Source organism: Podarcis liolepis (assembly GCF_965112155.1).
Source record: "Podarcis liolepis genome assembly, chromosome: 17".
Taxonomy (NCBI): domain Eukaryota; kingdom Metazoa; phylum Chordata; class Lepidosauria; order Squamata; family Lacertidae; genus Podarcis; species Podarcis liolepis.
The window spans coordinates 3,985,145-4,126,766 of record NC_139571.1 but is presented as its reverse complement, the minus strand read 5'-3'; the positions used below and the strand labels follow the sequence as shown (position 1 = coordinate 4,126,766).

Sequence of the window (141,622 nt, the reverse complement as noted above, 5' to 3'; positions counted from 1 at the left end):
ATTATTGGCTTTTTGTTGTTCTTATTTTTACTATGTATTTTTTGTTTTTTTATGTTGTAATTCTGTGTTGTGAACTGCCCTTAGATCTGCAGATGAAGGGCAATATACAAATTTAATAAATAATGGTAATAATAATAAATAACACCCTGAAAAAATACAGGAGGTGCAAAGGGGTATGAGATAATCCTGCACCAATACCACAACTTTAATAGGGAGGGCAAAGTTAATGAGTACCAAGGCAGGAAGGTCAGCATTTCCTGTTCTCCACTTACTAAAGCCTTTGAGGTGACAACTAACAGATCTTGTCTCAAAGAGATGGGGATTGGGTGGCTACTGTTTTTGAGTCACAGTCCTGCTATTCTGACAATGGCTTTCATATGGGAGTAGTATTTTTGTCCTATGCTGTGTCCCCCACCCTTCCAATCTGCTGTGCAAGACTGGTGGGAGGCCACCTTATGCTGAAGAGCCACAGGTAGGTAGACTAGTGGAGGAGGGGGCAGCTGGAGGCACAGCACAAAGGCATCCAATAGCCCTAAGAAAACCCTGAACATTCAGAGATAATTGTCTTAAACATCACAAGTGGTGACACAATTCAAATGTCATCATGACTAATACTGGTCATACTCCTTTTTCCTAAAGGGCAACTGCTGCTATAGACTTTTTGTCTGAGGTGTGTGCAAGTGTGCACAAATCTGCATGGTTCTAATAAATGTTTAAGCACAAAGGCTGGCCCCATTGCTGTATTTCTGTGTGCGAATGTGACCTACAATTACCCTTAATTTGGGCAGGATGCCAAAGGCAGGAGAGTTTTCGGCCTTGGAATGTTCCTGACACAGCTGGGCTGGAATGGAGAGGGGCGACTACAGTGGACATGTGATGAAAATGACGATTAACTTCAGTCACCATCGCCCTCAGTATAAGAGCATTTCCCCCCCCCCCCCACCCTCACGATGATTCAGAAAACAGGAAGAGCCCAGATCCCCTGATTCCCAGCTCTCATCTGTTACTGTTATATGTTATCTGATCCATTGCTTTTCCAAATCTGGGGATCAGAAATGGTGTCTGATAAACACACTGCAACTGCCGTCCAATCGCCTCCGCTAGGCAGTGCAGGAATCCTTAAGTGCCACACTTGGAAACGCCTGGGGCTGTTTTGACGGTTGAGGCAGAAGTCAAGCATGAGCAATAGAAACCAAGAAAGGTTTCTATGGAAATTTAGACTGGTGGAGGATTACTGAACATGGACAGATTTGAAGCTGGATAAATTCAGGTCAGGGCCTCAGCCTTGCCCTCGGACAAATTCAAGGAAGAAGACTACAAAGAAAAGGAAGTAAACAAGGGAGCTGGTTTCAGCTCTAGCTTGTCTCTCTATAAAGCCAACTTCACTTCCACTGGCCCAGGGCCTGGCAGGGTCAGCTGCCTCCGTTTCGGAGCTCAGGAGAAGAAGAGAAAGTGGAAAGACATATAACAAAAGAGGGTGGGGGTAAACTACCCTTCTCTGTTTCTCCAGTTCTACTACACTATAATTCCCTGTCCGGAAACCCAGGAGTCCTGGCTTCCAGTAATCCTCATATCAGCTGATCCCTGCTTTCCTCCCAAAGAACCATGGCACATTGCCCACTTGCTTTACCTTATGGCCCCCATAGAAAGCAATCTCTTCCGAGTTGGCGACCACCCGGGAATGCATGTAGCGCAGCTCCCCTTTCCGACGTGCCTCTTCAGCCACCAGCTGGCCAAACTTTGGCGAACAGGCCCGCAGCACCTTAGCAGTGATGCAGACCACCAGGCCAGCAATGACCGAGGGCCAGGCTGTGTCGGCTCCTTTCGATCTGGCCGAGCTGAGCAGGGTATAGGAAGTGACAATCACATCCAGCACCGGCTTGGTCAGGTTCGAGTAGAGGTGAGCCACGGAGTTGGCGAAGGCCACCAGATCTTCCGTGAGAGACTGGTCCGGGTTGCGCAGGCGTCCGTCCATGTTGCTGACGCGGTAGTAGGTCTGGCCCTCAAAGTAGAGCCGATAGGCATGGTCCGCTAAACGTCCGCGGAAGGCCAGGCTCAGCTGCCCTTCTAGGTATCGAATGGCACTGTTGACAAAGGTGGCAGGCAGGGCAATGAGCAGCCACTGAAGAAGCTGCCACGTAAAGTCATGCGGGTTCTTGCGGACGATGCAGCGGGCCAAGCGCCCGTCCAGCTGGGCCACGTAGACCGAGAGGAAGGTGCGGCTGGCTAGGGCGGCCGAGTGCAAGGCCAGGAGCCCCGTTTCACGGCACAGTGGCCCAGGGAACAGCAACCTCAGCAGGCGCAGCAGGCGGAAGAAAAACACCCTGTTCACCCCGGGGGGCGATGCTGCCACCTCATCGGCTGCCCCCCACTTGGAGGCTGGCTCTTCAGCACTGTGGTGCCCTGCTGAGTTGGCATTCACTTGGAGGTCAGAGGAAGCCCACTGTCGCCGCAGGACTGGGTACAACTTCTTGGCTCCATACGCCGCCACCAGGAGTGCCACCGCCGCTCTTTTCGCCGTGACCCCCTGGGCCAACCTGGCTGCCACTTTGGCTGTGGCAACTGGCATGGTGTCCCTTAGGGTGGGGTGGGGGGCACTGCCCCTTGGTCCTGGCTTCCTCTCTGCCCCCCCACCACTCCTTCTCCTCCTCCTCCTCCTCCTCCAGCTCGGGTGCTCTGCTCTCTGCCTGGCTGTGGCAGGGCTGGCTGTTCAGCCAGAGTCCGCTCTCAGCCCACAATGCCCAGCCCTCAGCCTGACTAGGTGGGAGGGGACTGAGCCACGGCCATCCCTTAGAACCATAGAGAAAGCCTCGGGGCACCATAGAGAGGACGGCGGCAGGCGGGCGCTCCTCAAGGCAGCCGCTAGGGGGCGCCGGGAAGAGTCGCGCGCGGGTTTAGCTCTTTCGCTCGCTCGCTCGCTCGCTTTTGCTCTTCCTTAAATCGCTCGAATTGGGAGGTTTCAGACCCCGCTAGAGTCCCCTGCACCAAACGCACCCACCCAGATAGTAAATACTGTATGTGTCCAGGCGTTCGTCTTAAATCCAGATGTTTTTGGTTTTTTTAACCCATTGTTTTGGGGTTGGTTGATCTGACGCATCCATCATTGCAAGCAATGGAGCTGTGGCTTCTAAAAAAACAACGGATGATTTATTTTCTAATTAGAAGACGCCGAGGAGGAGCATGTTTACTGCTTGCAACTCCCCGAGAGAACACAGTTACTGCGTGCTTAATTAATAATAAGTACATGAATGTAGATGACTTTAAAGGTTTGACAATAAAACCTGACGTAACACAGCTTAAGAAAATATTTTTGCCATCAGGAACCTGTGTTTGGAGGGTAGGGGGTGGGTGAGAAGGGGGTGCTGCTGGATGTCGGTTTTGTTAGTTTGAAAAACCAATAACATATATAGAATATATTTTAAAGCAAATTCTGTGTCCTGTTGGGTATGGGGTGTGTGTATGAAAGAGACAGGAGCCCTCCTGGTTCAGGACCAATGGCCTATCTAGTCTGGCATCTTGTTCGCACTGTGGCCAACCACAAGCAGGATCCGAGCACAAGAGCACTCCCCTCTCCTCCAGGTTTCAGCAACTGGTACTCAGAAGCATTGCGCCTCCAGCATTGAGGCAGAGCACAGTCATTATGGTGTGTGGGAGAGTGGAAATTGCATTGCGTAGCGTTGTTAGATCATATCAAAAAGGCTTTCTGTTGTGGGTTCCAGATGTTGTTGGACTTTTAATTTCCATCAGCCCCAGCCAGCATGGCCAATGGTAAGAGATAATGAGACTTGTAGTCCAAGACAATATAGAGTAGGGATGGGCAACCTGTGGCAACCCTCCAGACCACCAGCTCCCATCGTCTGTGGTCATAGGTCAACCAAGTTCCAGTGTTTTGGAGTTGTAGTCTAAAATATATGGAAAGCACCAGTTTGGGCAGATTGTTCTAGGCAGTTACTGGGGTACCATTTCAAGCGCAGGGAGCAGCTTCCAACAAAATGGAATTTCACTTCCTTTCATGCCCTAGAAGATGCACAGTTATGGGTGCATATTGAGGGGAAATGTTTTGGCAGCATCAATGGTTTCGTGAGCTCAAGAGATACTGGACATGGTGAGTATGCTTGTGTATGAGGAGAGGATTAGATTATTTTGCTAGCTCAGTAATCCACCCCTACTCAAGTTTGAACACACCAATACTTTATGTCTTTGTGAGTTCCTAAACTATACTCTGAGGTGGCGCTGTGGTCTAAACCACTGAGCCTAGGGCTTGCCGATCAGAAGGCTGGCAGTTCGAATCCCTGCGACAGGGTGAGCTCCTGTTGCTCGGTCCCACCTCCTGCCAACCTAGCAGTTCAAAAGCACATCAAAGTGCAAGTAGATAAATAGGTACCCCTCCGATGGGAAGGTAATCGGCGTTTCTGTGCGTTGCTCCGGTTTCGCCAGAAGCAGCTTAGTTATGCTGGCCACATGACCCAGAAAAACTGTCTGCGGACAAACGTCAGCTCCCTTGGCCAGTAAAACGAGATGAGCGCCTCAACCCCAGAGTCGTTCGCGACTGGACTTAACTGTCAGAGGTCCTTTACCTTTAAACTATACTCTGCTCAGTATGTTGGAGTTTCTATAAGAAATAGACAATCCAAAAGCTTAAAAAACTGCTAGTGTGAGTAGGTGTACAAAGTTCAGAGCTGACACCATAGAGATAAAAATTAGACTCTGTCCTGATTGTTATCACTGCGGGTTCTTTAATTTACCCCTCAAATGTCTTTCTAATCTGAAGGAGCTAAAGGTCATAGTTCTTTTAGAGGAAGGAGCTGAAGTCCTCAAAACCCCGATGTCAGCAAAGTCCTGAAGTTTTCCCACCAGCTGCATGCAGGATGCCCATTGATTAAACCCATCCCAAGGTTTGTGATTAAGCCTCAAGATCTTTCAGTTTGCATTCTTCACAAAACAACTGCCTGGGATTTCACAATAACTCAAAGGGTCTCCTTGACTTCATGGCATGTATATATTTCAGAAAGCAATTATTTGTTGATGTCATGCTTACACCGCATCCTTATATAACCAAAGGCTAGGAAGCAAAAATGCTGCTATGAGCAAGGACCCCATGACAAGTTTCACAATAACAGCCACATTAGGATCCAATAAAACATTCCTTTCAGGCTTGCTGCTAAACTGAGCTAGCCATGGTGACTGGAGGAGAGCTGGTATGTCCTTGGTGATCAGTCTGCTCCTTTGTCCGTGATGCTTGCAAAGTCTGTTTGACTACATGCATAGCGGCATCACTGCTGCAGAAGCCAGGTCCTCAATGACTGGGTACTCTGCTGTAACTATGGTTAGTATTTGTTCTGATTAAGCCAAGGTGCTGCACACACAGCAAGTGTTCAAGAGCACATATGCAAAGTGGCTGGTTGTTAATATGGCAGAGGTAGAAAAGGGCAGGTATTGTGGCAACGCTCAATTGAGTGCAATGCACCAAGCATGTGCATGCCCCTGCTTCTCTGCCAGAACCCAGTTCCAGCTCCTATTGGAATCCTCCCCATGGCAAGAATTGGAAACCGGTTCTTGGAAAGACAGTAAAGTAAAAAAAGGGCAGAACTAGAATCTCCTTTTCACTGCAGTGCTTTGACATAAACATGCCTTCCGCCCAGCACAGCAGTGTTTGGCTGGCCTGGAGGAGCCAGAAGATTAAAAAGAACCCGGGGGTGTGGAGTTTGGACTGTTGGCTACTGTATGTCCACGTCTCTATCTTTGCACGGAAGAGCCTATTGCCTGCGAATGGGAGCCTGAAGTCTCGTTAGCCTGGAAATCACTAAGGCCACTACCCTTTGGCATTGCCATGGCAACCGAGGTTTCCTGTAGTGTCATGACAGTTGCTCTATTTGTTCCTACAGAGATAAGAAAATGTAGAGTAACACACCATCTAAACTAGAAGTATGAAATTAAATTGACAGCTGCCAGTGGGTCAGAGGTGAAAATTCCTTTTGGTAATTAAACAGTAGCAGCTAATTCAGTTTAATGAGATGAGTACCAATAAAAGCCCTGTTCTTTTTCAAGTACCAGAAACAGAAACCTGACGAGAACTGCATGCCCTCCGTCTGTTCCTGGTCGCCATGCCACCTTTCCACTTTTTATCACATAATTTAAAAATAAAAATAAATAAATTTGGCACTGAGGTTCTGATGAAAGCAGGAACCACAGAGATACAAATGAGTTTGAGATTAAGAATTCCACTTTGTGGACCTTGCTTCCAGTTCCACTTTGAACATTGCCCTATGGGGGTCAAGAGCCCAAATATGGGATGTGGGGAGCTGCCCCAAGCATGATGAACAGGGCCAACTCAATATATTTTGGCACCTGAGGCAAACCACAAAATGGTACCACTTCCTGCCAGGGAAGAAGGGGTGAGTGAAGATCTGTCTGTGGATTCTGGCGCCTTACTTTGCCTCATGGTTGTGCCCCAGACAGTTCTCATTTTATAGTATTGTTTCCTTCTCCCTGGTTCAGACCAGACTTGTCCATCTTGCAGACCAGTCTTTCTCAGTTAACTTTTGACACTATTCCTCCACCCCTCTCAATCACCCTCCAGTTTAGTGGGGCAGAAGTGAAAACAGCTGTCAGGAGAAAGCAGAAAAACCTAGCTATTTAGGACAGCTGTTATCTGGCAGCTCCACAAACTCCTCAGTCAAAAACAGGGAAGCAAAAGAAATGGGAGTTTGTAGTTTTTGGGACTGACTGATTGATTTGATTAATTTACTTACATGTCACTTTTCCACCATGAGCTGTACCCAAAGCACATTACAGCAAACATTTAAAAACATCAAAATAAAGACCATTGGAAATACAAATATACAAAATACAGAACATGGCAATAAATTCAAAAATGACAAAAATCGGCAATTTGGAAAACACAGACTATATTCAATATTACAAAAATAAAAGGAAATATAATTAAAATAAATATAGCTATAGCGTAACAATTTTTTTTGGCTGTGAATTTATCTTTACTTTTTAAAAAAATGTGCTGCAGATGTAGACACAATTATCCCCATACTGCAGATGTGGGGAGGGAGGCGAAGGAAGCGGTTTTCTCCACAATATACTGTAGTCCAATTTTATTAGCCCCAGGCTTGTGGAGGGAGCTGAGGCTGCAACCCTATGCACACACCACCAATTCCTAAAGCTACTTTGAAGCTGTATTGTTTATTCACTCATATTAATTTTTTGCCTTCCAAATGCATGTCAAAATGATTTACAAACATACCATAAAACAGCTAACACATATTTTTAAATAGCTAAATATAGGTTTAAAACAATACAAAATTAGCACCCAAGTTGTTGAAATAAAAAAAGTCTTCAATTGTTTCTGAAAAATACTGTTGTGAGTTTGCGGGGGGACCACTCTAAACCCTAGAAATTAATAAATGGTAGGATTTTATTTGGAGAATTGAAGGGAAGATTGCAGGCCAGAGGAAAAATACAGGTCAAGCCAGAACCTCACCTGGGCTAGAGGCATTAACATGACAAAAAGGCGTTGATGGCTCATTTAAGAGGAATCTTGGGCCTGGATAGAAAGTTGCTAGAGTAACTGGGTGTGAGCTGAAAGGTAAAGAATGTCTTTTGCAAGCGTGCTGGAGAGAAAAGAGAGAGAGAGAGAGAGAGAGAGAGAGATCCATCTTGGGCAGACTGGCTGAGAGAGATGCCTTAGACCAGGGGTCGGCAACCTGTGGCCCAGGGGGGCAGTTTAACCGGCCCACGAGCCACCCCTGAACCAAGCCGCCCGCTTGGTGAGTCCCTGTGCGCTGCGCTAAGCAGTGCGGTGTGGTGCGGAAAATCGTGTCTGCGTATGCCCAGACGCCAGAAATCGCATATGTGCATGTCCAGATGCCGGTAAAATCGCATGTGCTCAATCAGGCCCACGGAGAGACCTCCGCGGGACTTGACTGGCCCAGGCAGGTGCAACCTTGCCGACCCCTGCCTTAGACTCCATGGCTGCACTGCTGTGGGGAACAAGCTTTGCTTGACATGACCATGCTGTTAAGATCTGGACTCCTTCCATGCAATCTGAAGGTGTAAATATGTGAATAAATCATATTTCTTAAAGGTACAACAGTCCCCACTGCGTCTTGAATACTGGTGGTTCAAGGCACTTATGCAACTTTCAAGCTGCCATGCTCAACAGGCCACTCTCCCCACAGTAGGCAGTGGGGCGGGCAGGGAGCGAGGGGTGGCTGGAGATTGCAGTGTTTGCCTAGCCAGCAAGGCTGACGCGCAGCGTAAATTAATAATGCAGAGTTTTAAAGAATAAAAGCTTTACTGAGTTAAAATAAGCTTCTTCATAAACAACATGGTTCCAAATAGTTTGACTGAGATTCCATACTGACTCTGTTCACAACTGAGACTCTCACTGACATCTTAGAGAGCACAAAAGAGAAAGTGGCTACTAAGTCAGTGTCAGAGTGACTCCACAGTTAGCAGTCAGGCCTGAATAACTTGACTAGGCCCAAATGACTGTGCAGTCCCAGCACTTGCCAGCCTGCTTGGCTGCTTCTGCTCTCATGTGTCTTTGGCACATGACAAAGGCCAGGTGAAAAGTGTACACTCCACTGCCCAGTGAAAGCGCACTTGCTTCGCATGTGCAAAGTCCCAGATTCAGTTAAGTCTTCTTTATTTGTTAGTTTAAAGGATCTCAAGTTGCGTATGATGGGGAAGACCCCTTTGTGAGGAGGGATGCTAGCTGTTAATAATAGAATATACTGGGGAAGATAGGCTGACAATCTGTCCAGGTATAAGGCAGGTCTGGCTATCCTATAGTCAGCTTTCCCCTTATACATGCTATTCCTTTAAAGCCTATTTTGAAGCACATTCTTGCCCCTGAAAATACTTGAGGGCATCGGTACCTTGGGGCTGCTGTGGCTTGTAACTCTGTGAGGGGTCAACTACAGTGCCCACTGCAAGCTCAACTGTCCAGAGAACGCCATCACCCTGTGGTCTTGCAGTTCACTCCTATGCAAGCTGTGCAGAAGCAAACCCCACTGAGCCAGGCGCCTTTGGGTGTAGCAAGACCAGTACCACAAACTTTATTGTGGGTTAACTTTCCTTTTTGCTTTGTATTTATGTACTTACGCCTAGATTGGTGCTGGGTGGGTTGTTTGTGTGTGTGTGGGTGGGGGGGGTAATACTCAATTTATTCTGCGTCTGCTAAATTGCTTTAAAAAAATTTACTGGCATACTCTGCATCTTGCACGTTTGCCTTTCCAAGGCTTTGCAACGTTTGCTGTGGGCTGCTTTTTGGGCGCAGCTTGTCATGCAAAAGTAGCAAGTTAAGCAATATTATAATAAAATTTGGGGTTGACTTTTAAAGTCCCAATTTCCCACCAAGGGACCCAGGACCCGCTGCTCGTTATCGGTCAGAGAAGAATGAGTGGAGGCAGGAACCAGTCGAGGAAAGCAAGGCCGATCTGTATTTTTCTGTTGCAAGAATCCCCCCTTCCCATTTTTCTGCGGAGCGTGTGCCCGCTATATATGCGCATCTTCATTTTTTTATAGCCGCAAAGCCGACTCATCGGCTCAATGGGGCGGCCCCACATTGCAAGCACCCAACCTAAAATGGAGGTCCCTTGGAGGCGCGCATGTGCGCAACTCCAGCCCTTTCGAGAGAGTCCCAAGAAAACAACTTTTCTGCTCTTTTACGGCGCCCGCTTCCTTTGCCGGGGCTGCGCTCCCTGCGGAGTCCCTCCCTTTGCATGAGAAGAAACCGAACCAAAGAAGAACCTAAGCATAAAGACGCAGCAGCGAGGGCGGGCATGCACTGCGATGGCGAGGCGTCTTCCGCCCGGCTCGGCCGCCCTCTTCCTTCCTCCCGGCCGACGAGACCCTGGGATGCCGCGCCCACCGCCGGGAGAGGCGGGGCCTGCCAGCCTTCTAGTTCCGACTTCGGCCGCAGCTGGGCTCTGCTGGAGGGCCTGGTAAGTGGGGCGCCGCCCGGCCTTCGCCCCGGGGGCAGCGCGCGGGAGCGGGGCAGGGGCGCGCCGAGGGCGCCGCAGGAGCGGGCCGGGCGGCCGAGGCCTCCCCGGGAGAGAGGGGCTCCGGCGTGGGCTATCGCTGCTTCCCCGCCCCCTAGGCAGGCTCTTCTCGGGGGGCCTTTCCCCCTCTTGCCCCTCTGAAATCTCGCGGGGGCGGGCGGGAAGCAAGAGGCGCGCACCGCCCTGGCTCCAGCTGCAGCTCCCTGAATGCCCATTCCCAGGCGCGGCCCCCCTTTAGTCGCGCGCAGTTAACTCTTCCCCACGTTCCTCTTGGGCTGCGTGTCTGCCCGCCTTGCGAGCGCTGCGGGTGAGGCTCCTCGGAGGCAGCGGACGAAACCCATCGGCGCGCAGGTTTCTCCGTTTGCTGCTCCTGCTGGGCGTTTGCGTGGGAAGAGGCGCGCACAGACCGGTTCTGCAACAATCCTGCCTCCTCGGTGGTTCGCAGGAGCCCTGTTGGATCCTGCGGCTGGTTCTGCGTGGGAGAAAACGCATTGCCTTCTTGCAGGGGCGAAGCTAGGCTTTATTTCACCCGGGTTAAAGACCCAGACTGGCAAAAGAAAACCCGTGCATTTGCGAACGCACACAGGCTGGTGCCCCCCGGAGGCGTCACCCGGGGCAAAAAACCCGGCTAGCTCCCGCTCCCCGCGTAGCTACGGCTCTGCCTTATTGCTCGGACATTTCTAAAGTTTAACAACCTAGAAGCAAGCTTTAGAGTTAGACAGAACTCCCCCCCCCCGCCGCCCTTGTAAGGCCTTAGGTTTCCATAGCAAACCAAAAATTTGCTTTGCACCTTGCCTTGATAGCTGTGTTCCCAGTACATACTGCAAAGGGAATGATTTTCCTTGCCCTGCCCACGTGTTCTCTGAATGTGGGTGATGGTGTAACACTGGGGGAGGCGGAGAGAACTTTTTCTGGTGCTTTCTCTGGGCGTGGAAGTGAGGCAGGGAACGGTAAACGAAACCCCTGTTTGCTGCAAGTGTCTCTTTAAGCCCCTGGTGGGCTATTTCTGCACCGAATGCTCAGATAAAAGGAAGTGAACAGGCTGTGGCAACCCCTCTGCTGTCCTGGCGGTTATGGGCCTGTTCCAGGATTGCCTCCATGCCTGCACGTTTTTAAGTAATATGCTGAAATATTGGAGAAGAGCTTTCTAGTCTCAAATGCAACTCTTCCATTGGGTTTGTGCAAAGGTTGTAAAGGTAGCAAAGGGTGAAATATTGCTTGCTTCTAAACACTGATGCTTGCTGTGGGGCTGGAGGCCTACAAGTTGTTACTGAATGAACTGCCTGTTAGGTACGGCACTATCCTGGTGTCCATGGCAGCATCACCCCCTAAATGTTTGTGCAGGAAAGATGGTACTGAACAGAAAGCGCTACTTTTGTTTCTTTCCCTAAAAGAGTTTTTCTTGGGGTGTCAGACCCTGCCCCAAGGCCCCTGCTTATTTGCATTAAGGTAGAGGTAAAGGGACCCCTGACTGTTAAGTCCAGTCGTGACCGACTCTGGGGTTGCGGCACTCATCTCGCTTTACTGGCCAAGGGAGCCGGCGTACAGCTTCTGGGTCATGTGGCCAGCATGACTAAGCCGCTTCTGGCGAATCAGAGCAGCGCTCGGAAACACCGTTTACCTTCCCGCTGGAGCGGTACCTATTTATCTACTTGCACTTTGGTGTGCTTTCGAACTGCTAGGTTGGCAGGAGCAGGGACCGAGCAATGGGAGCATTAGACTGTGCCTAAAGCAGGCATGGGGAACCTGTGGCCCTCGTTGTTGTTGAGCTACAAGCCTGGCCGTTGGTCATTGGCTAGGGCTGATGGGAAGGAGCTGCAGTCCAGTAACATCTGAAGGGTCACAGATTCCCCCAACCCTAATCTGAAGGTAAAATCAAAATGGAGGCGGGGAGGAGAAAGAGGCCTTGATCTAAAGAAAAAATAAAAAATTCCTTCCAGTAGCACCTTAAAGACCAACTAAGTTAGTTCTTGGTATGAGCTTTCGTGTGCATGCACACTTCTTTTTCAGTGTATCTGAAGAAGTGTGCATGCACACGAAAGCTCATACCAAGAACTAACTTAGTTGGTCTTTAAGGTGCTACTGGAAGGAATTTTTTATTTTGACTATGGCAGACCAACACGGCTACCTATCTACTACTTGATCTAAAGAGACAGCAGAAGATTATCATAGGGCACTTTTCATTAATGGCTCTGTCTGGGAGCTTCATTAATCTCTGGCTGGATTGCAAAAAGAGAAATCTCCCATGGAGCAAGCTGTGTTAAGAATATATTTATTTAATATAAATAATATATGTATTTATTTAAACCATTAACGTTTTTAAGTGGTGTACATAAAATTACAGACCAGGACCCTCCCTATTTTTTGTGATTGTGTTGTTCAGTTGTAAGTTTTTTAATTGCCGTGACTCGCCTTGCAACCTTAGGGTGAAAGGCGGGTACTAAATTAAAATAATAATAATGATGATGATAAACTGTATAAAGATAGGAACAATCAAAATTATCATAAAACAAACTATATAACATGTATTTTGGGCAGCTCACAAGGTACAAAAGAATAAATGCTAAAATGTGAGGATGAACCTAATTCCCTAAGGAAAAAGAACAAACTTGTTCCAGTTCTTGAGCAGCTTAACGACATGTTCTGGCCATTGTGCCAAATACATTTTTTTTGGGGGGGGGTGTTGATGTGGGTTTCATGAACATTACAGACTTTAAGTACATCGGAGCCCTGCTGGATCAGGCCAGAGGCCCATCTAGTCTATCATCCTGTTCTCATAATGGCCAAACCAGATTCCTCTGGAAAGCCCATAGCAAAGGCAACGGGACTTGCCCCACTTGTGGAACCCCAGCAAGATACACCGCCTCTGATCCTGCAGGCAGACCCTGCCTGAGCTTACTCAAAGGCTGTCCTCTGAGATGGCAGTGAACTTGCATGGTATATAAGCTTAGGCAGTCTTGAAAGCAGAAGGAAAGAACCTGTGGTCCTCTAGATGTTGTTGTACAACTCCCAGTGGTCATCCCTGACCATTGACCATGCTAGTTGGAGGTGATGGGATTTGGAGTCCATTGCCATCTGGAGGAACATAGGTTACCCAGCGCTGCCTAAATAGATAAGGGGGAACCAATAGCTGAGGCTTCTCCCTCCTTCAGTGTGCCATACAAGTTAAACCTTAGCTTTGGAGTTGAGCGGTTGTTGCTGCGAGGGTACAAGATGGGGGATTTTGCCCAGCAAATTTCATATTCAAGTGTCTTCTCTCTCTCTTCCAGCTAAGAATTGCATCCTAGCCGTGAAGTCTTCAGCCTCTCCAACGTAAAGTCCCTTCCAAGCGTCTCACGATGAGTCTCCAGTGGGCGGCTGTGGCCACCTTCCTCTATGCAGAAGTCCTCCTCGTTTTCCTCCTGTGCATACCCTTTATCTCAGCAACAAGGTGAGCTGAGGTGGGGATGGGATTGCGGGTGAACCTAGGAGCCTTTCCAGGCCACAGCTGTTGTGTAACACAATTAAGGACGCAATCACACCCTCTCTCGGCCTTGGTTTCTAGGATGTTGCAGGAGGCGGATGCCTGTCAACGAAACAGTGGGTTGAGCCGGGTGAGAGTGATTAGCTCTTGCAGACCGATGGGAAATTATTTTTAATATCTGGTTGTCACTGGAATCTGTGAGAGGAGACAAGGAGGTGGATGAAAAGTCACTCCCAATTATTTAGCCAAGTTCCTTATTGTCAAACATCTGTTAAGTAGCTCAGAGGGGGGTTGTAGTTAGGAAATGGTGCAACAGCCCTTTTGTAGGACATAGTTCTTGGACAGTGTTCTTAGGAACCACCCTATTCTACGACACTAATTTATTTTAAGCTGATTAAAATACCTATTAAAAAGTGCTGCAACCCTGGAACTTTATAGAAGGGCGGCGAAGTAATTTTTTATTACTATTACAAAGGTTGTTAGTGAAGCTCACCGTCAGGGCTGTTTGTATTCTGATGCACTAAGAAATAAATTTCTGTAGCCTGCTAAGTCCAAATTTTGCAGATTCTGCAGCAAGAAAAGCCATGTTTTGCTACATAAACTTGTAAACGGTGTTTGGAATTAGCCAGTTGCGACTGGTGCGGGTCCAGTTGTGACCACATGGAGATCTCTGGATGCCAGGCTGGCGACTGAGGAAAACAAAATGCCACTTCGAGAAGAATCTGAAATACTTTCCCTGAAGCCCGAATTAGATTTATTCTGAATTGTTTTATTTGATGTTTTAATGTGTTGTAAAACACAGAGATTTGTTCTTTAAAATATAAAGCAGTATAGAAACAGAAATAATAATAATAATAATTGTCATCATCCCATGGGGGTGGGAGGGGAATGGTGCCACTGGGGTGACCGCAGCCTTGGTTTAAGGTGCCATTTGGCGATCTATATCTGAGTTTCTAACACTGCTTGTAAACTTAGTTTGCATAATTCAGTTAATGAAATCCGATTGTTGATGGAATCTTTTGTGTGACATGATTGGAAAATGAGAGGCAATTGCTTAAAAAATACTTTTGTGTTTGGTGCCATGTGTCACAATCCTTAAAATGACCTACTTAAACCCTGCATAGTTATGCTAATCTAACTTTTTGGGAGAAGCAAAGAGCTGCCTGGGACACTTCAGCTCTGTCTCTAGCTCCTGGAAGCCTTCCTTGGCTGCTCCTCCGGCTTTTGAGACTTTCACAGGCACTGCTCACCTTACAAACATACCTTCCCAGCTATGAGGCCTAGAACCTTGTTGCTTGGCAATTACCGAGTTGTCTCCTGATTTCTTCTAGGAGAGTTACACTCCCTCCAAGGCATTGATGTAGTCCCAAAATGCCTTCTGCCTGAAAGTGGCTCCATGGTGTCAGGTTAGGCAGAGGTAACCGGGGAGGCGGGAAATCCCTGGAGGTGGGGAAGGGGGAACCTAGAGCCTTCCAGATGTTGCTGAGACTCCCATCAGCTCAGCCAGTGTAAGTAATACTTGTGGATGATGGGAATGTTATAGGCCAACTGCGTTTGGAAGTTTACCATCCTAGTCTTGGTCGTCGCTTGTCCACAGCCTCCTAAATAGCCCAAGAGAGGAAAAACGGGGTCCTGTCTCCATTTTGCTTCCCCACCCATACCAGAACAAGCTGCTGCCTGTGTTGCGGTCAAGTGTGTTTGTTGCCTGCAAAGCATTGATCCTAACCTCCAACCTTCTTCCACAGATGGCAGAAAATCTTCAAGTCCCGCTTGGTGAAGATAATGTTGGCCTATGGGAATACCTTCTTTGTTGTGCTCATAGTCATCCTGGTCCTGTTGTTTCTTGGTGAGTGGAAGGAAGCCAGTGTGCTTGGGGCGGGTGTTCTCGCCTCACCCGCTCTTGGGAGCGTTGGCTTCTCTGCCTGTGCCTGCCAGGTTCTGGCCAGGTCCCCAGGGCCTTGGGCCACTCCTTCCTCCTGTGCTCTCTGAGCTGCTCATAGCCCAGCACTGTGACAGAAAGGGGACAGGAACGTGGCTGTGGTTCAGGGCCTTTCTCCACACCCGCTCAACTTTATCTTGGCCAGTGATTCAGGAGAACCACCCTTTCATCTCCCTCCATGGAGCTGGGGTAGGGCTTTGCCCAGAGTGCTGTGCTGGGTTTGGCCGTGAAGGATTGAGGTTCAAATGCTGCCCAGCCATGAATTTTCTTGGGGTCTTCCTCACAGGGTGGCTGTGAAATCCAAAAGGCAATCAGAAGCAGTTCTGTGCTCTGGAAAATCCTAGAAGAGTAAGAGTTGAAGATAAATCAGAGGGGGAAAGCTGGTGTCAAAATATTGGGGGTTGCAGGTGCGAAAGTGGTGGAGATGACAGACCTCTGCTTTATAGGTACCCGTATTTTTCGCTCTATAACACACTCCCAACCATAACACGCACATAGTTTTTAGAGGAGGAAAACAAGAAAAAAAAAAACTAAACGAAACAGTGGATGTATGATTTTTGTGGTTCATGCTGTGGCCACAGACATGTGATCTGACGGTGAGTTTGGGGTAGCCCAATGCAAAAATCCTGAGGATCCATGTGGATCTGTGCTTTGTAACCACGTTTTTGCACCACTGTGGCCCCAGGCAACAGTGGGTGCGTGATTTTTTTGGTGCAAGCTGTAGCCATGGACGTGCTATGTGATCTGATGGTGAATTTGGGGTGACCCAGTGCAAAAATCCTGAGGATCCGTGTGGATCCGTGCTTTGTAACCATGTTTTAAGTGGGGAGGGAAGGAAAAGCACTCAAGGGACAGAGAACACGTGTGGGGTGGGTGGAGAAGGATGCTGTTAATAATGCAGAAGAGGGGTATAAGAGGAGAAGGCTCTTATAAGAGGAGTGGGGAGGAGAGAGAGACAGAGAGCCTGCTTGAAAAAACGTTGCTGCTATTTAGCGAGTGGGGAGGAGAGAGAGACAGAGAGCCTGCTTGAAAAAACGTTGCTGCTATTTAGCGAGTGGGGAGGAGAGAGAGACAGAGAGCCTGCTTGCTTTAAAGGAGCCAACCGGACAGGAGCCGCTTACACTCGTGTAAGCGGCTCCTCTCCTCTCCCGCTTTGCTCCTATAAAGCAAGCAGGGTCTCTGTCTCTCCTCTTCACTCAGCGGCTCTTCTCCTGCTTTGCTGTTTCAAAGCGAGCCACGGAGGAGGGAAGGAAGGGGAACCATGGATCCTCTGCTCACGACTGCAGCAGATCCCCCCAGCCATCCGTAGGCATTCCCTCCATAACACGCACAGACATTTCCCCTTACTTTCTAGGAGGAAAAAAGTGAGTGTTATGGTGCAAAAAATACGGTACCTTCTTTCTACTTCACCATTGCACTTAACTGCTCAGGACAGTTGAGTAGACAACTGCTTTGCATCCATTTTGATGTATTTTTAATCTTTGTTGGAAGCTGCCCAGAGTGGCTGGGGAAACCCAGCCAGATGGGCAGGGTACACATAAAATAATAATAACAATAATAACAACAACAACAACAACAACAACAACAACATCATCAGCAGTTGGGCTAGGATGCCAAATATCTTTTGTGTGGGTTATGGCAATGTATTCTATTCAGATGGGGGGTGGGGGAGAGACCCTGGAAGCCTTGTGAAATGAGGCTGCTCTTTTGACCCCTACCTCCACTACACCAGTTCCACATAAAGCAAACCAATTTGTTTTAAGTCCCTTGCATCTGGGCATTTCAAGAAACCACCTCCTTCATGTGATATTTGTCTGCCTTTTGAGGTCCTCAGCAGATGCCCTGCTCTGCCACTGTTAGAGATGCAGTCTACCTTCTACATGGGGCAGAGCCTTTTGGGTTGCTTCTCCCAGATTATGGCACTCCATGCCCTGAAGGGCTCACTTGGCCCCCTCTCCCTGCTAGCATTTCGACACTTGGCCCAGCCTTTATGTAGTGCCTTTGGGGACAAGCTCTCCCCTGGATTGTGTGCGTGTCACTCCTGATCCAGTTTTATGGTGCAGAATTCTATATTTTTAAAAGATAAGGTTGCCGGCACTTTGAAGGCCTTTGAGATGGAGAAACGGCTTAGAAATAAATTGGATCAGAAGTTGGGCACCTTCTTACCTCCCCCTCCATTAAGATAGATTCTGTGGCTGGGTTGTTGCCTTAGAGATGCTCGATTTCCCCTAAAGCAAGGATGGTCAACATGGCGCCCTTCAGCTGCCCCTGAACTACAACTCCCATCATCCCTGACCGTTGGTCATGCTGGCTGAGGCTGTTAGGCGTTGCAGCACGCCAGCACCTGGAGGGCACCATGTTCTTTGTCACTGCCTCTAGAGTCACCTGCGGTGATGGCCCAGAATCCAGAGTTCTAGCCAGCAGCACATGCCCAATGACAGGTAGGCTCTTCCCTGTGAAACATTTCTGGCTGTTCTTCAGCAGGTTTCTCTGCTTCTGCTTCCTTTGGCAAGAGAGTGTTAAAATGGCACATGCAAGCTGCAGTTCATGCAGAGATGGAGCTTGCAAGGTATGCCAGAAGTTGGCTTCTGCTGCCCTCTGGAGTTTTCAGTGGGTCAGTGAGGGTGAGAAGTGCACTTTTCTGTACAAACCCCTTTCATGGACTCAGCATTGTAGAGTTGGAAGGAAACCCTGAGGGACATCTAGCCCAACCCACTGCAATGCTGGAATCTCCACTGAAGCATTTGTCTTATGAGTGAGTAGAGCACCATCCCATCAGTTTGTGCCGTCTGGCTGTTGGGGCTGCCTAGGGATGGAGCTGATGGACTTGTGTGCCGTATTCCACACAAATGCAGAAACTTATTATAGAACCAAAATGAGCCATGTTCACGTGGCACCACAAGAAGGCAAGTCCAGCCCGTGGGTCCTCAGTCAGCCGTCCTGTTTTAGGGAATGAATTCAACATAGAGCTAAGCAGATCGCTCTGTCGGCTCACTCATTTCTGCTTTCCTGATGAAATGAGCTGCCTTCTCCTCCACCTGCCTGCTGTCCCAGTGGTTCTCCTGACCCCCAGAGCCAACTGGAGGGGCAAGCCCCATTGCGCTAGCAGAAGAAGTTGTTGGAAAAAGATGGGTAGAACCCCAGACATGACTCGTTTTCATATAGCAGGCTCCATTCAAGTCATGTAAAATCCAGAGGTTCCTATGCAGACCTCTCTAGTCTCAGTTCCAGTCAGGCAAAAGCCCTCAAGGAGAAAGTGGGGCAGGTGCTAGTGTGGGCTGTGTCCTGGAGAGAGTCGGGTGGGCCAGATAGAGAGGTCTTTGTCGCGTATTCCACGCGGCGTTTTCAGCGAAACACTAAGAGTTCCAGGTTTTTCAGTGCAGTCCTTTTTTAATGTGAGTCATATACAGGCATTTACAAAAGAAACAGTCCATACAGAGTACTTACAAACGAATACTCTCCACCACAGCACCACCACACTACAGCACAACCACCACACCCCCTGTTAAACAGGCTTTCCTTTTTAAAACAGGTGATAGCCAATTACACTAATCACACTCCTGCTGAGTCACTCTGACCCAGCAGAGTATTGCATCATCCTGTTGAAGCCTGCAGACTTATCCAGTATCCTGCGAATCCCAACAGTCTTGGGGGTAGATGAGTGTGCACTTGGCCCCTGGGCCTCAGGATCCCCACACCGGGCCTAGGAGGAGAAGAAATTCAGTGCTTTAGTTCTCAGTCACTTCAAACTTTAGTTACCTTTTTCCTGCTAACCCCATATATTCTTGAAACATGACTATCACATTTGACCCAGACTGGATGATATGTTTGCCATGTGACTTGAGCTTGATTTTCCTTCTGGAAATATCAGCTGTGGGGGTTTGACTTTGGGTAGGATTTGTGGGGTGAGGGAGTTGTCCCTTCTCCACACATTTCCCCCCTCAAAATTGCCTCCCAAGCTGCTTGTGGCAAATTTCTAGTTAGAAAAAAGCTGTGGAGTAGGGTCACCGCCACCACCCCGGTCCATGCACTGTGATCGCCATCTGGATTGCACCCCAGCAATTTCTGTTGCTAAAAGAAAAAGAGGCCTGGGCAGCACAATCATGTGACCAACGTATCGCCTGGTATTGGAAGTCCGCTGCTTTTAGAATACTTGGCGAGGCTGAATATGTGAGGAAATAGTTTCACCTTTAGCACAGTCAGTGAGGAGTCAAAATTTTATTTTGCAATCATGCATTGCCATGACTTAGGCTGTCAAAATGGCTTGTAATGTTAATACCCAAAAGCATTCGTACTGTTTCAGAATGGAACGGAATGAAGGAGGGGTGACATTGTCTTACGTCTACACAGACCTTTCAGCTAACATTGGCTTAATTCTCAAGCATGAGAAGCAGGGCCTTTCCGCCCCCTTCTAACCGTACTCACCAGTATGGAGTACTGGCACCTCTGTTTCTTTGATGCCCATGGCAGCCATTTTGTGCTGGCACCCACAGCACTTTGGTATCTCCTAGAACCGGCACCTCATTGTCATTATTCTTTTAACCAAAAAAAAAGCCCTGAAATATATGATAATGGAGTGGAACTGACAGATTTCTCTCAGGAGAGAATTTAACTTGGGCGCCATGCTGAATATATCCTATTCCTGGTGACAGCTGATCTTGCCTCAGATGATCATGATTACATGAAGTAATGTCTCATGTGTCAATCTTAATTAATGTGGTGGGTGACAAGTATAGGAGAAAGAGCTCATTAAGTGGCTTCCTAGATCAAGGCCACTGAGGGCTTTAAAGATTGGAAGCCAACACCCTAAACTGGGCCTGAAAACAAGCTGGCAGCTAATGGCGCTCTCTTCAGAGATGGCTGGGGAGCTTGTGACACCCCCCCCCCAAGTAGTTGTTGAACTACAGCTCCTATCACCTCCAATCATTGGTCGTGTTGGCTGGGGCTGATGGGAGCTGGAGTCCATAAATAGCTAGAGAGCTGCAGGTCCCCAGCCCTGTTCTTGGAGGTGTGATACACTCCTGGAGGTTAGTTCTAGACAGAAATTATCCTACTATATTTTGGACCAGTGGAAATTACCCAGAGGCTCCTCATGGTAGGAGGGTAGCAAAGTGTTGCATTGTGTGGGGGCAGCTGAAAAGCTTGTTTATGTTCCCATCAGTCTAAGACCTGCTTTGGGGGCCCTACCGTTGGTCAGTGGGACAAGCATTCTCCCTCCCTCAAGTTGGCATGACCAAAACCTACCTCCATTTTATACTTTTGTGCGGAACACATGCTGTTGTGGCATGATGGCTTTTGGTGGATTCTTGTCAAAGACTGCAGCCGGATTCATGGATTCACAGCAATGGGCTGAGCTTGGGACGAAATCTCAAGAAACCAACCAGAGCTTAAGTTCAAGCAAGGCTTGCAAATAAATTGTCAGTCTGCGGAGCTCTGACTCGTGTATAAATTTGTGACTTGCAGATGCCATTCGTGAGATCCGGAAATATGACGATGTGACCGAGAAAGTGAACCTGCAGACCAACCCTGGGGCTGTGGAGCATTATCACATGAAGCTCTTCCGAGCCCAGCGGAACCTCTACATTGCTGGCTTCTCGCTGCTGATGTCCTTGTGAGTACCTCAGGGGCACTGCTGAGGCCAGATCAGGTGGCGGGCAAGCTGCGTGGCTGGCCAGACTCATCACCCCTGACTATTAGCCATGCTGCCTGGAGCCTGATGGAAACTGGAGTCTTAACAGCATCTAGAGGGCTACCATTTCCCAATCCCTGGGCCAGATGCTTGGGAATCTGGGTAAGGCTTGGATAGTAGGTTTGAATTCAGGAGGCACTGGAAATAAGGCATTGAGGGGAGCATCAGCTGCAGCCAGATTGCATCACCCACTTCTTGCCAGTGAGAACCAAATTATTTACTTTGTGGCCCTTGACATAGTTCTTGCGTATAGTAGCAAAGAGTTCTCTAGGGAGCATCCCTCTCCCCCTTGCAAGGGTGGCCTCCATATATTCTCCTTTGCAGAGAAAAGCTTCTAGGCAGGCGTTGACATCTCCCCTTAATGACACTTTGCCTGGTTCTCTTGCACCGTAGGTGTTGGCTGCAGAGCTGGATAAAAGGTAAAGGTAAAGGGACCCCTGACCATTAGGTCCAGTTGTGACCGACTCTGGGGTTGCAGCGCTCATCTCGCTTTATTGGCCGAGGGAGCTGGCATACAGCTTCCGGGTCATGTGGCCAGCATGACTAAGCCGCTTCTGGCAAACCAGAGCAGTGCACAGAAACACCATTTACCTTCCCGCCAGAGCGGTACCTATTTATCTACTTGCACTTTCGAACTGCTAGGTGGGCAGGAGCAGGGACCGAGCAACGGGAGTTCACCCTGTTGCGGAGATTCGAACCGCCGACCTTCTGATCGGCAAGTCCTAGGCTCTGTGGTTTAACCCACAGCGCCACCCAAGACGATGGCAAAGCTAGAGGTGGGGAGCCTCTGGCCCATGGGCCAAACATGGCTAGCCAGGCCTGCCCACTTGGCCTACAAGGCTTTTTTGTGAATACAGGCCCACCGCCCCACATACATGATAGCAGGTGTGGGACAGGTAAGGGTGGGGTTTCAAAGGAACAACCAGGAGCTTAAAGTGGATTCCTGACTGTTTTTTTTTTTTTGCTGGAGCAAGGGATACTCCCAGTCATGGCATCAAATGATGGGCAATGAGAACGCACCTTGCTTGAGGTGGGCATGTGGTTCCTATTCAGTGGAAGCTGCTTCTCCCTTTTTACAACTGCTCTTTGAAGCTGCCTGTGCTGCTCCTTTCAGCCTACAGAACATGGAAAGCACAAGGCTGGCAGTGCCTCCTGCGCTGTGGCGCCAAGTTTGGGAACCCTGCACAATGAATTTGGAGGGGTGGGTGGGACAACCCACTTGCCAATCATCTGGTGTTTTCTGCCTTAGAGCCGTAGCTATAGGAGGTGGGGGCTAGCCAGGGTTTTTGCTCAGGTGAAGCCTCCAGAGGGGCGCCATTGAGGCTCCCAGGCTGTGTGTGTGTGTGTGTGTGTGTGTGTGTGTGTATGCAAATGTGCATTGGGGGATTGGGAACCCAACTGGGTCTTTGACCCAAGTGAAATAAAGCCTAGTTTCACCTCTGGGATGGATTGCACCACTCGCCTGTCAAGGTTGGCCCCCATGGTGGACGAAAAAGTCTCCCCACCCTTGCATAAGCAATGCAGTTAACCTTCTGCAGTGTTGTTCGCACGGTGCATGCCCAGGCTGTCTCAACAACTGTTAGATATGCAGATTGGCAGGCAAAGCAATACTAAAAATTACTCCCTGAAGATAGGTTTGAAAACCACTGCTGTACAAAAAGGAGGCACGGTTTTCATCACATTTCCCTGCTCTCCCTTCTGGAAGCTTTGACAACGAGCGTGATGTGAGCTGCAGAGGGGCTTGCCTCTTCTCCCTGCTCCCATTTGCGTTGCTCTGTTTAGGTCAGGGCTTGAGAACAGCATTTAGATCAGGCATCCCCAAACTCGGCCCTCCAGCTGTTTTGGGACTACAACTCCCATCATCCCTGACCATTGGTCCTGTTAGCTAGGGATGACGGGAGTTGTAGTCCCAAAACAGCTCGAGGGCCGAGTTTGGGGATGCCTGATCCAGAGGGCCACACTGGTTTCCTGTCCCTGGTTAATAATAATAATAATTTTTATTTATACTCCGCCCTCCCCAGCCAAGGCCAGGCTCAGGGCGGCTAACAAGCAATAATAAAAACAAGTTGAATAAATACAACTTAAAAACAAGATTAAAATACAACATTAAAATATTGAAACATTAAAATATTAAAATGCAGCCTCATCACAGGAGGAGAAAGGAGAAAGGAAAAAGAAAGAGGGGGAGGGAATCAAATTGGCTCCAAGCCAAAGGCCAGGCGGAACAACTCTGTCTTAAAGGCCCTGCGGAAAGAAATCAGATCCTGCAGGGCCCTAGTCTCATGAGGCAGAGTGTTCTACCAGGCCGGAGCCAGTGTTGAAAAGGCCCTGGCTCTGGTTGAAGCTAATCTGACTTCCTTAGGGCTCAGGACCACTAGGGTGTTGCTATTTATGGACCTTGAGGCATACTGGGAGAGGCGGCCCCGTAGGTACGAGGGTCCTAGGCCGTTTAGAGCCTCACTGGGTGCTCTCTCTCTGTTTCTTTTCTCTCTCTTGTCTGTCTGGGTGGCTTCCATCCCATCAAAAGCTTATGCTGTAAAAAACCGGTTAGTCTTCAGAGCAGGACTCCTGTTTTCAGCATCAGTCTGGCACAGCAGCCTAGCTCTTTTGGAAGGCCTCTTGGAGGAGGCAGGGTGTCAAAATTTCTATACAGCAACACGATCTGCAAGAACTATGTCAAGGGCCTTACTGACAATTTGGCCTTACTGGCAAGAAGTGGGTGCGAAGGGTGATGCAATCTGGCTGCGACTGATGCAACTGCTCATCTCAGTGCCTTATTCCCAGTGCCTTCTGTATTCCCACTTACTATCCTGGACTTGCTAAGATTCCTAAGAGGTGGCCCTCTGGATGCTGTTGGACTCCAGTTCCCACAGATCGTTCTTCTTTTTATTACGTATTTTTATGCTGTGAACTGCCTTGAGATCTTCAGATGAAGGGCAGTATACAAATAATAATCAATGATGGGACTATGCAGTAGCTGGGCATGCACTGCCTCCTCTTGACTGTGAGGACCAGGTGGTGGTTGACCAAAGACCTCCCGTTTCCAACCCCTGTGGCATACAGTGGTACCTCTAGTTAAGAACCTATGGTAATTTGTTCTGGAGGTCCGTTCTTAACCTGAAACTATTCTTAACCTGAAGCACCACTTTAGCTAATGGGGCCTCCTGCTGCTGCCACACCACCGGAGCACAATTTCTGTTCTCATCCTGAAGCAAAGTTCTTAACCCAAGGTACTATTACTGGGTTAGTGGAGTCTCTAACCTGAAGCATATGTAACCTGAGGTACCAGTGTATTCTGTTTGCTGCTGTTTAGACTAGAGTCAAGTACAATGGTACCTTGGGTTAGATACGCTTCAGGTTACGTACACTTCAGGTTACAGACTCCGCTAACCCAGAAATAGTACCTCGGGTTAAGAACTTTGCTTCAGGGTGAGAACAGAAATCATGCTCTGGCGGCGCAGCGGCAGCAGGAGGCCCCATTGGCTAAAGTGTTGTTTCAGGTTAAGAACGGACCTCCGGAATGAATTAAGTACTTAACCCGAGGTACCACTGTAGTTGCAGAGGTTGAAGCAGCCTGCTGTGCTCTCTCTGGCCACAAGGTGGCAGGCGTGCATAATCTCTGACCTCTTACTGAAAATTCCTGAGGATGAGGACAGCAGCTGAGTCTACAAGCCAGTAGAGTAGACTCTTCAGAGTTGGGGATTAAGCCACAAAGTGATGCCCTAATGAGCACAAGCCGGACGCTTTCTCTGGACAGAACCACCACTTCTGGGCCCTTGGACTGTAGGGAGGGCCAGGCAGCCCTTGGCCCTTCGAGCCAACTTTTTCTTAAGAAGCTTCTGAGATTAACAGTAAGAAGCCTAAAAGAGGTGACATTCCAATTCCTAAAGTTATTCTCTCTTCTCCTGCCCACATAATGAGTTTTTGTGTTTGCTATTCATTTTGCAACCTGTTGAGAGTATCAGAAGAGGCTTTATGCCACATCAGACCATTTGTCCATCTAGCCCAGCATTGTCTGCACAGGCTGGCAGAGGCTGTACAGGGTTCAGCCAGGGGGTGTTCCTAGCCTTACCTGGAGGTGCTGAGGACTAACCCTGGGTCCTCCTGCATGCAGAACAGACGCTCTGCCACTGAGATGTGGCTCTTCCCCAAGTGTAGGAAGATGGCCTCATGCTGAGTTAGAGCGGCTGTCCATCTAGATTAGCGGTTCTCAACCTGTGGTCCCCAGATGTTGTTGGACTACAACTCCCATCATCCCTGAGCTCGGGCCTTGCTAGCTAGGGGTGATGGGAGTTGTAGTTCAACAACATCTGGGGCCCCACAGGCCGAGAAAGGCTGGTCTGGATATTGCCACGCTGATTGGAAGCCACAGCCCCCAGGGGGGCAGGGGGGGCATTTCTAGCCCCACCTGGAGATGCCATTGAACCTGGGACCTCCTGCATGCAGACCAGTTGCTCCACCCCTTCTCTGTTGCCAGTGGTCCTTGCGTTGGCAGCAGCTGCTCACAGGCCAGCTGAACCAGGGGCTCATGTCCTCCCTGGCGCTGTGAGCAGGCTGCAGGGTCTCTGTTGTGTCCATTGCAGTGCCTGTCCAGCCAGCTCTCTGGTTTGATGAGCAGCCGCTTTTGGCTGTACAGGACAGCTGGCAAAGGGTGTGAACAATGCCTGTGGGCCATAAATCAGCAGCCTGGGTGCAGAGTTGCATACAAAGGGAATGTGCTTGACTGTGCAGCTGGAGCTGGAAGTAGGGATGGGGGGGGGGGAGCTGTCGGCTTCCATATCTTTGCTGTGTGTGAGTGTCTGGCCAGGAGGCAGAATGTTCTGGTCTTGTGAGCACAGCCCTTGGGCTGCAGCTTCTCAGCTCACTTTCCCTTTCATTGTTGCAAAATGCATTTGTTGTCCGTGCTCAGAATGGCTATACAGAGGGAACTGGGAGTCCTGGGCCAGATCTCACTCCCATAACGCTTGTCCAAGGTGGCATTGCCCTTCCCTTGCCCTTGAAAGCACATTGACTCTTGTATCCTCGCTATCGAGAGAAGCTTTTCAAAAAACAGGAAGGAGCATTTTCTCCAGGCGAGAGCTGCAAACCACCCTTCTCTGGGCTTCACTTGTCATTGAAGCACTCGAAGGGACTGCCAGTGTTCTCTCGTTCCGCTTTGTGGCCTTGCGTTGGCAGCTCTTGCAGCCAGAGGAATCTGTGCTGAGGGCCATCTTCGCCTTGCACTGGGTTTATTGCCACCTCACTCCCTTCTCTGACCGACATTTCGGTCTGTGGCCTCTAACAGACAGTGGTCATCTGGTGGTGGCAAAAGCCTGTTTGACATCTGGCCAAGGCTGAGCTTTGTGGGTGGCACTCTTGGCCTGTGTCCTGGCACTCCCTTGTCGCGACTGATCTGCTTGGTGGCTCCTGGATGTGGCAGCCTGCCAGAAGGGCTTGTGTAATGGTTCTGCATGGTTCTCTATATGTTAGTCTGCCTCCTGTGGTGCCAGCGTGGTGTAGTGCAGTGTTTCCCAAACGTTTTTGGGCAACGGCACACCTGTTTACCGGAAAAAAATCTCGCGGCACACCACCATTAAAGCCCCGCCCCCGTGACGTCATTCGGGGAGCCGGCGGCCCGGGCCTGAGCTGGAAGGAGAGGCGGTGCTTTTCGGCACAAGGCAATCGGCCTGGAATTGTTTCCCGCGCGCTGCGAAAGGGAACAGCTGCGGTCGCGCGAACCCTCCGGCGCTGGGAGGGGAAAGGGCGGAGTCGCAGAGCACCAGCTGGCCGAGCGGTTGCGCGCAGCGTTGCGCTTTTGGAGAGCGTGCGGCTGCTGCTAGGGGATCCGGGGACGTGAGCAGGCCTGGCCCGACCCGGGTTGAAGGAGGACAAGCCGGCAGCGCGCCAAGTGAGTTCGGTTGCGCGCGACGGCCCCCGCTCCCCCCACCCCCGCCGGATCCTCGCCGCCGCCGCTTCTCGCCCGCCTCCCTCCCACGGCACACCAGCCTATGTCTCACGGCACAGTAGTGTGCCGCGGAACACCGGTTGGGAAACACTGGTGTAGTGGTTAAGAGTGATAGACTCGTAATCTGGTGAACCGGGTTCGCTTCCCCGCTCCTCCACATGCAGCTGCTGGGTGACCTTGGGCTAGTCACATTTCTCTGAAGTCTATCAGCCCCACTCACCTCACAGAGTAGAGTCTTCTTCTACTGCTGAAAAGGAGCTGCTCTTTGAAAGGGTGACGTGCAGTGGCTTCTTTCAAGTCCAGGAAGCGTTGCCTCATTGTTCTTGCTCCTCTGGTGGGGATGGGGCAAGAAGTGATAAGGCTAAGATGGAGGGAAGCAGTGGTGATAGCAGGTGGAGGGTGGGGAAGAAGCTATCTCTAAGCTGAGAGCCCTGGTGAGCGACAACCTCGTAAGAGAGGCCATATTTTGATATAAACAATTGCAGAAGGGCTGGCAGAATGGGTTCTCTGTGTGGAGCTGTGCCTGCATTGGCAGGGGCCACAACCACTTTCTGACTTGCTCCTTCCTGACTTGGGAGGCAGCAAAGGCTTTGGCCAAGCCCTCCATGGAGCCTGCACTTCTGGCTTTTGCTCTCTTCTGTCTTGGTGCGGAAAGAGAACTCCTGTGCTGCAGAATCTCTGCTGGTCAGGGTACAGACGATAGTGGACTTGATGGACCAATATCCTGACTGTATAAGGCAGCTTCTTTTATCAAAGGTTTGGGGAACCTTGACATGAAGCGGGATTGGGGATCCTAAGTAGCCCTATGGATAATGTTGGACTCCAGGTTGTGTCAGCCCCAGCCAGCATGGCCCGTGGCCACGGATGGTGGGAGATGGTGGTCCAGAAAGTCACAGGTCCCCATCCTTGAACTTTTGACGTGAAGCACAGTCTTCTCTACTGCAGTTAAACCCATGATCCTGTTGAAGGCAAGACCGGCCTTCCATTTTCTTACCAGTCTTCTCTGGTCAGAGACCAGGCCTTGCTGTTCTGTTTTCCCCAAAGGGTCTGCATGGCTCAGTCGTTTTATGACTGGAAGTGGGGGCTTCAGTGATCCAGCTGATAAAGCACTACTGGGTTCAGATTCACGTCTCACCTGGTTAGCCTTGGGCAAGGCCAAGTTGTGTCCCTTGCTTGCTTTCCCCAGTATTCAGAGACAGCCTTGGTGGGTAAGGAAGCTACTGTCACCCCCAGTTTCCAGTACAAAATCCTCCTTTCCCAAGGCCAGTTGGGAAGCCTGTGGCGGACCTGGAAATTGAACCCGGTGCTTTATCAACTAGGTCACTCCAGTGCCCTTTACAGCAGACCCAGATCTAAAGACCTCTCTGTGTGTGTCTTAGTTCTCTTGTTGACTTGGTTTGTGATGCCCTCTTTGAGCCACCTTCTGCCTCTGTCCTTGCAGTCTGCTGAGACGCCTGGTCACCCTCATCTCCCAGCACGCCACCGTCCTGGCTTCGAACGAAGCCTTCAAGAAGCAGGCAGAAGGAGCTAGTGATGCAGCCAAGAAGTACATGGAGGAGAACGACAAGCTAAAGAAGGTATGGTCTCCTGCCTGGCCCAGAGGCACAGGGGAAGCTGCCGTGGGGCAGTTTTGACTTGGCAGATTGCTGCAGTGTTGTTACAGACATGAGTTTTGAGGCTCCCCTCAGTTTTAGCAGCGGGTGGCCCTGCTGGACGCTAGTCCCTCTGCTCTTGAGGAAACACAGGTGCAGTGGCCCCTCTGGGCAGTAGTTTGCACACTTCCACGCATCCTCAGACTTCAGAGGTCTGATTTATGGGTGTATTGGTTGGTGTCTGTAATCCTATAAGGCTCTGAGGCTGTCTGTCACACTATATACGCGGTCCCCTTTTATGGCAGTAACCTTACCCAAGGGGTTAATCGCCCACTGGTGCCTTGTTTTTTCAGGAATACTTGGTGGGTGACTTTGACCTACAAGATTGCTGCACTAGCAAATGCCAAGCATTCGAAGCAGCTGGCATTGCAACCCGCTCCCTCGATAGCCTGGTGTTGGTGAGAGGCTTGCTGGCACCTAAATATGGAGTATACCTCAAAATGGGTTCAAGATGGTGTTGGCTAACCTTCCGGTAGCCGAGGCACACTTTCTGAATTTACATGTGAGGCAGGCTTGGTTCTGTCCACCACATTTTTCTTCAATGAAGGTGTGGGGAGGAAGATGTAGCCCACTGTGGCCTACCTGTGACCAGCAGGGGGTCTCCTGGGGCTTGGGGGCCCTTTCTTGGCACCAGGAGACACCTGGAATTGGACCTGGGACCTTCCGCATGCAGAGCAGGTGGCCCCTCCTCACCTGCATTTCCTGGGCTTGCCTCCCTCCAGTGAGAGCGCAGAGGTGTTGTAGGCCAGACTCTTCTGGGCAGGGGTGTAGCGCTATTTGCCAGCACCAGGGGTGGTGCAAATGTTCACCGGAGGGAGTGGAGCACATTCACCCAACTCTTGCTGCTGACGCTGCCAGGCAGGTGCTCATGCGCCGGGCAGGGTAGGGGCACAGGATGCTCTTTGCCCTTGGCACTCACCCAGCCCTCACTGCCGGAGCCAGGCAGGGCGCGACAGAGATGCTGGTTTGCTCCCCTCAAGATTGTGTGCCGGGGCCATGACCCGCCCCATCTCCTGGATGGCAAATATCTTTGCTGATTTTTGGCCTTGTGAACACTGGGATGATCTAATGAAGGAGCCAAGCTCCTCTGAAGCCTTACCTTCTGACCACTGGAAATCTTCCTGCTTGGTTCTTTTAAAAACAAACTCCCAAACCTTTCAGCGTCAGACATGGTGCTTGTGACAATCTTGCAAAGGGAAACTATAACTGCAGACCTCTGAACTGGTGTTGGACTGCAGACCCCATCATGCTTGACTGTGGGCCATACTAGCTGAGGCTGATGGGAGTTTCCCTCCAGAAATATCTGGAGGGTGCCAGGTTCTCCACCCCTGGTATAGGACATTGTGCTCTGCCAGGAGAAGTATTACATGGTGGAGGTCACCAACTCGGCACCCACAAGCAAGGTGGCACCTGGAGAAGTTTTCATTGGTGCCTTTGGGCAGGGGCTCCAGACTCGGAGCTTTCCTTTTTCTAAAGAAGGAAGTCTCTTGCCCTTCTAGACAGAGAAATAGGAAGCAAAATATGCAGGTACCCCGTCTTAAGAAATTTCTGTGAAACAAGCTGGACTGACTGCTCCAACCATTTTAGCCAATGAATTGTTTGGACACCAGGTTACTGTATAGTTATTCCTGTGGTCCTAAAGAGTTGCTGTTTTCCCCTCCTCTTCCGTGTTCTTTTTCTGCTTCAGACTTATTTTCAGGTCCTTGGAATTCCTGTAGTTTCCATTCCTTTTTGCCCAGCAACCAGGATGCCTTTTTCCTGTGGTCTGTTTTTGTGGGATCAGGGTAGTCCCTAGGAATCATTTTCTGCAAATAATACTACACAGTGAGTGAGTGTGGGTGCGTGCTATGGAATCCCTCCTCCCCACCAAAGGCAAAGGTTAGAACTTTGCAAACAGGCTGCGCCATCTCTCCTTCTGTGTGGGAGATAAGAATTCACTGCAGTACAATTGTGCACGTGTCTACTCAGACGTAACACAGGAGGAAAGTGTAGTTTGGCTGGCCAGTCGCTCTCAATGGCAAACTTTCATTGAGACCAGAAATCGTTGCTCTAGGGTGGCTGGGTGTGTTTCTGCAAGCTTTTGAATTGTAGAGTTCACTGTGCATTTATTTTTTGAAAAACAAAACACCGTGTGTAAGCTGGCTGCAATGGAAAGGCACCCCAATGAAGCAGGGCGCTGTGTAGTCCTGCACTTAAATGATGAAAGCGGTAATAACCAGTCTGCACTAGTGATTTTTCACCCTTCTACTTGAGCACGGGTGCCCGAGGCCTGTTCACACCCATCTTGCCCTGAGGGAACAAATACAGTCATACCTTGGGTTGCGAATGCTGCATGTTACGTCTTTTCAGGTTGAGTCCCGCGGCAGTCCGGAAGTACCAGAAAGGGTTACTTCCGGGTTTCGCTGCTCGCGCATGAGCAGATGTGCAAAATGACGTCATGCGCAGAAGTGGTGAATCGCGACCCGTACGTGCGCAGGCACGGGTTGTGTTCCTTTCAGGTTGCGAACGTGGCTCCGGAACGGATTCCATTCACAACCAGAGGTACCACTGTAATGTCTGAAAAGTCTGTAAAACCCTGACACCTGAAATATTTTGTTTCCATCTGCTTCTCCCTCTCCCTTGCAAAAGAAAAAGGTACCTGGGAGCTACTAAGTTCGCTAAACACAGGCTTGCTAAATAGTCCCACAGTCTTTACAGCTACAAGGCCTTGAAACTTCTGAGAACCTCGGCTTTACTTCATAAGAATCCTGAACTAGATCCCAGGTCTTCCCCACCCCCTCCTCACGTGGAGAGTGCGGCTGTGAAAGGCAAGCTCTGTCGCATGGCAAGTGTGTTGGAGTTTCTGGGAATTCACGGCAGCTGCAGCTTCTAATGCAGAATCCAGATTTCCTTAGAAAATAAAAGAAGAGCAGGCTTTCTTCCACCGCATGATGGACAAAACAGGTGAAAGTGCCGCTGCGTTCTCAAGTTTCAGCTTTGGAGGGTGGGGCTCCAACCTGGGGGCAGCTCCCTTTCATGCAATTTCTTTCCTTGCTAGCTTTTCTCCTCTGAGGCCCAGCCCTACTTTTTCTCCTCCCTAACCAATAAAAATAAGCATGGAAATTCATGGAATTTCCATTTGCAGCGGGGCGAGAGGCCTCACATTTGCCTGTGTACCAAAGAGCTTTCTAGCCTTATGTGTTTTAAGCCACCACCCGCCATATGGGGCAGGCAAGCCCCACCACGCTGGGTTGACATGAGGGCACTGCCTTAAATATGGCAACAATTTTTATGGAGTCAAATAAAAATAAGGACTGTTCATTAGCAAGACAGCCTTGACCCTCTGGATAGTAGGGTGGTGGTTGCATGCATCTGCTTTGGTGTGTCTTCAATCTGTAGCCATAAACAGGATGCAAAGATAAAAATGCAAAGCTTTCTCAAGGGCGGTGATTATGACTTGGGCTTTTGATAGTGCCCCAGTCCCTTGCGGCTGTTTTTGGAGAGCTCCTCTCTCCCCCGTTCTCTGGCACTACAGACTGGAATGGAATGGACTTTTCTATTCCAGTTAAAAGTCATCTCTTGTGAATTTTGCTTGGGGAGATTCTGCATCACAGAATGGGGATGTGGCACTCCGGTTTGGGAGGAACCCCCCCCCCTTTTCTCACTCATTTTCATAGAACCTTAGAATTGGAGAGTTGGAGCATCCTGCAATGAGCCAGGATGCTCATTGCAAAAAATTGGAAAGGGGGGGAAATCCTACCAATAAAAGAATGGCAAATCAAATTTTGTGAATATATATATTTGGCAAGATTCGCAGCATTCTTAAGGGGACAATCGGACAAAAAATTAGTAAAAGAATGGGATTGTGTTAAAGAATATGTGAAAAAACATTGTTCTGGAGTAAGTATATCGGGATGTAATGCATGAAGCTTTGCAGGGTTAAAGAAATTGAAAAATGGTGCAAGATAGAGGTAATCTACACTAGACACAACAATACAGAACGATTAAAAACTATGAGGTCTCAGAACAAAGGAAGGAAGTCAATGTTAACGATTAGTATGACGATATGGTTTTCTTTGTAGGCGTGATTTTTCTTTTTCTCTTTTTCTCTTTGTTTTTTGTTTTGCTTTCCTTTCACCCCCGACCATTAGATATGCTGACTGGCTGACTGGGGCTGGTGGGAACCCCTTACAGGCTTCCTTTGGACTAGCTTAGCAGCATGCGAAGGGGCCACAGGGAACCCACCCTAACCTGGAGGGAGGTGGGCAGATCGCTTTCTTGAATGCTGGCCCTGTTGCAGTATGTCTTGGGAGGGCTGTGCAAAGAGGATCAAGTGAATGCAGAAGCTTCTCTAAAAACTGGCTGTGTACACATGATTCCTCCCCACCCCCCAAAAAAAAGAATATTGGGAACTGTAGGTGCTGGGTGTTGGGAATTGTAGCTCTGTGAGGGGCTATGCTACAGTTCCCAGGACTCTGGGGGACGCCATGTGCTTTCAATGTGTAGTGTGTACTCAGCCCACATTCCTGGCTCCTTAAGGCCAGCCAAGTTGGAGGGAACTGTGTATTCTAAAGACAACGGGAACTGGTCGAACTTCTATTCTTGTTTGATTAAGGCAGTTTTATAAACAGCCCCTTCTTGGGTGTGGCAGGTCAGTCTCTTCAAGGTAACCAGGCAGGGGAGTTTTAACAAAAGATTCTGTGTCCTTCATTTTGGCCCCCAATTACTTGGTAGAAGAAGAAGAGCTTGGATTTGATATCCCGCTTTATCACTACCCTAAGGAGTCTCAAAGCGGCTAACAATCTCCTTTCCCTTCCTGCTCCACAACAAACACTCTGTGAGGTGACTTCCATGGTTCCAGTTACAGATAGGTAGCCGTGTTGGTCTGCCATAGTCAAAATAAAAAAATTCCTTCCAGTAGCACCTTAAAGACCAACTAAGTTAGTTCTTGGTATGAGCTTTCGTGTGCATGCACACTTCTTCAGATATCTGAAGAAGTTGGTCTTTAAGGTGCTACTGGAAGGAATTTTTTTATTTTGTCTGTGAGGCGAGTGAGGCTGGGAAACTTCAGAGAAGTGTGACTGGCCCAAGGTCACCCGGCAGCTGCATGTGGAGGAGCAGAGAATCAAACCTGGTTCACCAGATTACGAGTCCACCGCTCTTAACCACTACACCACACTGGCTCTCACATTGATGTGTGAATTCAAAGCTTAATTAATTAATTAATTTTTATAATGAATGATTTTAGAATGTTGTTTATGTTGTACTTTTGTACTGTTTTATTGTTGTTAGCCGCCCTGAGCCCGGCTTCGGCTGGGGAGGGCGGGATATAAATAAAATTTATTATTATTATTATTATTATTATTATTATTATTATTATTATTAATACCAACAAATTCAATGACATAAGCTTCCATTGATTTCAGTGGGTTACTCTGAGCATGATTGAGGTTGGACATCGCCTATAGCAGGGGTGGCCAACTCCCAGGAGACTGTGATCTACTCACAAAGACTACCCCCATTTTTGAGGTGGTGCAGGTCAAAGTTGTTGACTTTTTTTTTTAGGAAGGAAGGCCCTTTTTTAGGAAGGGAAGAGGGGGCCCCTGTTTTGGCAAAAATGTTGAGCTTTTTTTTAGAGGAGCAAAAGTAGTTGAACTTCTTGGGGGGGGGGAGCCAGTGATCTACCACAGACGTGCAGTTATATACCATTGAAGGATTTCTACTTTTTCAGATTGTCACAGGAGAGCTGGAATAATGTGTTGTAGCTGGTGGGAAGCAAATAAATACACAGCCTTTGAAGTTGGTTGACGGAATAGTGTCATCCTGCAAAACACAGGAATGAGCAGATGCACACTTTCTACGTCTCCATATAACGGCTGCAGAACACGAGGGAGGATATTTTTAGGTTGCCATTTTGAAAGCAGTTTGAATTTAAGAATCCATGCATGTTGTAACTTCTGTGAAAGGCGATCCAGTGGCCCTTGAAGTGGCAATGGAGCAGTTGTATGTGCGACACAGTTGAATATTTGTGTATTTTGAATCTCTTTCTCTCTCTGTGTGTGCGTATAAATATATATATATATAGAGAGAGAGAGAGAAATGTGGTATACAACATGAGAATAAAATCAACAAAATGTCCATGAAAGCATAAACACAGATAAAACACCAGTAAACCCTGATTTGTTAAAAAAGAGAATTCATATTACAAAGATCTGGCTTAGAATGGTATGGTTTTCAAAAGACCTATGGGCTAGTTCCTGCGAAACATCTACTGGCAAGGAGTTCCACAGGGCAGCGCCTGCGCCACTAAAGGTTTGGTCCCTTTTACTTGAGCAGTGGAGAGAAGCAAGGGGTTTCCGGAAATGGAGGGCATAGGATATAAACACACTTAAGGGCATTAAGAATAGCCTTGCTGGATCAGGCTACCCAGGAGGACTCCCCTGCTCAGTGCCTGAGGGCCCCAGTCCTGCCACTCACCAACTGGCCTAGGGCGGCGCTTGACGGGCTCCATAAAGGACTGCTGGCGCTGCTGCTGGGCAGAGAGGGCTCCGTTTTTCTTTTTTTAATTGCTGTTATTTTTTACCTATGTCATTTCAAACTGATATTAATGCTGTAATCTTAGTTTTAGATTTTTATTTATGTGGAAATTGTTTTCCATTTGGTTGTGCATTTTTGATGTGGTTTACAGTGGTACCTCGGGTTACATATGCTTCAGGTTACATACGCTTCAGGTTACAGACTGCTAACCCAGAAATAGTGCTTCAGGTTAAGAACTTTGCTTCAGGATGAGAACAGATATTGTGCTCCGACAGCGTGGCAGCAGCAGGAGGCCCCATTAGCTAAAGTGGTGCTTCAGGTTAAGAACAGTTTCAGGTTAAGAACAGACCTCTGGAACGAATTAAGTACTTAACCCGAGGTACCACTGTATTTATTGTTTATGACTTTTGTAATTATGTAAATCTTGTCATGTTGTCAGCCGCCTTGACCATTGTTTTTAACTGTGGAAAAGCGGCATAAAAATGAAATGCTGATGATCTCACAACCAGATGCTTTTTGGAAGTCCAAAAGCAGGACCGGGCCGCACAGCAGCAGCCTCTCTGGGCGCCTGGCTCACTGCCTGTGTCAGTGGAGGCAGAACGTAGACATTGTGGCTTTGATAGGCTCCATTCTCCATGAACTTGTCTTTTAAAACCACCCAGGTTGGTGGCTGTCAAAACACCTTGTGGTAGCGGATTCCACAGTTTTAACTGTTCTGTGTGAAGAAGCGCTTCATTCTGGTCTGTGCTGATTTTCCACCCAGCTTCAGTTGCTGTCGTGTCGTGCGCCACAGGCTTGGGCATCTCTGCTGCTCTGAAGGTCTTGTATAACATTTTTTCTATACATAGCATTGCTAATGTCAGGCTGTCGCTTTTGTGCTTGTCATGCCAGTGCTTGCAATCACAACTGCTTCTTCTCATATAAGACGAACCATGATTGGAGAAAGCTTATGCAAACCGCCCCCCCCCCCCCCGGAGGCTCAGTTTGAGGATGAAAGATTCTCCTCCTCACGCCCCCATGCCTTGTCTTTTCAGCAGCCATTTCTCCCTTCCAAAATCTCAGGCTTCTCTTTGCCTAGTAAAATGTCTCCTTTTCTGTCCTGGGCTTATCCAGCTCCCTTTGCACTGCCCAGAAGCAACATCCGTTGTTTTATACACTCACGGTTGGCATTTCCAGGGGTGTGTAGGCAGTATGCCTATTGTTTGACTGGTTATTATGGGATACTTTCCTTCAGGGATTTTTCCAAAGTAAGAAATGTTAGGAGAACGACAGGATTCAGGGTGGCATTTCGTATGCATCAAAAAAGGGAGAAAGTGATAGGATGGATATGAGGTGGCTGGGAAGTTTGTGGAACATGGCAGGCGAGTCTCAGCTAATCCAACCACAGGCTGTGTGCAAGAGGCAGCTGTCTCCCTGCTCCTTGGAGGCAAAAGGGTTTTGGTGGGAGCTGCTGCCTGGCAATAGAAAAGGGCGAGAGCCTAAATCATCCTAGTTGAAAAACTTTCGTAAGCCACTTCTTGAGAGCATCTCTGGGCTATAAAGCAAGGTATAGGTATTTCAAATGGGGCACTTTGTTGTGTAAAAATGAAATTGCCCAGGGTCCTCCAATAGGTAGAGCCCAGGTCAAATCTTGCTTCATCCATGAGCTTCTTGGTTGGTCTTTGGCAGGCCTCACTCTGAGCTTCCCCATTCTCATATGAGGATTGTTTGTGCAGTGGTGTAGCATGGGTTGCCAGTGCCTGGGGCCACGCACAGGGGTGGGTGGGAAGGAGGGAAATGGATGCATGTGCATTCAGCTGCCTAACGGCATCCGTGTCACCCAGGGGATCACAGAGAGATGTAGAGTCATTCCATTATCTGGAGAGGTCACTTCCTGAATCGCATGGAAAAGCCATTTTCAGTGGAGCCCAGTGATGGAAGCATGCAGCTGTAATGAGGCAGCATCTGGTGTTGAAATTTTGTGCCCAGGACATCTGCCCCTGTGGACCCCCCCCCCAATGCTAAACCACTGCATCTGTGTTTGCAAACTTGATGGCTCTGCATACTTGATGACTTGGTTGCTAAGCCATGCATTACTGCAGCAGGAAGGGTCCAATCCTTGACCTTCAAAGCATGAGGACAGGGATTTTGCCCCTTGCCCAAGGTTGAGCCTCAGAGTAGGAGAGGGGTAGGGGCATCGTCACTATAGTTCTTCTCCTCTTGGGAAGCCCAGCATCAAATGGGTACCAGTTTCTGCGTGGTTTCTAGCTCTCAGGTTGGAAGGAAACACGGAGACTTGTCATGCTCAGCAGATGTGTGTTTGCCATGCCAAGGGAAATTGTAGACCTCTGAATGTCATGCTGACCATCCCTTTAGAGCAGAAGTTTTCAACCTTTCTGAGTCTATGGCTCCCTTAAACAACTGCATTCTTTCTGTAGCACACCTGTGGGGCTCAGGAGCCCATTTATGTCACTCCTTGTCTGCAGTGCTGGCAGCCTCTCACCCTTTTTCAAACACCCTCCCTTGTGGAGCATTCCCTCAGCCTCCTCTCCTCTCCTCTCCCTCTCCCTGCTGCCGCCCCTGGTCTCTGAGCTAAAGAGTAATCCCAAAATTGCTTCTTCGGATTCTGCAATAGTGGTTTGCCTATTTAGTATTTTTGGCTGTGTCAATTGTCCTAGAAATGGGTTGACACTGAAGTTTTGCAAGGTAGGTTAGGCGAAAGGGTCAGGAGAAAAGCCAGCTGACCATGTACAGGACAGGGGTTTGTCTGTACACACACATTAAGTCTTGTGTCAAGCTATTTCTCATTGATGGATGGATTTCTCCTGTGTCCTCTAACCTTCTCTCCTTCTTCTCATTCAGCAACTGCAGCAAGCAGGGGTGAAAATAACAGATCTGGACACCAAAGGCGCTGGAGGTGAAGAAGAGAGTAAAGCACTGCAGGGTGAAGTGAAAAAACTGAAGGATGAGCTGGCCTCCACAAAGAAAGGTGAGAGACTTGGTGGAGTATGTTTAGCGCATGCCCCCTCCAGTCCTGGCTGTAAAATGACCTTGTGTGGTAGATGCCACTGCCCAGTAACTTATAGGGAAAGGGCATGACCTATTAGAGACCCTGGACTATCCCTCTCCCCCCCACATCCCAGTTGTGTACAGCTGGATCATCCGGGCTAGATGCCGACGAAAGGGTGATACACCATCTATTTATACTTCTAGAACTGTACAGCCATGCGCCTTCCTCATGTACAATCTCAGAATTCTGTCCCCCCCCCTCCTGCTTAAAAATACTTCACTTGGCATCAGACTTTGGGAATAGATGGACCAAGCCCTGAAGAGTTTGTTTGTAAACACTTTGGTTCGCTATAGTTGTGAGGATGCTGTTTTCCTTGCCCTACAAAACAATGTCCAACTTTGAAATTGGTCTCTTTAGTTATTGAAAAGGGAAATGATGATGGGGACCACTAATTGGTGCACTCAGGTCTTCAAATCTGAATGTTTGGGCACTGCACACACTGGCAGGTTTCGGACTTATTTACACCTTCTTTGTCACAGCTCCCATCAGTCCCAGCCTGATGCCCAATGCCCAGGAATGGTGGGAGTCCAGCAGAACCACAAATTCCCCCTTCCTGTCTCTCCTGTCCCAGTTGACATGCAGCATAGGCTGATGTAGCAGCACTTGCTCACATTGGTCCCAGGTAGCCTCCTGCGAAGTGGTTGATTCTGGCAGCAGTGTAGGTGATGCTGCTCTGAGTTGTGGCGCACAGTCAAGTGGAAAGTTCTCCTGCATAAGCCCCACTGGAATGGGTGGGAGATGTGTGAGAGCACAGTCACTTAGTGGGAAGGGAATGCTGCTGTTTGGTGCTGTTGGCGCCATACTTCACCACTGCTAAACCCTTCCCTCCTCTCCCTGTGTCTCTTCCACAGTCAAATGTATTTATTTATTTCTTTGATTCAATTGATGAATTGCTTCCCATAAAATATCTTGATCCGATTTCGCAGTAAAGACAATCAAACAATTCTGTATGTAAACTACTGTATTTTTCGTCCTATAGGGCACACCGGCCCATAGGACGCACCTCGTTTTTTGGGGGGAAATGAATAAAAAAAAATTATCCCCCCCCCCCCGTCCTGGCTGCCGCCCCAAGCCTTGCGCTCACCTGCCCGAAGCACGGGGTACCCTCCGGAGGGCTCCCCGTGCTTCGGGCGACAGGCTGCCGCCCCAAGCCTCGCGCACCCGGCGGGACCTCCTGCCGGGCGCGCAAGGCTTGCAGACACTCGCGGGGGCTGCAGGCTGCTGCCCGCAAGCCTTGTGAGCCCACGGGAACTCCCACCGGGCTTGCAAGGCTTGCGGATAGCTTCCTGAAGCCTGGAGAGCGAGAGGGGTCGGTGCGCACCAATGCCTCTCGCTCTCCAGGCTTCAGCGAAAGCCTGCATTCGCCCCATAAGACACATACACATTTCCCCTTTATTTTTGGAGGGGAAAAAGTGCATCCTATGGGGCGAAAAATACGGTATTTTATACTGGCAAGCTCATACCCAACAATGATTGGGAATGCTAAGAAACATCATCAAAATGAGTGCAATTTTGAAATCAGTGGTTAAAATCCACACTGTTTTGTAAGATTCAGCCTGCCATCTTGATTCAGATTGGCATCCGATAGATGAAAAACCCGTTACTTGACCTCAAGAACCATAATGCAAAATTGGATTACGTAATCCAGTGTCCAGATGCATAGGAAGCAGACAAATGATTTTCCAGGTGTCCTCCAAGAAAATTGTTTGTACGTCTACTATAATTGTTTGTATAGTAGATACGCAAACAATTTAAAACCAATTCTGTGTGTGAAAAGAACTCCAACTCCAATACAACTCCAACTCCAAATAAACGTTGCAAGCTTTTTTAGGGTAGCAGGGCAGGGTCTTTGCACACTACTCTGAAACCTTGCAATGGCATAATGGGATACTCTCTCCCCTCATGCTGCATGTGTTTGGAAAAAAAACCACACACACAGGGGGGGGGGGGGCTCCAGTTCTCAGTTGCAGTATCAACCAGTCTGAGCAGCTTCTCCAGGGCTCATTTCCAGAGCTGGCAAACTAGAGGGGTTGACATCAGTGCTGGAGGAATCCTGGAGCTGGGAAGTTTTGGGTGTCAATTGCCCTTCCGACCTTCTCAGTTCTTGGTGGGCTTGTGTAACATTCCCAGCTTCTCTTTGACTCCCCCTTCCCATGTGAATGGCACAGTGGCCAGGCAGGACTGTAATTGGTTGTGTAGTGTGCAACACCAGGCACACAAGAAGTGCTCAATATACCTTTTAAGTTGGTTGATTTTTTTAAGGTTCTTGAATTATTATTTTGTGGCTCAGATTTCTTTCTTTGGGGGGTGCAGGGGGTGTTTGGCTGGGCATGCCTGGGTTGAACTGATCTCTTGTCTCTTCTTCCAGTGTGCCCTCTTTTTTATAGCTGTTATAAGGGGTGCTGCGTTGTGTTCCTTCTCTCCAGTCTAACACCCAAATGGTGCTCATTGTTAAGCCACAGAAAAGCTGCCAAATTTGGCACAACTTGTTCTTCTGGCCCAGAAGCTCTCTGTTTCTTTAGCACGGTGGTCCTCCACGAGGGAAGTGTCCCATGTGCTGGATCAGGCCAATGGCCCATTTTTTCCAGCATCCTGTTCTCTCAGTGGCCATCCAGATGCCTGTGGGACGCCTGCAAGCGGGACCTGGGTGCAGCAGCAGCCCTCTCCCCTATTGTGATTTCCAGCAACTGGCAATGGAAGTGAAATGGCCATGATGGCTAGCAGTCAGGGATAGGCTGATCCGCCACAAACTTGCCTGATCCTCTTTTAAGGCTGTCCAAGATTGTAGCCATCACTACTTCTCAGGGGAAAGAATTCAATAGCTTAACTATGTGCTATTTGAAGCCAGTGAGGAAAGTGAAGGAAGGAGCATCTTCCCAATATTCTCTGAGTCTTCCTTAAGGAGCCTCAAGCCTTTTAGGTCTGCATCTGATAGAAACCAGCCTTGGGTGTCTCTCTCTTCCAGTGATGCTAATGCTATCGTGGGACGTGCGCCAGTTGCGCTCTGACTGTCTGCATCCGGAGCCTTGAAGCGCAGGAAGTGCAGCTTGCATTTGGCGCCAAATGCAAGCTTCAGAATGGATCTGGTCCCAGAGGGGCTTGCACTTGGCACACTAAATTTAAATTCAGCGCTGACCACGAGCTCGACTTTCGGCACAGATTGGCTCTGCTTGGAAAACTCTGCTGTGCCGTTGATGGCCAACATGCAAAAGGCCCTGAATGCAAGCTCCTCTTGCCAAGGAGCAACTGAGAGTGCACCTTTGGGCTCCCAATTGTTCCTTTGCAGATACGGCTTTACCTGCACCACACCTGAAGTCATAGGTGATTCCAGGTGTGGCAGAAACTACCCTGTGGGCCCAATTAGGGCCTCTGGTGGCTCTGTTGTGTGGGCTGGAGGTTCCCCTCCCATGATAGGTTGTAGGAATCTTAAGAAGCAGAACTGGAAGTGACTCAGGGAATTGTTTGGGTTAGGGTTCTGGTTCTCCGCTCCCGCAGTAAAACACTAGTGAATGTTAGAGGTGATTTGGACCAGGGAGCACAGTCCTAATTCAGAACAAAAATTTGGATGAGAGCTTATTGAGAATAGTTGAAATGTGCTTGTGGTGACATGATCCAATCAGTTATTTCAGGCTTGCCTAGTACTAATTACACTCTAGAACCACCATCCATGTCTTTGAGCGTTACTTTTTAAAATTCTGTCTATGCTGGTGGTCAAGCACAAACCCTGCAGTGGGCAAAGTGGCAATTGAGAAGCAGCCTAGCTTATTGTCCAGTGATCTCAGTTTTGAAGACCAAGAGGGAAATAAGTGGCTAAGCTTTATAGCATCCTCATTTGATAGCCACAGCTGATGGGAACATGGCTGCAGCCATAAGTTACTTTGTAAACTGTCCTATGACCTTTGGATCAAGGCAGGCATACAAATTTTATTAAGTAAGTTCTAGAAATCAAACTACTCACCTCAGTCCTTTCATGGAGTTGGAAGTCAGAGGAATGAACTTGGTGGAAGATCACAGCTCCTCCTCTGATCCAAAAGTCTGTGGTTTTCTATTCCTGGAAAACCAGGATCTGCAGTGATCCATTTTTTACACACAGACACATTCATGTGACTTGGCTTGCAATTGCCTGATTATCTGGGTCAGTTGGGATGTGTAGAGATTGCTCTGACCTGTGCTTTTCTTCCTCCTTTACCCCCTAGCCCTGGAAAAGGCAGAGAACGAGGCCCTGGCTATGCGCAAACAGGCCGAAGGACTGACCAAGGAGTATGACAGACTGATGCATGAACACACCAAGCTCCAGGTGCCAGGGGAGGGAAGTGGGGTTGCAAATATCTGTTCTGAGGTGGGAGGGAGTCAAGAGGGGCCTGGCTGGCATCTGCATGTGTATCTGGCTGGACTATTCCAAAACTCTAAAAACCGGTCCTCTCCCTGGCTTCCACGGGTTCCAGCTTGAGTTGGTGTCTTGCTCCAGGAAGAGCAGTGGTGTTTGTGTTCTAGGGCAGGGCAAGAAGAAGGCAGTGGTGGTGGTGTGATGAGGGGTTTGGGGCTCAAAAATCCTTTAAAAAAAGAAAAAAGAGTGTTTGTCCCATGAGTACTGTGGCTGCTCTGGGAATGTGAGGGTCGTCGATGCCAGCCTTCCCCAGTCTGGTGTCCTTCAGATATTGTTGGACTACAGTGCCCATCATCCCTAACCATTGGCCAGGCTGGTTACGGCTGGTGGGACCCCAAGAAGATCTGGGGACACCTGGTTGCAGAAGGCCCATCTGCTTGGTTTTAAGAGAAGGAAGCTTCTTGGTCTTCCTCTTTTCCCCAGCTTTTTTTTTGGGGGGGCTCCTCATTCCAGCCTTCACTTGAGTGTCCTGTGGACATTCTTCCTTGAAAGAGAGGTGGCTTCCCAGTTACCAGAATGCATAAATAGGGAAGAATGGGGTGACTCTCGAGAAGTAAGGTTTCGGCTGTGGTCGGCCCTTACAATGGTTGAGAGGGAGGCATCCCAAATAGGACCTCCTTTTTTCTTGCCCTGTGTTTTGTTCCTTGTTGGATTTCAGCTGTATGTGAGGCGGTGAGTCCAGCATGGTCACTCCCGCTGGGCAAAGCCAGTTTTGTGAACAAATCTTCCTCCAGATGAGGGCAGCTGAGGAGTCTTCTGAAGTTTCAGCTGTAACTGAAAATAAATGTGTGTCTTGCCGTTGTTTAAGCTTTCAGGGAAAGCAGGAGCTGTGTCCCTGCTGCTTCTAGTCCTACAACCCATGATTACCTCCTCAGGGGTGTGCTCTCTTCCCCCACCCCCACCCCTTGCACCCCAAACCTTTTGACTGTGCATCAGATATCCTTAAAAGTTAGCAGGAGCCTTCCACAAGTTCTGGAATCTTGTTGCTGACAGTCTCTACCTTCAAGAACATACATCCTTCCAGTCCTTGAATGTGTTGCAGGAGCTTTCACATGTGTGCATGCAGTGGGTGCTTCTGAACCTCCCCCTTCTCAGGGTCCCCCGAAAGTCGCTACCCCTGTGGCAGGAAGAAAGGAGTAGTCGGTCTTTTGTTTTTTGGGTGTGCGTGTGTGTGATTATGTTGATGAGTTGCTTTGGTACATTAATGAAGGTTCTTTCTGCATTCTTAAGGGAGGGCTTTGAATCTGTTGGATTACAGCTGCCTTCTGCCGCAGACCCGCCTTCTCTCCTACCCTGTGTCACTGGTTGGCTAGGTTTAAATGGCCAGCCCACAACAAACACAGCATACACACACACACACGTATAAAAATAATCCAGCTTTCGTTGCCAGGGTAACCTAATCTGCACACAGTGGCTGAGAGAAGCTGCCCAGCCTTGGTTGCGGGTTTTTACTCCAGCCTCTCCCATTCGCGGAGAACCAGCAAGGGGGAGGGTCTTGGCAGCGCCTGGGAATCCTGCCCGGTAAACAACCCTCCACGTTTCTCTCTGCACGTAAGCAGCAGGTCACAAGACGCTGCCTCACCTGGGAGCTGATAACAGGTGGGCGGGGAGGAACAATGCTGGGCCTGGCACCACCTCAAGGAAGTGTGGAAGGGGCTGGGCCCCTCGCTGCTCGGGTTTTAAAACAAGACTTGAGGCAGCACTGCCTGCAAAGATGTGGAGGATGTTTTTCTTTTCCCCAGGCTGGACTTAAACTCAGGAGTGAAGGACTATATACAAATTCATTAACAGCAGTTTGGGACTGGGATAGTGATGTCTGGTTCATAGCTGTCAACTTTCAGATTTGAAAATAAGGGATCAGCAGCCTCACCTGTCCCGGGGACAGGCTACGGGATATCTTAGAATCCGGGAAGCAGCAGGAAACGGCACTGGAATAAGGGAATTTCCTGCAAAAAAAGGGAAAGTTGACAGCTATGGCCTGGTTATCAGAGGTGGGAAACCTCAGGAACAGCCTCCCAACTATTGTTTTGGGACCAAATGATATTTTCTAGTAGATCTTAGGAGAATGTTTCTCTGTGTGTCACTGTCCTCTCCAGAAGCTTACTGGCAGTTCTTTGGAGTTGGGAAAATATCCCCCCCTCCTTTCAGTCACAATCTTGTGATGGCCCCCTTCCCAATTCCCACGCTTAACCAGCCCCTCCTGTTATCCAAGGCTGCGTACACACCTTGCGTTTAAAGCACATGGCTTCCCCCAAAGCATCCTGGGGACTGTGGGTTGTCATCGGCACTGGGAATCGTAATTCTGTGAGGAGTAAACTACAGCTCCCAGGATTCTTTGAGGGGATCTCTGTGCTTTATTTGTATGGTGTGTCCACAACCTTAGTCACCATTGGGCATTCCAGGAAGCCTCCCTTTGGGAATGCACCTGATCGCTTGCACAGTTCTTCCATAGCTAGTGACCGAGGGCTTCTCCCTTCCGCTCTAGAAGTTTGCAGTTGGGGAGGGTGGTTTTGGAAGGCTTGACTGGGCTCCAGACAGTTCACATGAGCTGAGTCTTCTGCGTTTTGCTTGCTCTCTGCTCCATGGTGGAGCTTGGGTGGGTTGGACAGGGACAGCAACCGCCTCTTCTTTCTCAGTCTTAGGATGATATATAAAAAAAGTTTCAAGGTTCTGTTGTAACCCATGCTGAGTAAGCCTCCTGCCTCCGGGGCTTAATTACCCCCCACGCAGCATCTTTCTGGATTGCAATGGGCGTTGCTCTGAATATCCTCATTCCAATCCCTTCTCATCCCCATGCTCCCTTCAGCCCACAAGTCCTTACTGAGCTCTGTCTTGGCTTTGCCTGTGTGCTGCAACCACCTGCTTTCCCCCTCCCCTCCCCAGAGCTGGTGTGATCCGGCTGCCAAGACTCAGTAACAGTGTGCCTTGCCAGCTGCTTAAAAATAGGATCTCAGTGTTGTTGCTATTCTGATGGCTCTGCAGGCTTGCACTGCTGAGGAATGGCACCCTCCTGCTTCTGAAGGGCCAGTGTGCCTTTGGGTACCTAGGGAAGCAGAGATGTCCTTGCCCTGCAAGGAGGAGGCGGAGGATAGGGACCTTTCCAGCTACTCACATGCCCTTGAGCATTGTTCCTGGGTGGTGATTGGAGGCTCTCATGTTGGCCTTTCCTTAAGGCTGCCTTCCCCAACCTGGTGCCCTCCCATGAGCCTCAGCACAGCCTTCTAGAAGGCACCAGGATGGGGAAGGCCATGTTGAGGAGGTGTGGGTGCAAACAGCAGCATTCTCGGCTGGTGTCTTGGGAACTCTGTTCGAAGCATATTTTCAAAGGGAGGGGAGAACTAAGTGATGGCAAATGCTAAGCAGTGCGTGGGAACTCCTCTCTGCAGTGAGGTATCCTGCTGAGCTAATATTTCACGCGCAGCTCTTCATCTTTGCTGCCATCATACTCCAAAGCACCCTGTACGTGGCATGGTTCGCTCTAGATACTGTTGAGCTTCAACCCCAGCCAGCATCACCAAAGGTCAGGGATGATGGTCCCCTGTACAGGGTGCTGATAGACTGCTCTGCATCTTGCCCAGACATCAAAATTAGGGGTGCATTGGCCTTTCTGCTCTACTTAAGTTGAGCACTACCGCAGCCCTTCAGAGGGAGAATTTGCAGGGTGGAGGGTGAGGAGGAGGAAGACTGGATTCTGAATGGGCAGCAGAATCCAGGACGATATCTGAACCTGTGTTAGCTGGCGATTTCTGGCCTCTGCTTAGCTTGGTTGGAGTGTCGTGGGCCGTAGCTGCTGTTAGCTTGATTTGCTCATGCAGCTATTTGCCTTCGTGGCCATTCTGGGCAGCTTCCTCCAGGTTGCATTCCTGTAGGGAGCTGGGTGGTCTTCCCCCTCCTTGGGCTGTGTAAGCAGATCCTTGGGTAGGATTGCAGTGCTAAGGGCTGGCTAGTTGGCAGAGAGCCAGAATGTTGCTACTGCAGCTGCTGTCCCTCCTAGACAATTGAGCTCTGCACTTGGGCACAGGATAGAATTGCATTGAAGTCCCTGGCCATCTGTGGAGGCTGGGGTGGGGGCAGCATTTCTGCTAAGGCAAAACTGTATTTTCAGAAGGACTGTTGAGAATGCCTATTTGCCCCTCAAGTTGCCATTACTGCGTAGAGTAGCAGAACAGGGCTATACCTAAGATGATATCCTTTCAGCCATGTGGCTCAGCCTGGTGGAATTTGTGGAGGTGTGTGTGTCTCAAGATGCCTGGGGCTAAGACTGAGCTATGAATGGGGAAGTCACCTGAGCCATAAATTCACAAGGTGGCCTCTCTCAACATGCAAACAGCCTTGATTTTTGAGCATCCCTAACTGGTCAGGGTAGGGAATCGCCACTGGCTGCTGTGGAAATACATTCACAGAACCTGCATTTCATGTGGCTGCTGCACACACTGACCAGCATTAGGCATGTACAGCACAGAAGCAAAACAAATGCAGCAGCCTTGAATGATGTGCCTAAGAATGAGCAGCTTATGACCTTGCAGAATACAAAGGACAATGGCTTGAATGGAGATATTGCGTCATCGGCCAGCAGGGAGTCAAATCTGTTGTGTACATTTGGGCATGCAAGGCCTTGTGACTTGCTTATTATCTGCCTGAAATGACAATGGACTTGTAGTTCGCTTTCTGCTGCAAAGTGTCCACTTGCTACCTTGCTCTGCTGTCTGCAGAGTTCTGTGAAATTCCAAATCCAAAACTATGTGTCTGCCTTATCCTGCAAAAGTAACAAGCGCAGCATGTGGCAAAGGACAATAAGGAATTTTGTTTCCTGGGAATCTTCACTTAAAGCTGATTTCCAGGCCATAACGGCAGCAACACATGGCTGAAAGTGTGTGTTTGCTGTCCTCTCAGAAGCCAAAGGGGATGACGGAATGAGAGTTCTGTGGCTTGAGCCGTGGGGCCCTTAGTGCACTGCATAACTTCTGGCTCCTCCCCATTACCAGCACAAAAATAAACCACTTGCAGAATTCAGTGTTTTTTACTCGGCTGCAGCTTTTGAAAAGGGGGGGGGGGGAAGCATGGGGAAACAAGACAACTGTCCCTAAAGCGTGTAAAATGGAGGGTGGTGACACAGGCAACTGTGTTAAGCCACTTTGCACTGGCTTGTCCAAAACGTGGCTTTAAAAATACAGTTGAATGAAATAATTCTCCTCTTATGTAATGCCATGTTGTTCCCCCACCCTCCTTGTTTCTCCCAGGAGGCCTGCGATGGACCAAGAGACAAGAAAGAAGAATGATTCCCCTGCTGCATATTGGTGGTTCTGGCCAGTCTCCACCTGGTTGCTGTACACTCATGTCTTTCATGGGGCTGGGGGCAGCCTAGCTGAGCCCCCTCCCCTCACTTTCTGGGCATGGGTTTGGGCGATCTGCTCATCCACCATTATTTGCTCCTTCCCCGTCCTGCACCCCCCTTCAGTGATATAGCTTTTGAGTGGACTGCTAACTCTCTTTATCCCTGTGCCCCTGCCCCCCCCAATAAAGAGACTGGATGTGAACTTACCAGAACAATACTGCTGCTTGACTGTTTCTCACAGGTGGAGGAGAGGAGGAAGAGGAAGACAAAGTTGTCTCTCTGGGGAGGCAGTTGGGGCTGGGCTACCAGGGCCAGAAGCATTTCATGGTGGCAAGGGTTGGCTGGGTCTATTTCAGCATGTGCTCTAAGGCTGTCCTGCTGTCTTTTAGCTGCACTTGCTCCCCCAGACTCTGGGTAGTTTCACTTACTCCATCCAAAGCCTGAAGGGAGCATGAGTGGAGCATTATGTGTGGTGCTTATGTGCTCCTGTTGATACCATCTGGCTGTGATGGGGAAGATCTCCCCCGTGTCCATAATCTCTGTATTTTTTTTATAATATATATTAAGGACAAGGTGTCTGTACAAAGCTTCTCATTAAAACTCTGGTAGAACAAAACTTTCAGTGTGGCCTCTGAGTGAAATGGGGGTAATGGATTAAAAAAAACAGAGCAAGGGGAAATTGATCTTGTAGCCCTTAATTCTGTGTTCTGGATTAATGAAGAGCGGGGGACGTTTGGGTTCTTCTGATGGGCTAGACCGAAAGCCCCACCCCTGTTGACTTGTTTCTGTGGCCAAAAAATGCCTGCCTTCTGGTCTGCTGGCTCCTGAGTCCCACCCTGGTTACAGTCAAGGTTCTGGTCTTTGTCCTTTTGCACTCAACGTCCGCCTCCTAAGGTCTGCCAAGGACTTGAGCAACAAGTTGCTACTGTGTTCAGTGCCTCACTTGGTGCCAAAACCATGGCCACGGAAGGGACGCAGCTTGTGTCTGTAAGTGGCTTTCCTGAGCAAAGAGAACAATGCACTTCAAAAAAGGGAAAAAGTGAAGAGGGAGCAGGATTTGAGGGAGGAGCGAGGGGAGATGGAATAAAGGAGTGCTAGGGAAAGCTCTCCCCCCCCCCCCCACGGAAGAAAGGAATAGTTTGAAGAATTAAGCTGAGGAAGTAGAAGGGTTCTGAAAGAAGAAAGCTGCATGGTCAGGAGTGAGAGTTGCCATGTAGATGACAAGGGTCTTCAGGATGAGGGACAGAAAGAGACTCAGAGCACTTGTGCCTCAAATGTACAAGGAGCAGGATGGCTCAGTCATCCTTGAGGCAGGAGCAATAAAACTAAAGGCCTCCCCACCACCCCCAACGGGTCAGAGGAGAGGTCCTGCTTCCCCCCTTGCTAGCACCAGGTGTTTTTGCAGGGGAGAGCCTGTGCCTCCTTGGTTTTCTTGATGGCTTGCAGACTGACGCTTTTCTCTTCAGTGCTGTAGGACAAGTGAAGAAGGGGTGTGTGTAGAGAGAACACAAAAAGCCCTGCTGGATCAAGAGTCTGTGGCTGGCCAGGTCCTCCTGGAAAGCCAGAAGCTGGACATGAAAGGAACCCCCCCCCCAGTGGCATGCGGTGAAATTTCTCGTAAGGGAATACCTCTGGTTGTGAATGGGATCCGTTCCGGAGTCCCATTCGCAACATGAAAAGAGCACAACCTGAAGCGCCGTATCTGCGCAAGTGCACAGCGTGATTTAGCGCTTCTGCACAGGTGCGAGCGGCAAAACCCGGAAGTAACCCTTTCCGGTACTTCCCAGTCACTGTGGGACGTAACCTGAAAGAACGTAACCTGAAGCAAACGTAATATGAGGTATGACTGTACTGTACTCTAATTTACCAGGAACATTCAGGGGACTAGCCTAGTCTCCGTAGTCCACTGACTGCATGCCACTGCTTCCCCTCAAAACACACACACACACACACACACACACAGTTTGTCTCATGAAGCTGGTGCAGAACAAAGTTTCTGTGTCTCTCCCTTTGATCACTTCTGTCAGGCATCTTGGGTGTATTCATTGCTCCTGTTCTTGCCCTGTTTTTCTCATAACTATCATCCAAAAAACTGCCCTGTCACATCCTCCTGAAAAACCAGTGTGGCCACCATGTTAAACTTCATTTTTGCACGAGGGAAGCAGCCCAAAGGCCATGTGGACGGCGCTACAGGTAGCTGCCCTGTCTTCCAAAGCACACAGCCAAAGTGGAAAGTTTTTGCTCTCTTTCTCTCCCTCCCCCTCCCTGCCCCTCGTCTTGGACTGGTGTTTGTGCCCTGGTGGATCTGTTTTCCCAGGCCCTGCCAGGTGATTTATCATGGCGAAAGCCGGATCCTAGCCAGGAGTAACCTTTAAAACGCTCCTTGGGCAGCCTTCCTGGCAGGGCAGCCGAGAGGAGCTCTCAATCGAGGGCCTGTTCTTTCTCTCCCTGTTGAGGGTGATTCTGGCCAGGAGCCTTGGCAGGAGGGAGGTGTCCCCATGCTTTTTTTAACGGCAGGATGTGTTTTTCCTCCCTCTCTCTGACAAAATGTGTGTTTTTAAAGAACACATTTATTGTGGACAGTGGGGAGTGGGGTTTTTTTAAACACTCCCCTTCACTCCCAGCCCAAAAAAGTTGGTGTTGAGCACTGGCTTCCAGCTCCCCAAACCCAACTTGTCTGTTCATTTCTCACATTCAGACCCTGCACTCCTCTGTTTTGGAGCTGCCTCAACAGCTCCCCCAAATTCTTTGATGGCTGCCCCTGACAAGGAGGCTCAATGTGGTTTGCTGCCCAGCACATGATGACAATCCCAGGGAGGAAGCGAGCCTTGAGCCCTTCTCTTCCAGCTGGCTCAGTTCCTTCTCCTCCCCTATCCCTTTTCCTAGAAATGGGAGTGCAGCTCCCAGAAGCTGAACCTCCAGGCTACATTTTAAATTCCCCTACTTGAATCTTGCCTCATTGTGCTGGTTGAGAGAAGGATCACTTGCCCTCTTGCAACAGCTTGTTCTTGGGGGTGTGGGGGGGGTGTAGGGAGCCGAAACACACCAAGGGGGCAGGTCTCTCTCCCATCTCATGTTCGCTGCATCACACTTCTCAGTGCTGGCAGCTCCCTTGGCCTTCAGTTGCCCAGTTTGACATCTGCCCCTGGTGTGCATGTATGCGCCACCTCAATTTTGTGTGGTGTGTTGCTCATGATGCACAAATGTTTGCCCTAGGTCTTATTGCCCACCTCAGTTAGGCCTGCTCTACCTACAAGCTGTTGTCTGTGTGTCTCCTTCTAGTCCTGACTGAACTGGGAATGAAGGCCGATAAGAGTAGATGCAAGATTCAGCTTCCTGAATGTCTTTGCCCCCTCCCCACCTCTCTACGCCAAGGGTGGCCAACAAAGGTGTCCTTGAGATGTTGGACTACAACTCCTGTCATATCTGGACAATGGCCGTACTGGTTAGGGCTGAAAGGAGATGGAGTGGAAGAACATACATGTTTCTCCCTCCCTCGTTTTATCCTCACAGCAATCCTGTGAAGTAAGTCAGGCTGAGAGACTCCTCACAGTGAGCTGCATGGCCGAGGGGACATTTAAAACATCTCTCTCTCAGGTCTTCATCTGACTGTCTAACTGGTACACTGCACTCCCTTAAGGATGAAAAACATACTTGGAGTGGTGTGGCAATTCAACACTGTCCAGCTTCTGAGCTGATATTAAATGCCAAATGGCATTTCCCCTGCTCCCCGGTTATCCCTGCAGAAATGGGCTTCTGTGGGGGAAAAATGGGGAAATCTGGGGCTTTATTTTATTTAACAATGGGACAGTAAAGATGGGAGTTCACAGTTTTTCAGTAGGCCTCTTCTGCAGGGGAAAATGTTTTTTTATATATATTTATTTAAACATTTAAAAGCACAGTGCAGTTGCATGTCATTCAGTGGCCCACATGTGCCAGCATGCAATTGAGTACTGCAACTAAGATTTCTGCGTGGCATTTGTTTCAAGCTGAGGGCTTTGGACTGGAAATCCCACCAACCTTGGCCTCAGCTCTAGCCTGAAGTACTACAAGTGGACTGTATTGCAGGACTGTTGTGAGGTTCTTTCAGAAGCAGCCTGTGGGGAAAATTACGACGGTTTTAGGCAAGGCAGTTTTTCAAATGGGTACAAAACAAACTGCATTCTTGAGGTGAAACAGAACCTGAGTCAGAGCGTGAATTCCTCTCTTTGCTGCTACCTCTTGTTTATGAGCGGCTGCACTGCTGCCTAATCACAGCTGTGCTACAATCCTGGATTCTTTTATTTCATATTATTATTATTATGTTTTATACCCTGGAGACAGAGGAGATTGTGGCGGGAAGGTAGTCTCAGGGCCTGGCTTGACAGCATGTGATTCTAAGCAGGCCTGGGCCTGGCCTGTGTCTGCATTGGGCGACCGGCTGGGAACCACATGGAGGCCACTTGTGAGTTCCATGATGGAAGAAATGTATTGAAATAAAATAGTGGGTTGTCACTCCAGTATGTCTTGTCTTTATGAGGAAATCCTGTTTCCCCAGAAACTATTGGAGAAGCTGGAGAAAGGAGGGGCAGAAAATGGCTCATGGTAGCCGTTTGGAATAATGGGATTAGGATTTAAAGTTTTGAAAAAGCTGGTGGCAGCAGCCATAGCCATTGGTTCCCTCATGTCTAGTTTGGCTGCCAGAGGGCTTATCTATACCTACTTTTCCTCCATGCTTTCCAGGCACTTTCCTCTCATAGCCATTTCCCCCCCTCTTTCCAGGCTCAGGTCTGAGCTTTAAAGCTGTGTGTCTGAGCACACTTTTTTTGCCCTGCACTTTGCCCCATGAAAACCCTCCCTTTACTGCAGAAATAGACACGAAGCTTTGAAGCGTGAACCTGTGCCTGGAGAAAGCAGGGCAAAAAGTGCGAATAAGCCCAGCGTGAGGGCAAAGGCAGAGGTGTGCTGATGTGGAGTTTCTACAATATTTATTTTTTGAATGGCAAGCAGTGCTTATTCTCCCCACCCCACCTCTCCAAAACAACCAGAAATGTCCAGCGGCGTAGCGTGAGTTGTCAGCACCCGGGGCAACGCAAGTAATTTGCGCCCCCTAACCCGGGGCAAGGCAAGTAATTTGCGCCCCCCCAACCCCTAACCTGCGAGTTGCCGCTGGCGCTGCCGCGCAAACAACGCTGCTTGCCCGGAGGAGGATGGAGGCAGAAGCAGCCGCCGCCTGTGGCTCGGCCGAGGGGATGGCGGCGGCGGCAGGGTGCAGAGGCTGCCCGTGCCCGGCCAGGCATCGGTGGCGGCGTCGGCGCTGCTGCAGCGGCTGCTCCTCCTGCGAGCAGTGAGCGGAGCGCAGCCACAGCGACGGCGGGGGGCGCGCGCGCTAGGGCGCAAGGCTGGCGGTGGCGGCGGGGAGCCCGGCGGAGGAAGGAACTTGTCCCTTCCCTCTGGACTCGCGCCCCCCCCCAGATGTTGCGCCCGGTGCGGCCGGCACCCCTGGCACCCCCCACGCTACGCCACTGGAAATGTCTAGTTCACATTATGAACTTCTCAGGCTGTGGAAATTCCAAGAAGGGATGGACGCTTGCAATGATCCCTACCAGGATTCCTTTGGCACAGTCTTTCCTCAGCAAATGTTAAAGTAAGATGATCAGAATTGCAGGGCTGGCTAAGACAAGAGTCCCACTGAGACCAGTGTTAGGGATCCTCCATTTAACTTCCCTCCCTACTAAATAGCCTTTGACACACCTATCCTTTATGAATTTGCCCCAAACCATTTATTTTCCTTTTAAGAAATCTGGGCTTGTGCCTATTGCCACATTGTGAGGTTTCATATGTCGGAATGGATAAATATTGCCTTTGTTGGTCCTAGGCCTGATGCCATAAACTTCACAGGGTCTTTCTGAGTTCTGGTAGTGTGAGGAGGTGGAGGAGGAACATTTCTATCACATGTTTGTTCTCTCCAAATTTTTTATCAGCTCGTCACATTCTCCTTCCTGATTTCTGCATACTGATAACTTAAATTTCTTCAATAAAAAGCTGAAGAGTTTAGAGAAAAAATGGCCGTGGCAGTGCCCATGCCATACCTTTAAAGCACATTCTTTCAAAGACTTTTGCAAACTGTACTTTGTTGCTGGGAATTGTAACTGTGTGAGGCGAAAACTACAATACCCACATTTATTTGAAGGAAAGTATGTGCTCAAATGTGCTTTAAAGGTATAATGTGTACGGCAGGCTGTGTTTTTAAAGGTTAGATGAATAGTCCCGATAATAGTAGTGAGGGCAAATTAAGTTGCAGGTAAGCTAGAGAAGAATAAAAACAAAGTCAAGGGCAAGTGGCAGTTTCTGATAATAGTGTTCAGGTGCCAGAAGCTAGTTTTGAAGCAAATGTTGAATTCTTGGTTGCAATGGAATTTTTGCCATGCAAGGCTGATCTTGCCATGAGGAAGAGTGAAGCCCAGGTAGATGTTTGAATGCCACAGAAGAAGAGTAAATGTTTCTCAGTCTGGTGCTTGTGGAGTTTTCTGACTTGGATACCAAAATATCATAGGTGCTGTCTGCTCAGAGTTGGGTGACATTTACTGTTCTACCTCAGGGAACGAAATACCTCGGCTGGCCTGATTTGCTGTAACCTCCCGTTGTCCGAAGATAATGATCGAAACTAATAGAGTACAGGATGTACAGTTCCCACCTGAATGCCTGAATCATTAAGTTACACCTCAGCACAATGACAGAAATCATCCCATTGGAGCTCTGCACTGGGAAGAGAAGTTTTGAACCTCTCCTCTTAACACTGTGATGTGGAGGAAAATGGGGTCTGCCAGCCTGTTCTGTACTGCTGGTTTGCCATCCTGCCTTAAAGCAACAATATAGCTTGGTTTCAGAATAGCCAACAAAGGTGTGAATGAATAAATGTTTGGTAGAGGAGCTAGGGATGCCAACATCTACATTTGCTTGGCTTCCACTTTGCACAAATGAGTGAATGTATCATAGTCATAGAGTTGGAAGGGATCCTGAGGGTCATCTAGTCCAACCCCCTGAAATGCAGGAGTCTCAGCTAAAGCATCCATGACAGATGGCCAACCAACTTCTGCTTAAAAACCTCCAAGCAAGGAGAGTCCACCACCTTCAAAGGGAGACCATTCCACTGTCAAACAGCTCTTACTGTCAGGAAGTTCTTCCTGGTGTTCAGTCAGAATCTCCTTTCTTGTAATTTGAAGCCACTGGTTCGAGTTCTACCCACCAGAGCAGGAGAAAACAAGTTTGCTCCTTCTTTCATGTGACAGGCCTTGAGATATGTAAAGATGGCCATCATATCTCCTCTCAGTCTACTCTTTTCCAGGCTAAAAATACCCCCTCAACCATTCCTCATAAGGCTTGGTCACCCTCGTCTGTGCATTGTCAATATCCTTCTTAATATCCTTAAATTGAAGCACACAGAATTGGACAAAATATTCCAGGTGTGGTCTGACCAAGGCAGAATAGAGTGATACTATTACTTCCCTTGATCTGGACACCATACTTCTGTTGATGCAGCCTAGAACTTCATTAGCTTTTATTTATTTTTTCTGCTGCATTACACGGATTCATGTTTGGCTTGTGGTCCACCAAGACCCCTAGATCCTTTTCACATGTACTGCTAGTAAGCTAGGTGTCTCCCATCTTATATTTGTGCATCTTGCCTAGGTGCAGAACTTTGCATTTATTGCTATTGAAATTCATTTTGTTACTTTTGGCCCAGTTCTCCAACTTGTTAAGGTCATTTTGAATCCCAATTCTGTCATCTTCAGCCTTAGGTACCCCTCCTAGTTTGGTGTCATTGTGAATTTGATGAGCATCCTCCTATTTCTTTGTCCAAGTTGTTTATAAAGACATCTAACAATTATGGACCCAGGACACAACCCTATGGAATGCTGCCCATGCAGCAACAGTACTGGGGCAGTAAAGGCAATAAATAAATCTGAACCTGAAAGAACAAAAACCACTATTCATCTAGACTTAACACCAGTTGGGAGCCTACTATGCTGGTCCAGTGTTGGCTTTGGTGATCTATACCATTTTGTCAGATTAGATGGTAGTAAAAACATGACTTTGGCTAGGGCTCTGGTGTCATAAGAATATAAGAAGAGACCTGCTAGGTCAACAGCCCATCTAGTTCAGCATCCTGTTCTCCCAGGGGCCAACCAGAGGCCTCTGGGAACCTCTAGCAGGATCCAAGTACAAGAACGCTCCCCCTTCCTGTGGTTTCCAGCAACTGGTATTCAGAATCATTAAGGCTGTGCTGGGCCCAGGGGTAACCCGAGCAACACGGTCCAAGTCCGATCCCGAATCCAAGGGTTCCATGAGGAGACAGTCTGACAGGGCCAAGGCAGGACACGAGGCATGAAACCAGGCAAGGTCAGGCACAGGATCACAGGCAGGTTCTGGCAAACAGCAACGTTGCTCCCGCAACCTGGGGCAGGCTCCAGCAGCCTGTTATCTCTGTCGGGGTAACGGTCGGTCCTGATTCCCCGGTGACTCACCTTCCTGCCTTGCCCAAAGGCAAGCACACCTCCTGCGAGTACTCAGGTCTCTCCTCTCAGACCTGAGTCTCTGCAGCTCGGGAGACGTTGGTGGGTTACTAGACCCAGAGGCTGCCTCAGCCTCTCCTGACCCAACTAGTAGTGGAGCAGCTGTAAGTGATGGCCCAGCTGGAGGCAACAAGGTAATCCCCGCATCTGGAGCCAGGGCAGGCTCAGGCCCCTGACTCAGCCCAGCTGGTGCTTGTTGCAGGGGAACCTGTGCAGACTGGGGCTCTTCAGAATCAGGCCCCAGCCTAGGTTCAGCTGCCACCTGAGGCAAAGGATCTGGTGCGGACTGAGACTCCTCTGGCTCCGAGTCCGAGCCTGAGTCCCAGGCCATCACAAAGGCCTCTCAATCTTGAATCTTATTCTTCTCAGCTTATTAGTCTCCTTGGAGCAAAAGTAGTTCAACAGAAGGCTTCAGCTGGCCACAGATTCTTACTGTATTCTTAATTGTCTCTTTCTTTCTTTGGTGATCACTCGTAGCCGAGTAAGATTGTCTTCCATAAACACGGTTTTAACATTGAGTCCGTAGGTGACTGTGGAGGCCAATTCTGGATCCACACATCCTTCCACAGTGGGGACATTGGTTTCCGGGCGGGAGTTGATCACGGTGTGGATTTGCCAAGCGTGCCTTCCTCTTATCACGTTTCTCTCTTGCGTCCTGAGTTCGAGTGTCTTCAAAGCCCATGACACCTTTGATAAAGGCTGTTCTCCAACTGGAGCGCTCGCAGACCAGTGTTTCCCAGTTGTCAGTTTTTATGCTACATTTTTAAAGTTTTGCCTTGAGACAGTCTTTAAACCTCTTTTGTTGACCACCAGCATTATGCTTTCCATTTTTAAGTTTGGAATAGAGTAATAGCTTTGGAAGATGATCATCAGGCATCCGCACAACATGACCAGTCCAACAAAGTTGATGTTGAAGAATCATTGCTTCAACACTGGTGATCTTTGCTTCTTCCAGTACACTGATATTAGTCCGCCTGTCTTCCCAAGTGATGTGTAAATGGAATTGTTGATGGAATCGTTCGAGGAGCTGGAGATGGCGTTTATAAGTGGTCCATGTTTCACAAGCATATAGTAAGGTTGATAGTACAATAGCTTTGTAAACAAGCATTTTGGTTTCCCTGCAAATGTCCCAGTCCTCAAACACTCTGCACTTCAATTGGGAGAAAGCCACACTTGCAGAGCTCAGGTGATGCTGGATTTCTGCATCAGTGTTGACCCTTGTGGAAAGATAACTGCCTAGGTAGGAGAAGTGATTGACATTTTCCAACATTACACCATTGAGTTGGATTGGATTTGTGGTGCTGCAGAGGGGTTATTTTGTACTTTGTTTTTTTGGATGTTGAGTGATAGGCCAAGCTTTTCATAAGCTTCTGCAAGGATATTTAGGATGGTTTCTTAATTGTATTTGCATTTACACTTAGCAAGACAAACACCCACAGATGGGCATGCTATGATTAACACATGCTGTGTAAAGCTTTTCTGCCTGGGAAGTAGTAGGCCTAAGGATCTCTGTCTTAAAACTAGCATGTAGCCTGTGCTATCTAGAGTGTGTCCTGAAATTTTAAAATGTGGGCTATTTACAGTTTTAAGACATTTTGTAACCATGAAGGCTAGTAACTTGAGTTTTGGAGCAAGAAACAAAATTCCATGCCCTGCCTTTGTCTAGGGATGCAGGGAGAGGCATCAGGAAGTGCTTATAGCCTGGCAGCTCTTGATTTATATGCCTTGTGCTGGGAGTTGATCAAGTAGAGCAAATGCCAGAGTCCTGGAGGCCTGTAACTATGCAGCTATTTCAGCACTGAACTCAGCACAAAGTGATAAGGCTTCCCTGTTCCCACCTCTTTTACGTAGAGTAAGCAAACTAGATTGGGAGGCAGGGCTGGAGAACCTGTGGTAGCCTTGAGATGACCTTGGACTCCAGATTCCATCAGCCCCTATTCCCAGTGCAGGCAATAGTCAAGGATGATGGGGCTTGTAGCCCATCAATGACTGGAGATGGCAGTTTCCCCATCCACAAGTAGGGATGAGAAAGTGAGAGTGGTCCATCAAAGTGTCTGAGTGGCCCATAAAGCATCATTTAGTTGGTGCCCACTGTTTCTCCCCTGCCCCCTCACCAGTTAAGGATCTCTACCTGTGGGTCTTGCCCATGCCAAGAGCCTTGCAAACCCACACTCTTTTAAATTAAAGTTTACATCTTAATAAAACAGGATAAAAATTGAGCCACTGGTACAGAGTGGGGAAAGTATACATAAAGAGCACACAGATAATAGGGGATCCGTCAGATAGCTGTTAAAGGGGTGGAAGCGAGAGAACAACATACAAAAACCTCAAAATAACAGGATGAGCATCTAGGTCACGAAAATATTTCCAAGTGAACTCAGGGCTAGGAGAGAGAAAGTTGCTTTCAGGATGATTATTCAAATAAGTGATAAAAGCCAGCTGCAAAATCTTCAGCTCTGCATCCCTTGAAGCACTTTCAGGTGATAGCAAGTGAGATTTGTGACAGAGATCTGCATACAGCTTTCTTAAACCAAATTGTCAATGGTGGTGCACCAAGTGCTTGCTTCTAAATCCTTTATCCAGCTCTGTCTTGATTCCAGAGTCAAGGGGTGCCTCCAGCCTGTCACTATTTTGTGTGAGCCATTTAAACACACACTGGAAATTAAGGTTTGTGAAATTAAGGTGATTAACGCACTCTTGGTGCCAAAGGCACAACAATTATTCTTTAAAACGGCAACAGACCTTTTGCAGTCAGGAATGTGCTGGGGACATGCAGTGAAAAGTGTGTGGTAAATGAATGTTTAATGGGAAGACATATAAATATCCCACAAACAAATTGGGATGAATGCTCATTGTTATAAAACAGCCCTGCGTATGAATCAGAATAAATGTTCAATACAGAGCACACATTGTCTAATCTCTGCATAAGCTTTGTGCAAGTGAATCAGGATGAATGCTTGATAGACCTGTCACCTGGAAGAGCTCCAAGGATACTTTTGGGATACATCCCTAATTATCAAACTATACTTCAGGAAATGCACATATTTTGCTTCTGCAGAAGATTGAAAGGTTTGGAGTAATAAGAGTTTTTGGTCTTTCATGGCTACAGAAACCTCCATCGCATCCAGACATGTTCGTTGCCCATAGGAAGCCACCACCCTCTCCCACCGATCCCACAGCAGTTGTCGTCATCATCAGTCCTAAGAGTGAACTTAGGTGCTTGAGGGCTGACAGGACTGGAGCCAAAATGGGACCTCTGATAAATGCAGAATGAGGTATCTGCATGTTTGGGTTGAATCTCAAGGTGTGCAGAATAACAAAACATTAAGAACAACAATGGGGGCAAACATAAAATCCCGCAAAACAATAATTTGTAAGAGATCCAGGACTGAGCATGCTCCAATGCCTGTACCAGTTACATGGTACTGTCAGTAGGAAAAGGAAAAGGGGCTGAGAAGAGACATTGGCGGCCTCCAACCCTTTGTGGCTTGGAAGGGCATTGCTGGCTGCCTGGAACCCTGAACATCAGCCTTCCAGTTGGCAGACGGTGTGGATCCATGGCAGCACTTTGTTTCAGGTCACACTTGTACTGACGAGTTGAAATCCAGCCTAGAAACCCCTTTTGTGCCAGTCTATATGCTAATCTGACTTTACTTCCTTATGCTGCTTTCCCACCACCATATTCTCCTGAACTTTGGAGGAGTGCCATTCCTCATACTTCTCTGCCCCCCCCCCCAAACAATCCCAGCACAGAATGCAACAGGTATGGGCAGGTTTACCTGTTGAACTCCTGTTTGGCATGGGCATTTTAAAGCCAAAGAATCCTTGCCAAAAAGATGGGCAAGTGGCTGTGATATAGGCCTCGGTGAGAATTTGGGGGCAGGCCTGAGCAGTTGGCCTTTTCTGAGCCAGCCTTTCCCCTGGCCTGCCTCTCTTCATCCTGCTGTTGCGGCATCTGTTTCATCTGCCAATCTTGGCCGTGGGGAAGCTGAGGCACAGTGGAGACAGAGCTTTGGCTGCCGGAGCATGATGTCTTCCTGAGCGCCAAGCTACTCTCTTTTCTCTCTGGCACTCCCTGGCTTCATGGAGCAACAGAATAAGCGTCCCCAATCTGTTTATGGTTTCAAGAATTCCAGCCCTGGAGGTGGTGGGGACAAAGGGTGGGGTGTCAGTTTGAGAGCCAAAGAGGCCTTAGCTACGAAACTTGGTATCAGTGTCTTTAGAAGAAGAATAAATAAATTAGTAGAACTTGCTCACTGCAGCCCAACAGGCTGGTGGTTCTTTGCCATTGACAACATGCCTGCACAATAATCACGGGGCTCTGCCCTTGCTAAACTCCACACTGCCTTGGCCAAGTATTTTGACTCGTGTGCATGGCCCAGTTGATCTTGCCAAACATAGGAGCCAGCTCCTAGCGGCCGAGGTCCCATCACAGAATTGTAGGGTTGCAAGGGTCATCTAGTCCAACCCCCTGCAATGCAAATCTCAACTAAAGCTTTCATGACAGATGGCCACCCAACCTCTGCTTGAAAACCTCCAAGGAAAGAAGCCCCCCCCCCCCCCGTTGATGGGCATTGCCATTCAAATAGTGGGTGTGTGCTGTGTCATGTGATCGATTATGTGGGACAGGGCTTACCTGGGCCCCTCCAATATTTTATTTAAGTCGGCGCCCCATTGCCAGGCTTTGCTCCCTGAGGACTTACTGTTCTATGTAAGAAGAAAGGGAGCCATTTTTAATCACACAAAAATTCCCTTGGCAATAATTTCCCCACTTCCTTTCCCTGAGCTCTATCCCTTCCATATAGGGGTGCAATCCACTGGGAAACTTCCTTTGAACTTACCCTCCCCATGGCCTGCAAATATATTCAAACAGGTGCCATATGTCATGGGCTGTTTGGATGCAGAGGAATGGTGGGAGGCACCCCCTTGGAACCCCCAGGGGTCATCATCATGATTTATTACGGTCAAAGACCAGCTCGAAAAGCACAACTGGGACAGCTTTCACAAGAATAAAATATACATTTAAAGCAGTGTACAACAACAGCTTAAAGATTAAAATCCAAGATAAGCGCATAAACACCTAAAAAACTTTCCAAAGAAGAAAAAGCCAGGGATGGGCCCAGAGGCAAATAGCCAAGTTTTCCCTTTGCTTCCAACACCCTGGAGACCTTGACATACAATGTGGCATAATGGTTATAGAGTGCTGGACTGGAACCTGGAGTACCAGGGTTCAAATCCACACTGAGCCATGAAGGTGACTGGGTGACATTGAGCCAGTCACTCTCTCTTGGTCTAACCTACCCCACGTGGCTGTTGTGAGAACTGAAAAACAAAACAAAGAGCTGCTGGGGGGAAAGAGCCATGTACTGTATATGCCTCGAACTCCATGGACAAAAGGTGGGGCAAGTATCTGGGGTCCAAGGTTCAGAGCCAGAGTCCTCATAGTCCTGCTTCTTGACCACTCCTTTATGCTTCCCAGGTGATCTTCCCTGGTGTGGCCATCACCTGCTCTCCCTCACACCTTCCCTGTTACTACAAATCTCTCTCCCCAAAGCTTTGTCTTGAAGTGGTGAAAACTATATCTCAGGTTATAGATATCTATAGCCTCCATTTTGAGTAGCCTTTTGAGTTTCCTGCATGCAGAATTTTGATTGGCTTGGTGCTGTGTGTGAGAAAAATTCTGTTCCTAACCCAGCAAGGGAACTGGTGGGTTTATGAGCAGAATTCCTCCCTCTTTCCCCCAACCAAAGCTCCCCACAATAAACAAAGACACATTCAGCTGGAAGATCAGGGTGGTTCCTTTTATTGCTATGTTCCATGATAAAGTTAGCACAAAAATCACAGACAGTATATAACCTGCACTGGGCAGGACTTGAGGGGTAGGAAGCGAAGGAGAAGGTCTGAGACAACACTGGCATTGAGACAACACTGGTGGACTTAAAGCTGAAACCCTGGAAGACTGTGTTTGGGTTCTCCCACGGCTCTGGCGATGCAGGCGTGAGTGTGCGTGCAAGAAGATGGAATAGTTGCTCTCCCAGTGAAACCTGGCCCTGAGCAGATGAGACTTCTGATAGCCACTCGCCCCTCAATTTGCAGGAGGGTGCAGGGCAGACACTTGGCACGTTCACAGATCTGGAACATCTTAATGATGGCAGCAGCAGCAGGAAGAGGTGGTGGTGTTTGGAAAATCCCTAATTTTGGGCCCAGTTGCAAGGGAAATAACTCTCACAGTTATTATGGAAACTGGAACTGGTGGAACTGGTTGGCATTCTCAGGCTTAAAGAGCACAGCAGTTATTTCATCCTCAGAACTAACCATTGTTAGCAAAACAACTTCTCACCTCCTATACCATGTTGACATTCCCCATCCCCAGCCATTCAAGAGTGGAAAACACTGGGTTCTTGGGCCCTATTGCCTTTGCTCTGGCTTGCAAATTTGTAAGGGAAACACAAAGGGGTGTAAAAATCCTGTGCAATAGCTCAGAATGTCAGGAAAAGTGGTCTGTAGTCTTACGATCAAAAGCAACAAGAGACTATTTAGATCATTAGCATAGGCCAGCAAATTCCTCTCCAATCATTATATGAGTAAGGCAGTTGCATTTATCATCACTTAGGAAAGGTGGTTTGTTTTGGTCTGGGACAGACAGGAAATCAATGGCCCCACTTTGGCAATCTGTGCCAGAAGCTAATGGCCTTTGAAAAATGAAGCAAAATCTGGCCAGATTTCAGCCCTTCCATCCATCAGGAATCCCAGACTTCCATCTGCTTTATCAAAGGGTTAGTTGTTACTTGCAGCGTGGGGTGGGGCAGAGGTTGTTTTCAGGAGATGAACAGGAGAGGCTGTGTTACATAGCTAAGCGGTAATAGGGGAGAGATGAAGAACCGACAAGAGCCGTTACAAGGGGGAGGGGTGTTTGGCAAAGGATATGCAGCTCCTAGGGCAGGTGAAAAGCTCAGCCCCAACCAAAAACCAGTACACAGTTCAGAGCTGTACAAGCCTACAATTTGGTGCCTCTTTCCAGCTGGGAAAAGAAGTTGTCCCTGATTCCCTTACCCAAAGTGCAATGTACATAGGCAGGAGGTAGGGACCAGGAAGGATGGATCATAGCATGGAGCATGACCCAATCTTCAGCTGGCCCGAGCTGATGAAGAATGATAACTCCCATCTATTGATTATTTCCCAATGTCCTATGCTAGGAACCTTGGTCATTGGCAGCAGAATATGACTCAGAAAGCACAAGGTGTCTACAGAGTCCCAGCAACTGTTGGGTGCAATCTGCGGCAAGATGTTTGAACACCTGCAGAGAGAGTAGGGCTGGACCAGGCGACATGCAAGATTCCTCAGAAAGAAAGGATCAACAGACATGCTGGTAGGACAGTGGGGTGGGTGGAGAGAATCTGAAGTGTCTCCCGGAAATGTCCAAACAACTCTTGAGAGCCAACCAGTTCTGCACCAGCACCTAGTTCCATTCCAAGGTGGTGTTCACTGCTGAGTGAGTCCCTTTGTTAATTAAATTTGTGTTTCTTAATACAATATTCCCTCTTCTTCCCATACAGAGTGTTTTGAAAGATTTGCATTTTGTAGCCAGTTAGCAATGCATGAAGGCTTCCTCTTCCAATAATTATTGGGGAACGGGGGCAGGGAGAGAAGCTATTGCCTCCATTTGAGGAGTGGTGGTAGAATAATTAAAAACAAAAGAAAACAATTTCTACCCCACTTATACAGTGCTCAGACTAAAGTTTATGTGGTTGTGTGTGCATGCAAAAACATTTAAAATATTGAAAAGATGCTGTTGTAAGAATTCATATAGGCAAGTGTGTGCAAAATGCAGAATGGGAGTCCATGTTAATAAAGGTTGTTGAACCTGAGCAGCCATGAGCATAAGAAATAGGATTGTAAGGTTTAATTTTAGGTGCTGAGGGCAGATTTTGGTTGCTGGGACTGAGAACAAACAGCACATGTCTTTTGAGGCTATTTTGGCTCTGATGCTGTGCCATAATAGGAAATGATAGAGGAAAGCATTAAAATATGACCTTTCATTCGAACAGGGAGTCACAGATCTTATACTTACAATGCAATACACATCTCAAAAAGGCACCTATATTGAGATTTTGGTAACATGCAAATATATTTAAAACGAATCATTCAAAAGGCATGTGATTAAACAACTGAGAATTCCATAATCAGCAGAAGTTTAAAAGCAAACAACTTGATAGAGGAGGAGGTGGAGAAGGTTTTCCAAAGCGCTTGCCCAAATAAAATTTGCTGGTGTTGAAGAGCATTTTGTTAAGAATTGGCAAATTTGTTATGTTGGCAAATCTCCTGCACATTTCAGGGAAGAAATTGCATGCAACTTGCATGTAGAATGTCATGTTTAACAAGTGGTATTCTGCTGTGAACCCAGCAAAATGAAACACGTGTAATCAGAGGCGCTCCTAGGCTCCCTTGCACCCTTGGCAAAGAGGTCCACCGAGGCACCCAGAGGAGTTGACATGCCATGCCTGGCTGCCCAGGGAGTGTGCAGATGGGCAGGGGGGCTCCTAGGCACTCTGAGCCAGAGTCAACAGGTGTGAATTTTGCCCCCCTGGGCAAGGGCCAATTTAAGTGACCTGTAGGTATGTCTCTGCGTGTGACTTGTCAGATGTGGTCCACAAGAACATTGCATGCTTTTTCTTGCTTGAAAGAAAGCATAACCACTTGAGTCCTGCTGGATTGGACCTCAGGTCCACCTTAGTCCAGCATTCTGTTTTCAACAGATGGCAGGCAGATGCCCTTGAGATGCTCACAGGCTGCTCATGAAGACAACATCCCTCCTCTGTTCCTCAGAGTGTGCAATTTAAAGGTATACAGCATGTGACCATGGAGGCTCTGTTTAGCTTTCTGTGCAGGAATTTTGTCATGCTAGGAGGTGGTACCTATTCTGTGAAGTATCAGTTAACACATTAAGTGCACGTTATACATTAGGAGTGTAGACAAAGCAAGCTACACGCAGCAGAGAATGGAACAAATCACTCAAGTCTTGGCTAGTGCAGCGAACACAGTGTAACCCTCATAATCCTGTCCACATTTCCTCCCCCACTGTTATTTGCTACACTGACATCCCTCCCCCACCCACTCCACACAACCCCCCCGCTACAATTTCCAAACACCCCAATCCCCTGTAGCATGAGGTTGGCTTGTTATGCAATTTAATCTCATTATATATATATATATTTATATGTATGTATTTATGAAACAAATATAGACATAATATTTATAATTTTGTCACAAAATAAAATTCTGTGATATCTCTCTCTTTGTCTCTGCTTTTTTTTTACAACCTGCAGAAATATTAAGAAAATTATATTTCTCTTTCTTTTATAAGTGCTTCCAATAAAAATATACACGCGAGAAGCTTTTTGTACTGTTAAAGTTATGCTTGTTTGAGATATATGTATAAGTATGTGAGTTTATCACTCTCTCTCTCACACACACACATACTATCTCTTACTCTGTCATAGAAAATGTGCAAATTAAAAGCGTAGCAAACATATTTTTTTTGAGGGAGTGTGGGAGGAGAAGCTAAGCATAGAGGGATACCAGCTACTTGTTTCAGAGACAGGAAACTGGTCAGATCCTGTCAGGCAGGGTTAAGGGATTTTGAGTATAATCTTGACTTGGACACACAGGACACCTGGGTTCCTTATCTAAGTTAAGGGAGAATTCCACATGTCGTCTGACCCCACCCCACTCCAGTAATCAGGAAGAAAATTCCCACAAATCATTTCACAAGTTGGATTTCAGAGCGCTGCTTAAGATACACTGGCGCAAGGGGTGGGGCACCTGCAGAAATGTTGGTCATCAAGAACCTCCGCCTCCCACGGTCGACATGCTGTTCCTGCCAATCAGCTGTGTGGGCACCAATGAACATGGGTTGCCACTATTTGAGAACACATCTGAACCTCAAAAAGGGACCCCCCTAGTTGTCACATGAATGACCCAAACAGTGAACCTGGAGCAGCCAGCAAGTGTTCCTTGACCATTGTACCTAAATGGTACCCAAGTTTGCAAACACCTGTCTGTCAGGTTCAGACTTTACATTTTTAGGTGTATGCCCCAGAAGTGTAGCACGTGAGGGAGTCCAGAGGCCGAGGCCTGCTGCACTTCCCCCTTGATCAGTCTGCCATGTCTGAATAATAGAGTGACTTAATAGCAGGGAGCCTTAGGAGGTGTTGGGAACCTGCAGGCGGCCAGAAATTTACGAAAGGGGTTTGTTCTTTGCAGGGGAAGACAGAGGGGTTGGCAATACCACAGAGTGAGTTTGAGGAAACTTTCTAATGCTGTTAAACACAGTTTCCCACAAAGCGCTCCAAAGATCTATGCCATCCTGTGGCAGAGATTATGCCAGGGTTTGCTTCTGAATCAGATGCTGGTATATCTGAGAGCAGTTCTGTGCACCCGGGCTTAATGCAGGGGAGAAGTCAGGGGTATAAAAGAGTTCCTTTGTGCACTGTAAACCTCAGCCCAAGGGCCGGGTTGCGGCTGGCTGCTTTACAAAACCCTTCTGTTGGGGCAGAGGAATGGGCTTCCCGTAACACTGTGGTTGGTCAAGGAAGTGGGCCCAAGGACGGCAGACATTATGCCTTGCCTCCCCGTGGGGACGGCAGGGCTATTCCACACAGGCCATTGGAGGCAGGGAGGGGTACATTTGCCACCTCAACGCAACAGGGACCCAGCTGCTCACCACAAGCTGCGGGATATGGCTCCCCCACTTGCCACTGTGGGTCGCACCCAGGTGTCCTGGTTCACAGCACCCCTTTTTTAACCCCTTCCTGCTTCTTTTGACTGTCTCCTCTCACAGAGCAGGAGTGGAACCCAGGCGTCCTGCATCTAACCCGTTAAGATCCCAGAGAGCTCTGGGAATAAAATTCCAGGACTTCTGGATCCCTTTGGGTGGGAGGGAATTCTCCCTCCTGTGTGTTTGGCTAAATATAGATAGGTAAGAGATATATAATGCATATATAGAAATTTAAAATATTTTATCTTTAAAAAATAACTTTTCTTTTTAAAAAAATGTAAATCTAAGGCTCTCTCTCCCCCCACTTCCCTCCCCCCACCCCCCACCCCTATGGCCTTTAGGACCCCCACCCTCCACTCAGAGATGTGAGGGGCTGGCTCTCCCTCTCGCCCAGCTGGGCTTCATTCTGGCCCCTGAGAGGAGAAGGTGGGAAGTGAATAAAGAACCAGCAATACCTTTCCCCCCAACAAGCAGGGAGCACCGCCCCCCATTCCACACATGGCAGGTGAACTGTATCCCCCCTCCCCCTCCCCCCCCAATGGCAGCCAGGGGTTGAGTGGCACAAAGACCTCTTGTGGCCTCTTGTTGTGGGAGAACAGTGGACGAGCATTGGTCACATGACGCTCTCCAGGATGACTGCCTTGCTGCCCCCATCTGAGGCAGGAGTCAAGGTGGTCAGAACGCCAAATTCTGATTCAGGCACCTTGTATTCCAGATGGTGCAACCCCCAGATCGGCTGGGTGAGGTGGTGCCAGCGCTGTTGAGTGGAGAGAAACAGACAGTGAAGACCTGTAGAAACTCAACAAATGCATGCTTTTTTGCACATAATACATTCTCTGTGCCCTTTACTACTAGAGACATTGACAGTCTCATAGCCAATGCCCCCAGCAACACACTAACCTGACATGGCCTTCACGTACACTCTCTCTCTCAAAGGATGGCCAAGGCTTCAGCAGTGCTGCTCTCTTCCTTGCCCCTTCCCACCACCACCACCTAACCTTAAACACACTGTGCTTACATTTTCTCTTAACTTTGCAAAAGTTGGAATGTTTCTGTACTTCCCCCATCATGTCACCAGAAGAGTAAACAGCTACAGAAGACTCAAAGTAACTTCAACTCAAGCCAGAGCTCTCAGAGCAAATTGTTACGGTGGCAGCAATCCCTGAAGTATCCCTTCTCAGTATTTTTCTTTTTTTGGTTGAGTTTTTCTGCCTTGAGCCATTCAATGTCAAAACTTCTACTTTTCTGTTTATATGCTTTAATTTGATATTTGTCTCTCTACAGCCTTAAGACGATTCTCCAGATCTGCCTTTGACAAAATGGACAGGCAGGCAGGCAAGTGGGTGGAAATGGGATGTTTTCCCAAGCTTATACTCCTCTTCTAGTTTTGCATCTTATGGTTATTGTGCTAAAAATGGCAGAAGCACCGAAAAATAAAACTAGCCTGCTAGATCTGGGTGAAAGGGCAATGCACTAAGTGAACTGAGATGGCTCCATGTGCCTACGAAGTGCCTCAAATTCTCTAAAGGAAACAAGCACCAGCATGTCTGTAGGGCTCTCACTGGCGGTATCAGATCAGCAAGCAGCCCAGGCAGCACGGCACGTCTAAGCCACGGCTGCTGAGAAGCATCTCAGGAGGGAGGAGCTGGGGGGGGGGCACCAAAGGAGGAAAGGAGAGGGCTGGCTGCAGGCTGTGGCCACAGTAGCCTCTGCAAACTGATCAGATCACTGACCTGGACAAGTCACTATAGGAGCAGGGGAGCAGCGACCCAAAGAAATCAGGAGCCCTCCACAGTCAGCGCTCAACAGGGTCAGCTGGCAAGGGGCAGGGGCTCTTCTGGCACAACTCATGGCTGCTGCGCACTGGGGCAGGTGGGAGTTGAAACATGCATGGCTTCAGCACATGTCTACAATCCTCATGGGCTAGAGTGCTTCAGCATGCATTGCCCCCTGGCACACCCCTGGTCAAGTGTGGGATGTTCACCCTCCAGGCTCAAACCCACCCCCTTGAACCTGGGAGTCCTGGGTCTCTTCCATTCTGGAGATCTGGGAAGGAGCCTCACCTCAGCCAGTGTCCCCTTGGCACGGATGAGCTTGTAGAGAGCAGTAAGAGGGACACACAGCATGGAGGATAGTGCGAAGCCCCAGCCGATGGCTTCTCCCCACCAGGGGTAGACATAGCTGTTGTTGTAGATCAATGGCTTGTAGTAGGCAACATTGAAAAGAAAGACGCCCTGGAAAAGTGGGGGGAAGGGGGGGCAGAGAGGTATCAAGTGGTTGTCAGGTGCCTTGTGGCAGCTTCCATTCCTACAGCAGTCAGGTTTTCTAACCCCACCTCCCCTCCAAACCTTTCAGTTTTCCTTTCTTTTCTTGCTTAGAATGAAAATGTTGGTATCCCTCTTTAATATTTTGGCCATGTTCTGGTGAATGGACCCATCTCTAGGGAGCATTCAAGTTGTTCTCTAAGGTGTCCACACATGGGGTTTTTGCCATCGTGGCTCACACAGCTCTACATACCCAATCAGACACACGGGAGGCACCCAAGATTGCAGCCACTTCCTTCGGGTGACCTTACTATGTGGACAATGGCTGCTTGCTGTCACAACTGTTGATAGAAGCAGGTTTTCCATCTGCAAAAAGCTGCTCACAACAGCAGCAGCACCTGGGTATGGAAAGCGATTGGGAGCATTCTTGTGATCCTTAGAGAGTGCACGCTATAAGTGTGTATGCCTGAGTGTGCAGACCCATGTTTGCCACTTGCAGGAGGCAAAGTGTATTGGGACAGATTTAATATTGCCAACACAATCCTGGGCTGCATCAATAGGAGTATAGCATCTAGATCAAGGGAAGTAATAGTGCCACTGTATTCTGCTCTGGTCAGACCTCACCTGGAGTACTGTGTCCAGTTCTGGGCACCACAGTTCAAAAAGGACACTGACAAACTGGAACGTGTCCAGAGGAGGCCAACCAAAATGGTCAAAGGCCTGGAAACGATGCCTTATGAGGAACGGCTAAGGGAGCTGGGCATGTTTAGCCTGGAGAAGAGGAGGTTAAGGGGTGATATGATAGCCATGTTCAAATATATAAAAGGATGTCACATAGAGGAGGGAGAAAGGCTGTTTTCTGCTGCTCCAGAGAAGCGGACACGGAGCAATGGATCCAAACTACAAGAAAGAAAATTCCACCTAAACACTAGGAAGAACTTCCTGACAGTAAGAGCTGTTCGACAGTGGAATTTGCTGCCAAGGAGTGTGGTGGAGTCTCCTTTTTTGGAGGTCTTTAAGCAGAGGCTTGACAACCATATGTCAGGAGTGCTCTGATGGTGTTTCCTGCTTGGCAGGGGGTTGGACTCGATGGCCCTTGTGGTCTCTTCCAACTCTATAATTCTATGATTCTATGATTCTAATATTCCTGTTTTGCAGGCATGAAGGAAGGCCAAGAGCCACAGCTGAGCTGGAATTTGAACCCAGTTCTCTGCTAGGTTCCAGGGCACCTCTACAGAGGTTGTTTGTCAGATGTGTCATGGTGTCTGCCCAGCCTCTGTGAACAAGAACTCACACCTCGCCTCTCTGTCAACATTACATTTGTATGAAATCTGTTTGGAATCTGTAGAAGTCTAGCAGCCATTACCTCACTGGTAAGGGTTGTTAGATTTCAGGTGTGAAGCATCAATATTTTGATGAGATGAGAACTTTGGTTCTCCCCTCATGTGAGGCTGCAGTCCTGATCCACTGGGCACAGCCCACTAGGTGTCCTTAGCCACCCTCACCAGGCTGTGCCTCATTCCACCAGGCCTCACCTCTTGGCACCACCCTTTAGCTCCCAAGCTCCCTAACCTGACAAGCCAAATCAGTGGTGGCACCGAGGGGGGGGGGCATCTGAAGTGGTGGTGTTGGTGGGGCAGAGAAATAGAGCAAGAATTGGTCACATGTGGTTCTATGGGGACATACAGATTCTGAGAGGAGAAGGCAGAGCACTCTCCTGCTTGAAAACAGCTGTAGCTCTACATTTAGCTGCCAATGGGATTACGGAGAAGATGCAAATATTTCTTGTCTGGAGTTGGCTTCACCATGACCTAGGAAGGGGAGGCAACCACCTCCAACAAAAGACTTTGGGCGCAGTTAGGGGCAGCAGAGGGGGAGGCAGACAAAGCAGGTCAAATGCACCATGTAGTTGTCACTCCACGACATGTGAATGCCAGAGAGAGAAGATCCAAAATGGTGCATTCACCTTCTCCCTCCTTAGCAATCCCTTGGGAAGTTTGAGTGCACCAGTCTCTGTCTGTTGAAAAGGAGTGGCAGAAGATCACAGTAATTCCTGGTAATGTCAGTGAGTTTTCTGCAGGTGAACTTCCCCAGGGGATTTTGCAGCAGCTTAATTAGTAGGAAGGAAAATGTGTCATTTTGGGTTTTCTGCTTCAGGCATCAAAATGTTTTTGCCCAGTCTTGCATCCCTGAAGCACCATTTGTGTGTGTCATGCCACACACCTCTTTTTTTCCTCCTCAGCTTTGCTCATTTTCCTACCACTTATCGCTATGCCTGGAAAAGTTTGAGCCACTAAATCTTACTCTGTGTGTGTGTGTGCCTGGCTGCTGTTAAAAATGTGAGCAGGGTCAGCAAAAAAAGGCAGCCACTCTGCTCTGAGCTGCAAAAGTGTCACCTGTTGCATTTCTCCCCAAATGATTCAGTGCTTTTGCTCAGGAACAGGACAGCCACCTGACTTGCAGGCAGACTGTAGTTCAGGGGCAGAGCATTTTCTTGCCACACAGAAGATCTCAGGTTCAATCTCCAGCATCTCCTGGTAGGGCTGAGAACGTTCCTTGTCTGAAACCCTGGAAAGCTGCTGCCTGTCAGTGCAGACAAGCTGAGCTACATGGACCAATGGACCTGAGTATGAGGCAGTTCCCTTCCTGTGTGTCTTTAGTGGCAGCCGGATTCACACACAGGAGAATCATTTCCTGCTGGATTTCTGCCTGTCATCCACCAGTTTAAGGCCCAGAAATCCTACTGTGGAATAGTTAAGCTAGGAACAGCTTTTATACTGGCACACAAGAGATGTCCTTCAATCCACGGCCCACACCACTCTCCCCCCTTAGAATCCCACCCTGGAGAATTACCAGGCAGATGAAAGGAGTCAGGAACATCCAGCACCACTTCATCCACAGGGAGGGCCGGTAGCCAATCATGCAGGCAATGTCATCCATGAAACGATCGGCACCTGGAGGAAGTTGGGAGAGCGCATGAGAGCATAGCAAGAGCCCGGCTGGCTCAGAACCAAGGACTGTCCAGGCCAGCATCTTGCTTCCCACAGCAGCTGATATGGTGTTGATGGGAGAGCAGGAGGGAATAGCCCTCTCCTGCTGTAGCTCCTCAGCCAATAGTACTCTTGCAGCGGTTCTCAACTTGTGGGTCCCCAGATGTTGTTGGACTACAACTCCCATCATCCCTGAGCTCTGGCCTTGCTAGCTAGGGGTGATGGGAGTTGTAGTTCAACATCTGGGGACCCACAGGTTGAGAAAGGCTGTCTTAAGGGAAATGCTGCCTCTTTGAGATGAAGCAAAGGTTTCTGATTCTTTGTTCCAACCCCTCCTGGAGCCTCTTGGAAAGCCCTTGGCCCCACGTAGGCAGCCCTGCTCGCCTGCTCCTCCCTCTTCCCTCTCCTAGTTGCGACAGATAAAACAGGAACCTTTCAAGGGCACAGCTCTGCCCAGGAGCCCAGAGAGGAAAGGGAAGTAGAGACACCTATGACTGGGGATGGGGCAGAACAAAACATGCCAGTTTCAACTTTTGCCCACATTTGCTGCACACACAAGGTCACACCTCGTTTTGCTCCCGACCCGTTAAGCCAGAACAATGCTAACCCTGACCTTGAACACACAATCACTAAGTGAGCATGTTCATGTGGAATAGTTACCATTCAGCCCCTTTTAACTGCCCCACTGTGCTTCTAACTATGATGGCTGAAGTGTGCAGCTTGGCCCCACAACTATGAGTGCCCTGCAGCGTGCATGGCCCTGGCACCAAAAGTTGTGGGTGCCCAGCCCCTTCATGGGGAATTCTGTGGGTGCTTGGGCACCCAGGGCCCCAGCGAGTTGACACCTATGGCATGAGGTATTGTTTATGTGGGGGAAAGGTGCTTAATGTTTTCCCTTTGCAATGGAGTGTGCAGGGGCCTTTTGTGAAATCCACTCTTTTGTTGCTTTTCAGCCACTCAGACTATGAAATATGTAAGGGAGTTTAGGTGTGCGTTAGCCAGAGGTGGAGCTAGCTGCTCCGGCACCTGGAGCAGCACACATGCTGTGCACCTGGGGGCGGGGTGAGCATCCTGGGGGGGCGGGGTGATGATGTCACCCCCCTCAGGGATGACATCTGGGGCAGACCGCACCCCCCACCCCTTCCTCCGCCAGTGGTTAGAGCCAGTCCAAATGAGCAGCAGAACATGCTGGGAAACGGTTCCTGGGTTGTTTTAGGCTCCAGATGTGGGTGGGGTTGATGATGAAATGCTCCCTCATATATTTTACAAAGGAATAAACACATTTGCAAGGAGAAGAATGGTAGTCTGCCCTTTCCTTTGCCAAGCTAGCTATCTGTGGGTATTTCCCCACACGCATCCGGTCATGGGACCTTCCGCTTGCCCCACTGGCAGTCTAAAGTCCAGGAACTGTTCTAGCATGAGACCAACCCTTAAAGCAGGAGTAGGGACGTGGGTGGCACTGTGGGCTAAACCACAGAGTCTAGGGCTTGCCGATCAGAAGGTCGGCAGTTCGAATCCCCACGACGGGGTGAGTTCCCGTTGCTCAGTCCCTGCTCCTGCCAACCTAGCAGTTCGAAAGCACGGCAGCGCAAGCAGATAAATAGGTACCGCTCTGGCAGGAAGGTAAACGGCATTTCCGTGCGCTGCTCTGGTTCACCAGAAGCGGCTTAGTGATGCTGGCCACATGACCCGGAAGCTGTACGCCGGCTCCCTCAGCCAGTAAAGCGAGATGAGTGCCACAACCCCAGAGTTGCCTGCAACTGGACCTAATGGTCAGGGGTCCCTTTACCTTTTAGCTAACATGGCACCTTGTTAGCTAAACACCTGGAGGACACAGCATTGGCTGCCCTTGCTTTAAATCTGTGGCAAGTGACCTTGTGCCATATATTTGCTAGACTGACATTTTGCCTGCTGTTTCAAACCAAGGCTGTCATAGTGTTGACCATGTAAACAAATTACACCACTCCGTGGTTGTTGGCTCCCTTGGTGCAAATTGAAAGGGCATTTTCACACATGAGGCCTAAATCCCTTTGAGTCTCTTGCACACTGCAGGCAAAAGCTCCCTGGAGGAAAGGTGCCATATAAATGCAATAAATAAAATGAAATACAAGACAGAAAGCTGAAAAGAATAATTTGTAATACAAATGAGCATTCTGGCCAACAGTGTTTTTTGTTTTTGTTTTAAAATCACATTAAAACACCCTCCTTTCACTTGCAAAGTACGTTGGGCGTCTGTGACTTCCAACCCCCAAGCAGTGCTGAGTCTCACGCCTGATCTGGCCCTCATCTCCCTGCAGTTTATTCCCCAGAGGTTCTTTCCCTCTCCCCATCTGGAAAACAGTGCCAGGTGGGAATAAGGCAGGTGGAAAGGCTCAGTGACACACAGACTCAAAGCCCCTCAATTCCCCACAAGCCAACGGAAAACATTTATGTTTAAAAACATGAGTCTGCCCTGGCCACATGAAGTTTGGGGTCCCGTCTACACTATGCATTTAAAGCAGCATTGTGTCACTAGGAACAGAATCCTGGGAACTGTAGTTTGTTAAGGGTGCCGAGTGTAGTTAGGAGACCCCTATTCCGCTCTCAGAGCTACAATTCTCAGAGTTCTCTGGGGAAAAGAATAGATTGTTAAATCACTCTGGGAATTCTTTGAAGGTAGCACGGGGGGGGGGGGCAGGTTGTGTCCTTTATGCTGTCCAGTGTTTGCTACAAATAAGTAAGTGATTTCTCTCCAAAGGTGGCACCCATCTTAAACGCAACAGTGGTCTCCCTCTCCACCCAAGAGTACTAGAAACATTTTCTCCAATTTATCCAGAGTGCAGCCTGTACACATCTGTGACAACTATGTGGCATTCTGGTGGACCAGCGTGCAGTGTCAACATTTGCGACTGCTTCTCTGTTTAGCCAATTGAGTTCCCCCCACTCTTCCAAAGAGGGATACAACTTACCGTAAACCCAGCCGACTGCTACGCACTCCCAGAAGGCCTGCCACAGAAGGGTCGTGCCACTTGCCGAGTAGTAATCAAATAGCTGGAAGACATACATACCCCCCTGGGTGGAGGGCCTGGGTGTGAGGTTCGCAGGGCACAACAAAATGCTTATCCACTGGCTTCTTGTCCCTAGCACCTGGCTCCTACCATCCCACACCTCCCTTCAACATTCCTGAAACACCTCCATTCTTCTAACCAGGGGGTCAGCCTTACTTCTTAGCAGTGGTTCAGAGCAGCTCATTTCTCCAAAGCAGGAGCAACGCTTCTTTTCCAGGCACTGCTTTTGAGAACCCACTTCTCCTGCTTAGGGACAGCAAGGAGTGGAGAAAGGAAGAGCAGCAGTGCGGGGAGGCAGGTGCTGAAGAGGATGGCTGGCCCACAGGCAAAGGGGTCTGTGGCAAGAGAAGGTAGGCCTGTCAGAGGCCTGAGGTGGTGAATATAAATTGTGCACCCTCCCGCCATGTACACACACCCTGTGGCAACAGTGGTGCTTCTGGGATTCCCCTGCACCTGTCAGGGGCTGCAGGACGGGCTGCATCTGGGAATCCCAGGCTGTCCTTACTCCTTTCTTCAGGGTGATGTCACTGCCCAAATACGGGCACCAAGGGAAGACTGTCAATAAAGGACTCCCTGCCCACATGATCACAGGGTGCTTGTTGCAGCTGACCTGATGGCTTAGTCGTTTGAGCCTCACCTCACCCTCAGTCATGTGCTCTGATTACAATTCATGTGCTCTGGCACACAGTTCAGGAATCTCATAGCAGAGGGTTTGTGCCTAAAAATAGGAGCGGCCACCTTCTTGCTGCACTTAACAGACATAACTGCCTCTGCTTCAAACACTGAATTCCAGTACAACCCATACCATGTCTTTCAGAAGTATGTCCTACTGAATTTAACAGGGCTTGCTCCAAGGTAAGCAGGTTAGGACTGCAGCCTTGTTGCCAATGGTTCAGGTGGGCTGTCCACCATTTTTTTTAAAGCATCACCTGTACATATTTTCAATTAAATGTTTGTGCAGCACTGTGCTTCAATATTTATTTTTTAAAGCTCAGATCAGGGGTTTTTTAAGTTCAAAAATTGCCCAGGGGAGAGGGAAGTGGTATTGCGATGTCTAAGCCACCAGACAATCAGTACTGTGCACAGCCAGTTGCTCCCAACTCACTGAACGGTTTTCTTGGGCCTGGTTCTGAAAAGGAATAGGTACACCCAACAGCCACCAGAATCATAGAATCATAGAGTTGGAAGAGACCACAAGGGCCATCGAGTCCAACCCCCTATGTAGTGGTGAGTGCACTTCTAGAGCACAGCGGCCATTGATTCTAAGCCCATCTGTTTGCACACTCAAGTAAAGGACAGCTGGCAGGTGCAGTTGTGGCAACAAAGGCATAGCAGAGGCCCTTGATAAGCTACTTAATCAGGCAGGGGCGTGAAGAGGGAGCAGGAGGCCCCTGGCAGCTCCAGGATCTTGTGTCAATTTTTGTCTGACCTCAGCTGATAGCTATTCACTGCCAGATCTGCCTATACTCTCTGACCGTAAAGCCAACCCCTTTCCTGCTTTGCAATGAGATCTCTTTGTCAGGTCACTTATACCTTCGCGTAGCTCCCCTGAGCAAGACCATTAGTCTATTTTGGACAATGGCACACAAGGTGAGCCAGCCTTAATAGATCAAGGTAAAGGCGCCTCAGCTGCTGTGTACAGTCATCAAAACAATAACTGAGAAACACCTAGACTGAGTGGAGCCCCTGTAGATCCCTTTTTGGAAATTAAGGCCTTGCAGAACATGCCCTGTTAGGTTAAGCTGGGCTTCTTACAAGACTTCAGCAACAATTGGATTCCACGTAAGTCCTGAGATGCATTGCAAAATAAGCTTCACTAAACCTGAACTGTTACATAACTCAGATCTAAAGTCTTGCAGGCAGATTGCAGCCACTTTGCCAGCAAGTAGAACAACAGAGACTCAAATCTTTCCAGCCTGAAAGCCATATCAATGCATATTTTTGCTTTGTTCTGTTCTAGCATGTGTTTGGGAATAATTGGCAATTAAAATTTTACTACACTTTTTTTTTTTGCTTTGCTTGTATTCTGGATCTGACTGTGAGAGCAGCAGGAGGAGCCCAAATTTACTAGCAACGATATTAGCGACCTTGGACCACAGATTTGGGGTGCCATTAAAGGATGATGGAATACAATCTACTGAGAACTTGAGACCTAGGGCAACTAGGAAGCTGCATTCTCTGCTCCCCTGGAAGAACATCAGGGCAAAGGAAACATCAGCACCACACATCAGCCAGAGAGGGAGAAGCAGCAGGGAGCTTCTTTCCTCCTATCCTTCCAGAAAGAAACACTCTGTTCCAGCTGCCCTGGGAGAGCAGAGCAAAGGAAAGGAAAGCTAAGGACTGCCAGGACTATGTAGATTTTAGGAGATATGTGTGTGTGCACAAATCTTATTGCAATGGATTGTAAGTCGCCTTGAGGATCTTTGAGAGAAAGGTGGGGTATAAATCTTCTACATAAACAAAATCTCCTGCACCAAGTCCTCCTCATTCATTCCAGTGATGCTTGTGCAGGGAGAAGGTCACAGTGAGGGAGGTCCTCTGTTGTATTATACCTCGGTCACCATGGACAGCTCAAGGAAGAAGCAGACAGCACAGGAGACAGCCACAATGACCTCTCGCTGGAATCGGAAGGTGTAGGCGGCTGGGAAGAAATCCAGGATACCAGTGATAAAGCCTTCAACGCCCACAAACTGTGAAGGTGGGGAGTGAGATATAAAAGCAAGGCGATTGGAGAAAGAAGGAAGGAAAATAGTAAGATGTCGGGCAATGTGCTTGCTTTGCCCTCCCCTCCTCCTTCATGAAAACACTCTGCTTCTTGGCCACTTCCCGCCCTGCCCTCCCCCAAACTCTCACCTGGCTATCCAAGCCCAGGAGCAGCAGCATGAAGAAAAAGAGGGCAGCCCAGAGTGGAGCGACAGGCATCAGAGTGACAGCTCGTGGGTAGGCGATAAATGCCAGGCCAGGCCCTGGGAAGAGGGGAGGAAGGAAGAGACAATCTTAGAATGCTGGAACATGTGGCTCCCATTAAGGGAAGTTGGGGCTGTATTCAACCAAGAGTGGACCCAGTGACATTAAGAAACCTTAGTTAGTGATGCCCATTAACTTCAATGGGTTTACTCTGAGTAGAACTAGTGTTGACTACCAGCCTCAGTCACACGTACCCCATGCAAGCACTGATGTTGGCAGCTAGGGCAGAAGTCCATCTCTATAAATGTCTGGCACACATTTAGTAACAATAAAGCAAGCCTCTAGTTACCAGGGCTGCAGAAATGAGGTGGCCACTCCAGCTCAGAGCTCTACACAGCTCTCTGGTTCTCCTCCGGTTTGAAGTGGAGCAAATTATGCATGATTGACTTGAATAATTTATTGGACCTACTACATTGGCATCAAACCAGAATTCGATGGCTGCTGAGTTCAGGCAGTCCTGGTTATTCCTACACACTTTTATTGTTGTGCAATGCAAGTGCTGGAGTGGGCTTTGGCTTTCACATTCAGCATCCAAAGGATCTCAGCATTCATTTTCCTCCCTCAAAACAAAACCAGTTTCAAGCCCTTATGGGCTTTGAAGGATGTGGGCAGCACATACTAAGATATTACGAACTAGAAAGAGGGAGGGTTGGAGGAAAAGTACCATTATTCAGATTGCTATGTAGCTTTTTGCCTTTCTCATGACAAGCAGGGTCTAACCATCCGTTATGCAAAATAAGCCAATATAAATCCGCAGAAGTCTCAGAATTTAGCTTTTCTTGGAACGCAGTATCAATCAATCATAAATTTATTTCTTTACCAAATTGGACTATCAAAGCGTGAAATGACATTCAACTATGGTTTACTCAGAGGAGACACAATGAAATGAATGAACATGACTAAGTTAGGTCCATTAATTTCAATATGCCTGGTCTGAGCAAAACTTAGTTGAATACCAAGCATGGTGTTTTATCACTGATAAGACAAAAAAAAAAAATACTCACAAACAGCATCTTTAAAAGCAACACAAAACAGTGTATTTAAAATGATGGGAGGGGGGGAGAGAAATCAAATTAATCAAAACACTTAAATTCTAACTTTTGTAATTGGTCATCAAGAAAAATGATATACAGTAAATCCATACCTAGCTTTAACAGCAGCAAGGCCAAAACAACAACAAGAGTACTTATAAATGGACAAAATATTAATCCCATTCACAACATAAATAAACTCAAACCTAAGTTGGACAGGTCATATGTAACAAACCCTTTTTGTTATTATTTCTGCATCAGATCATAAACTGGATAAATAAAGAGATATGAAGAAGATCCTCTAACTCATTTCCTCCAGTTTAAAAGAATCTCTGCTCTTTTGGTATCCTCATATAATTAAGTGCATTTCCATCTCCAGTAGCCACAAACCAAAGGAATCTAAAGGGGTTTCCTGAGATGGGTGTCCTAGAACTCTATCGAGTAACATTCCGGTTGAAATGTTTTCTTAGCACAGGGGGAAAAAACACATGAGAAGGTGAAGACTTCTAAACTATGTGCTAACTAAAATCAGCAGCATTGCAGAATATGCGCTACCTTTTACTAGAGGTTAGTTGTTGTTCAGAGTTTACACAGCTCTAGCTATCCAAACATGTTTTAATACAGGCAAGGGAGACCAGTGGCTCTCCAAACATTGTTAGACTCCAACTCCCATCATCCCTGACCATTGGCATAAATGGGCATGATGAGAGTTGGAGTCCAACCAAAGAGAGAAGGCAAAACTGCTCAACACCTACTTTGCTGCTGTCTTCACCCAAAAGGAAAGCAGTGCCCAACTTGGTGATAACAGAATAAACGACACAAGAAGGAAGCTGCAGCCCAAGATAGGAAAAGAGGTGCTAAGGGAACACCTTGCTACTTTGAACGAATTCAGATCTCCAGGGCCTGATGAGCTGCACCCAAGGGCACTAAGAGCTTGTAATCTCAGAGGCTGTGTCTATAATCTTAGAGAATTCCTGAAGAACAGGTGAGGTCCCTGCAGATTAGAGGAGGGGTGTGAGCACTTAGAAAAGGATGCTGTGATTAGTAAAATCCAGCAGAGGTTTCTTGAAAACAAGTCATGCCAGACAAATCTCATTTCTTTTTTTAAAAAAAGATTTACAAGCTAGGTGTATCAGGGGAATGCTGTGGATGCAGTGTATCTTGATTTCAGTAACATTTTTGACAAAGTCCCCCAGAATACTCTTGTGGAAAAGCTAGTAAAATGCAGGCTAGACGAGGTAACTGTTAGGTGGATTTGTTGCTGGGAGACTGATCAAACCCAAAGAGTACTCATTAATGGCTCCTCATCATCCTGGAAAAAAAGTGACAAGTGAGGTGCCACAGGGTTCTGTCCTGAGCTGGTTGTTGTTCAATGTCTTTATAAATGACTTGGATAATGGAACTGAGGGGACGCTCATCAAATTTGCAGATGACCCCCAAACTAGCAGGTAGCTAATGCCAAAGAAGACAGAATGAGAATTCAATATGACCTTAACAGATTGAAGAACTGGGCCAAAAGTAACAAAATGAATTTCAGTAGGGCCAAATGTAAGGTTGTGCACTTAGGCAGGAATAACCTGGCACACAAATGTAATATGGGGGGCACCTGGCTTGCACGTGAAAAGGATCTAGGGGTCTTAGTAGACCACAAGCTTACAAGCTTAACGTGAGTCAACAGTGTGATGCAGCAGCGCAAAAAAAGAAAGAAAGAAAGCTACTGATATTTTAGGTTGCATCAACAGAATTATAGTGTCTCAATCATGAGAAGTAATAGTCCTGCTCTATTCTGCCTTGGTCAGACCACACCTGGAGTCCGGTGTCCAGTTGTGGGCACCACAATTTAAGGATATTGACAAGCTGGAACATGTGCCGAGGAGGGCAACCAAGATGATTAAGGGTCTGTAAACTAAGCCTTACGAGGAACGGTGGAGGGAGTTGGCGTGTTTAGCCCGGAAGAGAGTAGATTGAGAGGAGATGTGATAGCCATCTTCAAATATCTAAAGAGCTGTCATGTGGAAGATGGAGCAAGCTTGTTTTCTCCTGCTCTGGTGGGTAGGACTCGAATCAATGGTTTCAAGTTATAAGAAACGACATTCTGACTAAACACCAGGAAGAACTTCTTGACAGTAAGAATTGTGGAATGGTCTCCCTTGGAAGGTGGTGGACTCTCTTTCCTTTGAGGTGGAGGCTTTTAAGCAGAAGTTGGATGGTCATCTGTCATGGATGCTTTAGTTGAGATTCCTGCATTGAAGGCGGTTGGACTCTGTGACCCTCGGGGTCCCTTCCAGCTCTATGGTTCTATAACACATGACAGGCCACAGTTTCCCCTTTCCTGCTCTGAATCAATTACCTTTTATAGTAAAATATTAGCCTTCCCTGCACCCTTTGTCAGGCCCACTTGAGCTGCCTTGTGGCTTACAGCACAGTGGCTGTTCTCTCACCAGCTGGGAAGGGAATGAACGCCAAGTTCCAGTTATGGAGAGATTTAAATGATAGGTAGCCAACCCAACATGAGGAGAACCATGGGGTTCCCCGTCCCATGACTGCCTCTTGCAGAGTAGTAGTCAACCCAGCATCTCAGTCCCCGAGGAGACTCTGTGACAGGTGGTCTGAACACTCACCAGATTCAGCTACCTTGGAGATATCAACTCCTTGTTCTGCTGCCATGAAGCCCAGAATGGAGAAGACCACAAAGCCAGAGAAGAAGCTGGTCCCACTATTGATCAGAGCCAGGATGATGGCATCTCTGGGGAGGGAAGGCAAAATAGCTATCAAATGGGGCTGTAGGCTGGCATGGAAGAGAAGAGAGGAGAGAGAAGAGGAAAGGGATTTGTGCTGCCTGAGAACCTGGAGAACGGTTGCCAATCGGTGGTGAGCCAGATGGACCATTGCTCTGGCTCTCGACAAGGCAGCTTCCTTTCCAATCAAAAGCAGACACAAAAGAGGGACTTCCTTAGCAATGCAATGAAAGGCCCAAAGGACTTTCATCAACAAATGCATTCACCATCTCGTCAGCTGCAAATATCCATTTTACACTGGTGGGCAACATTCAAGGATCAGATAATACTCTACTGTGAAGCATATAACTCCATCTTATGTCAAATGAGGCACCTGAACACCTGTGTTTTTCAATGGGTTTAGGCGTGTCTAATCAGGCTGCGAATGGAGTAGCAGCAGGTGGGAGGCCTTTTGACATGACATGCCTGCATACATGTGCATATAGCATGCTGGTGGGAGGGAGCCTATGGTATGGCCGGGAGCCTAGAACTAGTAGCAGGAGGAAGCATGGAGATAGAGGCAAGTGGGAGTGGGGTTTCAGAGTCTGCTTGTGGGATAGGGAGATGGGTTGGGAGGGAGGCTGTATCTCTAAGCCCAGCACAATCAGCAGCAGGAGGCGTAGAGGCAGGAAGACTCACTCAGTGTTTGGAAGCACATGCATGTGATGGAGGTCACGTCAGGAGTCTATGTGCTGGCAGCAGGAGGCAACACAGAGATGGGGATCAGGCAGGGAGACCTTAAGAGTGTCCTGCCATTAGCATTAGGCAGGAAGTTGGATTGTGCTGCTATGTCCAGGGATGGGGAAACAGTGGCCCTCCATATATTGTTGGACTACCATTCCCATCATGCCTCACCACTGGCCATGCTGGCTTGTTGGGGGCGAGGGGAGACTGACAAAATCTGGAAGATACCAGGTCCCCATCTCTGGCTTTAACCCAATACCAGGAAGAGGGGGGAGTGCAGAGTGGAAGGAACTTTCAGAACCGAAAGGCTTGCTTGCCCATCATTCTCCTCCACAAGGGCTCCCCACCCACAGAGCTCGGCTTGAGGGAACATCCAGAAACCTGTCACAGGACCTACAGCTTCTCCTAGTTGTCGTATCCTTAATGCAATTGGTGACACTTGCATGTGTGCATATGAGGCAATGATTAAATACAGGCGTGCAGCAAAAATATTCCGTTTGGTAGCTTCCCTGTCTCCTTTTGTGATCCTCTACACTGTCTACTCAGGAGTAAGTCCCAGTGACTTCATTGGGACTTATTCCCAGGTAAGTGTGCACTCCTAGAAATGCTTCCTGGGAGTAAGCTCCAAAAAACCCAGTGGGATTTCTGAGCAGACACATACCTGGGATTGTGCTGGAAATCTTCCAGGAGCAGAAATGTTTGGCAGCAGTGGGTGATTTGGAAGGTATCTGCAATTGAGAACATTTCCCGCACTGTTTCATTTTCAGTAGACCCAGTATTGCAATCAGTGAGTGTTCCCTATAATCAGTCCTAGGCAAAATGAAATTGATTCAGAGAACCATCTTGGATTTGGGGGAGGGGAGGGGCGGTTTAAAACAGTTGCCAGTGGTCTGCCTGCCAGTAGAATGGCTATAAAGAAATGAAGGCAGAGCTGCTCCTGCGGCACCATTCATAGTTGCATAGAAGAGGGAATTCCTGTGAGGCTTGTCACTTGCTTCTATACACCTGTTAAAGGTGTGTTTGAATTACAACTCCAAGCCAGCCCCAGCCAGTACATGCTAGCTGGGGCTGATGGGAGTGCTAGTCCAAAATATCTGTAGGGCTCCTGGTTGGCAAAGTCTGGTATAGAAAGAGGAGCCCTGCCCTCTCTGGCAGCTGCCCACCTCTATTGTCAAGCAAGTCTCCTCCAGCACCACGACCAAGTGACGCCCCACTGTGTCAAGCCTTCTGAAGAGTTCTGATGATCCTGCATAGAATTCGGTTGTGCCTAATAACTTGTCCCATTTCAGTTTACAGAAATAACATTTTATAATTGCTTTCCTTTGATGAACACATTGTTGTTGTTGGCATCCATCTGCCTCGAGAAACAATGGAGTGGACCTCCAGGTGTGAAGTCAAATTGCTGCATTAGCAGCACTGAAGCGCAAGCCTGGCCTGTGTGTATGGAAGTCCTGGGCTGCCCGGACAACTAAACCCCGCTCTTGGCCTCGCTGATGTAGTCAAATGACACATCATTTCCCTGCCCTGCCCTGATGCCATCATACATAACAACTTCCATGCTACATAGGAGAAAAGGGAGAGTGCTCACCAGCCACAAAATTATTATGTACTATTTTATTACTGGGTGATTGCTCTTTTATTACTGGATGGAAGTCGTTCTGCACACTGGACAAGTCAGTCAAGTAGGGTAGACATCTAGCATTGCCAAACTAGCCAGAAAAACCAGCAAATGGCGTGGCTGTCTCTTGCATGTTGCAAAACTCCCTGTTTGAGATGCAGAAATCAACAGGTGATACATTTTGTGGGGTGGAGATAAACAGACACAACTTGCTAATAGATGAAGACCAGGCTATGACTGGCTACAGCTGAAGGCTGAAAAAATCAGTTTTTATGAGTTGCCCACTCATCAAGTCATTGTTATGGGGCAAAGGTGTTGAACAATGGAGAAGATTGTGTGGGGAGGGGTGACGTTCTCTTTTGCTGGAGGATTTTAAGCCGGGGGGGGGGACACCCTCCAGATGTTGTTGGTCTCCAACTCCCATGAGCCCCAGCCAGCATGGCCACAAATTCCCCACCCCAGATTTAAGCAGAGGTAAGATTGCCATCTGTCAGGATGCTGGGATTGTACCTGGCCTTGCTGATCCCTCCCATGTCAAGCAGGGTGTTGGATTTTATGTCCTCCAAGCAACCACTATGAATTTATGATATCCACAATTCAACCGGTCCAGGTTTTTCATGCCTGGAGATAATGTGTTTTGTCTGTTGAATTTCCACCTGCCATGCAGCTGTTAAAGGGACAGGAGCCCAGCTAGCAGAGGTGGGGAAATGATGGCAACCCTACAGGGCATAGCATATTTTTTCCTATGCCCTGCCTGGTTGCATAGGAAATGGGCTCTCACTTATAGCAATTGTTGTTGAACCGGTTATAGCTGCCCAGGGCAGTGAGTGCCCCCAGTCCTATGGCATACGAGAAAAAGATTTGGGTCCCAGCATCGATCCACACCTGGGAGAGAAAAAGAAAGAGAGAGAGAGAGATTGAGGTATGACAGGGAAGAGCCCAGGAGTCCTGGCTCCAACCCCTTCTCAAGAGAGTTGCCAACTTTTCAACCAGCCATGGCTATTGTGCCCATAACAGCAGCTTGATCTGTATTACCTGACAGGCAATACATTTGTATTTATGTTGTGAAATACTTCAGTTACAGCTGCAGCCCTCTGTAGGTTAGTGGCTACTTTTGGAGTAAGTTGCCTAACAAATCACTGACGCAGAGCTATTTGGTTGCAATGCATTGGGATTTGTATAAATTGGGGATAAATTGGGATTTATCTCCTGCAGCTGCTGTACTTTTGCTTGTTTTCTGTTTTGTGGTGCTGCGCTTGTGGTGTGTTCATGGTTGAGGAATCTGAGGGCCTCTAAATGTTGCTGGATTCCAACACCATCACCCCCCACCATTGGCCACGCTGGCTGGGGACGAAGGGAGTTGGGAGCCCAACCACACCCAAAGGGTCTTGCCCACTTCTGTGCTGCTTCCTGCATTCTAAGTTGCTCTTAATGCTACAGAGGCTGGTTAACAAGTTGGCAACCCTACTGCTGCCCTCACAACTGCGCTTCCCACTTACCTGAGGGGAGGCCAGTTTGGACCAGTCGGGTTTGAGATAGTAGATTATCCCATCCTGAGCTCCAGGAAGCATCACCCCTCGGATTAGCAGTATAATGAGCACCACGTAAGGGAATGTAGCAGTGAAGTAGACAATCTGTGTTGAAAAAGGAGACGAGGGGCAGGAGGGTGTTATGCCTGAAGAGAAAAGGCTTTGCTTTTCAGCTCTCTGCTCAGTATTGGGAAGGCAATGGGGCAGGAGGTGGGGGGAACATGTGCAAGAAGACTTGGGAAAAGCTATGGATTTTTGGCAAAGGAAATGCTTAAGTACCTCCTTGGAGCACCTCCTTGGAGTAACATTGCCAAGGGGCACAAATTATTGATATTTTAGAGTGGCTACTTTTTAAACTGGCCATCCTCCTGCACTTTTAGCAGCAGTGTGACATGGAGTCAGGTGGCCAATGAAGCTTCCCCACTGGGTAAGATGCCCCAAATCCTTTGAAACACTTCAAAGGATTTGAAACACTTCATTGTAAACTACAATGCCCATAATTCTTTGAGGCAAAGGATGTGCTTTGAGTGTGCTCTAAAGGTACAGTTTGCATGCAGCATCTATGTATGTGCTGTGACTTGTGGGGAATGGCTCACCATCTGCGCTTCTGCCTTAGGTGGCAAAATAGCTTGTGTGTCAGCCCTGGACTGAAGACCTCCACACATATGGATTGCCTAGGCCCAGTTGTCACACATACGCACCCCTAAACTGTGGGAGACCAGGAAGCTATGGCTCTCCTGCCCCCCCACTCCCCTGTCTTCCACAGTCACCATCCGGCTTCCCCTTCCCCACACCTGCTGCATGACACAGCTGGAGTTGTGCCTGTTATAGCGGGCAGGGGGGAGGTGGAGGCAGGGCAATAGCTGGGGTGGGTGTGTGAGCTGGGCCCCCGCCAGGGGTGCAGGTGATGGCCCCCCCTGCAAAATCTGCTAAAAGTATGTCCATAAATATATATATTGGTTATTGCCTCTTAATAAATTGTTTTAAATAGAGGGTGAATTGAATGGGTGGATGGGGGGCGGGTTGGAGGAGAGGCGGAAAGGAGGGCTAATTTATCCATGGGTAGGGGGTGCAATCTGGATGGTTCTGCCAGGGGTGCAAGATCACCTAGCTATGGCTCTGGGTGGAGGTGGGGTGGGGGGACAGACACATCTGACTCATCTCCTGCTGCATTCGGGAATTTCAAGCCACAGATGTATTCTCCTGAGTCGCTGACTTGGCAGTCCTAAGCACTCATGACCCCAGACGTTTGCTGAGATGCTCAGTGCAATCAGGATTACAAAGCATTCTTTGTTGCAGGATAGAAATGGATATGGATACACACACACACACACACACACACACACCACACACACGGAGCTGGCATTCATCTTGCTTCCTTCTGATGGGAATTTACTAAGCCTGTGGGTGATCAACAGTTTCTCCACTGCAAAGCTGCTTTGGCATCACTCCTTAACAACTTTCTTCAGACTGGCATTCTTAGAAACATAAAGGCCTAACTCTGAATGCTTCCCCTTCACTCCCACCCTCCTCTGGATCTCTGGGGACTTCTCGTTGTCCACTACTACTGGGGAGAGCATGTGGGCAGGCAGCTGCCAAGGTCTCTGCTCAGCCAGGCCTTGTGAACACAACAGTGGCCTACTGTGGGAGGCCAAGCCACATGTGTGCCTGTCTCGCCGAGGCCTCAAGGCGGCTGCCCCCACCTCCAGCTGCCGTCTGGTGAAAAATGTCAGGCTCTCTCAGGCATGGAACTTGCTGACGGGTGGGATTTCAAACGCACTGGCCATGCACAGGAAAAGGAGGAACAGGCGCAGGGTGTCTGAGAAGGAGAAGAACGTGTGTGCGCATGCGCGCAACAGAGAAAGAGATATTGTGTATGCATACCGCATGGCAAATGGAGAACTGTGACTTTCTTTTTTGTGTACAGAAAGGAAAGGGCCATAGGTCATCAGCAGAGCACAGGGATTCCAAATACATATGTCCCAAATTCAATCCCTGGCATTTCCCTTTTTAAGAGGGTCTCAGGTGGCAGGGCTAAGAAAGGAAAGCCTGACATAGGCGACCACCATGTCATTTTTCTCCCTTGAGGTCTTGGGAAAGCAGCTGCTACTCAGGCTAGACAGCCTAATGGTGGGACTCACTATAAAGCAGTTTTCATATGTCTGGTCTGCACTCCACATGACCACTCTCCGAAACGCAAGTGTTAACTCAGGGATAGGGGTGTAGGCATGGAGCCCCACTGAGAAAGGTTTTCAGCTTTGTCAAAACCCTTTTCTGCTTTCCTCAGGTGCTTGTGCATCAAAATGTCACTTTAGGTGAAATAACGAGGCCTCTGTTTTGGCCCAGGTACCAGATCTCAAGAACATAAGAAGAGGCCTGCAGGATCAGGCCAAAGGCCCATCTAGGCCATCATCCTGTTCACAGGGACCAACCAGATGTCTGTAGGAAGCATGCAAGCAAGACCTGAGCACAGCAGCTCTTCCCAGCAACTGACTGTCTCTGAAAGTGGTGGGAGAACGTATTGCGTAGAAAGCTGCCTCAACTGCCCCAGACTCCTAGCGGACGTCAAACAGTATCTGTGTGTGTGAAAGAGAAATGACACCCACAAAACTGTTTGACTAAGAACATTCCATCCCCCAGGAATTCCTAATAATCTTATTGGAACTGGTTTCAAAATTCCTCAGGTGATTCATTTGAGTGGACTGTCCAACTTTTCCTCACACAAAATTTATTGTTTGCTTACTTATTTAGATGATGTTTACCCGACTGTCCATCCAGGTATATCTTTGCCATCAGGACAAGACAGAGAAAGGGAGTGTTTGGCTGCGGCTGTCAAAAATTGTTCCTGTCTCAGTCCATAGCCAAATGGCAGAAGAGATGCAAACTTATTCTATGGGAGCAGGACATCTCTAGAGGAAGCCGCAGTTGACATGATATGAGGTGGTCTCCTCAAGTAGTGGGTCTGGGGCTCTTTTGGACAGATAGGTCTGTCACACAGGACAGAAACTGGGGGGGGGGCAAAATAGAGCCCTCCAGACACTGCTGGACTGCAACTCTCATTGCCCCTGACCACTGGCTATGGCTGATGGGAGTATAGAAACCTGTGGGGGTCACCATGTTGGCTATTTCTAAAGGAGGCAAATGCTGGCACTGGTGCCTCCTCTGAGGACAATTGCCTATCCTGCCAAGAGTCCTGGATGACCTCTGCCCCGGTTGACCTACATGTTTCTCCCCTTGCTCCTGCCCCTGGAGTCATGCCACCTCCCCAAGCCCCCTACCTTTCCTGTGGACTTGACACCCTTCCAGACACAGAAGTAGACAAGGACCCAGCAGGCTAGCAGACAGAGGGTCACCTCCCAGTTGATCTCACCAGGGAGCTCCAGGCCTCCTGACAGACGCAGCACCTTGTTCCTGCAATCAGGGAGAGAAAAAGTGAGCACTGGCTAGGGTGTGGCAGACGAGGAGAGGGGCTTGGTGGTCTTTTTGGAACAGTGGGTTTTGCCCAAGCCAACCCAGTTCATCCCAGGAGTAATGACTAGCCAGTGTATGCCAGCACTCACTCCCAAAACTCGATGACAGGCGACCTCTTGTCGGAGAGCTCGTCACAGGTAAGGTTGCCTGTGGCGGTGCCATTGGCGCAGTCCTCATGCCGGAAGATCTCCACACATTCATCAGAGTTCCAGGGGTTCCCGCAGGTTGCCCAGGGCAAGGTGGCCGCAAAAGATTTCACCAGGTAATAGAAACCCCAGGCAAGCACCATGATGTAGTAGGTGTTGCAATAGAAGACGATCACCATAGAGGCAAAGCCCAGTCCTGTGGAAGAGAGGAGCTGCGTGAAAAGAGGAGCCCGGGGCAATGAGGCGCCACTTCTTCAGGCGGCTCAAAAGCATTGGTGCCACGCCTGCCTCCTGCAATCGTACTGGGTGGTGTACGTTTAACTGGGTGGTGTGCATGCACTGTGAAAACCTGGATTCTGAAACCTGTATAAATGGTGCAAATTAAGCACCCCTGCACAACAGTTTATTCTGCTTCTGCTTCTTATGGGAAGGACTGGGGAACAAGGGGTGGATTGAAGCCCCATCTCCAGAATAAGGTGGGCATCTTATTCTGCCACCTCTCTGGCTTCTGAGATTTCAATAGACCTTCACAGCCATAAGGGCTAGAAACTTTTCTTTTTTAATGAAAGCCAAGATTCTTAATATGATTCCTGCAGGCAATTCAGCACTGAGCTCCTGAAGAATCATGAAGTCTCCCTGCAGCCTCTTCCTTTTTATTATTTTTTATTACTTTAGGACACTCCATCTTGCTTTCTTATTCTCCTGCCACCTGCTAACATAGATGACTGTCAATTCCTGACTTCACTCCCCCACTCTCCTACACATCTGATATAGACTGGAGGGACTACATTCAAACCTCTGCTTCATATATGGAGCATCATGTATGAATGAAATTTACATAGTAACAGGTGGGGCTCTCTGCTCAAAACCAGATACCAATCAGCAAAACTGGCTTGGTTAGAGAGGCTGGGAAAGGGCTACAGCCTAAATGGTGGCTTATAGCACTGCTTAAGTGTTGTTCCCTGCTGTTCCCAGGTAAGCCCCAGAGGCCTGCGTGGGGCAAGGGGCACCAAAGGCCCCTTTGGTGGCAAGAGGAGGTGGAGATTAGGTGGAGGTGGAGACGGGCATACACTCCAAAATGGTTGAGGTGCCGGACCTTCCATTGCAACAAGAACCTGTTGTGAACCAGCCCCAGATCTGAAGTGGGGAGGGGGGTGGGGGAGGGGCAAGTAAGGCTCCAGGGGGAAGGAGTCTCTTACCTTTGAACAGTGGTGCGATGTTCCATACGTTGATGCTCCCGGCCTTCATGAACTGCCCCAAGGAAATTTCCAGGAAGAAGATGGGAATCCCGCCAATGAGGGCAATAAGAAGGTAAGGGATGAGGAAAACACCTGTGGCCAGGTGAGCAGCACAAAGTAAGCAACAGCTCCCTCATTCTTCAATCCCAGCCCCCGTCAATCCCAGCCCCACCCCCCAAGCTATGGGCTGTCCTATGGTTCTGTACTAAAATAATCACAAAAATCTGTAGCAAGGTAACCCAAATTCTGTGCTGAAAAAGCTTATTTCTGTGCCATGTATAAAGTACAGAAATTTGCATGACTTCTCATGCTTTGCACATTTTGTTCTCCTTCTAACTGACGACACTGGAAGGCAAACCGTTAGAAATCCTATTCAGCCTTTTGATTTCTGACACCACCAGCACACCCTGAAGCATATTGTTTGCTGTCATAAAGGAGTAGAAGCACATATATAAAACTACCACTCTTAGGAAGCTGAACCTTTGCTTCCAGAACAAATAACTGTGGATTTCTGAGATTCCATGGAATTGCAGCTTGAACCAATGCTTCTTGCTGCTGCTGCCTCCCCCCATTTTAACTGAAACATAACCTTCCGGCTTCATTCAGAGATATTTTGTTTGTAGCACAAGAGTCAGTATGTACAAATGACTGCAGAATATACAGAGGAACAGATTCCTGAGATAGCTGCTAGGGAGCGGCAAAGAGAATAGTTACACTACAGAATATCTCGTTCCTGTTTCTCCCTCCTGCAGCTTTTATCCTCCTAGCTCTTCCATCTTAGCTTGGGTTGGCTTCAAAGTGTGCTGTTCCGCCTGTCTGCTGCTGCTTCTGCTTCTCAGCCTTCCTTCCCCAAACAGCCCACGTCTTTCCTGCCATCACTAAGGCACTTGGCAGGCCAGCCCTGTGGCTGTGACTGACAGCCCTGTGTGTTTCCTGGTGCACGTGGGTCTCAGTGTGAACCACTCCGGGGGGGTGCTATTTATATCACAGATCCCTGGGCTATGGGAAGGCCCAAGCCTTGCTCTTCTTCCTGCAAATCCCTGGCTAAGAGGATAATCTTGGAGATGTAAGATCTTTCCCATGGGGATTAGCAGGGCAGTGGTCAGCGAACCCATTCATCACTGTATGCTTGAAAGGGCATCTGTGGTCCAGGGACTGCAAACACTCGCCTGTGCATACATGTGCTCATAGGGTGGAAGGAGCCTGGCTCTGGCAGTGTATGTAATTGAGTAAGATATGCTGGAGTGTGCCTCATTCTGTGTGTGCTCGTGTGTGGGGGAAGCAAATCTAGCCTCACCTTCTCCCTGACATACTAGTGTTTTTTTTTTAATAAAAAAACAATAGCAGGGGGTTGTTGTTTTAAATGGAGCAGACACATTCAATCAAGTGAAGTCTCAACTGCAGTCAGAAGACATCCATTCAAGACAATAGTTTTCTATCTCTTCAAGAGTTAGTCCTGATATACAGGACCAACCCTCCCTGGAATCTGTTTTTCAAGGCCCAAAACATTTGGGTCCTGAGAGGCAGAAAAATGAGCAGGCGCTGCGCAGGAGCAGGATTGTGCCCCATGTGTCTGTTCAAGCTGCCTCCCACTTTGCTTCAAAATCTATTGTCTCTCATTTCACTCATCTTGGTTTCAAAGCCAGAATCAGTTGCTGAGATATGTGAAGTAATAAAAGAAAAAAATGTGCCTCTGAGAACATGCAGAGTGTGTATCTCACACAACAGAGTAATAGTAGTTAACTCCCATGCATCTGGCCATCCAGGACAGAGAATGTAGCTTCTAGACAAATTTAATCTTCAGCATCCTTAAAAAATGTAATGTATGTAGTGTGTATCTACACTACAGACAGTAGTATTAAGCAGGAGTTCCCTCCGCAAAGAACTCTGGGAACCCATGGACCTCAATGGAATTCTCAGCACAGTTCCCAGGATTCTGTGAGGAAAGGCATGACAATTACACACTTATGATAGCAATAAACATGTGTAGCGTAAACATGCCTCATGTGTTGCCTTTATATACGAGATCAGTGACTCATTAAAGGCAGGAATTAGAGAAAGAAATTACAAATGCAACCTACTGATTATTTTCACTAAACAATGGCTATTTGTATGGGGACAACTGAGAACTTTTGCTGCCATTTGAAAAGGATTCCATAGACCTCTTTCTGACTCAGGGGAATTCATACCCAGAAAAGATGAGCCAGAGAGATGCAGCTGATCAAAATGGAAAAATGAATCCCTGGAAGCAGAAGAGATCCCCGTTCTGTGGAGACTTGCAGTCACATATGAGAGAAACCAGTGACATCTTAACACATTCCTGCCCTGAGCACACAGTTGACTAGTGGCCCAGCCGACCTTGTTGGAGAGGGAAGTTCTTTGCCATTGAGGACACAGAACCTGGGAGTTGCCAGTTTCCTCTGGAGGAATAAAGCCTCGTGGCAGACTAGCTAGCAAAACTAGCCTGGCCCTCAAGGTAACATGTCTGTTTAATGCTTGATGACCAAAATTAGGCAAAAGATTGTGCATGTGAATGAGCCAACACAGATGCAATGCTGCAAACAGAACTTTCCTGCCATACCTCCTCTTGATGCAATACATGTTTGTCAGCTGAGGCAGTTCACACATTCACCTGTACGCCACAGAGCAACACGCTTGTGCCCCTGACTCCTGCAGAAGCCGTTTGTACTCAAGCCGCCCTATGCCCTTCTGTGGCTTTTATACAAATGAAGCTGCCGTCAGCTGCCTGCAGATTAAAAAAGGGGAGGATGCCTGCATCACTCTCACTCAGAGGGGTGGCAGTGGATTATCCCAGTCTCAGCACAAGCCAACACCCGTCCTGCCACTTTCCCTAGAAAGCACCCAGCAAGCAGGGCGGGGGGTGTCATCCCAGGCCAGCAAGGTTGTCCAGTGACAGTCTCTCTTATGTGCTCCTTTAACCCTGGCCTGCCCACCCCAGCCAACTTTGATGATACATCAGTCCAGAATATTATTTCTCCATGTTTTGTTCACCTCCGCATCACACTCCCATGTAGTTTCCTTCCTGACCCCTTTAACGCTCAGGCACACAGCACTGCCTGAATCATCTCCCGCACCGACTCCGAGCTCCTATGAGCCTCAAAATGTTATTAGAACAGTTTAAACTTTTATTCTGTCAGGGTTGAGAGTCAAGAGTGATGAACTGCCTACGCTGGGGGTGGATTTTGCCATGCCCCTCTCTTTTGCTGGCCAGACAAAAAAAAATTCCTTTCCTCAGAACCCAGGACAGAAGCTGGATAAAAGCAGAACCCTGCACTCTAATGGCATAATAAGTCATGTGCCATTCTCTCACACAAAGACATACAAACACACACCATCTCTAGGCCACTTGCCAATTTCAAGATTTTGGCAATCCCTTGGGTGTTAGCTCAGTTACTCCATTCAGTGAGGCTCTATTAGCATAACAAGATATACAAGTAGTGTCAAAACATCTAGGAAGGACAGATCCCAGATCTTTCCAGTGGAAAGGGGAAATAATTCATTCCACCTAAGAGGTGCCTGGGTAACATATCTGGGGCTGTATCCATTTCTTTTCCAGTTTCATTAACCAGTTCCAGTAGCAGGTGTCTGCAGACCACAATGCTGCTGCTTCTCACCTGAGGCTGAGCAATTTTTCTCCTTGTTTCTCTCTTTAATATGAGAAAACAAGGGTTGGCATCTGTGGGTTCTGTCTAAATACGTCATCTGCAAGTAATAGACTGGCTCTAGGGACGCAACTTGAAGAGCTGACTTTCTGCCAAAGCATAAGTTGCCCCCCCTCACCACCATACACAGCATTCTTAATATAAAAAATGGCAATATTTTATTCTAGTCCTCAGTTAAGGGACGAGGGTGGCGCTGTGGGTTAAACCACAGAACCTAGGGCTTGCCGATCAGAAGGCTGGCAGTTCGAATCCCCACGACGGGGTGAGTTCCCGTTGCTCGGTCCCTGCTCCTGCCAACCTAGCAGTTCGAAAGCACATCAAAGTGCAAGTAGATAAATAGGTACCGCTCTGGCGGGAAGGTAAATGGCGTTTCCGTGTGCTGCTCTGGTTCGCCAGAAGCAGCTTAGTCATGCTGGCCACATGACCCGGAAGCTGTACGCCAGCTCCCTTGGCCAGTAAAGTGAGATGAGCGCCGCAACCCCAGAGTCATCCGTGACTGGACCTAACGGTCAGGGGTCCCTTTACCTTTGTCCTCAGTTAATGCAGGAAGCAAAATGCAAGAGTAAGACCACTGGAGCTAGGAGCAGCTGATATGTAGTTTGCAGGCAATCTTGTTAGTAGTACCCTGGCACTATGCTAGCTAAGCTGACAAAACACTTGCACTGGGCTTCCAGAGCTATTTTATCTGCACTCAGTGGCGTAGCGTGGGTTGTCAGCACCTGGGGCAAGGCAAGTAATTTGCGCCCCCTAACCCGTGGATTTGCGCCCCCTAACCCTAACCCCCAGATGTTGCGCCCGGCCCCCCCTGCACCCCCCACGCTACGCCACTGTCTGCACTGATTTTATTTTATGTATTTTTTTACCCCACCCTTCCTCCAAAGAGCCGAGTTACCCCACTTTCCCACAGCCTTCACAATTCTGTGAGGTAGATTAGGCCAAGAAATAGTGACTAGGCCTAAAGTTACCAGGTGAGCTTCACAACTTGAGTGAGGTTTGATTCCGGGTCTGCCCTGTCCAAGCCCAGCACCATGCTGGTGCTGTACAAAGGCACACCCACCACAGTGAGCACTTGGCAGGGGGACATCTATGCAGGCCTGTCAGCTGGGCCCGGTCGTTTTACCAGGGAGCAACTGGCTTGTGTGTGTGTGTGACTTGATACATGTCACATCACCCAAGCTGTGATTTCATCACCCCATTTTCTCCCCGGCTAGCACAAGGCGTGCTTTCCCTTGCAGAATAACTTCTGACTTTCTGTTTTTGTTTCCTTGCTTTCAAAAGGCAATGAGGGGAAAAACCCCAGCCTGGGGGTGAATGAGATGGCAGTCTTGGCATCATGCCCTATAGTCACATGACACCTGATCAGGAATGGAGCAATGCTGAGGTCATGTTCCAATGGCATGGTGGGATTCAGACATCCAGGCTGGATTGATACCCACCAGCAGCAGCCCCAACACTTAATTTCTTTTCTTTCTTTTCAATTAATTTTTAAACTGATAGGCATCAGGAAAGAATGCAGGCTGGCCTGAAAATCTGCGACCTCTGGCATGTAAGCCAAGGTGTATGGGGGCTGGCTGTGGCAACCTTTAGGGTGTAGGGCTTTCATCTGAGCATGTACAGAGCATACTCTCTGGATCTTCCTGTGTTTCATGTTTTGGAAACAGGTCCTGGAGCTCAGCTAAAACGCCCTGGCAGTGCCCACCCGCCTGCCTCTTTCCCATCTCTCCCTGGCAGATTTGTCCTTCCATTGTAGTTTGACAACACTTGCTCCCTGCACCATGTTGTGCCAATTAAACACACCTGTGTGAAAACAAATTGATCCTTGCTTCCCATTGACTTCCTCCTCCACATCCATCCCCTGCTTCATCAGTTAAAAATGGACCAATCATGAGGTGGTTGGTGCTGACGGTGGCCTGATGTGTCATCCTTGACCTTAACGGTCTGGCGCTCTATTGAGATTTAATGAGTGCAAGCAGATCTGCCCAAGAGCTCTTGTCTGTTCAGGTTCTCTGCAGATTCAGGCAGCGGTCACTGCGCCCAGTACACCCTTGGCTGATGCCAGGGGACGTTTGCTTCACGTTTATGTTATTTTATTACTTACTGAGACGTGGTTTGCCTCAAGAGGACGTTTGGGCCCCACGGAAACTAAGAAACAACAGGCCCACCTGTTTTGAGAGAACATGATGAAGGCGGTGCTTAGAGCATCAGATGGCAAGGACCTGAGGGGTTCAAATCCTCACTCAGCCACAGACCTCTTTGGGTGACCTTGAGCCTGTCGCTCCCTCTCAGCCTAACATCCCTGACAGTGCTGTAGTGGAGCTAAAATGGGGCGGGGGGGGCAACCATGTGTGCCACCTCCTTGGAGAAAAGAGAAGATCTAAATGGAATAGACTGAAAAATAAAATATCTCCCCCCACCTGTGTGCTCCCTCACATACAAAGCATCAAGCTAGACATTACCTCAGTGAACATGTGTTCCCAGCCACATTTGCCAGTGGGGACAGTAGAATGGGCTGCTTAATCTCTCTTGTGTATACAAAACTCTCCCTTAAACAAACGCCGCCTCTGAGGCAGAGTCCCCCTGCAATTAACTAGGCTCAAGTCCACTTTCAAAATTTACCTGAGAGAGAAAAATTCTTTGCAATAATAACGAGGGAGGGGAGGCAGGATTTTCCACATAAATCAGCAGGCAGGGGGCGGTCAAGGTGCCCCCCTCACTTCCCTAGTTTGGTCCACAATTGTAGGCTGAAGTAGCGGGACTGTGAAGGAAGGTGAGTGACTGGATACTGGAGGCTCCTAAGGGTGACAGGGCAGGGCTTACCTGCCCCACCCAAAAATATTTTATTCAAACGGGCATCTCTGGTCAATAACCAGGACCCCCACCCTCTCAACTTCCCTCCCAGCATCTCACCTCCGGATTCTATCTGTTGCCTCCAGAATTACAACCTGGCAAGAGTCCTTATGTCAAGTGATGCCATGACTCATTTTTCGAGGGAGGGTGTTTCAGTTCTAAAATGTGAGGTCCTTCTGGAGCCGAAGATTACCCAGCACTGTGGTCACCCGGGAGCTTGATCCCAGATGCCCGAAGGTTGGCTGTGGTCATTCATTAGGAAAGAAAAGGCATTCTAGACATGCCAAGAGACATGTTCTTTACACGTGTGCCTGGACTTTTGAAACAGCGTCTGGGGCCAAAAGCAGACGTGCCCTAATTCAACCCTGCAGCCTCCTTTTTGTAGGAAAGGGGCCCTCTCTCTCTTCTCCCAATGGATCCCAAGTTATTTTTTCCCCTTTTTTGCTCTTGCCGCCGTGAGTCCGTGAATGGAACACAGCAGCCCTTTTGTTCAGGGAATAGCAAGGGGCGCCTGGAGATCCCAGACTCCGTTTCCAGGCTGGACGTGTGTCGACGCTCCCCACTGCTGGACTACCTTGGATCTCGGCTTCTGCAAAAAGCTCCCCTGTCCAGATTCCCCTGCTAGAGCTTCGCCTCTCGGAGCCCGATCCCCGCCTGCCGAGGAATTGCTCGCTCACCCCTAAGCGGCAGCACCCGCCCCCCCCTCGCCCTTCCGACGGGACCCCCCCCGTTGCACCCCGCCCCCCGGCACGTGCCCGCAGCTGCTCACCTCCCCCGTTCTTGTAGCACAGGTACGGGAAGCGCCACACGTTGCCCAGCCCCACGGCGAAGCCCACGCAGGACATGATAAAATCCATCTGCCGGGTCCAGGTCTCCCTCTCGGGGGGCGGCAGGGCCACGCTCGGCCCAGGAGGGTCCGCGGCCTCCCCTTTGCCCGCAGCGGGGACTCCCGGGCACATGGCGGCCTTTTTGTCCTGCTGCTCCACCGAGACGCTGTAGATGCCGCCGCAGCCGCTGCTGTCCGACGAAGCCCCCTTGGCCATGGCGCCGGGGGGGGACCCCGAGTCCCTGCCGCCCCCCTCCAGGCGAATCGGGCGCTGCTCCGAGGAAGGCGGGCGGCGGGCGGGCGGGCGGGGGTCTCGGCGGCGCCGGCAGAGAGGGGGGTCTCGCTGGGTCGGGGCTCGGCGGGGGGAGCGCGGGGGCGAGTCCGGGGGACTCAGAAACAATCCACGAAGCACTTGAAGGTCAACCTGAAAAACCTCATGTGTTCAGTGGAAGCGGGAAGGGAGTTGCTGGAGGGCGAAGGTCGGCGAGGGCAGCCGAGCGGGGGACTCCCCCGCAGTGCCGGCCCGGAGGCTCAGCGGGGCCGCCGGCGGAGCGGGGTCGGTCAGCCCTTCCCTTCTGCTGCGCGCCCGCCCGTCCGCCTCGGCTCCCTTCGCGCTGCTTCTGCCGCCGCCGCCGCCGCTCGCTCGCCTCCCTCGAAGGCAGCTGGAGGGAGCGCGCGTGACGTCACGCTCCGTCAGGATCCCGCCCCCGCCCCCGCCGGCTCCTCCTCCCGCCGCCTCCGCCAGGAGGGAGAGACGGGCAGCCGCTCGCTGGGTCGGTGGGTGTTGGGGGGGTCTGTCCTCCTCTGCCCAGAGGAAGTGCTGCTCCCCCCCAGCCCACCCCCGTTGCACCTGCGCGCACGGATCCCTCCGGAGTATTCGCCTCCCGCTCCGAAGGGAGAGGTTTTCGCGAGGCGACGGGCTGCGTCTGGAGGGAAAGGCAGCAGCAGCAGCCCGTCGCCTTCAGGGCGCTGACTATGCCTGCCAGGATCCATCCAGCTGTAAATGTCCCCCAAGAAATCAGCTGTGCTGCGCGGCGCTCCCCAAGACTCTTCCTGACACGCGCCCGGAGCCTGGGAGTTAAGGCTTGGTGCCTCGTCCCTTGCGGCGCCGGCCTCGCTGCCCGATGTCGCCTCCTTGAATAAAAGTGGACGTACTACTTGGTTGTTTAGCAGGCTTAGGATCGCAGCCTGTTAGTCTGTGACAGCAAACGCTGCCCTCCCGCCAGTCCCCCTTCCCCGCGCGCGGCACTTTCCCAGCTGAGCTTTAACGCAAGACTCTCTGCTCTTGGTTGTGGTTGCCTTCCCTAGCAGTTACGGATCAAACCTCTGAAGTATGCCGCCTTCTGCTCATTGTGGTAAATAATCCTGTATTGTGCGCAGGATAATTTCAAAACCTGCTCGCACCCGCCTTATGCATCTATCTTCTTCCCACCTCCCATTGGAGCTGGGGGGTGGGGAGTCGCTTCGTTGGTGATTAAATGGCAATAAGGAAATGTTAAATTTCACCACGGGCTGGATACTACTGTACTCTGTCTGAACTGTGCCCTCCAGATGTTTTGGACTACAACTCCCATCAGCCTGGGATCGGGGGTAGTTTTAGTCTAAAACAGAGAGGTCCGGCTCTTCATTCCAAGTGGGCCCCAGAAATACTTCGACAGGGTCCTAGAGCCCCACAACTCCTTCCCAAAGCACTGGGCTTTGGGAAGGCAGCACAAGGGCTGGGGGGGGGTCACCAAAAAGGGGCTACACGTGGCCCTCGGGCCACACATTGGACCACCCTGGTCTAAAATATCTGGAGATTGGCAAAGTCTTCTTTAAATGAAGTAAAAAACCCTGTTCACCTCAACACTTTGTGCGTGCCCTCCCCCCCAAATATCCCGTGCTGCAGACTCACATGTGTCAGGAGGGCTTGTAGTCACTCAGCGATACAAGGCCCTTTGCACATGAGAAGCAGCAGAGTCATGGGACACCTTAAAAGACTTTGGCTGCCGTCCTAAATAGAGTTACTGGCTGGCCCAAGGCATTTAGCTGTCTAAGGTGAAAGAAAAAAACATTTCCCCTTCTCTCCACCTCACAATCCCACATACAGAAGTCGACTAGGCTGGAAGTTGAATCTTAGAATTATACAATTGTGTAGAGTTGGAAGGGAACCCGAGGGTCATCTAGTCCAACCCGCTGCAATTCAGGAATCTCAACTGAAGCATCCATGACAGATGGCCATCCAAGCTCTGCTTAAAAACCTCCAAGGAAGGAGAGTCTAACAGCTCTTGCTGTCAGAAAGTTTTTTCTGACATTTAGTTGGAATCTCCATTCTTGTAACTTGAAGCCATTGGTTCGATTCCTAGTCTCCAGAACAGGAGAAAACAAGCTTGTTCCCTCTTCCATGTGACAGGCCTTGAGACACTTGAAGCTGGCTATCATATCTCTTCTCACTCTCCTCTTTCTCAGGTTTAACATACCAGCTCCTTCAACTATTCCTCATAAGGCTTGGTTCCCTGTCCCGTGATCATCTTGGTTGGCCTCCTCTGCACATGTTCCTGCTTGTCAACATCCCTCTTAAATTGTGGTACCCAGAACTGGACACAGTACTTCAGCAATTACAATGGATCAGTGCCCTCCACTATAAGCAATGGGAGTCAGCTTCCTTAGCAGACACAGGCTGGTTCTGATGTAGCGCACACAACTCTTGCCTTCTAACACTTTGGCAACACTCCTCAGTCAACCTGCATCGATCTCCTGAGGTAGCTGCTTCAGTCTGCTAATGAACATGTTGCTTCTCTTTGTTGGGGAGTAGCCCCCAGTGAACACAGTGAAATTAACTTCTGAGTAAACGTGTGGAGTAGAATGGGTGTGGAGTATCATTGTCCTTCTAGATGTTGCTGAACCACAATCCCTAACCATCACAGGCCACTCAGGGGCAGACTTTGGTCATCTTTGGTAGTACAGTATGGCACCCTGAACAAGGCCAAAAGCTGGTGGCCCCCCATGAATCTTCTCAAGGATGGATCTTCTCGATTTTGCACCCCTTCAGCTCAGCACCCTGTGCAGGGGAACCACCCACACCACCCAAAATCCAGCACTGGTCGTTCTTACTGGGGCTGCTGGGAGTGGTTATTCAGCAACATCTGGAGGGCCAAAGGTTCCCCACACCTGATGGAGGGAATTACGTGCTTCACAAGGTTATTGTTTTATAATATTTTATAGGCTAGAGCCTCCGTCAGATGTTCCCTTGTGGACTATGGCCCATGAATGCTTATTTCACAACAAACGTGTTAGTCTTTAGGGCGCCACAAGCCTATTTTGTTGTTTTTGTTGCAACAGGATTTTGCCTCTGGACTTTGTACTTGCCTTTTTTGTCAGTTTCACTCCACATATTTTAGACCTAAACCCAAGCTTTGAAAAAGGCTCAAGGCCTGTGGAGCCATTACTTGTCGTTTGGGCCACTAGGCTTAGGCTAACAAGCCTGAACCCCCAGAGTGCGCCATCATCATGGTTTGGAACTTTTTGACTGCTGTGAGAATGCAAACAAATGGTCTGTCCTGCCCCAGGTCTCCAGCCTTCAAGCAGCAGCTAACCAAAATATGGAGAGCAGCCAAAATGGCAAAATAAACTAAATGCATGCATTTGCTCTTTGCATTGGCAAGAAGGAGACATGATGAGACTCCTTTACTGATTTTCATGAACAACTAAAAATTGGGCATTAGTTTATATGGAAGTTCCCCTATGCCTTAATGAATGGTATGCATATATTTGACGTGAATGTTTTAGTTGTATTTGTACTGTATTGTAATGGAGGGAGGGGGACACAACATTTTGGGTCCGGGGTAAGCACCAGTGAGCCCCATTTCTCCCTCCAAGCCATACAACCCCTCCCTCCTCACCTGCTAGCTCTCCAGTGGCTCCATTATTTGCAGGGTTTCAGGACTCAGGTGACCTCTGATGGCTACATACTACCTCCAAGATCATAGAATCATAGAATTGTAGAGTTGGAAGGGACCCCAAGGGTCATCTAGTCCAACCCCCTGCAATGCAGGAATCTCAACTAAAGCATCTATGACAGATGGCCAAAAGATGAGATGCTTCTGAACAGCAGTCCCTGGGGAATGACAGTGGGAGAGGACTATTGCCCTCATGCCCTGCTTCCGGACTTCTCATAGAAAAACAGGATGATGAGCTAGAGAAGCCATTGATCTGATCCAGCACAGGACTCTCTTATACTCCTGCATTCACCTCACCAATTTCCTTCAGCAGTCATGCCTGTTCTTTCATCATGTCTTGGATCATCTGCAAGCAACCATAACTTTGCTTGGCTACCACAAAGCCCCATGATAATTCCTAAACCAGCTCCCTTGTGGTCAAGAGAATATACTATCCTTTAATGCAGAGATGGCTAAACTGTGGCCTTGCAGATGTTGCTGGACTGCAACCCCCATTGATCCAACCACGTCTGGAAGGCCACAGGTTTTCCCCACCACTTCTTTAGTACAAGGGGACCTTGGATTCTTGGAAATTAGGGAGTGCTTAACTTCTAAAATGCCAGGCGCTGGGGCTTAACCCTTCCTCAAATGACTGACCTGGATCCCTCATGCCAGCTGTGCCAAGACTGCTTGTCATAATGAATGCCCTGTGCATGCGCTCAAAGGTGCTCTGTGCTCCAAGTCCGTGTTCTGGCACTGAAAGGAGGTTCTTGGACCTGGTTCAAACTGAGTCCTGCAACAGGACTGGCCAAGACCGCCCTTTAGGGCAGGGGAAGCCAACAGGGTGCCCTCCAGACGCTCACCCACTGCAGGCAGCGTGGCAGATGACAAGGGACAGTGGGAGTTGTAGTCCAAAATGTCTGGAAGGCACTACATCTCCTGTCCCGGCTTTAGAGGTCATATTGCTGCCTCTTTTCTCTACTGCAGGCCCTGAGACCTGTTGGGTTTCATTTCCTGAAACAGGGGAAGAAAGAAATTTCTTTGGATTGGATCACAGAAGTGCTAGGATTGCCAACAGAGCAAAACAAAAAAATGACCAGGCTTTGTGGCTTCTGGGGCAGTTGCCTATTGTTATTTTAATACAAAGGCCAGAATTTTGGGCTCACAGCCCACATTTTGCAAGTAACGCTGGAAAGGTTTGGGGGCAGGGGAGTGTAACATCAGTGGCAGCATTCTCATGTAATCTTTGAATCCACAATCATATTTACTGTTTATTGTTTAGCCTTGCAACACACACACACACACACACACACACACACGCACGCACACAAGCTTGGCTGATGAACTCAGCACCCCAGAGCACTTTCAAAGGCCTAAGGGATCAGAGTGCATGGTGAGCGATAGCCACACAACACCTTAGCTGCGGAATCTTTTAGAGATTGCCTTCACACTCACATTCCCTTCTTCATCCCACACTTGGATCAAAGCATGGTATCTGCCAGCAAAAAGCTTTTACTATTAGCTGTGCCTCTGCTGGTGTCTGCCAGGCTCTGCCTGTCCCTGGGTCTGATCCAGCATCTTCTCCCTGGCCTTCCATGTACCAGAAGGTAGTAGGGAATCGAAAGCTGGCAACCTAAGTAAGAGCAGAAGAAGCCGGCAGTCAGGATTCCTGTTCTCTCTGCCTCCATTTCCTGGTGCAAAATGGAATGGCATTGTGTGCATGTGCATTTTGCCACATACACAAATTCACAATTACTGATTTGATTACTTATCTTTGATGGACTAAGAGTCTGAGTCAGTAGAAGATAACTTCCTGTGTTTCTATATTCCTGATTGGCAAATCTGTTGAATTTGTCTAATCTTTTTGTTAAGCTATCTAAATTAGAGGTCAGCACACTACCATAACCTCCAACGTTTCTCCGATTAAAATAGGGACGTCACATTCCATAATGATAATTTTACTATTTATACCCCACCCATCTGACTGGGTTGTCCCAGCCACTCTGGGTGGCTTCCAACATATATAAAAACACCATAAAACATTAAACATTAAAAAACACTTCCCTATACAGGATTGCCTTCAGACGGCTTGGGGTTTGGATAACTCCATACTGTCCAATGTTTCTCCAAGGAAAATAGGGGCATCCTAAGGAAAAGAAGGACATCTCAGGATGAAATCAGAAACCAGGACAGCTTCTCTAAATCAGGGATGTCCCTGGAAAATAGGGACACTTGGAGGGTCTACACTACATCTTGCCAGGGATGCTGTTGTTGCATCCTGCACTGCAGAACCAGCATTGAGCAAGGGGTTAAAAAGACCCAATGACCCCAAAGTTCCCTTCTAAGATTCTAATTGCCCATTCCTCTCATTTGGTGAACCTGAGAGAGGGAGATAAATCTAGCACTCCCCACCCCCAACAGCATTCATGTTTTTACAAACCTCAATCATGCACCCCTCCCATTCTAAACTAAAAAGTGTCTGATGCTTCAGGCTTTCCTTGAAGAAGTCTCTCCTGGTCACTTTGGCTGCCCTCTTCTGTACTTCATGCAATGGGAGGCCTTTGGTTTAAATAGCCCATTCAGCATTTCATTTGTTCATAACATGAGAATGCTTTTGATCATTGAGATATCTGAACGGAATTTAGTATATGTGCTCAGAACACAATTCTGTGCTTCAAGTTCAAATACTACCTCAGACCCTGTCTTTTCCCCTCAAAATGTAGGTAGAACACATTAATGCACTGTGCTATATACCAGAAAGATTCAGGCAGAAATCCTAAATGCATTTTTTAGTGTGTAAGCCCCACTGGACAAAATGAGACTTAACTTCTGTGGAAGCAGGCATAAGATTGTGCGGACATTCGGGACCAAGTTGCAAAATTTGCTGCAGCTGTTTCCAAAGGTGCCAGGAAAGATTTAGAACCCACCACAGAGTGATAAATACTCGGAAGAATGAGACATTGCACAGAAAGCAGGCGCTCAGAACCCCCCTCCCCATTTAAAGTTTGAACTACAGCCAGCTTAACGCCTTACTCGTTTTCAGAGGAGCCAGGAAATATGTAAACCATACTCTCCCTTGAGCGTGAGGTATTTCAATGAAATTTGGTATGCATGTTTATGACATAATTCTGTGAATCCTGATCCCTACCTCCAAGTGTGTGTTCAGGGGGCGAGAGGGGGGAGTGGAATGGGGAGGAAAGCTGAAAAACTTTGCTGTTCTAAATAGTATTGAGAGGTGGCTAAATCCATGCAAAGTCATCTTGATCACTGTCATTTTTGTCCGCTCATAATGTTGCACCCGTTGAAAAGGTGGGCTAAATGATGGAGTGATAGGTCTCTTGTGTGAGAACGAGACCCAGGCGTAGACGGTTCCTCTGCTCCCTTGCCTGGCACTCCTGGCCCTCTTCAGCATAAGATAATTTATGTCTCTAATCACTTTGCGTCCCCAGCATGCTGCATAAGCCACCAACCTCCTGAAATAAACAGGATTTGCTTCTTAACCCTGCCCGGGAGAGATCGCTTTAAAAAAAGAATCCAAGCTCAGGCACATGATGCCAGGGAAGGTTGCCAGCCTGGCAAGATCTGTCCCTTCCTGTCTCTTCCTAGGGTGGGGAAGCTTCTCCTTCATGGGGGGGGGGAGGTGTCTTTCCCACCTCCTCACCTCCTACCCACCGGGGAACAGGATAGACTATTCATGTACAGGCTGGGTTTAAAAAACTCCAGCACACATCGCTTGGTGGTTTGTTTGCTTTGCCTTTGGTTTCCAGAAAAACAGGGGGAAGGCTAAAGTTGTGCATCAATTTAAACAGACAGGTTTTGTGCTGGACTCTGCCCCCAGCCCCCCTGAAAAAAACCCAACTGGGCTCTGTCCCCAAATTTACAAAATAAAAATACCCTTGGCTCCTTTCTGGGCTCCACCTCCTCCCCAGAGCAGGGCCAGCCTGAGACATTTCGGCACCTGAGGTGAACCCCAAAATGAGGCACCTCTCCTTCCCACCAGGGAAGAAGGGGCGGGTGAAGCGCAACATCAGGAACAGGAGGCGGTGGAGCAAGATCAGCCTGGGGATCTGCCGCCCCTGGGGAACCTGCTGCCTGAGGCAGGAGCCTCATTTTTGCCTCATGTGTGGGCCAGCCCTGCTCCAGAAAGATCTGCCTCTGTGAATTCAATAGTTCACATCCTTTTTTATTGTTCATATCTACATCTACAATATGGGACGCGGGTGGCGCTGTGGGTTAAACCACAGAGCCTGGGACTTGCTGATCAGATGGTTGGCAGTTCGAATCCCCGCAACTTGGTGAGCTCCTGTTGCTCGGTCCCTGCTCCCGCCAACCTGGCAGTTTGAAAGCATGTCAAAGTGCAAGTAGATAAATAGGTTCCACTCCGGCGGGAAGGTAAACGGCGTTTCTGTGCGCTGCTCTGGTTCGCCAGAAGCGGCTTAGTCATGCTGGCCACATGACCTGGAAGCTGTATGCCAGCTCCCTCGGCCAATAAAGCGAGATGAGCGCCGCAACCCCAGAGTCGGTCACGACTGGACCTAATGGTCAGGGGTCCCTTTACCTTACATCTACAATATTACAAAACGTGAATTTTGGAAAGCACAATTCTATATAGATGGTGCTGTATAAACTCTTTGTCATCGATGCTGCCTTCGGGGCGGGGTCCCCACTGAAGGGGCAACACCGAAAGGTGTCATCCCTTTAGGGGCAGCACTTTGGGGGTGGAATGAGGGCCCGGGGCAGCCCCTTCGTGCCAGTGCTCCACTCCAATGAGCTTCTCTCTGCTGGAAGCCAAGCCCAAGAGGGGCTGCTGCTCCTGGCCCTGCAAATGGACTGCCACGCCACCTGTGCTGGCTGCAGCAAAACCTATGCCAAGAGCTCCCACCTGAAGGCTCATATAGGGTGAAAGAGAAGTCAGGATTGCAAACCCTGGCAGATCTTACCACCTGGAGGTGTGTTGCCTCCTGCCCTGAGCAGAGGAGAAGCCCCTTCCTCAGAGAGGATGTCATCTGTCACAGGGCTGGTGCTCAGCAGCTTCAAATCAAATCAAAAATACAGTGTTCTACCCCCTCTCCCCCCCCTCTTTCCCATACACAAACACACGCTCAGGTCATGTTTGTGGGCTTCCCTTGGGGGCCTCTAGCTGGCCACTGTGAGGGAGGGTGCTGGACTAGATGGCCATGGGTCTGATCCAGCAAGGTTCTTCTTAGGTTCTTATCTAATAATAGGATTCTTTTCTACATTTGCTTGCCTCCTCCTCCTCACCACTCCTTCTGTTCTCCCCTGCATTATCCACATTAAATTGCCAGAGAGGAACCTGCCGAGCTCCTAATGCAATCCCATAGAGGCACGCCGTGCTTCAATTGTATTGTATAAATAAATAATAATCAGGCCACTCCTTAAAAGGGAGAAGTCCAATATGACCCCATTTCTTGTCCCACTGAGACAAAAAAAAAAAAAAGGAAAACAAAAGGCTCCTGCCCTCAGGCCTTCTCCTGAAACTCTCATTGTCCCTGCCTCTTCCAGGCCCCATATCCCATCCCTTTACATTATGGGAGGAAAGTCATGGCCTTTCTGCAAATGTATGTGTGTGTGAAGACATGTGTTTTTCAGCTGACACATTCCTTGTCACCTTTCCCAGATGGAGGAAAAGTCACCAGATGGTGAGTCTCGTTTCTTCTGCTGAAAATCAAATGGGATGAGCAATTTTGCAAAAGGTGGGTGATGAGGAAAGGGGGGATTTCCGTGTTGCCCCAGAAGGTGATGAGATTTCCACTGCAGTTCACACACAAAGCCTTCTGGGGTTTGGCTTTGGCCCACAGACCATCTGGGTTTGGCATGGAAATCTGGCAATGACCCACAGACCAGCTGATTCTTATACAGAGCAGCACAGAAACACTCCAGGGCTTTTCAGTAAAGGAAATGAATGGGAGGAATTGTGGGGGTAAGAAAGGTAAAGGCAGACACTCCAACTCTGCCGTTATATATACCTCACATGACCTTGGGCATGTCACTTGATCTCTCGGGACTTTGCCACCTTGCATGAGGTTTTAATCCTGTGAGTCACTGGTGTAGTGCAATGTATTTCTGATCAAGTTGCAGCCTACAGCGTAATTTAATAAAACCTATTGCTTCCCCCCTTTGCCTCCTTGCTCTATTCTATCGTCTAAATTCTTTAAAAAAAAATAAAATATTTATTGAATTTTTTTTGGATATAAGAAAAAATAAATAATAAACATACAAACTAATAAACAATTAAAAACACACATTAATTTTCAATGACATAACTTCCATACCCTTATTTCCTCCGACCTCCTCATACTTCCCTTCTTTGTATTCCAGTTCAGTTTGTTAGTTCAGCAAATCCTTACCATTAAACTTTTACCCATTTATAATCCTTTTTTCATGTCTCCTAAAGCATTACAGCTGGAAACCACTTAGTTTCTAGCCAACATCTTTCTAACATTCATTAATTTTACAATATTTCTTTAAATAGTCTTTAAATTTCTTCCAGTCTTCTTTCACCGACTCTTCTCCCTGGTCTCGGATTCTGCCAGTCATCTCAGCCAATTCCATGTAGTCGATCACCTTCATCTGCCATTCTTCCAGAGTGGGTAGATCTTGTGTCTTCCAATACTTAGCGATTAGTATTCTTGCTGCTGTTGTAGCATACATAAAAAAAGTTCTGTCCTTCTTTTGCACCAATTGGCCGACAATGCCCAGGAGAAAGGCCTCTGGTTTCTTCAGGAAGGTAAATTTAAATAGCTTTTTCAATTCATTATATATCATTTCCCAGAAAGCCTTAATCCTAGGGCACGTCCACCAAAGGTGAAAGAATGTACCTTCAGTTTCCTTACATTTCCAACATTTATTATCGGGCAAATGATAGATTTTTGCAAGCTTGACTGGGGTCATGTACCACCTGTATATCATTTTCATAATATTCTCTCTTAAGGCATTACAGGCCGTAAACTTCATACCTGTGGTCTATCGTCTAAATTCAAAGCTTTTTTTGCAATACCTGGAAGTTGTCAAATGTTTCAGTGAGCGTCAATTCTCCTCCCCAAAAAAGGAGAACAGGGGATAAGGAGAAACATCTTTTGGAGCAATGCCCATTAATAGCAGTCTTGGTATTTCTTGTGCATCAACAGAAGCTGATAGCATTGCTTCCAGAGGAGTTCAGTTCCATTCATTCATTCATATATATTATATTTATCTACTGCCCTTCGCATGGTGCTTTACAGTATAAAAGTATTACTGGGAAGGTTGCATATTTCTTTAGACCAAATCGGTATTGAATTGCATCTTTAACTAATTCCTACTGCAGAATTTTAGTTCTGATTTTGTCCTGAGTTTCTCAGGTTCTGCCCTGCAAGTATTTCCATTGCCATCCTGTAGCAACGTGATTTGTCTTTATGATAGTCTTTAAAGTCAAGGAAGTTCTGGCTGAGAAAGCATTGCTGCCTACATGTGGAATGGACGTGGAGCCCCCTACTGTAACCAGGTGGAATTTCATGCCTGTTCCATAAATGGCCTTAGGGCTGCTCAGAACTGGAGACTTGGATGGTATCTCCAGACATCCTTTTTATAATACGTTCATGATTACTTGTTCTTATGATGGCATTTCTACAAGCCATCCTTATGTTCCTATAACAATAATCTAGGAACTTCCATCACTTTGGAACTAACCTAAGTTTTACTGCCTGTGTTTTCTGAATGCTAGTTTATGCAAAAGCACATGAACCTGATCTTTGAAGAGTTTGTAAATAAACCATTTTTAGCTTACCAAATGTGTGGTCATTTTCTACTCTAGGGGGAGTGAGAAATTTTGGAAGGGACTTAGAAGGACATATTTTAAAGGTCTAACAGCCTATATTTCCATGCTTTACTTTGCTGCATGTTTTGTGGTTTTAAATCTCTGCTGGGGTTCTCTCACCAAAAAGCACTTGCCCAAACCTGGATCCTGGCAGGAATTCTCCTTTTTATAACTAATTCTTCTTTGCCAACCAACAGACCAGCGGTGGAGCATAATCTAAAGGGGCTCTGGGTGGGCGCCTGGGGCACACCCCCGACAGAGGTGAGGCCTGTTGTGGCCAGGTGCCTCGCAAGCTGCAGCCTCCCTCCACTGCCGGGTCAGGCTTGACCTGGGAGTGGAGCTGCGGCTGGCGGCGTTGGGCCACACAAGGAAGCTGTATCTGCAGCCCCCGCACATGCCAGAGTTAGGTTCCAATGAGGGAGCCTGCTGTGGGGGGACCTGGTTGTGCCCCCTAAAGGAAATGTGCCTGGGGCCACAGCACCCACAGCACCTCCATGCTGCACCGCTGCAACAGACCACACAACAGGTCAGGTTATTTGCCTGCCTAGTTTAGTGATGGCTACACTGACTGGCAGGGGCTCTGCCGGATCTTTCCCAATACCCATTAACTGGTGATCCACCCTGAAGTGAGCTGTCCTAGTTAGCTGCTTATGACCCATTTGTACATTTGGTGGGATCATGAAATATACTTGGAGTCGAGTGTGAATTTCATGCTCTTTATTCAGCTCATAGTAGCAATGAATGAAACTTCAACCAAAAACGTCTAGCTATATATACATTATTTACACAATGGGCCCTGTGTGATTGGCTAATTCCGGGCTGCTCCTGTAGGCCAATCAGGTTGTGGATTCACCTCCTCCAGAAGCCTGATTGGCTGCTACTGCAAGCCAATCAGATCGCTGATTCACTTCCACCTGGAGCTGGATTGGGTGGCTCCTGCGGACCAATCAGACTGCTGCGTTCTGGATCCTATTGATCTAGGGTTCAGCTCAGTACACAACAGATCAACTGATAAAGCTTTTCCTGGATTCTACCACTTCAGGCTGCCAGTTTGAGGTTATGTGTTGGAATGACCCCCTTACAAAATAAAACTTCTTAGGGATAAGGAAAGGCTGAATGTTTCTCCCCCAGCTGTGTGTATGTGTGTGTGCGTAGTCCTTTTAGCATTCAAATATGCAATCCCCTACCTCAGTGGAGGTTGACCTGTGCCTCTTTACCACAAGTCCAGGGGTACATCATCATCATCATTGTTGTTGTCGTCATAAAAATAATAATAAAATTATTTATATCCCGCCCTCCCCAGTCAAAGCCGGGCTCAGAGTGGCTAACAACAATAAAAGAAACAAAACATTCTAAAATCAATTCATTCTAAAATCAGTTCAAAATCAAATTTATGGCAACCATTGGGCTAGAGTTCTGTGAGGATTACCAAAGGAGGGGGTCAGGCTGTGCCTTGGCCAAAGGCCTGGTGGAACAGCTCTGTCTTGCAGGCCCTGCAGAAAGATGTCAAGTCCCGCAGGGCCCTAGTCTCTTGTGACAGAGCGTTCCACCAGATCAGGGCCACAACTGAAAAAATATGATCATGGAATCTTGATGGTCTCCCATTCACACACACAAAAAATCCATCCATATCAGCCTTTCCCAACTTTGTGTCCCAGGTGGGGTTGGACTGCAACTTCCATCAGCACCAGCCATCATGGTTCAGGGATGGTGGGAATTGTAGTCCAATAACTTTTTGGGGCCCGAGGTTGGAAAAGGCTGCCTTAAATTGTCTGTTGCCTCAAACACAATGCTTTTCAACATACATGTGTACTGCCCACAACCATATGCTTGAGTGTGCTGTTGCCTTACTGAAGCAAACATGCCATCTAGTGTCCACGTGTTGCAAAACAGCTCATTTCTCTGCACGAATGCCAACACTGATCTTTCCCTAACTGCCCTTGGAAAGGAGGATGGTCCATAACTTGTGCCTAGAAGTTATCAGTTGCCCTCCTCTCCTAGCTTGCCCGTCCCACACTCCCTCCCCTTCTAGACCATTGTGGACATGAGAGGAGAGGCCTATCCCAGGCCAGCCCTACCATTCAGCGATGTGAGGTGGATGGAAGGGCAGCCCATTTTTAGTAACTTGAATTTATTATTGTTATTTTTTTTTTACTGTCATAGAGGTGCAGAGACACATGTGCCTGGGACTTTCTGCCTCGGGGGCCAAAATAATTTGAGTGGTTTGTTAGAATTGTGGGTGCCATTTGCCTCAGGCAGCAAAATATCTAGCAATAGACATTGGCCATGGCAAGGCAAGCGGAGCCTCTAATTAAGGCAGGTTATTTCTTTCCGTGATTTTTATCCCGCCTTTCAGCATACAAATCCTTCCAAGACAGCTCACTAGAAACATCAAACCACATTAAAATACACACACATATGCACCAGAATCCTTCCCACAAGACAGTTGGTGTGGGGAGAGAAGGGAATAGTCTAGATGGAACATGTGCAATTGATGGGTGCTGAGGAGCATTGCTTTTGCACTTTCCCTGTTGACTGTGTCAGCATCTTTTGCCATAGATCAGGAATGGGAAACCAGTGGACCTCTGGATCTCATTGTACTCCTGACTCCCAACAGCTTGTATTGCCAGGGCTCAGGGCCAAGGGGCGCTGTCGTCCATCAGTGTCTGGAAGGGCCACAGATTAAGAACAGAAGAAGAGCGCTGCTTGGGTCAGGCCAAAGGTGTACCTACTCCAGCACCTGGTTCTCAAAGGGGCCAAGCAGAGGCCTGCAGCACCTATGATCAGGACTGGGCAAGATTAACACTTGCAGTGGTGCCAATTTCAGGGGATCTGGGCTGCCTGGGCACCCACAATTTTTTTGCTGTGGGTGCCTGGCCTCTACCCCTCCCCTCCCCTGCCAGTTGCCACCTTACCTCTGCTACTCCAGCACCATGGGGGCGACTTAGACGGAGCCTGCGCCTCCACCCCGTGGGCCTGCTGCGACCAGAGGCACAGGCCCCAGCCCAGTCGTCACCGTGGCACCAGAGTGTGTGCACCCCATGACGTGCTGCCATGACATCACATGGCGTCATGATGTCACGCCACACGATGTTACAACAGTGCTGCATGTGTGCTGGGCACCCACAGTCTGGGATCCAAGTTGGCACTGCTGAACTGTGATTCAGTTCTTCTATCTGTGTCATCTATAAGAGCCTTGCTGCATCAGAATATGGGTCAATCTAGCAGCGCAGGCTCAAGACATTTTGGCACCTGAAGTGAACCACAAAGTGGTGCCTTCCTTCCTGCTGAGGAAGAAGGGGTGAGTGAACATCTACATCTGGAACAAGAGGGGTGGGGGAGATCTACATCAGGGCCAAGGGTGGGAGGAGACCAGCAGCATATCCCTAATAATAATAATAATAATAATAATAATAATAATAATAATAATACATTTATTTGTACCCCGCCCTCCCTGGCTGGAGCCGGGCTCAGAGCGACTAACATCATATAAATAACACAGTATACATAAAAACAGGCATCAATTAATTAAAATACATCTTAAAATTAATTCAGACAAATTAAAATCTGGACAAATGGCAGTTATCAAGTTAAGACTGAGAGCGGTTAAAACTTGCCAGGACCAACTGTTTTCACTGATCATATAAGGACCTGCTATTTGAAAGTCTGCAGAACTTCACATACATTATCTCAGTATTCCTCGGAGTACCCCTCTAAGTAGAGTAGCATTATTATTCCCATATTAAAAATGGATTGGGATCATAAAATACTATTTTCAAAAAACTATGTTAGGAAAAAATGTGCCAGAAATTTGCCAAGAGGTTGCTGGGGGGGGGGGGGGCGGGGGAGGCTGCCAAGGAGGCGGCAGATCCAGCCTCCGGCAAGCGCACCAAAGCTATTGCTGCCACCATGGTAGCAGCAGCGTTGGAAGCGGGCAATGCCTCCCTTGGAGGCTGGGTCTGTCACCGCACCTTGTCTCCTGGGCGGGCCGGCCCTGTCATCTGGCAAGGGATGCTCTGAACACCAGTGGCCTTGCATGTGCTTGTGGAGTGGCTTACAAGGAGGGCAACACAGGAACAGCCCTGCCTTGGTCTTTGCCCCAGAATCTGTAATAATAAGAACCACCACCAGATGCTGTTAGGAGGATGTTAGAGAGGCGAACAATCTGCCTACATGTGTCAACAAATAACTGAGCCACAGGCTTGCAGAGCTATTCACATGTAACATTTTAAGAGGGTTCAGTCTGCATACGCAGGAACTGAATGTGCAAGTCACGGAGTGTACACACACTTGGCCCTGTGTAGAGACATACTGTAGCTGTGCTCAATACAAGGTGCCACGTGAACAAGCCTGTATTCAGAGTGCTTCACGTGTATGATCTGGTCCTTTTGACAACCATCCCGCAAGGGCAATGAGAATTGTTCTATGATGTCTCTGAATTGCAGTTGGGGGTGGGGTGGGAGGGTAGCGCTGCAGCCCAGGGGGACTTAGTCGCGATCTTCAGCTCCCTCTGCCAAGAGATGCACTGCCGCCGCGCGTGGAGGCTCTGCCCGACACCCTGGACCGATCCTATGTCCTCTGATGGTCCCTCCTTCTCAGGCAGTAGCGGCTCTGGAGTGACCACTCGCGTCCCCCTCCGGCGATTTCCAGCCTCTCCGGAGAGACCACGGCGCCGGCCAGTTATTTCCTTACAAGGCCGGGCCCGGCGCTGCTTTCAGGGAGCCGGGCGAGGAGGAGGAGGGTGGAGGGAGCCGGCGCGCCAGGCGTGGAGGCGGGAGGCGGGCCGCTCTGCGTGGGCCGGGAAGGGGCTGCCGGGCTCGGGCATGGGCTGACTCCGCACGGCGCTCCCGCCTGGCTGCCAGCAGGTAGGATGGAGGGCAGCCATCCCGGCTTGGCGGAGGGCAGGGCAGGGGAAGCGGGGCTGGGGAGGGAGTGGGATTGCGCGCGCGGGAGTGGGCTGGGGGGGGGGCTGCTTGTGCGCGCGCGCGCATCCCACTCCCGCCGCCCCCGCGAGGCGCACGCAGCGCCAGTCTGGGAAGCGCGCAGGACGCGGACGCCGAAGGAATGCAAACGAGGGCGGATTGCGGCGGGAGAGGCGCGCGCGCTGCTGGTGGTTGGGGCAGCGGAGGATCGGGCGCGGGAGTGAAAGGCGGAGAGGTAGGGCAGGGCGGCGGGAAGCCGCGCAGGGCTTTCGGGGGCAGGCGGGGGAGCGCGCCCAGCCCTGTGGGTTGCCTCGCTCGCGCCCGGGCCGGCTCTGGCGGCGAGGCGGGAGCCCAGTCCGGGGTCCTGCGGGTGGGGAGGGCGCCCAAGAAGCCCCGGGCGGCGGGGCGGGTGCGCAAGGGACAGGGATCTGCCTAGGAGGGCAGAAGGAGAGCGCCAGCCAAGAAAGTTTTATGCACCTATCTAAGCTAGAAGTCTGGCTCTCGACGGGCAAATGACGGGCGGCTTAAATTTGCTGCAGGCAGTCGAGGGATATCGAATTTGTCGGGTCTGTTTTGGTCGGGTGAAGCTCCCCAAATCGTTCTTCTTTGCTGTGTCCCCAAACAGGAGGATCCACCATTTGCTGAATTGTTTGTGTGTCTGTGAATATGTCAGGTTTCACTGAGCTGTTTTTGTTGTTGCTGAGCACATGCGAGACTTGCCTGTTGTGCTTCTGTAGTAGAGCTCCTGCTCTGCTGTTTCTCTGCTTGCTGCACCAAGCTGGCTAGTCGTCCAAGCTTGTATTAGTCCACCAACAGGTTCTTTTCTGTCTCCCCACCCCTCGTCTGAACCCTTTTTATCCATCCATCAGTTTGTCCAGCCATTTTCTGGATTCTTTCAGCCCCCACACGCTCCCCTTCCCATGGCTTGCCCATGTGCTGCCTCCATAAAAATGCCTTTCCTCTTCAGCTAATGCTTCAACATTTTCAGTCTTCATCAATATTGTGTACCAACTCTCATCCCTCCATTCATATCTATGCACCACATCCAGATCCACCCTTTGCACACACTCCCCTCCCATGCCTCTATCCTTATCCATTCATGCCTATTTATATCACTTCATATCCATCTATGCAGCCTTAGGTCTGACTGCCACAAAATGAGACGGTACACATGCACGTCCACATTTCAGTTGTATGCAAACACATGTTATTTACACCACAGATTCAAGTGTACCTCCAATGTACGTACATGCAGATTTTCAAAATCTCGTGTACTGGCATACATACATGCAATCATATTCACGCAGTGTTTGGTAATGCATCTGCATCTTCCTTGCGTTGCAGTCTTCACATACAGCCCCCCCAGTGCTTTTTCCTGGGGGGCCACAGGGGTACGCATATCCCTAAACATTTTGTGAATCTAAGTTTGGCCTCATTGAGGGGCAGTATTTCAATATGAGTAGGGAAATGAGAGTATCTCCTAAACATTTTTTTTAAAGAAAAAAAGCACTGCAGCCCCCAGTTCCACACACATCATTTGGGACTTCACACACGCATTGCTAGCTCACTGTGATCGTAATATGATGCATGATTTATGCAAACATTATGCTTTCCACTCAAATTTCCCAGTGTGTTGGCAACATTCATTGCATGCCAAACATTACACTCCCCCAGCATATACCTCCACCATTCATTAAAAAAACAAGAGCAGTTGAATACACAGTCATCCCCCATCACAATCAGACACATTGGTCCTCACATGTAGATCCAATGCACATTCAGACCCAGACAGCTATATAACCAAGATGTAACTGAGTGTTTTATAACGACCACAATACTCAGGTAAACAAGGGGAGAATGTGGTATAATTATGGACAGAATATTAGATGGAGTGCAAAGACCTGCTGTTAATCGCAATGCCTCGGGCAATTTATTTTCAGCATTTACTGAAAGTTAATCCTCACAGGCTTGTTGTGCAGATAAAAGGGGGTAACGATCCCAGCTATGCTGCCCTAAGATCCTTGAAGGAAGATACAAATGTGACAGTTAAATAAGAACAGTTTGCTAACACACACATATGTGCAGACACACCCGTCTCTTTAAACACCCTGGTTGGCAACACAGTCCCTGGTTTAAACATTCTCTTCTGTACACACATTTCAGCATAATTGGTGTGTATGCATATGGCACCTGAGGCACAAAATCCACATCCTTCCTAATTCTGCCCCCCACAAAATATATATATGTGTGTGTGCGTGCACGCGCGCGCGCGAATACACACACACACACACACAGACACACACAAAAACACAGTCTAAAAAGGGGAAAAGGTTTTACATATTCCCACTCACTGTGTAGTCACCTTGTTTTAGTGAAAGGCACCCATGCAGATTTGATGGCAGCAGCAGCAGATTTTTAAAATAATAGTTAAGAACCCTCTGTCCATTCTGGCTGGTGATAGGTGAGGGGTTGTGGAGGGGTGAGGGACTTCTGTGCCACAAAGACCTCTGGCAGGGGGAGCAGTGGCCTGAGGTCTTTGTGCCACACACAGGCCACCTTGCAGGCCACCTCCACCCCTCCCTGGCCAGCATTAGGTTCTGTGAGAGAACCAGGATACCCATGGTTAGGGGTGGAAGGCTAGCTTTGTCGTCCCCCCCAAGTGTGACACTTCCCCTACTTCTATCAGTGGTATACTTGGGGTGTTGAGTGTTCCTTGCCTCTTAGTGACTCCAACCAAGGAGGACCAACGTAGATGAAATAGCAGGAGATCTGTGATCGGTACAGGCACTACCCAAATCCCATCAGATTTCCTTATTGAAATTCCCGTATCTGCAGCTACAATTTGCCCCCCCCCCAATAACACACATCTGGGCACCCTTGTGGTGTGACAGCCCCAGTCTGATTTTTATCCCCACTTGCAGAACTGCTATTTAAAACCCCGATCAATCTCTGCCTATATTAATAAAGAAAACATCTGTGCTGGCCCTGAGAATCTAGCTTGCCCTTCGTTGCCTTAGCCCATCTAATTGGTTCTGCTTTTTGGTCAACACAATGCCAGGTCTGGGGCTGGTTTTTTTCAAGCCAGTGTGGTGTAGTGGTTAAGAGCGGTAGTCACGTAATCTGGGTAACCGGGTTCGCGTCTCCGCTCCTCCACATGCAGCTACTGGGTGACCTTGGGCCAGTCACACTTCTTTGAAGTCTCTCAGCCCCACTCACCTCACAGAGTGTTTGTTGTGGGGGAGGAAGGGAAAGGAGATTGTTAGCCGCTTTGAGACTCCTGAAGGGGAGTGAAAGGCGGGATATCAAATCCAAACTCTTCTTCTTCTTCTTCTTCTTCAAGCCCCAATTGTAATGTCAGCCTCCACACTCCTACGTTTTTTTATTTCTTCAGTAAATTTTTCTGCCACCACTCAGGGCAACACTCTCTCAAAGTGGCTTATAAGCACAACTAAAATAATATTAGTATAATAATAATAATAATAATAATAATAATAATAATAATAATCAGTTATAAAACTAAAAAGAGCTGCATTTTAAAAGACCAGCAAAACACTTTTTGTAAAACTCAAGATGGAAACAAATAATTTTTAAAGGATATTTAAAAGTCACATGGGTGTGGTATTTTATGTTCCTTTTGTCTTACTTTTTCTTCTTACTTCTTTGGTTTATTTTGTGGTTAAGTGAGTGTATCTTATTGTTTTGTTTTGTTTGTTTGTTTGTAAGTACGCCTAAATAAAACGTTTAATTAAAAAATAAAAATAAAAGTTAACAAATACTTCCTCTGAGAGATAGTTTCAGAGATATGGGGCCACCACGGAAAAGGCCCTGTCTTTAGGCTGGGAAGTGGGGCCTCTGAGGCTTATCTTAAGGCTTGAGCAGGTTCATATGGACTGCTGGGGAAGTTGATGCTACTCTCTGCCATCTGCAACCCCAGTTTGGATGTTTGTTGGTTCAGTCAGGAAGGAAGTGTAGGCACAGTTACACTCCCACCCCAAGCCTGTCCTACCACCAAGAAGCCACCACAGGCAGCTGGATGTTTGGAGGAATTGAGGTTGGCAGAGTGAGAGACAGGCAGCTCGGATCCATGGGCCTCTTCATCTCAGTGCAACTTGCACAGGCAAACTTCCCGCTGGATTGCAAATTAAGGGGAGGGTGGGGGGCTGTCTTTTCAGTTGCCTTCTTTGAACACCCCAGGCGTGTTGGGTTGGCCCTGATCATGTGCCTGCTTTGCTGCACAATCCAAAATGTGTAGTGATTGTCTTTGGCAGAGGAAAGGGGCAACCCACATATTCTTATTGGGATTTTTCAATGTTTTTAACCACCTCTATGCCCCATATCCCTTCTGTTCCCAGGCATTGGGGCAGACTACACAAATTAGAAAACATCCTGAGGCCTAGCAGAGATGACACTTTTTAAAAATAAAAAAGAGATATCCTGGATGTATATTTTATACATTACTGTTAACCACTTTGACCAAATTCTATCTTCTTGATAGCTCTTCTGTTCCTTAGACAGGGGTCTGGGTGCTGGAAGTGTATTTTGCCAATCTGTCCCCATAAAAGTGGCCAGATTCTGTAACAAAGTTGACACCCTCTAGCAGCAACTGTTTCACAGTTAAGGAGGGCATGCGCTCCAGGAGAGCATCACACACACACACACACACACACACACACACACGTGTATAACATGCAGAGTCCTAAAAGTGAGCAGTGGTCTGCAAGTGTGGAGATGGAACTTTGTTCATGTAGTAACATTTTCTCTGTCTCTTATCACTTAAGCAAAAATTACCTCTTGAAACTACAGGCAAACCACACACCTGGATTTATTTATTTTCAGTTGGCGAACCTTTTAGCTGGCTGTGGCACAGCTCCCATTCATTTCAATGGGGAGTTGGATTTTAAAGCACCCACCAATATTTGACCCAAACTCAACTTCTCTCCTTCTGGAAATTAATAAAAGGAAACCATCTTTCCAAATACTTACTGTACATAATTTTTGCCTGCCATTTCCTGTACATATTCTGTCTTCATCTTTTTGCATAGCTATTATTTTATTGTCAATTAGCTTTTGCTGTTGCCACAAACTGCAACTAGCTGCTGCTATAATGTATGGCATTAATTTCTCATTTTCAACTTCTGCATAACCCTTCATATTTATTAGAGGAGGGGGAAGCAATGGTCCTATATTTACAAAATACTTGGTTTTTCTTGGTTCACGTCTTTAGCCTAGGTTTGCAGCTGGCCCCTGGAAGAAACAACGCCCAGCAGCCTGGTCTTGCTCCTTTGCAATTTAGCAGTCATGAGATCTGCAGAAATGAGCAAGCAATGCTTTTCACAGCACATTACTTGTTGATGTATGCAGGAACTAATAGCACAGGTGCAAGGGCAAATAAAGAAGTAGACAACCCTGGCTTTATGTGGCCTGTTGCTACACAGTGATGGGGGAGAAGAGACTATAAACTCTTCAGGATGAAATGGCTATTCTCTGTCCCCCCCCCCCTTTGCTTATGTGACCATAACAGTGGTTGAATGGCCTCCTAAATAGTCAGGAGATGAATCCCAAACACAATCAGCATTCTTTTTGTGTTGGACAGCTACTCATTACGAAAGAAAGAAAGAAAGAAAGAAAGAAAGAACTTTGCATAAAAATGTGCATATCCTAATTTATATAAAAGGTAAAGGGACCCCTGACCGTTAGGTCCAGTTGCGAACAACTCTGGGGTTGCAGCGCTCATCTCACTTTACTGGCCAAGGGAGCCGGCATACAGCTTCCAGGTCATGTGGCCAGCAGGACTAAGCCGCTTCTGGCGAACCAGAGCAGCGCACGGAAACACCATTTACCTTCCCGCCGGAGCGGTACCTATTTATCTGCTTGCACTTTGACGTGCTTTTGAACTGCTAGGTTGGCAGGAGCAGGGACCGAGCAAGGGGAGCTCACCCCGTCACGGGGACTCGAACCGCCTACCTTCTGATCGGCAAGCCCTAGGCTCTGTGGTTTAGACCACTAATTTATATATGTACATGCAAATTTGGAAATAATGATGACAATAGAAATGAAAATATAATAAATCTCACCATAGTGGGGAAGACTTGTGGGCCTGCTCCGTCTGCTTTCCAGGTGCTGCAGATGGACAACTTCAAGACCCTCTCCCTACTCTCTCTTCTAAGGGCTCTTTATCTTTAAAACTGTTCAAGTGGAGGACACCTTCAAATACAGAGGCATGTTCTCTGAAAGCTTTTCAAATAGGGGATGGTCTTCTGTAAAGTAGGACACATGAGCCCCCTATCTATATACTCTGGCCTCCTAAACCAGCCCTAACCCCAACTGCCAGGAGTGAAGGAATATCAGGGATTACTTATGCAGACCCCTTACTTACCCCATAGATGCATACTGTGCTGTTGCTCTTCCGCTTGGACCCAAAACTGCTTGCACTCTTGAGGAGAGGGGTGTGTGTGTGTGTGTGTGTGTGTGAGAGAGAGAGAGAGAGAGAGAGAGACTCCTCTTCTGACATTTCCAGAAACTCTTCCCTATGTATCAACCTAGAGGGCCCCTCAAGGGGGTCAGACTAGATGACCCTCGGAATCCCTTCCAACTCTACAGTTCTATGATTCCCCCGTGGATTCCATGCCTGGCACCAGGTCAGGGCTAAGCATGACGGGACCCAGAAACTGCTGCTAATCAGGTTGGACCAAAACGTTTTGCTGAATGAGGCAAAGCAGCAAATGGCACCCCCCCCCATAAGCCAAGAGTGGTGGCCTGGAGTGGTGCATATGCCATGCACCTGGGGGCGGGGTGATCCGCCCAGGGGGGATTTTGTCACACACACCCTGGGATGACACCCGGGGCATACTACCCCCCCTGCCCCCCTTCCTACGCCCCTGGACCCAAGGCAAACTATTTTTGCACCTGAGGGAGAAAATCTCACAAGTGCCTGTTTCTTCCCTCGACAGTAGAAATACACGAATCAATTAAATTAATTAGAAAAAAATAACAATTTGTTGCCCTTTCATGATACCCCAAACCAGCTGCTTGAGATGGCTGCTTTGCTTTGTCTAATAGTAGGGCCAGCAGCGGATTTTGAGCACCATTCAGGATGGCAGAGTGGGAGGCAGCTGGTTCTCTTCCAGGGATCCCAAGTGCCCAATGTCGCCTGGGAGACCCCCCATCTCGTTCATTTCAGAAAAGCTTGAACAGAGAACTTCTGAGTGGATCATAGCCAAATTAATACATCTGTATGCAGAGCAGGGGAGCTTTTTGGATTTTCTGCCACAGGCATCAAAGTGTCTTGACCTGGCTTTGCACTGGGCTCTACATTCGACAAATGTTTTATATCTCATGACAGAGGAATGATCTCTGAAGTTTCCGGCCGAAGAAGCCGTGGGAATGAGCTGACCCCATTTCAGTGATCTGTTTTGTGTGTGTGTGTTCCTTCCGACATCTCTGGGCCTAGCTATTCCTGCGTTGCCCGTCTGCAGCCGTCCGCAATGCCGCTCGGGAAAGGCTGGAAGAAAAAGGTCGAGGACATCACCAGCGTCTACGACATCAAAGAGAAGCTGGGCACGTGAGTGAACCGACAACGGCTAATGGAAGACCTGTGCGGGGCACTCTGTGCCATGTGGGTCCCGCCAATGACACCCAATTGGGAACTGAGGCTTCCTGGCACTCATCATTCCTTGATTTGAAAACCCCCTTTTGCTTCCCATGTTCTGAGCTGCCCCTTCTCTGCTGCCACAGCAGACTTCCTTAACCTGGTGCCCTCCAGAACTTTTGGACCACAAATCCCATCAGACCCAGATGGCAAAGTAACGTCCTCTCTTCCTCCCACCCACCTTAACATCATTTTCTCCCTCTGCTCCCAGCTCAATCCCTGGCCAACTGATCTGAACCTACAGGGCTTCTCTCATGGGGATAAACTTTGGTTTTGCTCTGCCATTCCTCAAAGCCCTTCTCCTTAACTTCAGTTGACAAATCAGTACTCATTTTAAACATTGTCAACATAAGCAAAATTAGCCTTTCCCATGGGTTGTGGTGCCCTTAGGTAATTTTAGATTTCAGACCTCATGGTCTTAAGGGTGGAGCTATTAGGATGGGTAAGGCAGACCACTTATTTTGGAATTTTTAAAGGCAGCTCTGCTGTGTTTGGGCACCCTGCTGTCATTCTGCTGAGCAGAGCCCTGCAGGGCTGCCCCAAAATCCTGTCCTGATGGGACCACTGTTCAGGGAAGGTGATAGGGGTGGCTGTGTGCTATGCTGGCAGCTCACACCTTACCTTCCTAGTTCCAAGCCCAACATGATGCCTCCCTCAATCCGCCACTCTCCACCTGCCCTTCTCTTAGCCCCCTGGTCCTGCCCCATCTCCTCTGTTGCTCTAGCAGTTGGGCACCTGCTCCCCACTGCAGGGCGTCTCTTTCTGCAGAGACACCCCAGGAATGGCGCAGCCTGATGCACTTCATTTGCATGCTGTCATCCTATTGGCTGAACTGGGGGGGGGGGCTCTCACACATGTCTGACGTGTATGGGACAATAATAGACCAAGAGTCCAGGGAATCAGAAGTGGGGGAGTGAGAGCAGCCACAAAGTTAACTCTTCCCTAACTGAGTGTACAAATCTCTCTCCCTCCCCACTTTTGGGGTTTTCAGTGTGGTTAGAATGTGGAATAGAATGGGGTAGAAATAGGTGCCATTTCAGGAGAGGCATGTAATCTGGAACATGACTCAACTCACCCCCTGCCCACCACTCCACAAAAAAACACTTATTCTGCCTGAGCAGGGGAAGCTGCAGGCCTGGGTCCACACATGCATACTCGTCAACTGTTTTCTCTGTAGCATCCAGTGATTGCGAGGGAACTGGCATGTTGCTAGATGTCAGTTTAGAAACCTTTTCGCTGGAGGCAGCTCACACATTTATCTAAGGACCATCAGATCATGAAACGTCAAGCAGTAAACAGAGCTGTGCAAATCTGTTCCCCATGTGATGAAGAAGCAGGATCCCGCTGTGAGCACTTGCAGTAACTCTCAAAAAGTTGTTCCCCTTGTGCATTGTGGTAACGCTTGGGTCATTTGCCCTATTAAAAGGAACCCACATCTGATTTAACTTACTAGTGAAATTCTTAACTGTTTTTGCTGTTGTTCCCAGCACCACTACGATGCAAGCTGAGGTTTTTTTTTGGACTGGGAACAAACGAATGTTAAGGGCTTCCTGTGAGAAAGTGAGAGAGACAATCTGTGACATTTAAAAGCTGATTCGCTATTTTGCATCTTTTAGGCTGGAATCCTGTAACCACTTTCCTGGGAATAAGTCTCGCTGAGCCAACTCAGTGAAACTCACTTCTGGGTAAACATGCCTATAGGATTGTGTTGTCAAGGGCTACTGCAGCTGTTTTGATTATCCCACCATCCCCGGCCAGACCATAATGGCTGCCTGCATCTTTACTGAAAATATTATAGCCAGTGGTGCAGTTAGGTAAATTTAGACTCTGGATTTTATGTTTTTATGAGGAACACCTTTTTAGGGTAAAGTGTGCCACATGGGAAAACAGCTCTGTGGCACTGAGGGAGGTGCACATGTGTGTGTGTATGCAGACAGGTGGGTTTATTCTGCCTCTCTCTGATCCTCCTGTTGCCCTTTTCTGACAGAGGGGCCTTTTCAGAGGTGGTCTTGGCACAGGAGCATGGATCCCAACGCCTTGTAGCTCTCAAATGTATTCCCAAGAAAGCTCTGCGGGGCAAGGAAGCAGCAGTGGAGAATGAAATCGCTGTTCTCAAAAAGTAAGTAACTGTGTGTATGTGTGTGTAGAGATAGATACCTAGATATATTCATGTTCCTTCTGGAATACAAAATGCATCCTCAGAATCTGCTTTCATCGCTGGGGTTCAACTCTGTTCAAACAATGGTGATATTATTAGTTTTATTATGTTCCTCAAAGCATGTACAGAGATCCTTTCCCTGAGTGAGCGAAGTCTAGTCCCTACAGATCTGGGATTGGGGATCTAGGATCCCACTTTTGGGTCAGAGAATGTGGCTTTCCGTTAGACTTTTAACCTCCCCCACGCCCGAGCATTTCCTATGCACTGGGTCTCTTGGTTTCTGAGCAACTAACCACAGGTTCAACATCTCGCAATATTTTTTATAAATTGCATTTCTTTCTTAACTTCCCTCCAAGGAGCTCAGGTTCCTTCCCCATTCCATCCCAGGTGGGTTAGGCTGAGAGGTAGTGACTGGCCAAGGTCACCTCACTCACTTTGTGGCCGAGTGGGGATTTGAATTAGGGTCTAGCTTGTCATGCAAGCTAAATCTGTTGAAATTCCCTCTTCTACACCCATGTTAAAGATTCAGGGGGAGCCCTTTCCTCTTTGGCATCTGAGCCACCCTAATTTGAATTTGGGTCTCCCCAGTCCAAGTCCAGCTGGACTCACCCCGGCACTCTCAAGCCTGGCATGTAGACCCTTGACTGTATTATGTTCTAGACACAAGCCTGTCTCACAGCCAGGGGAGAATCCAGGGTTTTCTGACTCATGCCCACTCCTCCATCTCTTAGTTTCTGTTTAATCTCACTGACACTACAGGATTCAGCATGAGAACATTGTGGCTCTGGAGGACATTTATGAGAGCCCCACTCACCTGTACCTGACCATGCAGCTGTGAGTAGAGGTCCCTTGTGCTATTCATTTGGGTCTGGGTCGGGGGTGTCCCCAGAGTGTCTTGGAGATGGCTAGTCCTTTCTGAATTGGCTGGGAGTGGCAGGTGTGACACTGGGTTAGGTAGTTCAAGGGCTGATGGAGCACATGCAGCTACAGGTATTTAGTACTGCTGCAGATGAGAGCTAAGGGGTTACGGCCAGGGCTTAGTGCAGGAGCCGGCCTTTGAAGAGACCTGACAAGGGGAGAGAGGAAGTGCTGTGTTGGAGGATCTGTGTTGCTGTTCCAGAGAAGCGGACACGGAGCAATGGATTCAAACTACAAGAAAGAAGATTCCACCTAAACATTAGGAAGAACTTCCTGACAGTAAGAGCTGTTCGACAGTGGAATTTGCTGCCAAGGAGTGTGGTGGAGTCTCCTTCTTTGGAGGTCTTTAAGCAGAGGCTTGACAACCATATGTCAGGAGTGCTCTGATGGTGTTTCCTGCTTGGCAGGGGGTTGGACTCGATGGCCCTTGTGGTCTCTTCCAACTCTATGATTCTAGGATCTGATCTCGGCCCATTAGGATCGCTTAAGCCAGGCATGTCCAAAGTCTGTTTTGGGGGCCTAATCCGGCCCGCCAGTCAATTTAATCTGGCCCCCGTGGCAGTAATGCAAAAAATAGCTTAAAAACTTTGGGGTAAAATCCTTAAAAAAGCTCAACAACATTGGTCGACCCTCATGCATGTTCACTTCATCAAATCTGGCCCTCTTTGAAAAAGGTTTGGGCACCGCTGGCTTAAGTGTCTCAGAATATACCAGCCTTGACTCTTGTTATTGGGGAAGGGCAGGCAAAATCTGCAAAAGAAACTATTGCAGAAGGTAATTTTTGTAGGGGGAGTTAGATGATAGAACACCTGGATCTGGGCTGGCCCTAGACATTCTGTTGCCTTATATAAAAGACAAGATCACTTATCTTCCTCCCAATCCTTGCATTTCATGTACGGGAGTTAACTGGACCTGCAGTTTAATATTTGGGCACCATCTGCACATTTAAAGCCACATTGCTACTTTGAGCAGTCATGGCTTCCCCCGAAGAATCCTGGGAACGGTAGTTTGTAAAGGGTGCCAAGTGTTGTTAGGAGGCCCCCATCTCCCACACAGAGCTATAATTCCCACTATGGTTTAACAATCAATCCCTCTTCCCAAGAAACTCAGGGAATTGCAGCTTTGTGAACGGAGGCCTCCTGCTTCAAATGTAGATGGGGCCTGGAGGTAAGCCACCTGTCTCTGGTTTGCAGCGTGACAGGAGGAGAGCTCTTTGACCGCATCATTGAGCGGGGCTACTACACCGAAAAGGATGCCAGCCAGCTCATCCGGCAGGTGCTGGAGGCAGTGAACTACCTGCACGATCTGGGCATTGTTCATCGGGATCTCAAGGTGAGAGCACAGAGGGCCCTGGGATGGTCTGGGGCAGGAGTGGGGGTGCTATACATGACGTCAGGTGTGGGGCAGGTGAGCATGTGGTCTCTTGGGTGCCAGACGAAGACATTTTAATCTTCTCAGGCTTTGAAACTGAATTTTTTAATCCACTTAGTTTTAAACCTGTTGTGTATAGCTAGTGACGTTGTGTATTTTCTGTGTTGTTTTATTCTCTGCTGCTGATTCGTTTTCTGTCCTTTTGCTGTGTTTTAAAGTGTTATTGTTTGCAAGCAGCCCAGAGAGCATGGCTATTGGGTGGAATTCAAGTGCTACTAATAAGTGAATAAAGCAGGGAGGGAGGAAAGGCTACAGTCGCCGCTCACACTTCCATAGGAATTCATTTTCACTCCTGGGGGGCCTTCAGAACTTGTGAGCCACCAAGCCGAATGCATCACATCAGCCACATAGGCCCGCCGGCCAGGTCACATTCCTCCCCACCATTTTCTGCACCTGCGGGTGCAAAAATGGGAGGTTCTTTGGAGAAGTTGGGTGGACTGCACTTGGCTTGATAGGCCTGCGCAAGTTGTGCATTGAGTGGGTTAGAGTGGGTTAGCAGGTGGTGCGAGGAGCCTCTGTTATTTCTCAAGCTGATGGAGAAAGAAGTTGCGTGGGGGCAGTCCTTGGTTCACATGCTAGTTGGGTTTAGTGGCAAAAACCAGACTTAGATAGGGGAGGTTCAAATCCCTCCTCACCCATGAAGCCCGTTGGCTGAACTCTTGGTACAACTGCCTCATGTTTTTGCTTGAGGAATCTAATATTTGTAGATAGAATTGTAGAGTTGGAAGGGACCCCCTGGGTCATCTAGTCCAGCCCCCTGCAATGCAGGAATCTCAACTAAAGTATCCATGACAGATGGCCATCCAATCTCTGCTAAAACACCTCCAAGGAAGGAGAGCCCGCAACCTTCTGTTACTGTCAAATAACTTTTGCCATCAGAAAGTTCTTCCCGGAATCTCCTTTCCTGTAACTTGAATCCATTGGTTTGCGTCCTACCCTCTGGAGCAGGAGAAAGAAGCTTGCAGATAATAATAATAATAATAATAATAATAATAATAATAATAATAATAATAATTTGTACCCCACCCATCTGGCTGGGTTTCCCCAGTCACTCTGGGCGGCTTTCAACAAAGATTAAAAATACATTAAAATATCACACATTAAAAACTTCCCTAAACATGGGACCAAGGAGAAGAGTCGGTGGAAGAAGATTGGAAAAAATGTAAAGTATATCTTCAAAAATATTGTAAAATTAAGGACTGTTAGAAAGGTGTTGGAAAAAGAAAATTAGGTAGTTTTGGTAGATATGAGATAAAGGATTAAGTAAAAATGAGTTGATGAAAGTGATGAAAGAGAGGACGTTAAACTATATTATTTTAGACTAAATTACTTAAATGAAAATAAGGTTGGAAGGATATGCTGAAAAAACGATCTGAATTAGAATACAAAATTGGGAGGTGTGAGGAGGTCAAGGAAATAAGTAAAGGAAGAAAGCTATGTAAAGGTTTAATCTGTTCTTTTTTTATTTAATTTTTTTTAAATTGAATGTATTTTTATACCTTCTTTTTCTTTTTTTCTGTTACTGTTGTATTCTTTTTTACATTTTGTATTGTTCTTTTCTCTTTTTGAAACCTTAAACTTTGAATAAATATTATATATATAAAAAATAAAAATAAAAACTTCCCTAAACAGGGCTGCCTTCAGAAGTCTTCTAAATGTCCGGGAGTTGTTCCACAGGGCGGGCGCCACTACCGAGAAGGCTCTCTGTCTGGTTCCCTGTAGCTTTGCATCTCGCAGTGAGGGAACTGCCAGAAGGCCCTCGGCTGTGGACCTCAACGTCTGGGCAGAACAATGGGGGTGGAGATGCTCTTTCAGGAGGAGCTGGCAAAGAGCCCCTTCAGGGACTGGCTGGCTACAGAGTTCATGGGGGATTCAATAGTGCAGTGCAGCCCACTGAGCTTGAAGGAAGTGCCTGTCAGCTGATGATGGGCACTGACTTCAAGCTATGGTTTTTTGCTGGGTTTGGGCTGGCTAGGGAAGTTTGTAGTGAAACTGATCCCAGTTGGTTTGCTCTCACCAGATGACTGGTGGTCACAAGAAGCCTCTCTAGCCAATGTACAATTGGAAGTGCACTTTAAGGCTCCCAGTTGTGCACTGGGAGCCATGTCTCCAGTTGACCCTCACCTGTTGTTATGCCTGGTGTTCAGCCAGCCGCTGGCCATGGTTTGGGGGGAACGGGCTCAGGCCAAAGTAGGCCAGAGGGATGGACAGTCAGCCATGTTTTACTATTTTGTTTGTCGCCCTGGGCTCCTTTGAAAGGAAGGTGTGTCTGCCAGTCCATCAGTTGGGTTGCTTAAGGGAAAGGAGAAATGGAACTAATATACAGGTAACCCAATTTTGTGCTACACCCCAAACAGCCTGAAAACCTTCTCTATGCTACTCCGTTTGAAGATGCCAAGATTATGATTACAGACTTTGGGCTGTCCAAGATTGAAGCTGATGGGATCATGTCCACAGCTTGTGGTACCCCTGGCTACGTGGGTGAGTGTGGCATGGGGGGAGGTGAGCATTGTAAGCTGAGTGGGAGCAGTGAGATGGAGGGTGCCTCTTCAACTAAAAGGGGAAATTCATCTGCTTTTAGCCTTTCTTCATGTAATTATGGCAAACTGCAAAAATGGCCTGGTTGGCTGCTCTTTCTAGGGCAGATAATATACAGATGGATGCCTGAAGTATGGATGTTGTGGGGTTTGTGGAGGGATTGAGGTAACAAAGTATACATAAGCAAAACACTGTTCCATTGGCAGAGCTTCCAAAAATACTGCCCATGTGTATAGACATAATCTTGAGGTGAAGAATTCTCTATGCTAAAAAGGAAAAAAAAGCCATGATAACCTGAATTCTACAATCTATATAAAATTATGTAACCTTTTTTCTGTTGCTCCTATTCACTGAGGATATTGCAAGCAACAATTTCAGGGCACGGAGGCTGTAGCCATGACCCCCAGCCAGTGGGTGGTGTGTGGGGTGCCAGGGGTGCTGTTGCCCCAGCCACACAATCGGGTGGGGACATGAACAAGGCTCCCCCTTCGCAGAGATCCCTGTCATGCCCCCCGTGCCCCGTCCCTGCCTGGCACACGAGTGCCTGCCCAGAGGGGCCAAGGTGCATTGAGGATGCCCTTCACCCTCTGCACCCCAGTCCCACACTTGCCTGCCATGCGTGCGCACACACCCGCCCTAGGCGCTGGCACAGTGCTACGCCACTGCCCCCAGGCGATCTTACACCCATGGCTTTTGAATCTTTGCACTTCCATGCATGTTTTTCATAAGTATGCATGCTGCTGCCTTTTAATTAATTACCAGACAAAAGCTGAGGTTTCCAGGTGGCAAATTTGGAGGCGTTTCTGTGCCCCTACAGAATGTCAGCACACACACAACCCTGTTTTGTAATCCCTCAGATTCTCCCAACTGGAGTGATTCAGAAGTGGGTGGGTTGGGGGTGACCTAGCTAAGGCCGCTCGCCCTTAATTGTGCAGGGTCGCAGTGCTACATGAGCACACAGGGGTGCATTGTGAACAGGTACAGTCGACAACAGAGGCCCAGTATGACACTTGGCAGCAGGCAGGCAATGTTCTTGGATATTGCCGACAGGGTGAAAGGCTGCTCTGAATTTCCGGAGAGGTGCCTGGGCTCAGATCTGGGCGGGGTGGCAGGGAGAGCCCTGCTGTCTGTCACGGAAGGAAGCTCCGCCCCTTAATACTAACTGTGTGGCGGTCAGGTTGTGTTTGCTCAGAGAAAATAATTCCATATGCACTCAGGGGTAACGTTATTTGTACAAAAGAGGGAGCGTAGTCACAAATGGGAGGGTTCTACTAAGTTAGAGGAAGCAGGGACTGTAATAATAATAATAATAATAATAATAATAATAATAATAATAATAATAATAATAATAATAATAATTTATGATTTGTACCCTGCCCATCTGGCTGGGTTTCCCCAGCCACTCTAGGCGGCTTCCAACAAAGATTAAAAATACATCAGAGTATCACACACGAAAAACCTCCCTGAACAGGGCTGCCTTCAAATGTTTTCTAAATGTCAGGTAGTTGTTTATCTCTTTGACATCTGATGGGAGGGCGTTCCACAGGGCGGGCGCCACTACTGAGAAGGCCCTCTGCCTGGTTCCCTGTAGCAAGAACAACAGCACCTTTCAAGAAACATTTTGTGGGAGGGTGGGCCACGTGTGTGCTGCTACACTGTCAGGCAGGGATGCACAACCTGCAGCCCTCCAGATGTTGTTGGACTACACCTCCCATCATCCCTGATGACTGTCTATGCTGGCTGGGGCTGATGGCAGTTGTAGTCCAGAAACATCTGGAGGGCTGCAGGTTGTGCCCCCCTGCTAAAAGAGGTGGAATTGAAGATGGGGCACACATCAAAGCACCATGCCCTCCCCTCACTCTTGCCCATTGTGTGCTCTACAGCCCCTGAGATCTTGGAGCAGAAACCGTACGGAAAAGCTGTGGACTCCTGGGCGCTTGGCGTCATCTCCTACATCTTGTGCGTATCTTTCTCTGCCTTCTCCCCTGGACTACCTCTTGCATGTTACCTCGGGTAGCGACCTCTTTTGCAGGCCTTTGATCCAGTGCCTTTTGCTGCTCCCTGCAGGCTCTGCGGTTACCCCCCTTTCTATGATGAGAACGACTCTGAGCTTTTCAACCAGATCCTGAAAGCCGAGTATGAGTTTGATTCTCCATACTGGGATGATATCTCTGAATCAGGTGAGCGGAAGCGGGAGGAGGGCCGGGGGGGCACAGGGAGGGCCACCTATAGAGTCGTTACTAATACGTAAGCAAAAAGAGAGAGAAAACACATCCTCCAAAAAGAGGACAAACACTCCTTTGTGAAAACTGAGAAATAATTATCATAACTTACATAGAAACACAACAGAGCCAACCTGCTCAGTCCAGGGAGGTATTGCCCGAAACCAGATGTTTTAATAACCAGATGTTAATAACACAACAATCTTATATTGTTGTGAGGTTTACCAAAATAAATCAGTCCCTCATGTTTTAACTTCAGTCTTTATGGGAAATTAGATACAAGACAGACAGAGGGCCATCTTGTAGGATCTCTCGTTGGAGACGCCACGGAGATGGATCTGAGCTGTTACTTCGAAGCTGCAAGAGTCCTGTGGGTGTTTCAGTCCAGACTATTTATATATTATGACAACACAGCAGCTAGTCAAAAAGCAGCAGCATAAATCTTGGTGCTATTAAACTTGGAACCCCCAGGAGGCTTCAAAGAGGGCAGTAAGAAAATGAAGAGGAGGAAGATAGCATTGCATTGGTGAAGGGGTTTCCATGCCAAGCCAAAAAGCAAAGCCTTGCTGTGGATTTTGGGTTCATTGCAAGGCAGTGGCAGCTGGCAGACCCGGCCGTGGTGCGACAGCTAGGCAGGACCAGTGGACAGCTGCCAGATGCCACATGGAACTGTTGAGAAACATGGAAAACTGAAGGCAGGAATGAAATGATTATGAAGGGAAAATAAAAGCGTGAGAAGGGAGTGGGGCAGTATGAAAATACTTTAAGCTGAGCTTGAAATAATTGCTCCCAGCAGAAGGTCACGGGGGATGGACTGACTGTGAATGAAGCAGTGTGAGCACCCCAAACATTTGCAGCCGCACGTGGTTTTGAAAGCGGGATTAACTGTGACCCTACCTGCCGGTGAGCATGAATGCACAATAAAAAGGGCAGCTGGAGGTGTCCATAGAGTGGTGATCTACATAAAGGAAATGTCTCAGTGGATAACTCTTTTAGAGGAAGCTTTCCACTTCAGGCAAGATCGTAGACCGTGAAAACCATCTTTCTTTGGCCAGCCTTCCTCTGCATCCAGTTTAGGGAGCGTGATAATTTTTACTTCAATGAATTTATTTTGTTAGAAACTTATTAGGAGACCCCAAATGGAAGAATTTTGTTGATTAGAGAGACATTGGATAGGAAACAGTATACATTTGCCTCACTGTGTGCCCCAAATAGTAAATAAAAACAATTCATAATCAAAATGCTTAAGAAATTGATTAAGTTTTCAAAAGCGGAGGTAATGTTGGCCAGAAGCCTAAATTGAAGTTTATTATATGGTTAGAACAAATAAAAATAATAATATTGTAAACAAATGAAACACTGAAAAAACACCACCCAATTACAGTAATATAACTTGTTGGAGAAAAAGACGTGGGTGGAATCTTTCTTCCTTAAGTGGTGGATTTCTGTGTGGAGTGAGAGGTTTATATGGAAGAGTATTACAATAACTGTCTGAGGTGGTAAAAATGTAGATGCATAGCTACTATGTCACTGAGAGCTAGGGCTCCATCTTAACAGTAAGCTTTTCAGACAACTGGCAATTGTTGTCCATTGCCAACAACAACAGGGAACAGCATCACTATTGCTCCCTGCACTTTTCCTCAGTCTACCACATTAACCGACAAAATGGTGGTTCAGCAACCCAGAAAGCGAGTGCAGCCATGCCAAGGGCACGTGCCCCTTGGGTTGCCAGGGCGACACATCAGGCAACCACCTTTTGATTAAATCGTGAGGCTTGCCCCTTTGTTTCCACACAGCCAAAGATTTTATCCGACACCTTCTAGAACGGGACACGGAGAAGCGATTCACCTGTGAGCAGGCCCTGCAGCACCCCTGGTAAGTCCCACCGGGGGGGGGCGCGGGTCTGCAAAGGTCTTGGTGGGAAGGGGAAGGAAATAATTTCCCCCACTGCTGGCATTTCTGTTGCGTGGTGAAGAAGAGTTTGGGAGATACAGTGGTACCTCGGGTTACATACGCTTCAGGTTACATACGCTTCAGGTTACAGACTCTGCTAACCCAGAAATAGTGCTTCAGGTTAAGAACTTTGCTTCAGGATGAGAACAGAAGTTGTGCTCCAGCGGCGTGGCAGCAGCAGGAGGCCCCATTAGCTAAAGTGGTGCTTCAAGTTAAGAACAGTTTCAGGTTAAGAACGGACCTCCGGAACGAATTAAGTACTTAACCTGAGGTACTACTGTATGACAAAGATACATACATAATACCTGCATTAGAACAATACAGTGTTTTGTTTCATGAGCCAAGCTGCCCCCATTTTTGGTGTTCCCATATTATCAGCAATGGCCCTTTAGTGTGTGTGTGTGTGTGTGTGTGTGTGTGTGTGTGTGTGTAACACCCACTCACACCCCTTTGGCAAAGGGAAAGATGGTGTGGAGAGCAGCAGTGAGGAGGGGGGCACTCTAACCTTTCCATCCTTGCTCTTTCTTCTCCTAAATTCTCCGTTCTCGTGGCTTTTCTGCCAATGGACTAAAAATGCATTTTGGGCTGGGGAGGGGCCAGCTGGTAAGGGAATATGAAGTGAAGAGCAGCGGGAAGAAGGTTAAGCACTTCCTCGTCCACTCAGAATGTTCCTTACCAAGCTTTGCTTTTCTTCAAGACAGTGGTGAGGCTCCACTAGATCAATTTGATTGTAACAGGAAGGAAAACAATAGATCACACTTCCGCCGGGTTCCGCCCAACTTTTGGAGGCAGGGCGCATGTATGACATCACGTGGCAGAGGGGGCTCACCAGCGCCTGTTGCAGCCATAGGGAGGCTTACTGGGGCCTTGAAAATTTTGGGGGGCCTCAGCCCTGGCCCCAAATGGTGCCCCTGTTTTGTAGTTATATGTGTATTGCTTTGATTCCACAACCTTCTGTATTCTATTGGAGCTTAGACCCACCTGTAGGCCTAGTACTGAGTACTTTAATTCAGTACTTTAAGTGGTCTCTGAAAATTGTTCTGTCTGGAATAAAATAGGTAGCAAGACTGCACACCAAAGCCTCATGATAATCCTACTTTTCTGCTCTGCTCCATCTCTTTCACAGTTTATACGTGTACAGTACCACGTTAAACCATAGACACCAGGGCACCAAGATTTCCACACATGCAAATATGAAGTGGCCAGAAAGTGAGCTGTGCATCAGTTGAGCTAGACCAGTCCCAGACCAGTGATGACAACAAGGCAAAATAATTTAATGAAAGATAATTACTCTGCCTGTTATATATTTCAGGATCTCTGGGGACACGGCTTTGGAGAAAGATATTCATGGCTCTGTGTGTGAGCAGATCCAGAAAAACTTTGCTCGCAGTCAATGGAAGGTAAAGAGGAATGTTTAACTTTAACCCAAGGTGGAGAAGGGTTTGCACTCTTTCTGCATTGCTTAATTTAAAGGAAGTGGTTCTAGGGTCTCTGCAAACCTCTGCTCCACACCTGATAACAGGTGTAGGATGGGGTTTTTGTGACATGGCCAGAATGAACTTGTGGGCCTCATTAAGAGCATGACCTGCAATAATAATAATAATAATAATATTTATTATAACAGAATAAAACTTCAAACATTAAAAACTTCCCTATACAGGGCTGCCTTCAGATGTCTTCTAAAAGCTGTATAGTTATCTATCTCCTTGGCATCTGATGGGAGGGCTTTCCACTTCCCCACTACCAAGTTTCCCACCACTGCAGAAGAGTTCCCCCTGCTAATTTCTGCAGACCAAGCTGCTGCTTCAGGCCGGGCAGTTTTCTGTTAAGCTGGCAACCTTTTCCACACTTCCATTCTTACAGCGAGCATTCAATGCCACATCCTTCTTGCGCCACATCACCAAGCATGGACCTGGTGCGGAGGGCGAGGAAATTGGAGAGGCCACTTCTGGAGCGCATCATGGGAAATGGTGACCAGAGAGGTGCGTGTGATAGAAGAGCATTTTGCCAGCCGGGGGCTGCTGGGGGCTGGGGGGGGGCAGATCTCTCACTTCTTTCTGCTCACTGCCTCGTACTCCTTACCATTCGCTGGATATGCAGAAATTAAGCAAAGGTGGCTTCTCTTAGCATGGAAGCTAAGCAAGCGAGGCCTTTTCTTTTATTTCTGCTTGTCAGTGTTATTTTAAAAGCAGCGGGGCAGGAATGTAATCAGAAGCTATGCAGTTGTAGGCAGGGACTAAGCCCGAGAGCCATACTCTCTGCCCGCTTGGCCTGCGTTTTGCAACGGAGCGTCAGGGGAGATGAATTGAAGGGCATCATGCAGAAGGGGGTGGACTCTCCTTCCTCGGAGGTTTTTAAGGTGATGGCCAACTGTCAGGGCTTCTTTAGCTGCAATTCCTGCCTTGCAGGGGGGTTGGACTAGATGACCCTCGTGGTCCCTTCCAACTTTACACTTCTGTGAAAAACTCCAGCCTTTCTCAACCTTGGGTCCCCATATGTTTTTGGCCTACATCTCCCATCATCCCTGGCCACTGGTCCTGAGAGCTAGGGATCATGGGAGTTGTAGGCCAGAAACATCTGGGGACCCAAGGTTGAGAACCACTGTAAGGGGTACGTTGCCCCCATAGGTAGGTTTTTCTGATTCCTGCTCATTGGTTTTGTGGCATGATTAGAGCCCGGGAGGGGGGAGCGAGGTGGGGGAATGGCCGTGGCAGTGATGCGCAGGAGGGATCCACTAGGGCACGGCTAACCCAGCTGAATTGTGCACACAGAGTGAGCGAGAGAGCGCGATTTGGTTCACTCTACGGGCTGCTCTCAGAGAGTGACTGCTCCTAGGGACTGCTAGCAACCCAGCCTAGTCCTGGCTGCCATGTTTCATTATTGCAAGCACAGTGCACAAGGAAACCTAGTAGCTGGGACTAAGGCATGGGCAGCATACAGAAACAGGCTGCAGGGCAAATAGCAATGGGAAGGAGGGGAAGTCTCAGTGGGTGCAAGAAGGTCTTATCCAGGACCGGGGCTCCAGAAGATGGGGCTGCTTTGTCCTGGGAGTCCTGCAAGGGCGGGGACTTATCATCACAGAAATGGCCTGTCTTTAACCCATTTCTTGCCACCCGCAGGTGCCTGGAGAGCCTGGGCCGCTGCCCTTTGCATGAGCTACCCTCCTGCATGCGGCTTCACAGCCATGACGCTGCGCCAGTACCCTCACCCAAGAGGTGGGCGTGCCCTTTCATTTCCTGCTCCCCCTTCTGGGGACATCTCTGCCCTGAGGGGCCCAGGAGTCACGTCAAGTCAGCCACTGTCCAGCCTGCTTTTAGCAGGGTCTGAAGTTGCCCTGCTGCCTGGGACCAAAGCCCGCCTCCCCCTTAAGGCTGGTGAAGCCCTCACAACCCTGCTGTGTTACTCACCACACCTTCTTCCATGTTGGCTGTAGAGCCCAGCGAGAGCCCTGGATGGCTTTGGGCGGGGGAGAGAGTGCTGTGTTGGTGGAGGGGCTGAAAAAGACACCCTTCCCCATAACCCCTTGGGGGGATTCCAAGATGGATTTGAGACTCTTTCTCCTCCCCATGAGAGTAACAACATGGTAGCTGCCGAGCAGAGAAGATCCGGTGGAGAAGAAGGACCCCACAGTAGCTGTGTGGGAATAGTGGAATGGGAAATCATAAAAAAGCAGCTGCCAGGAATTCTGAGACAGGGAGGTGCCATTTGATAGACATTCGGGGGACCTCTGGAGTTGGGCTCCAGGCGGTGAAGACAGATGTAACATTTTAAAGACGGATGCTGGTGGTTTGTAGCAGCCTCACTGTCTCCAAACTAACTTAAACTTTTCTGTCACAGGGTGCACATTTTGGGGTGGGGGGGTGGGGATTCTGTAGGGTTTTTCTTAGCATGGTTCAGTTTAAACCAGGGAGAAGTCAGCTGTGATGAGCACCAATTTGCAAGTACCCAGAATATCTCCAACTTACACCTCCACATTCCGAAGCAGTTTTGTAGCCATTTAAAAACAAACAAACAAACGTTGAGGTTGTGTTTCCTTTTTTTAAGATGAAGGAAGGACACATCTAAGCCTCAGCACATGGGCAGTGCTGCCACAAGTAACAAAACCATAAGAGGCAGACAGGTCTGCTTCATGTACAAGGCATGGGGCAAGGATGTGGGCCTGACACATTGCCTTGCAGTAGGAAGCCACTGGCCAATCCAGCATTTGACTTGTTGGCACGTCTGCAGCATGAGTTGCTTAGCTGGCGCTGTCCTGTGGGGCGAGAGCCTGCTCTGAGAATGCTACGTCTGTCTTTACCTCTTGCTGATTAGTGTTTTGTTTTTCAGTTGGGCCAGTTAGACAAGGTGTTGGTAGATTCTAGGGAAAGAGAGAGTCAGCTGGGACCAGCCAGGAGCAGCCAAGGCCTCCTGGATTCATCAGGTGCTCTGCTTTATGTTCACAGATCCGTCCCTACTTGCCCCTCTCCCCAGGGAAGAACTGGGCTCCCTAGGACAGTTGCAGCACCCTGTCCGAAATAAAGTTGCTTCTTTGGGTGCAGCTCAGGGATGCCCCACACGGCGGGGGGATGGGCTATCCCCTAATGTTCCCCAAAAGATATTGGTGGGGAAAGCAGGGGGGTCAGCAAGGTCAGTTACCCTCCTCCTCTATTCCACACCCTCTACCACCTGCCCTTGTATTCCTGTCAGACTGAACATTTGCTTTGCCGTGTTGCTCAGAGCTGGAGATTGTTCTTGTGGTTCTTGTGGGGACTGGTGGGGGGTTGTTTCCGTCATGCTTCCCCTCCCCACACGTGTCAATAAATGAAAACTGTAACACCGTATGGGAATGGTCGTCCTTTCTGTGTGAAGCCGGGCCTCTTCTCCCCCATCCACAGGTTATAACAAGCAGAGACGCCTACCTAGAATGTTGCCCTGCCACAGAATCGGTGGCACTGCTTCACATATTATTTCCCTGACTTGTTTCTACCAAATAATGAGAACAGTTCTCTTCCACACATTCGAACTGAACGCTGTCTCTCCCACTTCCCAGTTTGTGCTCCTGGTGAATTATTGTTAGGCTAGAAGCCCCCGTCTTTCTGCTACTGCTTCCCATGTCAGGGACTACTTCTACTGGGCTGGACAGTCACTTTGAGGGTACAGCAGAGAGCGGGTCAACCCTGTTCCCCTCCTCGTGCCCTGCTGGCTGCTGTTGATGAGTCCTGTGTCCACACCCACTGTCACAGCCAGCTAGACCCACAGTTCTGCCTCTTCACTGGTAAATGGTGGGAGTGGATTTGGCCCTGCACCTGCCTGTTGCTAATCCTTAGAAAGAAAGTCTATCCACATTGTGCTGGTGGATAGAACCCAGGTATTCTGTCCTTCAACTTCTGCTTGGAGGAGGCAGTCACACTATACTTTGCATTGGTGTAGCACATTTTGCAATGCGTTATGCAAGAAGTCTTTACAAGAGCTCTGAAAGAAAGGTCAGAGTTGCCATCTTCCATGTTACAGATGAGGGACAAGCTAAGACAAGGAAAGCAGCTTGGCTAAGCTGATCCAGGAAGTTCATGGCCCAGGTGAGATATGAAGTGGAGACTTCTCTGTTTGCTTTGTTTGGCACTCATGTTACATCAGCTCTATAATACAACAACCTGTTAAGGAGCAGACCATTTGGAGGAATGGCTGAAGAATGCCTGCAAATTAGCAGCAGTGAGTAATCCTACCTAACACTCCAGCAGCTTCCTCCTACGTACAGAAGAAGAGGGAAGATGTCAGAGAGGAGCAGAAGAATGATTCACAGCCCAATCTTATGCATGTTTACATGGAAGTAAGCCCCACTGTTTTCAATGGAGCTGACCATGGGCGTAGCCAGGATTTTTTGGGGGGGGGGGCAGATTTTATGTTGGTGGGGGTGCAAAACCGAGTTAACTATGATGCAATTGGTCAGTTAAGTATTTTTATTTACTTGATTTAGGGGGGACAGCTGCACCCCCCCGGCTATGCCCATGGAGCCGACTAGCAAGGGATTTAGGACTGCAGCCTCGGATTAAGCCACTGACCAACGAGTCCCTTGCTTTAGGACTAGGAATAGGCAAATCTCAACGTTGGTTTCTCGTTTTTCCATTCTTAAATTCAGTTCTCCACATTTCCACATCAGTTTGCAATTATTTTTTGTTAAGCCCTTTAAAAAAAATCTGCATTTTAATGTGAATTTCTCCTAATGCACACATTGTTTGTAATTATCCCTAGCATCACACACATTTTTTGTTATTTTCATTAAATATATGCATTTTTAGGAACACTAGCAATTGCATTTTTGTACACATTGCTTAACTAGATAACTACATTTCAAAATTCAAATAAGAGCAACTATGGAAAGAAGGCTCTCTGTCAACAATTTGCACATTGTTGTGGAAAGTGTGATTTTTGTAAGTTTGCCTTTAAATGCAAAACTGACGCACCTCTCCCCTCCCCCTACTCAAGACCCAGCAAACCTCAGAAAGCCAAGTACCTTGTTGCACAAACCAGAAATAACTTCATCAGGAGAGGGGGCTAAATTGAGCCAAAATATATGTGACAAATTTGGGAGTCACGTGACTCTTCTAAAAGTGCTATTCTTGCTGCTTAAAGCAAAGTTTTTTAAAAAGAATTCTGTGTATATTATTGGAGGGAATATTTATAATTGACTCCAAAAGCAAAGCTGAAGCCTGTGGTTTACTTCGAGCAGATTCTCTGCTTCCAGCACAGTAGTTTAGCTTTGGGTGCTTTCGGAGTCCAGGAGGCCAAGACAGTTGTATGGTGTCATCTTCCCACCACTGAATTGCAGGAAATTCAGACCACCCCTCCACCTGCCCACTAAGCAGCAGCTGGAGCTGCTCCTGTGCAGAACTGAAGGGAGGAAATTCTGAATGCAAGTTTTGAATGTGCATGGCAATCTGATTTTTGAGCAAAAACTGAGCAAGAGCCAAACTCTACATTAAAAGAGACTCAGCGCTGCCAGTCCTCCCCTTCAGAGATGCTGATGCCTCGCAGAGGGGGTAGACCTGCCTCTGTGTTGTACTACTTCAGACACAGGTAGGTAAGCATTTGATTGCATGACCTTGCAAACCAAAACCCCTCACATAGAAAACGAGCAAGGTGGGGAGAAGGCTAAGCTAGAATCATTTTTTCCCCTGACACCTGGGCTGTGTAGACAGCATGCATTTAAAACATGTGACTTCCCCCAAAGAATCCTGTAATAAAAAGTTTAAGGTCTCATATATATAATAAATGTTCATAAATGTACCAACCAAGCACGTACATAGATATGTGGACCACATGTCTGGAGCAGCACAGGAAGACCGCCCTGAAACCATTTTGACTCCCAAACTGACCAAGTGTTTTCTCTGCAAGGAGGGAGGGGGTGAGGGAACCTTCCCATTGTCTCAGGAATTGGGTAATCACCATCTCAAAGGAATGGCCAGACTACCAGGAAAGGCAATCAGATAAGGCATTATCAGATAACCTGGCAGACAGGAAAAACAACAACTTTCAAATTTCTGTTGTAGACCACCTTTTCTGTGATGTAGGTATGATGTTTGTGGCGGGTGGTCTTGGGTTATACCCCTTCTGTGATGTATGGAGGGGTGGTCTTGAGCTCCAGGGCAGGGAATTTAAAATGTCTGTATAAGGGCAGGCACACCT

General features: G+C 48.5%; 4 protein-coding genes and 1 long non-coding RNA gene across 6 annotated transcripts in view; 2 read left to right on the top strand and 3 right to left on the bottom strand.

The window, feature by feature from the left end:
- Window positions 1-2,798, bottom strand: part of ABCD1 (ATP binding cassette subfamily D member 1) — a 25,879-nt gene extending 23,081 nt beyond the window's left edge. The window contains exon 1 of the mRNA XM_083482801.1: window positions 1,631-2,798. Within this exon, the coding sequence (XP_083338927.1) occupies window positions 1,631-2,569 (939 nt within the window). The 5' untranslated portion in view covers window positions 2,570-2,798. The remainder of the gene's footprint in view (window positions 1-1,630) is intronic.
- Window positions 2,799-9,597: 6,799 nt separating this feature from the next.
- On the top strand, window positions 9,598-48,606 carry BCAP31 (B cell receptor associated protein 31). The gene is made up of 8 exons (XM_083482848.1): window positions 9,598-9,959; window positions 13,286-13,446; window positions 15,225-15,325; window positions 20,882-21,029; window positions 28,493-28,628; window positions 38,061-38,187; window positions 42,465-42,565; window positions 47,896-48,606. The coding sequence occupies exons 2-8, from the start codon at window positions 13,355-13,357 to the stop codon at window positions 47,932-47,934; spliced, it is 744 nt and encodes a 247-aa protein (XP_083338974.1). The 5' UTR covers window positions 9,598-9,959; window positions 13,286-13,354; the 3' UTR covers window positions 47,935-48,606.
- Window positions 48,607-62,325: 13,719 nt separating this feature from the next.
- On the bottom strand, window positions 62,326-98,720 carry SLC6A8 (solute carrier family 6 member 8). Of its 2 annotated transcripts, none has more exons than XM_083482813.1 (13): window positions 98,384-98,720; window positions 91,046-91,177; window positions 89,790-90,042; window positions 89,508-89,640; window positions 86,200-86,334; window positions 85,482-85,585; window positions 82,243-82,367; window positions 78,477-78,589; window positions 78,176-78,313; window positions 75,525-75,627; window positions 72,440-72,540; window positions 69,386-69,556; window positions 62,326-68,079 (listed from the first exon to the last, which is right to left on the bottom strand). In XM_083482813.1, the coding sequence occupies exons 1-13, from the start codon at window positions 98,655-98,657 to the stop codon at window positions 67,936-67,938; spliced, it is 1,926 nt and encodes a 641-aa protein (XP_083338939.1). In that variant the 5' UTR covers window positions 98,658-98,720; the 3' UTR covers window positions 62,326-67,935. The 2 variants fall into 2 exon arrangements, with proteins under 2 accessions (XP_083338939.1, XP_083338940.1); XM_083482814.1 differs by having other exon boundaries at window positions 91,046-91,097; window positions 98,384-98,512.
- Window positions 84,366-85,475, bottom strand: LOC310696837. Its single transcript, XR_014520757.1, has 2 exons — window positions 85,094-85,475; window positions 84,366-85,056 (listed from the first exon to the last, which is right to left on the bottom strand). It is a non-coding gene; the product is annotated as an uncharacterized lncRNA (long non-coding RNA).
- Window positions 98,721-122,518: 23,798 nt separating the features above from the next.
- PNCK (pregnancy up-regulated nonubiquitous CaM kinase) lies at window positions 122,519-138,780 on the top strand. Its single transcript, XM_083482831.1, has 11 exons — window positions 122,519-122,653; window positions 124,728-124,859; window positions 125,658-125,732; window positions 127,010-127,148; window positions 129,605-129,728; window positions 131,669-131,744; window positions 131,853-131,965; window positions 133,804-133,882; window positions 135,273-135,360; window positions 135,824-135,942; window positions 137,080-138,780. The coding sequence occupies exons 1-10, from the start codon at window positions 122,577-122,579 to the stop codon at window positions 135,932-135,934; spliced, it is 1,014 nt and encodes a 337-aa protein (XP_083338957.1). The 5' UTR covers window positions 122,519-122,576; the 3' UTR covers window positions 135,935-135,942; window positions 137,080-138,780.
- Window positions 138,781-141,622: the final 2,842 nt, after the last annotated feature.

Bases quoted from the DNA above. Each gene is read 5' to 3' on its own strand.
- SLC6A8 (XM_083482813.1), bottom strand. From the start codon at position 98,657: ATGGCCAAGGGGGCTTCGTCGGACAGCAGCGGCTGCGGCGGCATCTAC. The intron at 91,178-98,383 runs GTGAGCAGCTGC...ACCTGGCCACAG, and splicing joins GTGCTACAAGAACGGGGGAG to GTGTTTTCCTCATCCCTTAC. The intron at 85,586-86,199 runs GTAAGTGGGAAG...TTTCTCTCCCAG, and splicing joins CCAAACTGGCCTCCCCTCAG to GTGTGGATCGATGCTGGGAC.
- BCAP31 (XM_083482848.1), top strand. From the start codon at position 13,355: ATGAGTCTCCAGTGGGCGGCTGTGGCCACCTTCCTCTATGCAGAAGTC. The intron at 38,188-42,464 runs GTGAGAGACTTG...TTTACCCCCTAG, and splicing joins GCTGGCCTCCACAAAGAAAG to CCCTGGAAAAGGCAGAGAAC. The intron at 42,566-47,895 runs GTGCCAGGGGAG...TGTTTCTCCCAG, and splicing joins ATGAACACACCAAGCTCCAG to GAGGCCTGCGATGGACCAAG.
- PNCK (XM_083482831.1), top strand. From the start codon at position 122,577: ATGCCGCTCGGGAAAGGCTGGAAGAAAAAGGTCGAGGACATCACCAGC. The intron at 122,654-124,727 runs GTGAGTGAACCG...CTTTTCTGACAG, and splicing joins ATCAAAGAGAAGCTGGGCAC to AGGGGCCTTTTCAGAGGTGG. The intron at 131,966-133,803 runs GTGAGCGGAAGC...GTTTCCACACAG, and splicing joins GGATGATATCTCTGAATCAG to CCAAAGATTTTATCCGACAC.